Genomic DNA, 135,220 nt, shown 5'->3' with positions numbered 1-135,220 from the left:
ATATATATTAATATATTAGGGGGTTGGACGGAACCTCAAGTTTTATTCTCAGGCCCCAGAATTTGTCCATTGCCTCGCGGTGTCTGATTTTAACCCCTCCAGAAAAATAGTAGAAATAAGTAAAAAGTCAAATAATGTGCTGGAAATAAAACACAGCAAATAATCAAGGTTTTCATTTAATGAAAAAAATAAAACCAACACATTTTAATGGTCGGCACCTCCAGGTCTGTTTTGTATTTTTTGCAGAAGGTTCTTTTGTTTCACTGGAGCAACGAGATTCTATTAGAGAATTGACCTGTAATGTATCAGCCGGGAATGTTCTATAGAAGGAGAAACTCAGACACACGTTTGTTGCCCTTTGTAACTTTCAGTCTCTCTGGGACAATATAAGAATATATGATATATATATATGTATGTGTGTGTATATAAAGCATATATATATATATATATATATATATATATATATATATATATATATATGTGTGTGTGTGTGTAATTGTATTGGCACAAACAACGCACATTCCCCTTTAACTCCACAACACTCCATGATAATTCTTATTATTTTCCTTACATTGTGCTAAAACTTATGATATATATATATATATATGTGTGTGTGTAAGTACAAACGCTCCTGTGTGTTATTTGTCCCATTTACTAAACACTTCAGCAGAGTCAGGAAAGAGTTAAACAAGTTGACACATTTATCAAGGCAAATTGATGAGACAATGGCCTGTAAATGGGGTGTTAAAGTTCAGCCGCAGCAGCACTGGGTTCTAACACTCCCCTAATTCATTAATTAATGTTTGGCCTCTTTTTTTCACCGGAACGAACTGTACCAGGAATATTTGGAATTTTTCACAAGTAAAAAAGGAGATCACTCCCCGTAGCATGAAGTTGTTTGGGAATGGGGGGGTTCCGTCTTTCTTTGCTGTTCTGGTTATTTCCCATCCAGTCCATCCAGTGTCATTGCTGCTTGACCCTAATTTAGTCTCATTTAATGTTCCATTGGAAACCGCAGGGAACATTTAGGAATAATGGGATATGGGCAGGGGAAAAGCTGATGGGCGAATTTGACCTGTTTCGTTTCGCCAAAAACTCGCCACCGGCGAAATGTTGCCAACGCCCATTAAAGTCTATCGCCATCAAAAAAATTTTGACGCGCGGCAATGTTTTTATTTTTTGACGCACGTCTCCATACTCCATACAAGTCTATGGGCATCATTTCCACAGGTAACAAGGTGCAAAAATTCGCCCATCCCTAGTCACACGAGATTCTGCAAATAAAACGTCTTTATAGATGGTGGGTAGCGCTGAGCACATTTTTTCAACAGACAGGAATTCCGCATTTCACCTTTGGAAATGTTTTTTTGAAACTGCGCCAAAAATTTGGTGCAAAAAAAAAAAATTGCCACACAAAAAAAGTCACCACAAGAAAAAACACCCACTGACTTTAACGCATTTGGTAAAAAAAAGTCACCTAGACCATAAGGGGGTTATTTAGTAAAATACGAATTTATCTCATTAATTAAAAACAAGACCAAAGCCCATACCTGATTTTACCTTATTTATTATTAAAACAGCTCAATTTAATCAGTTCGGGTAAAAACCAGAGAAAATCGAGAGAAAACTAGAATCATGTGATTGTTTCTGGCTTTTTTTTCCCTAAATTGCTAAATTTTTTAGGGCTTTTTTCCAAAAAGGCAGAATTTTTCGGATTTTTGGTTGAAAAGCCAGAAATGGTCGGATTTTATGGCAAATTTCAGCAGAGACAACGGAAACTTCCAAATAGGACAGGGACGTCTGACATTGAATTATACACAACTCGGCAGGGCTCACTTGGTGGATTTTGGGATTCGGCCTTTTTGCAGCATCGGCCTTTAATAAATCTCTAAAAATTCGAGTTTTAAAAAAAAACTGAAAAATGTGAGTTTTACCCCAAAAAGCCATGACCTAAAAGTCACTGAGCCAAAAAACTCACGGCGAGATAAAATGCCCATTAACTTTAATGCATTTGGAGTGAGGGAAAAAAAAAGTAATTCGTATAAAGTGTCGCATGTTGAAAAAAACGATTTCTTGCCTATTGACTTCAATGCGTTTTGCTAATTTTTCAGCTGTTTTTCAGTGAAGCAAAATGTGACGGATTTACTCATCACTAATAGTGGGAAAGAGCTTCTATTGAAATAATATTATTTACTTCTCCTTTATTATTAGACACGAGCGAAAGGAACAAAGAAACAGAAACATTTCGAAAAATCCCATAAATTCCAATAAATTCTCCTGTTTTCTTGCTACAACATCAACTACTCGCACTTTATTTCTTGTGTCAGTTTTCCTCGAGTGACTGAGAATATATTTATATATAAATGTTGCAATATAATGACTTGTGCCGCAGCTCATAGGCTTTTACTCAATGGATTTATGAAGCTCAAGAAATAGGAAATCCAGAGCAGAGGGAAAACTGGAAAAAAATCACCAGAGAAAGAGAAATGATTTTTTTTAATTTTAAACAAGATTTTTCTATTCTCACAGTCTCATCCTTAAAGGGGTTGTTCACCTTTAAATGAATGTTCAGTGTGATGTAGAGAGGGATATTCTGAGACAATTTGCAATTGGTTTTCATTTTTTATTATTTGTAGTTTTTATTCAGCAGTTCTACAGCTTGTAATTTCAGCCATCTGGTTGCTAGGGTCCAAATTCCCCTAGCAACCATGCATTGATCTGAATAAGAGACTGGAATATGAATAGGAGAGGCCTGAATAGAAAGATGAGGAATAAAAAGTAACAATAACAATACATTTGTAGCCTTACAGAGCATTTGTTTTTTATATGGGGTCAGTGACCCCCATTTGAATGCTGGAAGAAGAAGAAGAAGAAGGCACATAATTTAAAAACGATAAAAATTAAATAATGAAGACCAATTGAATAGTTGGTTAGAATTGGCCATTCTATAAGATACTAAAAGTTAAGTTTAAATAAAAAACTCCTTAGTGTTCCTGTGGGTCACTGAGTTGAGGCACAAGATTAAACACAGACTTGCCCCAGTTCTTTGCCTCATCGTATTAATACCGTTTCCTCTTCTCCTCCCTGAATTCTATTTTAATTCTACATTTCCATTGACAAATTCATTGTGACATTTACACCCTGGACTTGCTCTTCCCCAAACCTTTCTCTCCCGGTGACTCTGCAGTCTAAGGGGCCTATTTACTAACATTCACATTTCTACCTTTTTCTCAAATCTAAAGATGTTTGTATTTTTGTTATTTCTCTAAAATGCACAAAATGTGAGATTTATAAAGCATAAAAACCACAAGTGAGGTCCTATAGAAATCAATGCAGGGTCGGACTGGACCGGCAGGACACCGGGAAAAAACCCAGTAGACCCCTGTCTCTTGTGGGCCCAGATCCTCATCCAGATCCGCAATTTCCAGGTGATTTCCTGCTGCGGGCGCCCAGAAAACGTATTGCGTGCACACGCCAGCACACAGGCGCACACACGCCACGTCACTCCCTGCCAGGGCCGCAGGAAAGTACAGGGCGCGGTTGCGCACAAGCGTACACGTCAGCAGCAGCAGCGCAGCAGGGGTGGCCGGGTAGGTCTGGAGGGGACCCTGGACAGCAGCCCCAGTGGACCCCAGTCCGACCCTGAGTCAATGGGAGCGGCGCTGACCCTATTGGTCCATTTTTTAGCCATTCAGACTTGTGGGGGCCTATTTATCAACAGTCTCATTTAAGAGGTTATTGAAACCGCAACTAAACTCACTTTCTCTAAAAACAGGAAAGTCATAAAATTTATTGATCCAAATATAAAAAGTACGAACGGAAAATAATGCTGACCTCTCTGAAAAAAATATGAATACAGGTATAAGATCCGTTATCCGGAAACCTGTTATCCAGAAAGCTCGGAATTACCAAAGGCTGTTTTCCATAGACTCCATTTCAACCAAATAATCTAAATTTATAAAACTGATTTCCTAAAACAGTCGCTTGTACTTGATCCCAACTAAGATATAATTAATCCTTATTGGAGGCAAAACCAGCCTATTGGGTTTATTTAGGGGCACATATATTAAGGGTCGAAGTGAATTTTTGAATTAAAAAACTTTGAATTTCAAAGTATTTTTTGGGTACTTTGACCATCGAATAGGCCAAATTCGACGTGCTGTCTCTGTAAAAAACTTCAACTTCGACACTTCAAACCTGCCGAATTGCTATGTTTGCCTATGAAGACCTCCTAGAACCTAGAGCCAAAATTTCACTAAGTTTGAAAAAGTCAAAGTTTTTTTTTTTTTGAAAATTGATCGATCGATTAAATAGCTCGAATCAACGGACGGTCGACGATTTTACTTCGAACGAAAATGGCCAAAATAATTCAAAAAGAAAAGTTTGACTATTGAATTTGGCCTATTTGATGGTCGAATTTCGAAGTTTTTTAACTTCGAATCTCGACCCTTGATAAATCTGCCCCCAAATGTTTATATGATTTTCTAGTAGACTTATCCAAATTAAGGAAAGATCCTTTATCAAGGAAAACCTCAGGTCCCGAGCATTCTGGATAACAGGTCCCATACCTGTACCTCTAAAACCTCAGAAAATTCTATTGATTAAAAACTGTCCAATCAGCGGAGCTCCCACTGACTTCTATAGGACCTCGACAACTTAGTTAGAGTTGCATTAGAGTTTTTTGTGATTTTTACATTTAAAAAACCTTGAATTTTTAGAGCTTTTAAGAAAAACAGGAAAACCACCATTTTTTTTTAGATTTGTGGAAAAAATGGAAATTATTTTAGTAGTAAATCAGTCCCTAAGAGGTTTTTGGATTTTTGTTTTGCTAGTAATTGCCCAAAAAACTAGAACCATAACCCTCATTTTTAAAGGTTTTCAAGGTATTTAGTGCTTTTTTCATTTGTGCTTTTTATATTTGGAAATTATACAGCATTGATTTTAGAGAAATCCCCCATATGTAATAAAGGCAGTAAGTTTACCCAGGAGCAGTAACCCGTAGCAACCAATAAGATGTTTGCTTTTAAACAGGTGACCAGTCAATGTAACCTGCTCATTGGTTGCTATGGGTTACTGCTCCTGGGCAAACTTACAGCCTTTTATTACATAACCCAATATAAGCAGTAAAATGAGAGTGTTGATAAATGGGCCTTTATATGTCCAAGGGAGAAGAAGTGGGGACAGAGGGAGACGCGCCCCAAATAAAACTAAAACAACATCAGTTTCAGCTCAGCGGCTGTGGATTAAACAGAAAACCTTACGCACTTACTCAAAAATGAATAAAATCCTCAAATAAAAATATTCCTTTTTTTTTTTTACTTAAAAAGGAAGTCGGTAGGCGGAAAATATTGTGAAGTAGAAACTGTAGAAAGAACGATCCTCCTACTGAATGAATCATGTTTTCCAGGCAGAGAAGTCGCTCGGCTGTTTATAGGAATTCAATAGGCTCCCAAAAATCTGCTGCAAAAATTCAAATCGCTCCTGTAATAAATAAATCCCGGGATGAGTCTGTAGAGCCGCCGGAGCATTGTTTCGAGCAGATGTAACGATGAAAAGTGCGTCAGCCGTTCATTCGAATTATTATTAGAATTATTATTATTAGAATTATTCACATTATTATTCAAATTATTATTATTAGAATTATTATTAGAATTATTCACATTATTATTCAAATTATTATTATGAGGTTTATTATTAGAATTATTATTATTGGAATTATTATTATTATTATTATTATTAGATTTATTATTATGATTATTATTGGAATTATTATTATTATTATTATTAGAATCGTTATTAGAATTATTATTAGAATTATTCAAATTATTATTCAAATTATTATTATCAGATTTATTATTATAATTATTATTCTTCAAATTATTATTCAAATTATTATTATTATTAGTAGATTTTTTATTATGATTATTATTCAAATTATTATTATTATTATTATTATTATTATTATTAGAATCATTATTAGGATTATTATTATTATTATTAGAATTATTATTATTATTATTAGAATCATTATTAGGATTATAAGTGCTTTTAGCAGCAGAGAAATCGGGGGGCTTCAATGTGTTTATACAAATGCTGTGAACTCCACGTCACATGTTAATGGAAACAACATCATTTTCATGTCACAACTGTCAGCCGGCCCTGAAAAAACTCTAATAAACATTATTCCGACTTCCCAAAATGGATTTGCCGTCTGGCAGGTTTGTGTGGGACGCTGCCTGGGAAACATGCGATTGGTCTAAATGGGGAAAGAGCGGAGAAGAAAAAGCTTTTATTGGGGCTCATTTATCAGCGGGGAGTGACAGGCTGATCTAATCCTCATAGAAATGAGCCCCTCGCTAACAGCATCTTTGTTTACATCCCGGCCGATTTATTAAGTGTTTCCAGTCGCTGTTCCCTGTACAGAGTAAATTGTGACTTCACTTATTCACTTATTTGCCTAAATACAACTAGTAGTGCGGCAAGAAATAATTCATGAGTAATTGTTTCTCCCCGGGGAGCTCGGCCTGAGCCAAATCTCTGCTTGTTGCTTTGGCCAAAGGGGGTCGCTCAGTATTGTTTGCTTCCCCTTTAAATACAATGAGGCAACGGAAATCATAAAGGAAATGAATCTTGTGAGACAGGAAATGATTTGTTACAAAGTATCAATAACTATTTCATCTGCTCAGGAGTTTGAGCAAAAAAATAAAAAAAATCAACTTTGCAACATTTGTTGCGACTGTTTTGTTTTATTATCATTACAACATTTCTACACTATTTCCCATTGCTATTAACATAGTATTTTTTTCCCCTTATGTTTCTGGTAATATTATTTTTTTCTCAAATGGTATTTGTTATTTATTTATTTTTTTTGTTCACATTTATCATTTATTATTTAGAAGCAGAAGCAGCTTCATTCAAGGGGGACTTTAGAGCTGGTCACAGACAAAACTCACTCATTTGATAAATACACTTTTAACAATCTGAATAGAAAGTGGGTAAGTTTGTATCTACGGGTGTGGGACCTGTAATCCAGAACATTTGGGACCTGGGGTTTTCCGGATAAAGGGTCTTCCCATAGTTTGGATCTTCACCATACCTTAATGGGGTTCACCTTTAAGTAGTGATGGGCAAATAAATTTGGCAGGTGCAAATTTGCGGCGAATTTCCACTTTTCACCACCAGCGAATAAATTTGTGAAACTGACGCGGGCGTCAATTTTCGCAAAATGTTTCGCCATTTTGCGAATTTCCATCAAAAATTTCGCCCATCACTACCTTTAAGTTAACGTTTAGTAGGTTATAGAATGGCTAAGCAACTTCTCAATTGGTCTTTGTTTTTTCTTTTTTATAGTTTTTGAATTATTTGCCTTCTTCTTCTGACTCTTTCCAGTTTTCAAATAGGGGTCACCGACCCCATCTAAAAAATGCTCTGTAAGGCTACAAATCTATTATTATTGCTACTTTTTATTCCTCATCTTTCTATTCAGGCCTCTCCTGTTTATATTCCAGTCTCTTATTCAAATCAGTGCATGGTTGCTAGGGGAATTTGGACCCTAGCAACCAGATGGCTGAAATTGCAAACTGGAGAGCTGCTGAATAAAAAGCTAAATAAGTCAAAAACCACAAATAATAAAAAATGAAAACCAATTGCAAATTGTCTCAGAATATCCCTCTCTACATCATACTAACAGTTAATTTAAAGGGGAACAACCCCTTTAAGGGTCCCCTCCAATGTCACCCAGTAGTGACACCCAGTATAAACACCCAGTAGTGAAACCCAGTAGTGACACCCAGTATAAATACCCAGTAGTGACACCCAGTATAAATACCCAGTAGTGACACCCAGTAGTGACACCCAGTATTAACACCCAGTAGTGACACCAGTATAAACACCCAGTAGTGACACACAATATAAACACCCAGTAGTGACACCCAGTATAGACACCCAGTATAGACACCCAATATAATCACCCAGTAGTGACACCCAATATAAACACCCAGTAGTGACACCCAGTATAAACACCCAGTAGTGACACCCAGTATAAACACTCAGTAGTGACACCCAATATAAACACCCAGTAGTGACACCCAGTATAAACACCCAGTAGTGACACCCAATATAAACACCCAGTAGTGACACTCAGTATAAACACCCAGTAGTGACACCCAGTATAAACACCCAGTATAAATACCCAGTAGTGACACCCAGTATGACACTCAGTATAAACACCCAGTAGTGACACCCAGTATAAACACCCAGTAGTGACACCCAGTATTAACACCCAGTAGTGACACCAGTATAAACACCTAGTAGTGACACACAATATAAACACCCAGTAGTGACACCCAGTATATACACCCAGTATAGACACCCAATATAATCACCCAGTAGTGACACCCAATATAAACACCCAGTAGTGACACCCAGTATAAACACCCAGTAGTGACACCCAGTATAAACACCCAGTAGTGACACCCAATATAAACACCCAGTAGTGACACCCAGTATAAACACCCAGTAGTGACACCCAATATAAACACCCAATAGTGACACCAGTATAAACACCCAGTAGTGACACCCAGTATAAACACCCAGTAGTGACACCCAGTAGTGACACCCAGTATAAACACCCAGTAGTGACACCCAGTAGTGACACCCAGTAGTGACACCCAGTAGTGACACCCAATAGTGACACCCAATAGTGACACCCAGTATAAACACCCAGTAGTGACACCCAGTAGTGACACCCAGTATAAACACCCAGTAGTGACACCCAGTAGTGACACCCAGTAGTGACACCCAGTAGTGACACCCAGTATAAACACCCAGTAGTGACACCCAGTATAAACACCCAGTAGTGACACCCAGTAGTGACACCCAGTATAAACACCCAGTAGTGAAACCCAGTAGTGACACCCAGTATAAAAACCCAGTAGTGACACTTAGTATAACCACCCAGTAGTGACACCCAGTATAAACAATATTCCAGTCTCTTATTCAAATCAATGCATGGTTGCTAGGGGAATTTGGACCCGAACAACAAAATTGCTGAAATTACAAACTGGAGAGCTGCTGAATAAAAAGCTAAATAAGTCAAAAACCACAAATAATAAAAAATTAAAACCAATTGCAAATTGTCTCAGAAAATCCCTCTCTACATCATACTAACAGTTAATTTAAAGGGGAACAACCCCTTTAAGGGTCCCCTCCAATGTCACCCAGTAGTGACACCCAGTATAAACACCCAGTAGTGACACCCAATATGAACACCCAGTAGTGACACCCAGTAGTGACACCCAGTAGTGACACCCAGTAGTGACACCCAGTATAAACACCCAGTAGTGACACCCAATATAAACACCCAGTAGTGACACCCAATATGAACACCCAGTAGTGACACCCAGTAGTGACACCCAGTAGTGACACCCAGTAGTGACACCCAGTATAAACACCCAGTAGTGACACCCAGTATAAACACCCAGTAGTGACACCCAATATAAACACCCAGTAGTGACACCCAATATAAACACCCAGTAGTGACACTCAGTATAAACACCCAGTAGTGACACCCAATATAAACACCCAGTAGTGACACCCAGTAGTGACTCTCAGTATAAACAATATTCCAGTCTCATTTTCAAATCAATGCATGGTTGCTAGGGGAATTAGGACCGTAGCAACCAGATGGCTGAAATTACAAACTGGAGAGCTGCTGCTGAAGTCAAAAACCACAAATAATAAAAAATGAAAACCAATTGCAAATTGTCTCAGAATATCCCTCTCTACATCATACTAACAGTTAATTTAAAGGTGAACAGCCCCTTTAAGGGTCCCCTCCAATGTCACCCAGTAGTGACACCCAGTATAAACACCCAGTTTCCCCAGGGATGAATAAGTAAAGGAAAATCACTTTCCCAGTAAAAAACCTTTATTGAAATCATTTCAAGCTTTATGTTTCGGGTCCATCTGACACTAAATTCTAAGCTTTTCATTGTCGGACACGAAACGCGTAGGTTTTTTTACTTTTTAACAAATACTTTTTGGTCTGATTTTCATGTTGGTTCCACAATGGCCTAAACCTTTATTGGTCCTAATGACTCACAGCCCAAATAAATTACGGGTTAGTGATGGGCGAATTTGTCACGTTTCGCTTCACCATGAATTTCTCAAATTTCCTGCGAAATTCACAAAACTGCTGAAAAATTAGCAAAACAGCGTTTATGATGGCCCCTGAGTTGAGGGCCTGGGGCAGGAGCACCCAGTACTTTGGTGAGTTCTCTACAGGGAAAAGATATATTTGTGCTGCTGACTTTACATTTTGGATTATTATGAGCCCCTTAAAACTATCTTATTTATTTCAGTATTTGACGGTAGTGATGGGCGAATTTCTCCCTTTTCGCTTTACGACTCCCACGTCAATTCTCTACAATTCTGACGCTGTCGTCAAAGTCAATGGGCATCTGAATAATGTTGACGCGCGATGGTTTTGACGCAATCGTCTTTTCGACGCGAGCCAAAATGTTTTGATGGCAGCGAATTTTTGCTGCAGTTTTGCCCATTTATTCAGCCGCCAGCGATACACGGAAAATTCATTGCAAATTTGCGTCTGCTGAATTTATTGTCCCATCGCTACTTGTCGGCAGTCACTTCAGTGAGACGTTTCCTCCCCTCGTCTCTGTCCCTAAAGAACATGTGAGAGACTGAACACAGAGCAGACAGTAACACTTCAACCCTCCTTTTATTTCTTTGCCTTTTATTACACCTGCTCTTCTCCTTCTTTGTCTCCTATTAGTTCATTATTATCATCATTATTATTATTATTATTATTATTATTATTAGGTTTGTGCCACTTCAATCCTTGAGATTTAGGCCCCCGTGTGGCTGAAATAACCCAGAAAGGCGACTGGTGTTCCAATTGTTTAACCCACGCACTCCTGCAAGACCACCCAACGTAATGTAGAAGATTTAATGTGAGTAAAGTGCAGCATTTCATGACAATTTCTATCATAATATTCCTGCCCCTGGTAACTTGCGGGGAGTTTCTCGCCCCAATGGCGGCATCAGCCCTACGTGGGGGGGTCACTTGTCTATAGGAATGTGATTTGTCTGTACAATATCAGAGCAGCTCAATATAAGACTCAGTGTAACGAGAGCTCGGAGTGATGTGATCATTTGTTTGTACAGAAAAGCTTCAGCCTTAATTACTCTCTGTGGCCTGAAACTTAGTGAAGACAACACTGCCCCCTAGTGGAGCTGCAGGACACGTGCACAATATTCACAACTCAATCTCATCATTAAAGGGATCCTGTCATCGGAAAACATGTTTTTTTCAAAACGCATCAGTTAATAGTGTTACTCCAGCAGAATTCTGCACTGAAATCCATTTCTCAAAAGAGCAAACAGATTTTTTTATATTCAATTTTGAAATCTGACATGGGGCTAGACATTTTGTCAATTTCCCAGCTGCCCCCGGTCATGTGACTTGTGCCTGCACTTTAGGAGAGAAATGCTTTCTGGCAGGTTGCTGTTTTTCCTTCTCAATGTAACTGAATGTGTCTCATTGGGACCTGGATTTTACTATTGAGTGTTGTTCTTAGATCTACCAGGCAGCTGTTATCTTGTGTTGGGGAGCTGCTATCTGGTTACCTTCCCATTGTTCTTTTGTTTGGCTGCTGGGTGGGGGGTGATATCAGTCCAACTTGCAGTACAGCAGTAAAGAGTGATTGAAGTTTATCAGAGCACAGGTCACATGACTGGGGGCAGCTGGGAAATTGACAATATGTCTAGCCTCATGTCAGATTTCAAAATTAAATATAAAAAAATCTGTTTGCTCTTTTGAGAAATGGATTTCAGTGCAGAATTCTGCTGGATCAGCACTATTAACTGATTCATTTTGAAAAAAATGTTTTTTCCCATGACAGTATCCCTTTAATATTTGTGTCTGTGATACAGTTGGATAATGTGATTTATTAATTACACCCCCAGGGGCCTTATTTGTTAACCCATTGGTCACATGGGCTCCTGGGCTTGGGCCCTACCAGCAACTACAATGATAGAAAATTCACAATCACCCCCTAATCCACCAGAACAACCCCCCATTATACTGCAACCCCCACCCATGATCCATCCAACCCCCCCTTCTCTTCCACAAGCCCCGTCACCTCTGACCTTTACATTTGTTGGGGCCCCTGATTTTAGTTCCCCCAATGGTCAAACAGCAAAACTGCCTATAGAGGAGACACATTAAAGAATTACTGATTGTAACTGTCACTTTCATTCCGGAACCTTCTCACTAGTGATGGGCGAATACATTTGCCGGGCGACAATTTGCGGCAAATTTCCACGTTTTGCTGCCGATGAATAAATTTGCGAAGCTCCCTCAAAATTCGTCAAAAATTGACACGGGTGTCAGTTTTCGAGTTTCATGAATTTTTCACCATTTCACGAATTTCACGGGAAATTCGCTAATTTTTCAGCGCAGTGAAACTGGAGAAATTGGCCCGTCACTAGATCTCACCCCCAATTCTAAGCTCACACACCGTGTGGGTGGAATAATCGCACCTGAGGGACACGAAATACACAAATTAATTCTCATTCCCTTTATTCGTCGTTACTGGAAGTGAAAGATCGGGGGAAGTAAATGACAGTTGAGTGAATTCTGTATCGGGACACAAATTGCTGTTGATTCAACTGATTTATTCTCACTATTAATTTATAGCGTTTGTTTTGGCCCTTCGCCCCACACCCCGCAGCCCTCGCCCCAATTCACTTCCAATTAACCTGAAACAACATGAATTCCCTAATTTTCCTTTGTTTCTTTATGGCAGTTCCACAGATACGCCCGGGGCAAGTGGGGGCAATTCCAAACTACACGAAACCTTATGTAACAACAAAAGAACGCGGAGTCGCTCATTCAGGGATCCGCTGGGATCAGGTTGGATTTAATCCCGGCTACTGTTTGTGCAACTCTGAGTCTGTCCCGGGATAATAACATTATTATAAGGAGGAGAGGGGGCCTAGGAATGACCTGTAATACACCCCAATGTATAATTAAGGGGGTGGGGGGTGAAAACTAAAATATTTTTGTAGGGGTGGGGGATTGGGCTGTGCCTCAGTATTGCGCTAAACACTCGTTAATCAAAGGAATCCTGAGCGTCCCACTGAGATTATATGGAATTGAGCTGAACTCTGATTTCAAGTGCAAATAATGGCGTCTATAGAATGATCTGCTCCCACCAGGCTCCCCTGTCTGTAGGGGCCACACACTCCCATTTCTCCTCCAAACATGGACTGAACTTACTGTACAGCCCAGAGATGCAGCACCCCTATAATTGTAATGGTCCAGCCCTTCCCCAGCCGCTCCTGATCTGGTTAGGCATCTCTTGTGAGTCAGTGACACTGCACATGCTCAGTGGGCTGCTGGGGAGGAGCTAAGCTTAGGGGTCGGGGGGGAATAATCAAGCAGAAATTGGGGTCAGATCTGTCAAGCTGATGCTAAAGGGCCGATTATGAATCAATTCCGATGCAGACCGCAATGATTTCTATGCTGCCATGTCACGTGACACTGTATTCATTACTAATGAACCTTATATTGTGCCTGTTACATTGCACACATATATATATATATATATATATATATATATATATATATATACTGTATATTGTATATTGTATAATAATGCATCTATACTGTATATTGTATAATGTATCTATACTGTATATTGTATAATATTGTATCTATACTGTATATTGTATAATGTATCTATACTGTATATTGTATAATGTTGTATCTATACTTTATATTGTATCTATACTGTATATTGTATAATATTGTATCTATACTGTATATTGTATAATATTGTATCTATACTGTATTTTGTATAATATTGTATCTATACTGTATATTGTATAATATTGTATTTATACTGTATATTGTATAATCTTGTATCTATACTGTATTTTGTATAATATTGTATCTATACTGTATATTGTATAATGTATCTATACTTTATATTGTATCTATACTGTATATTGTATAATATTGTATTTATACTGTATATTGTATAATCTTGTATCTATACTGTATAATATAGTATCTATATTGTATAATATTGTATCTATACTGTATATTGTGAGCTCAGGTAAGTGCCAGTAGCCCAGAGCATGTGTAGGTACAAGGTTGCCCATGGGGCTAAGCCCAAGTGATTAGGAACTAGAGGTGCCGATACTCCCTGACAGCCTGTAGAGGATGCTGGGAGTTGTTATTTAGTGACCAGCGGGGGGTTGCTGTTTATATGAGTTAATTGTGAGTATCAATGTGCAGAGATTTATGGGCCACACACTGAGCAATGATGGCAACTCCCAGCAGCTTATCACAAGGTGCCGGATGGAGATAACCTCATGTGTAACCTGGGAGCCTTCATTAAGGGACTAATCCCACAGCTCAACAGGGGTATCAGGAGCCTGAGTCTAATTATTATTGTTGTTAATGAAGCAGACGAGCCTGAGTCAATGGAGGCAGAGATAATACAACTTGTGTCATAAACACTCGCAGTGTCGTATGTTTCTTTCTTTCAATCTTTGTGTTTGTGTGTTTGTGTATTTGTGTGTTTGTGTGTGATACAAAATATCCCTTGTATTATCTCATTTCTACTTATTTCACTCTCTTATTCACTTGCCACTTCCACCACTAAACCCTTTCCTTCCCGATGATTGATCAGTCACTAAAAGGGTCTCAATTAACCCTACTGTACACACAGATAATGAAGTGGATCAAGGGCATTCGCTCAGGCTGATTGGTTAATCCTGTGACTGACAGCAGCGAGACGTCTCATCATTGTGCCCCTTAATGCACCTTCATTTATCAACACGCAGGGGCAGATTTATCAAGGGTCACATTTCGAAGAAATGGGAGGTTTTTTTGAACTCCCATAACTTCAAAATTGAAGAAAAAAAGACAAACCGAAATTTATTAAAAAAGAGTTTTTTTGTGCGGGTGAATAGGCTGTATTTGAATCGTTCCAATCGAAGTAAAATTGTAATCGATCTACTTTTTCAAAAAAAAAAAACAAAAAAACTTTGATTCGTCAAAGTCCACCAAATGACTCCAAATAGGTTCTAGGAGGTCCCCCGTAGGCTAAAAGAGCAATTCGGCAGGTTTTAAAAGGCGAATGGTCGAAGTTGAATTTTTAAAGAGACAGTACATGATAAATTTCAATATTCGAATAGTCAAATTTTTTCAAATTTGAATCGAAGTTTGGCCTATTCGATAGTCTAAGTACACAAAAATAGTTCTAAAATTCAAATTTTTCAACCCTTGATAAATCTACCCCACAGTGTGTGTGTGAGACGCAGCTATTTAAATGTAACCAACTGCAATCAGCTCAGCCCAGTAACCACATGGGATTTGAGATTACTGGTCCGTGGGGGCGAGCGATGAATGCAAATCATAATCTGCTCTCCTCAAATCAGCACGACCCACCAATCCCCACGACACAGAGTGATTTGAAAGAGCCGGACTGATTGCAGTGCCCCTCTACTGGGCACAATATGTCACCCCTGTGGCAATCCAATCATGGGCAGTTCCACTGGGAATTTTCTAACTCATTGGCACAGTTTGCAGAGGATTCAACTCCAAGGGCCACAGTATTCTGCTCTATCATAATAATGGCAGGAAGTACAACTCACTCTTTTTTGGAATATTCTGTTCTGAAGAATTGTAGGAAATAAATGTGGGGGTGTGGGAAGAAAGATGGTGGTCATCAGGGGCAGCGTTAAGGAAGATGGGGCCCCAGCAATGCAGAAAGTGTAATAAATAGGTGTAATATGAGAGAGATTGGGCCCTTGGAGGAGGAGTTCCTCATTTGCACAAATCTACGCCCCCTAGGGCCCAGTCTCAATGTCCAACCCGTCCCTCCAGCTGCTCTTACACATTAGACACTTGTCTGTGTATAGAAACACACAATGTCATTAGTATGTGATGTTCTGTTTCACCCCAGTGTGGCCTCCGGACTGTTGAGGGCCCGGGGCAAATGCAGCATAAGCATAACCTACCCCCAGGAGGTAGTAACAAAGTCAGGTTTAGTAGTGGGGCATTAGCGTGGGCAGAAGCTCCTCAGCAGATGCAATGTGTCTGCACAAGAGTGTTTAGGGTCATTGTGGCATCATCACATCATTGTGACATCATTGGCCCCATCCCTCTAGAACTTACCCAAAGAGCAATTGTTGCTGCAAGTTGAACTCTGCACTTTATTTAATCTGAATGAGAAACAAGAGAGGGGGTGTTCCTGTGGGCTTATATATCTGTAGCCTGACTAGCGCCCCCTGGAAGCAGCACAAGAGAGGTGCAGCCCCTTATTTAACTGGAGCAGCAAAACCTGTTCAAAGTGCAAAACTCAGTGATTTTAGCCCATCTTTGCACTTAAATAATACATATGGCTGAATGTATCAACAAAAGAGAACCTCACCCCCCAAATTTGATTTCAACTGACACCCCCACATGATCTGCCCCTTGGCTTTCCTCCATATTTACACTTTGCATGAAAAATGGAAAATCCAGGTGCAAAAGTATCCAGACCGTGAAAGCAACGTTCAGTGGAACAGGTGAGGGAGACTGAGCCCCTCGCACCCCCCGGCTAATTGCACATTGTTTAAACAAGGATTTAAAGGCAGAAAACCCCCGGATGAAACTTCTCCTACTAATTGGGATGTGGAATTTCCAAGTCATTAATCTCGGCACATGCCGGGCTCTGGGTGTCAATGCGCCGACAGGGTGAGGAGCTTGCACTCCATTATAGGGACGTTTCAGTTCCACATGAGGAGTAACAGCTGCAAGGACATTGTGTGCTATAAGATTCCTTCCTAAATACCCAAACTGTGCCACCCCCAAACCTCCACAGGCTTCACTGCAGGGCAGATATAGGGGGGAGGGGATGAATGTGCTGGACTGTAACTCTCATAAAGCCATTTAATACTGCTGTGTGGCTCCATTTCTTTAACAAAGGTCAAAAAAGCAAAGATGTATAATGAACAACTACAAGGTCAAAACTAAAAAAATATGTTTTAAAGGGGTGTCTTAGCAGGGTGACCCCCAGTCCAAGGGTTTGCCAAATTTGTGGAAAACACAAAGCATTCAGATACGGTAAGAGGTCCTCCAGCAGTAAAGCAGTAGCCCAGATATTTTTATGAAAGTAAAAAAATCTTTATTAGGACATATATAAGCCTGACACGTTTTGTGCCTGAGGTTGACACTTACTCATAGGCTAGTGGTCTCCCCTGTTTGTACAATCCTTATAAAGGGGCATTGACCAATTAGGATGCATTACATCATACTGGTCCTTAGCCAATCGTGAGAGACCTCGTTACAGAGAAATGGGCCAATAGAAGTATATTGCCTGTATTGCAACATGCTGAGCCTTATCCATCCAAAAAAAATGTAGCAAAAAAGTTCTAAATTCAAAATCATAAGCGTTTGTAGTTTTGAATTTTTTTTGCTGTTTTTGTGTTCATTTTTGTCAATTTTTTGTTATCACTCTTGGTTTAATTGAATGTGGACCCTTATTGGATACCACCTAATAAGATGTATGTCCCTATTGGATAAGGCTCATACAGGCAATATACTTCTATTGGCCCATGTCTCTGTAACGAGGTCTCTCACGATTGGCGAAGGACCAGTATGATGTAATGCATCCTAATTGGTCAATACTCCTTTATAAGGATTGTAGCCTATGAGTAAGTGCCCACCTCAGGCACAAAACGCGTCATGCTTACATTTGCCCTAATAAAGATTTTTTTACTTTTATAAAACTATCTTGGCTACTGCTTTACTGCTGGAGGACCTCTTACTGCATCTGAATGCTTTGGATGAATGTGCTGGAGTCACACTGGCAAATCTCCATTGGTTCTTCCTTTAGGGTGAGGTTCCCAGAGGGCACACATGGGTGGGCAAGGGCACTGTATATATAAACAAGATAAAGGGTGCGGTTGGCACAGGGGACACACAGGGATGGGACAGACCCGGGCTAAAGGGGCAGGTAGCAGATTAAGCACAACCAGGGATACAGGAATTATGGATCAGGAACAGAGACGTGTTGTGGGCAAATAATCAGGCTATGGAGTTTAAAGGCAAAGTACAGGACAAATGACAGAAGAATGTTTCTTTGGCTCAGAAACTCTGGTTTCAGTTTGGTGCAACATTATCGCTGTACATCTGAAGTCTGTGCATCTGCTGCATGTCAGACACAATGTTAAACAACGGTACAAGAGACGGGGTCATACGGGAACAGCAGATTCTTATTGTTAAATAAAGAGCTTTTATCAGCCCCGTATGGAGCACGAGACCCCCGCTGGGTCGCCCACTAATTGTGTTTGACATCAGGCGTGAGCTGCTGCAGCTAATTCTAACTAAGTACATAAAGTATACGGAACGATGTGTCAGATGTTGGGCCAAGGACATTGGCAGGATTTACATAGAGACTTTAATGATTGTACAATCCAGACTGTCCCAAACCTGGGGCACAACCCTCATGTACATTGGGGGGCGCTCTCAGCTTCCCAGACCCGCAGTAATAATAATAATAATAATAATAATAGCAATTAGGATTGAGGCAAAGGATAAAAGGGACATGGGCTGGATTGCAAGATTATTAATACAAGGAGTTTCCCTACTGATTGGTTTATACACATAATTAACTGATCTACTGATAAAATGGCCTACTGAGTGTAGCATGACCACCTTCATCCCCCAAACCCAGACAATGATAGAGAGGAATAAAGCAGAACTGGAATACTCTGCATATTAAATGCTGCTCAGAACGCTCATCGTGTAGGCCGCATAGGTGCCAGGCAGGTACTACACTCTATAGGCCAGTTTTTTATTGAATAAGACTGGGTAACATTTTCATAGAGGGATCACAGAATATTAAGCCTGGGTTTTTTCAGCCGCTAGTACAGAACAAAAATCACTGGACCAACTACACACACATTAGAATAGGGGATGTTGGGAATGCTGGGATTTGTAGTTCAATGACAGCCGGAGACATCACTGAATAGAGACAATGCGAGGGATGCGGGTGTTGTGGGACAGGTCAAAGGCTGTATTTATTATATGAAGGGCAAAGGCTCAGGAGCTGGAGCGGTAATAGTTTGCAATTCCAGTAAGCTCTTGAGCCTAGTCCTGCAAGGTGGCAGTTGGTAGCACTTTGTCCCTTTTGTCATTATAGTGTATATATTAAAATGCTGATACTTTGGGGCTCATTCACAGTCACACCCATTATTATGCCACACACTGGGTATTTGCACCCGCCTGTGTTCACCTATAGCAGCGACGGGTGCCCATTTACCAGCTGGTGCAGGGAACCCTTAACACTTGCACAGGAGGGCTCCTTATTATCATTAATAGATATCATTATTAGATATTATTATTAGATATTACCATTAGATATTATCATTAATAGATATCATTATTAGATATCATTATTACATATCATGATTAGATATCATTATTACATATTATCATTATTAGATATCATTGTTAGATATTATTATCATTATTAGATATTATCATTATTATATATCATGATTAGATATTATCATTATTACATATTATCATTATTAGATATCATTGTTAGATATTATTATCATTATTAGATATCATTATTATATATCATGATTAGATATTATCATTATTACATATTATCATTATTAGATATCATTGTTAGATATTATTATCATTATTAGATATCATTATTATATATCATGATTAGATATTATCATTATTACATATTATCATTATTAGATATCATTGTTAGATATTATTATCATTATTAGATATTATCATTATTATATATCATTATTAGATATTATCATTGTTAGATATTATTATCATTATTAAATATTATTCCTCACACTGCATAATGCAGTGGGCACAGACCTGGCTCCAGGGGCAGTGTATACAGGAGCCACAAATGAGATTTTACAAGCCAAACCTTGAAGTAATTGCGCCACCTGGTGGTCATTTGACATGTACAGAAAATATTCCCCACCAATAACATACTATTATAGGTTCCTTTGAGCATCTGCACTACATGATGGGTGCAAGAGATCGAAGGGTTGAGGCACACAAACATAAGATCAGATCGGAGGATGCTAATGGGTTGATACAATTAGTGTTTATTACTGTGCATATGTTGGAGGCAGGGTGTTGCTGAACTATACTTCTCCGGTGAACTCCAGTGGTCCTTAAACTCAACAATAAGGGGTGGTTCACCTTTAAGTTCACTTTTAGTTTGTTATAGAATGGCCAATTCTAAGCAACTTTTCGATTGATCTTCATGTTTTATTTTGTAAAGTTTTTGATTTGTTTGTCTTCTTCTTCTGACTCTTTCCAGCTTTCAAATTGGGGTCACTGACCCCAGCAGCCAAAAAAACTATGCCTCTGTGAGCCTACAATTTAATGGTTACTGTTACTTATTATCAGTTATCTTTCTACTTAGGTCTTCCCCTATTTATATTCCAGTCTCTCTTTCAAACCACTGCCTGGTTGCTAGATTAAATTTGACCCTAGTAACCAGATGGCTGCCGAAAGATAAATAATTTAAAAAAAATGAAAACCAATTACAAATTGTCTCAGAATATCCCTCTCTACATCATTTTAACAGTTAATTTAAAGGTGAACAGTTCCTTTAACTGGATTCGCAAGGGAGTCTTTCAGAGAACAAGGCACAAGAAATAGCATGTAATTACTCAGTATAAACTCAGTGAGTAAAGAATAAGTAACCACTGCTTTGCCCATCAGGGTTCAGTCTAGGGATGCACCAAATCCTGGATTTGGCCTTTTTTGCGTGACTTTTTGTCACATAACAAAGATGGAAAAAATGTTTTCTCCCTACCCACCCCTAATTTGAATATGCAAATTAGGATTTGGTTCGGTATTCAGCCAAATTTTTCGCGAAGGATTCGGGGGTTCATCTGAATCCAAAATAGTGGATTCTGTGCATCCCTAGTTCAGTCATTGGACAGAGGATTATTTCACTTGGTATAAAACAGTATGAGATTAAAAAAATAAGATTTGGTAAAATATCCAAAATCATAATGGTTTAAGAAGTATTTTGTAGCCAGATTAATGCAACTATGTGTACTTTAACCTTTGTGATAAACGTTGACCTGGATACTGAAATACTAGGTATTTGTATAACATTCGCTATTAATGCAATGGATCCAGCTGTATCAGCAATTATTGACCAATGATTTTGATATGATAATGATCTCTTCAGGCTACTGAATGCTCCTGTATTCTGTACTTGACTGAATAAATCTCCCTTCTCTGATAAAGGATGTTTGGAGGGTGACATACCTGACCAGACTCAACATAATCCTTATTAAATCTCCTTGGTGGAGCTTCTGGCTGCTCGACTAGCTAGTCCTACTCCTATCTGTCACACCTAGGTTGATCTATGAGTACATCCTTATAATTTACTAGGTCCAACGTGGTGAAATATATATATGTATATATGGACTCCCTATGATACATAACCAATTGTCAGCAGCATCAACTCTGTGTGACCTACAACGTGGCTAAATACCTAGCCAATATCCTAGCCCCCTCCCAGGATGGTACAAGCAAAGTGCAAGGGTTAGTACTGGGCACAGAAGAAACTATAGTGTCCTATGATGTTATTTCCCTTTTTACCTGCATTCCCATCACAGAGCCAATTGAGATTGTGAAAAAACGGTTGCTACAAGACAACTGAACAGAACTTAACGCAGATCTAGTGTGTTCCTTACTGGACCTATGACTGAGTACCACCTATTTCAAGTACAAGGATAAACTCTACAGGCAGAAGTGTGGCTGTGCCATGGGATCCCCAGTTTCACCCATTGTGACAAACCTGTACATGGAGTAAGTGGAGAGTCATTGGTTCAGATATGTGGATGACACTTGGGGTAACACACACACAAAAGGGGTACACACTTTCACTGAACACATCAACACAACATCAGGTTTACACAGAAAGATAACACACTGGCTTTTTGGGCTGTATAGTAAGAGTCAGAGAGGGGGGAAAGCTGGAGATAAGAGTCTACTGGAAACCAACCCACAGAGACCAGTACCTGCTGTTTGACTCCCACCATCCACTAGATCACAAACTGGGGGTTATCAGAACAACACAGAGCAGACACAATCCCCAGCAGCTCAGGTGAAAGAAATGAAACACTTCAGAGGGGAACCTTAAAACGTGTCGGTATCCAGACTGGGCCTTTGTTAAAACAACACCAAAACTACCGGTGAAGGTGAAAAACAGGACAGGAGAAAGACCTTGGTCCTCCCATATATTTATATATAAAGAAGGATCTTTAATAAATACCGCATCCCTGTCTGATTTAAACCCAGCCACACACAGAGGCAACAACTGGTTCACCCAAAAGAGCCAATAGCAAAGCATAAGAAGAGTAAGATGGTGTATGGAGTGCAGAGAGGAATGCTCAGACTTGTACATGGGAGAAACCAAACAAGCGTTACACACAGGACCGCCATCAGAAATCGTAGGGCCCCATACGACAAAATTTCCTAGGCCCCCTGGGCTGCACCCACCGCAAGCTCTACCTACAGGTCCACCCTCCCCATCCCCACAGGCCCGCCCCCACCACACAGTAAAAAAACAAAAAAAATATTGGAGGCTAGGGTTCCCACATGTTAATAATAAATAAAAAGATATTGGTGGTCAGGGCCCCCCATAAAAAAACATTTGTGGCCAGGGCCCCCCCATTAAAAAATATTGGTGGCTAGGACCCCACATGAGAAAACAAAAATTGGTGGCCAAGGCCCCCCCCCCCACATTATGAGAAAATTGGTGGCCCGGGCCCCTTAAACATCCATGCCTTCCCGAAGTCAGCAGCTCTCAGAAAGATGGGAGGCCCAGCTAATCAAGTAAGTGTTGCGTGGCAGGGCCCCCCTTACCCTCGGGGGCTCCCTACAACTCTCCCCCCTGATGGCTGCCCTGGTTACACACACACGTATGGTGCAGCAAAGAAGAGTCAGCTACTCTGGTCAGGAATTAGTCGGGTACCTACATCTAAAGGAAAAAAGAAAACACGTTTGAAGATTGACAAGTTCATATTCTGCACAGGGAGGAGGTTCAAAACATGGGTCAAAGAAACAATAAATGTGAGAAGGGAAAAACACAATTTGAACAGAGGTGACATCTATTGTCTGCTGTTTAATAACACCTCAAAGCTCCAATCAAGCGAATACCATCAACACCTTGTCTTCATGAAGTCTCTGACCCCGTGCTGGTTTTACTAAACCAGTCCCCTACACCTGATGCAGTTACTGGGGGTACTTACCTGGGAATGTGAAGTAATGCAGGTCGGGTTCAGCCTCATACTTCTTCTGCTTAATCCAGAGGGAGGTAAAAAGGAACCCAACAGGAGGTCTTCTCCAGCTTCCCCCAAGGATGGAAGATTCCTATCTGAGTCTAAATGGCCAGTTGGACCAGTCCCTGGATCAGCTATGTACTAAGAGCATGAATGAACTCCCTTGCTATAAGGGCAACTGACCCTTCCTTGTACCTATCTAATGTATCTGCCAGTAGAGTCACTTCAGAGGGAGAATCCCACAACTTCCCAGCTCTCCCTCTAACACCCCTTTCTGCACCTTTTGAGCCTGAGGCAAGTCCCACATATGTTTCATCCACAGCTGAAGTGAAACATTGGGAAGGTGAAACAACATTTATTTCCTTTTTGCACTTTTTAAAAACATGAACTTTAAGATAAATCAACTTCCCATTGTTAATAATAAAATGAACTTACCCTTTGCTGTTTTCCCTTAGTACAGAAGAGCAGGGTGCCTGCAACAAAAGGCTGCTGAATTCTGGCTACAAATTGCATCATTTAATAGTGCTGATCCAGCAGAATTCATTTTCAAAAGAGAACATTTTTTTTAATATTTCATTTTAATATCATGGGGCTCGACGTGTCCCACTGCGACTCCTTCAGTTCCATTGAGGAGAAACAATAGCTTATCAGAGAGCAGTTCCATTGTGCAGTGCTGACTCTTTCTGAAAACTCAGGATCAGGCACAATGACCCGAGATGCCTCAAAATTACCAATATTACAACTAAAAGAAATACATTTGTTGGTTTAGGAATAACATGTTAAATTGTAGAATGAATTCCATGGCAATGTACACTGTATAATTTAGTAATAAAAACTGTACCATAAAAATCATGACAGAATCAGTTTAAAGGGGTGGTTCACCTTTAAGTTAACTTTTAGTATGTTATAGAATTCTAAACAACTTTTCAACTGCCCTTCATTTCTTCTTTTTTTTTTTTTTTTTTTTTTACAGTTTTTGAATTATCTTCCTTCTTCTTCTGACTCTTTCCAGATCTCAAATGGGGGTCACTGACCCTATGTAGAAAAAAATGCTCTGTAAGGCTACAAATGTATTGTTATTGCTAACCAGATGGCTGAAATTGCAAACTGAAGAGCTGCTGAATAAAAAGCTAAATAACTCAAAAACCACAAATAATAAAAAAATGAAAACCTACATCATACTAACAGTTAATTTAAAGGCAAACAACCCCTTTAAAAACTCAGCAGTTGTTGCTGGCCGCACTGCTCTTCCATGCTAAGCTAAAACAGCAAAGGGCAAGTTCATTGAAAAAAAAAAAGCTTGTAAGATCCTGGAAAAAAAGTAAATTGTTTTAATTTTAATCTTAAAATTCTGACGTTAAAATGTAGATATTACAATTAAAAATTCATCAACTTTTTTTTTCTGGGCCCAGGCTTTACCATTTTCGAATGCAGATTTGGAAATCTAAAGAAAGAAGAGAGACACGGCGTACAAAACCTGAAATATTTTACTTCTTTTAAACTTTTTGATCTAAGCGTACTTAGATTTCAATGACTTGATACAAGAGCATTTGATTTCATTTTTGTAAATAAAAACACTGTCATAGCCACAATAAACGTCATTAGAAATGTACATGATGCAATAAAAATAGCCATTAAAAACAATAATAATAATTAAAAATAAAACCAACCAGCATGACGGGGTTATACGTATATATCATAAATGCGCAACAATATGGATACACTGAATGGAAAGAAGCGTCCTGCTGGGGGGAGGGGCGGGGGACTCTGGGGGCCGCACGAAAGTAACTGTTTTCGAGGAGTGATCATTTTACGAGGATACTGAGCGCGTCAGTCAACAACAACCACTTCGTTAATAAGGCCTCCATTGTTTCCTGTAGCTAGACGGTAACATCCGGATAACGTGTATATAAACCAAGCGTATAAGAAATGTACAAATATAAAATGCTACAAACATTAATAAATTACATTGTCACAAAACACACAAATACTTCACAAGGTGCTATTAAAATAACCGCATCCTCTTGGAGTAACGAGAAACACAACGAGCGCTGGTATTCGATTGAAGAACTCGGGAGTTCGAGCGTATTCAAACATTTCCTTTCCAAATGATCTTCCATGTTTTTTTTCTTTTGTGTTCATTTCCGTATCGGACGTCTCCCAAGGCTGCACCGACGGCTCTTGTTTATCAGGCAAATCTTTGCTTTTTTTTTTTTATTTATTTTTTTTTGAATTTTTGAAGTTTTCTCTCAAAACAGGGAAAATAAAAAGTATACACAACTGAAATCTAACGGTCTCTGGTACTCGGCAGAAATTTCTGTATAAATGTAAATGGTGTCGTCTCTAGAAAAGAAATCTCTACAGGTATTTTTTAAAAAAAAAAAAAGTATTTAAAAAGCTATTTACAGGCTACATTCTATGAAAAATATGCCTCGCTACGCACATCGGAAAGGAAAATGAGAGAACGCGAATTGCCTGAGAAACAATTGAAGCTCCTTAAGTGCTTTTTTTTTTGTGCAGACAAACTTTCGTATCCGACAGTTGCGCCTGGACTCCTGATCCAGTGACATTGTCAGTCCACCAATCGTTCAGCTTGAAGTATCGATCTATCGATGTAAAATCAGCCGGACATTGTGTCATATTCCATACACCGCTGGCTGGATCGGAATAATTATCGGCATTGGGAGATCTTGGGGGTTTTGAGGGCAGAGAGAATGGTGGAGGAGGCGTAACAGGAGTGTGTTTCATTAAGTGCTAATAGAATGCAGACAACGTTTCTGCCACCTTCTCTCTCTTTCGGAATATCTATGAAATAGGCTGGAGTGAAGTGGGTGCCAGATGAGAGTCATGATTAAATAAAATCTCACATGTAAAACACAAGGGGCTCTAAATCCTGTAGTGTGTGTGTGAAGATTGTGCGTAGTGTGTATGAAGAAAGGCTGCCATTCTCTTTTTAGAGTGGCCCAAGCAGTTATTTTAATCACTATCACATGAAATGAGGTTACAGCACAATGCAAAGTCCATGAACCAAGATTTACTCTTCACTCTGGTTCTGGCATGGGACACACAACCGGTTGAGCTGACTCAACATGTGCCAATAACTTTCTGGCAGTGAGACACAATACTGTGCCATAACCTCACTTCATGCATGGTCATGGGCTCTTTTACAAAAAAGAAAATGCAATAAACTGGTACAATGTGCACTGGTTTCTACTTCTGGAACTAAAAAAAGATGCCACGTTGCTCTGTAGTTTCTACTGGCCTTACAAATACCTACAAAAAGTCCTTCCACTAGTGTACTGACCAACAAGATTAAATCACAAGTCCTACCCATCAAAAGTCCAATCTCTTCAGGCTAAGTCACAAATCTACACGGGTCCATTGAACAATAAGGACATTGTGCAACAAAGACAGAAGAATCCATTGAGCTAACAACCAACAGATGTCATAGTAACAACAAGAATATCCAAGACCTTCATACACAGCCTAACTAATCTTAAAGTGTACAGTGAAGTATTGCTTTACGTCATCCTTCTTTGGAAAGATTCACTACATGAACGTCACTAGGGTGTAGATGTAAGAGCTCAGTGGAAAGGGTTCTTCTGTTCCGGCCAATCAGAGCTCCTGACCGGGTGCATAGGTTGCCGAGCCACCTGTTTTTTTTAGATTGAGGCGCTCTATCTAGGAACATTAAAGAGATACTGACACCAGAAAATAACCTTTTTTTGTATTTGTCATAACATTGTTTTTGGGTGCTATTTATAATTTTGCCATAAATGTATTTGTGTGATGCTTTTACATTACCTTGCTTACCCCCGCGTTCCTCTATGAGGAGGCGGCCATATTTGTGCAGCAATAATCCGTTAGCATTAGAAACTCCAACCGACAGGCTAAGAAGAGACAGTCAGGTTGACAAAACAGTCAGGTTTAGGAACGTCAATTACTTACAAAATTAGAACTATCAGTGAAAAATGATCAATATAGATTAATATTTTGAAAAGAAAAATGTTACGTGTCAGTATCACTTTAACCAACACATCTAGACTCACTTTAGTGATGGTTTGGTAGAGAAAAGAAGTTTGGCTTTCAAATTGGCAGTGTAAAACCCCACAATTCATCTGTACGGCAAAGGTGCTGCCTTTAAATTAAAGGCGAAAGCACTGCCATTTCTATCCATATAACGTGTAACAGTTTTAGGGCTCATTGCACGCAATGCACCCATTCCACCTGCTTAATTTCTTAAGACAGCTGCCATACATAATTTGTGTATGTAGGAAAATACTGCTTTTGCCTAAATCCTATGAGCGGCAAACTAGGCCACACAGTCTTTGTGCATGTTATGCCTTTGGGCCCCAAAGTTTTTTAGAGGAGAAGCTGCCATTTTGGTGACAAGGGGGCCTTTACACAGGAGTAGTAGAACAGGGATGGATGGAATGGTCACTACTGCTACAATAAAGTTAATTTGCATAAAATGTAGTCCTGTGCCACAATTAATTAATGTCCCTGTTCTATCATTTGTATTTCTGCCCTCAGATGACTAAAATCACTGCGTTTCTGAGCCTAAACAAGTAGATATGACGGACACTGAAATAGTGACATCAATGCATGGACAGGCACACACACGTCCTAATTGTGACTGGAGGAATGGCTTGAGATGCACATGTAACAAGTATATCATAAAGGATTGTGCCTAACCATGGCCGAGAGAGACATGCCAAGCCCTACATGGAACCACAGACTTGGGGTGTTAGTGCTGCTAAATATTATCTTGCTGCTGTTAGAAGTTCATGTTAGCAATGCATGGAGCTCACTAGATCAGTATTCTGATTGGGAGCAATGTTGTTTTTGGCTGTACAAATGCCTCAATGTTTTTCTTTTTGCAGTCTCCTCTGGAGTGATGGTCATTTCAGCCTCAGCTATGTACAAGAATATCCAAGGCTGCCAACCATGGATAAATAGATATATACCGTGCCTCACCATTGTGGTGTTTCCTCAACTCCCCTCTAACAGGAATCTCCAATCTATGGCTCTGTTGGAGTCGCCAACTTTCTTGGCAACGACACTCTCCCAATATTGCAGTAAGGGACACAGCAAACAGAATTTGTCATGGCTGGGAGGGCTCTATAGATGTGTATAAGACCTGACTGGACTCTGGACCATGAACCAAGAAAGTCAACATACAACAATAAGCTTCAGGATAATGCAGTAGCTGATCCAAAGCACGGCTACTTCACAAGTTACTGATGATACGTAGCACAATAATATGATAATTTTTGGACGCCCGGCCTACGAGTGACATGCGTCCTGATCAGATACATGTGACAAGTTGATGCTCTGTACAGAATATATTTTGAATAAAAAAACAAAATTGATGTATTTCAATGTCAACCAAGTTGAAGGGATCCTTTTCCAAAGCCGGACATGATCCCTTTCCTGGAAACCAGTCGCTCTCTTGGAGATCTGACATTAATATTAAAAATATCTCAAGCAGTTTTCTGTACACGTTCAGCTGCTGGAATCTTATAAAGAATTTTCAAAGTGGTGGCAGAAATGTGACTGTACACAGATATGTGTCGCCAACAGAATGCAGAGTTCCGCCGCAGTCCAAGAGCTCAGCAATTAGTCTCCCAGCTCGTTAATCCGTGAGTTTGGGGGGGGGGGGGATTAGAAGTCCCACGTTTAGCAACACTAAAGGAGAAGTTTCCCGTTCCGATGGATTTTCAGAATCTTCCCAAGCCTCTGTTTTGCCGTGGCCATGCCTTTTTTTGTACGTTTTCCTGAAATGATATGGATAAAAAAAAAAAAATACATTAAACCAATATGGCAGCTTCTGCCCATAAATACAGACAAATAATATAGACTGTTTAAGGAAACGATACTTCTGATTACCAGGGTATATTTACCATGTAACACATATAATGTGTATATCACTCTCATATCATTGTCTCTATTTATTCTAACCCACAACAGCTGCTATAGAAGGGTGCGATTCTGAGAGAATTACAATTTGCTCTGGAGCAAAATTGGGCTGTATATAGAAATATGGGCATCACTAGGCAGAAACAATGGTCTGGTTTCATACACCATAATAATAAGTAACAGGGGAGAGCTATTGTGATCCCAGCCATTCCTCCTCAGCTTATCCCAGTCACATCCAACTGGACCCAAGAGTGTGTTAGGCTGTAAGACTATCTGTAACTCTTGCAGTAGAGAAGAACAGGGTTAAAGTAGGGAAAACAGAATAATCACCGAGGGGAGGAAGCTTCCACCACCATCCTCTTCAGTGATCCCTGTACAGACCTCCCCACGTCTATAAGAAAATCCCAGACACCTTTCCTAAAACATTTTATCTCTTCTTTATGACTTATCCCAATTGCTCACCAATTCCTCAAGCCAAGTACTACCCAGACAAGCATACCAGCAACCCTTTGCCTCAGTGAGATCTGCATGTATAATGTCTTTCTCCCAGGGCTTTATTATAATTATTGTTATTTTATTTCTATGGCCTCTCTTGCTCATCTCTCTGTCAGGGTGCGCCATACAACTCTGACATCACTCTGTGTTCCTTGTATCCATATTGAATAATTGACCCATATTATATGGCAGCATAGAAACCAGACCATAGCATCTGCTTCTATGACAGATGTGACCCCACTTTCTGCTTGATGATTTCCCCGACCCCTAAGCTTAGCTCCTCCCCAGCAGCCCAGAGCCCACTGAGCATGTGCAGTGCCACTGACACACAAGAGATGCCTAACAAGATCAGGAGATGGGGAGCTGCTGGGGGCAACTGTGAAGGGCTGAATCATTACTGTTATAGGGCTGATAAACCTCTGAGTTGGTACAGTAAGTACAGTATATAAAAACAACATTTCTAGTCATTTTCTTATACAGGAATAAGTGCTCCTTTAAGGGAACAATGCTAACAAGAAAATGCACATTACATTTTAGCTACACAGTATAATATTATGTTATTATAGGCCAGAATGGCTTAACACAAAAAAACCTGTTTTATTCAAGAGATACTGACACCAGAAATTAAACCGTTTGTTTACATCTATTATAAAACATTATTTGCATGCTCTTCACAATTTTGCCATAAAAATATTTGCCTGATGCTTTTACATTACCTATCTGATCCCCATGTTCCTTTGCGAGAGGGCTGCCATATTTGTGCTGCGGTAGTCCGTTAGCATTAGAAACTGAAAGGATGAGAAGGGACAGTCAGTTTGGCAAAACAGTCAGGTTTAGGAACTTCAAGACATAATTACTTACAAAAGCAGCCCTATGGGCAAAAAACAATCGACATGACCTATAAGTAAGTTTTAATGTAACTTCATATTTTGAAAAGACGTTTTTTCATGTCAGTATCACTTTAAGCAGAGATTTGGCCAGAGGACCAGAAAATTGCTGTCCCTCAAACAATCCCAACCAGTGAATAATCTGCACCCTGACCAGTCCAGAGACCCTGACCAGAGAACCCCCAAATCAGGCCCGGGACATTGGTTTTAGTTCTGCACAGGACTCTCTGGGATCCAGTCACTGGCCAGATGAATAACTTTATGATCAAGCCACTTTGTAGCCACACGTGCAGAAATCTGTGGGCCTCTGTGTATTGCCAATTTCTAGAGAGGGTTTCCTTTTTTGGAAGGCCGGCTCCTACTAATATGTACAAATGCTTCATAAGCCCAAGTCTTTACATTTATAAGACTGGGAGGAAGGTACAGCCTACTGAGAAGCAGGATATAAGCTCTTGGTGTTCCCCTTTATATATCTCTATAGCCAGTTCCAGGCAAGGTTAGGGCCGGCTCTCCCTGGAGCACACACTCTAACCTCAGCTGGGAGTGACACATTCACACAGGTATCACCAACACACAAGTCCGTGCTCAGGAGGAGTAGGGTTACCTTTGGCAGTTGAGTTATTCGGGGAGGATGCTGACGGTCTCCTTTGTGTGAGGAAGACCCCGGGGGCCATTGGCTGAGGGCCTCTGTTTACTTGGGCCACACCAAATGTGCTTGCACCGGCCGTGTACTCGTGGTCTGTGGGGCCACTCAGTGAGACCTCCGGTGAGCTGCCTTCCTGAGAAAGCTCATTTGTGTTGTTGGGCGACAGCTTCTTTTTGGAAGTCTTTTTCTTCTTGGGCTTTTGATCCTCCTTTAAGGAAGCAAATTGTTATTACTATGCTGCATGAGAAACTTCCTCCTACCTAACGGGGAGATAATTCAATTGCTTTCACTTCAAGGATAAAGCTTCTCCTTGCTACAAACAAATATCTATAGAAATAAGTCAAATCAACTGGACTTGCTGTGGTTTTTCTTGAAGACATCTTCAAGAAAAACACAGCAAGTCCAGTTGATTTGACTTATTTTTATAGATATACCATGACCTGGATGAATGAGAACTTTCATAAACATACAAACAAATAGCTAAGAAACCCTGCAGTTGGTCTCTGTAACACAGTATCATGTTCATAAGGGAAATGACCCCAGCTCTGCTTCTGGCTGAAACCAAAACACTCTATATATATAAATGATTAAATATGTCTATGATAGGTGCCCTTTAAGGGTATATCACCCATTTAATGTCTGTAAGATTGCTATGATGAAGAATGCTATTTAGGAATGGACAAGGGGTATTTAGTTGAATACCGAGTGGGTCCCCAGATCCAACTCTATGTGAAGAGGCTGCTACCGGGTAATTATTATCCCTCAGTTATGTAAATATACTACTGTGCCTCATTTCATAGTGGGGGAAATTAAATTCATGGCTTTGGATTGAGCTCCCCTTTAACATTCTAGTCCCAGGAAAAAATGTCAGTTCCACCAGGGCACTTGCTTAGCAACGCCTGCAGGCCACGCCTACTTGTCACCCACAACAGCAAATAGAAAGCAGTTTTTAATAAATAGTCTCCCATTCCAAGCTGCCTGACTGTACAATATACTGCTAACGTTAATCACCCAATCAGAATGAGTTTACCATATAAAAGATACTAAAGTATATTAACAACAAAAGTGGCTGTAGCTTCCTATACCTCTGATTCAAACTGATCTATGTCCCACAATTCCATCCTGCATCAGCATTCGTATTAAAACTGCCCAGCCCCTTTAGCATCCAGTAATTAAAAATTATGGGAATGATAAAATTAAAGTTAAAGGGGTAGCAGCTCCCTAACACAAGATAACAACTGCCTGGTAGATCTAAGAACAGCACTCAATAGTAAAATCCAGGTCCCACCGAGACACATTCAGTTACATTGAGTAGGAGAAACAACAGCCTGCCAGAAAGCAGTTCCATCCTAAAGTGCTGGCTCTTTCTGAAATCACATGACCAGGCAAAATGACCTGAGATGCACCTACACACCAATATTAAAACTAAAAAAAATACCTGCTAGTTTAGGAATTACATTTTATATCATAGAGTGAATTATTTGCAGTATAAAAGGTGTCATTTAGAGAAAAAAACGATAAAAATCATGACAGAATCCCTTTAGAGATGTAACTGAACTACAAATTATAACATTTCAGCTGCAAGCATTGGACTGATAAAGGTTCTGTCTGGGAGCAGTATAATTTGTAAGTCGGAAGTCACATTTTATATCTGTTTTTAATTTTATTTTCTTATTATTTTCTTTTTTTATTCTGCCTCTTTTCTGGTTGCTGGGGGTCAGTCACTATAGGAAAGATTAGTCTTAATTTTTTTTTATTTTTTCTATTCAGGCTCTGAATCCAACCTTTCCAACCTTCATTTCCAGTACTAGGATGCTAGGTTTATTTTCCCCTGTACTAGGATGCTAGGTTTATTTTCCCCTGTACTAGGATGCTAGGTTTATTTTCCCCTGCAACCAGACAGCAAAGCTGCACTGTTGCAAGAATTTATTTAAAAAATTTAAGGGAGAGTTTTATAAAAGTTCGAGTGACAAAGGAAAATTCTTCTTGACCTTTGATTAAGCTGCCCCTCAGTTGTAAAACACGGGCTATGTCACTTTAAACACAACCACAGTGTCTGTTAGGGGTTTTTGAGTCCAATAATGCAATGAAAGCCAGAGTCTATTTCTGCACTGCAGGTCAATAGTAATTATCCTTAGAGTGTGGCAGGTACCCCATATACAGATTGCATCCCTTGGGCAAGAAGTGATGCCAGGCAGGGGAGGATGCCAGTTATTGTGGTACACACAGTGTGTCTTTCTCGCTGATTGGATTTTAAATCTCTAAGATCCTATGTGCTGTCATGCCCACAAACTTACTTGGTTTCAGTAGAGTGTTGGCACAGTCTTCTCGCCAGAACATTTTTATTGCTGTTTTCATGCCCAGAGCACAGAGAGAGTTGTACTGTGACAGGATTAACCCCCAGGCAGCAGGAGTTGGCAGAATAACGTATTCATTTTTGAATTATCCCATAAACAAAGAGGTGCCATTGCCATTGTCCTGGGGCAAAACTGGAGGCAGCGAGACCCTGGTGGGATTTATCTGAGCAAAAGGCAACACCAGAGTGTCTTTTTTTTTCTACCCCAGGGAGTACACAACAAGAGCTGACACTGAGTGCATGTAAGAGCTGACATTGGGTGCATGTAAGAGCTGACACTGGGTGCATGTAAAAGCTGACACTGAGTGCATGTAAGAGCTGACACTGAGTGCATGTAAGAGCTGACACTGGGTGCATGTAAAAGCTGACACTGGGTGCATGTAAGAGCTGACACTGGGTGCATGTAAGAGATGACACTGGGTGCATGTAAGAGCTGACACTGGGTGCATGTAAGAGCTGACACTGAGTGCATGTAAGAGATGAAAGTGGGTGCATGTAAAAGCTGACACCAGGTGCATGTAAGAACTGACACCGGGTGCATGTAAGAGCTGACACTGGGTGCATGTAAGAGCTGACACTGGGTGCATGTAAGAGCTGACACTGGGTGCATGTAAGAGCTGACACTGGGTGCATGTAAGAGCTGACACTGGGTGCATGTAAGAGCTGACACTGGGTGCATGTAAGAGCTGACACTGAGTTCATGTAAGAGATGACAGTGGGTGCCGGTAAGAGCTGACACTGGGTGCATGTAAGAGCTGACACTGGGGGCATGTAAAAGCTGACACTGGGTGCATGTAAGAACTGACACTGGGTGCATGTAAGAGCTGACACTGGGTGCATGTAAGAGCTGACACTGGGTACATGTAAGAGCTGACACTGGATGCATGTAAGAGATGACACTGGGTGCATGTAAGAACTGACACTGGGTGCATGTAAGAGCTGACACTGGGTGCATGTAAGAGCTGACACTGGGTGCATGTAAGAGATGACACTGGGTGCATGTAAGAACTGACACTGGGTGCATGTAAGAGCTGACACTGGGGGCATGTAAAAGCTGACTCTGGGTGCATGTAAGAACTGACACTGGGTGCATGTAAGAGCTGACACTGGGTACATGTAAGAGCTGACACTGGGTACATGTAAGAGCTGACACTGGATGCATGTAAGAGATGACACTGGGTGCATGTAAGAGCTGACACTGGATGCATGTAAGAGCTGACACTGGGTGCATGTAAGAGCTGACACTGGGTGCATGTAAGAACTGACACTGGGTGCATGTAAGAGCTGACACTGGGTGCATGTAAGAGCTGACACTGGGTGCATGTAAGAGCTGACACTGGGTGCATGTAAGAGCTGACACTGAGTGCATGTAAGAGCTGACACTGGGTGCATGTAAGAACTGACACTGGGTGCATGTAAGAGCTGACACTGGGTGCATGTAAGAGCTGACACTGGGTACATGTAAGAGCTGACACTGGGTGCATGTAAGAGCTGACACTGGGTACATGTAAGAGCTGACACTGGGTGCATGTAAGAGATGACACTGGGTGCATGTAAGAACTGACAGTGGGTGCATATAAGGGAGTGTTTGAGGGCTCACCTGCTGAGACAGTTTTGCCGCCGCGGCTGCCAGGCCTGTTTCAATAGATGCCACTCTCGTACCTTCTCGGACAGGTCTGTCTTGTCGGGGTATCGAAGGAGCGACTCTGGCTAAAGGTGAACAGTTGGAAAAGAGCTAAGTATAAATATCACAGGCTGTACCAACTGCACCAAATGGGAAGGAACGGGAGATAAATCAGCATTTCACACTGCAAAGGAAACGATTAGGCTCCACTAGCCTAACCCTCTCTCCACTAGCTTAACCCTGAATCCACTAGCCCTAACTCAGATTGTGTATGCCTAACCTTCAGTCTACTAACCTCACTCAAGCTCCACTTGCCTAAGCTTCACTCTACTAAACTCATTCAGGCTGCACTGGCCTAATCCTAACTCCACTAACCCAACCATCTCTCTACTAACCTAACTCAGGTTCCACTTGCATAACAAAGATTGCACTTGCCTAACCAGATAAACTGATGAACTCCACTCTGCTCGAGGTTTTGAAAGTGGCTTTCTATAGCTTCGGCCTTAGTATAAGTCACATGGGTAATACATGAGCAGGGAGCGACAAAACTGTTTGTCCTACAAAAGAAGATAAAGGCAAAGTATTCCCTGGTCACGCACTTTTCTTTGTACATGTTTCGAAAAAGAAGTTCTGCAAACTGAACCTTATTTATTTATAGAATTACAAATGACCAAATAACTGTGGCAGTAATTCAGAAACCTCCTCAGCTAGGAACCCGAAGCAGCAACCTCTACTGGGCAACAGTTCATGAACCGTGGCATAATGCTTGCTTGTCTTTCCAATAAATGCTGAACAAAACATCCAACAGACATGGTAGTACAGCAAGAAAAGTACCATATAGCAGGTATTGGACAGTATTTGGTCCTGTTAATTCTTTTTCTGAACAAGTTTAAATAATGCTGAATTGTTCTGCTTTACATGTATTTCTGAATTTCAAAAGGTTGGTATTTTTGTTTCATCTGACACAGCCCATCCTGTATAACCCTACATTGGGACACCATCACTCTGCACCTTATCTGAAACACCTATAAATACATTTTAAGCATCACTGTAGGATAAAAATGCCTCAAAGCCTAGGAACCCTGCCTGTACATTCTTTTATCAGAACCACCAGTGATTCCTTTTCATCTCCCTGAGGCTTCTGGCTGAGATCAGGTGTCCAGAGAAATAGAATTTTAATTTCCCCTTCCTACTCCTAATAACCACATTCTGCCTCTGGAGGGTGGAGTACAAGATCAAAAAATATTCAGAAAACAAAGCAGTGATTTTTATTGGCCAATCAGAAAACAGTGCATCATATCAAAATGCCTATGAATTAGTAATGTAATGTCACACAGTGTGTGTGTGGTGTGAGGGCTCGGCAGTAATATTATTGTACAATTTGCAAAGGTTGACAGAAATTACAGGTAAGATAAAAGCAAGATGTATAAACTCTAACCGCTCTCATTTCTTTTCATTCCACTTTTCACTTCCCTTCTTTTGCTACAATGTTCCTCCCTCCCGTTTACCCTTTTTGCTTTGTTCTCCTTCTCCACTTTTTCTATTCCCCTAACTATATGGCCTTACCCTCACTCATGCTCGCTCTTCTCCCCTGACCCACTTTCTCTCCTTTTGTCTCCCATCCCCTCTCCTTATTTAGGCTCCCCTTACCTCCATTTTCAGTTCTATTTCTTACAATATTTTTTCATCTGTCTTCCTCAGTGCCTTCTTCCCCTACTAGGATGTGCCTCCCAGGAGAAGATCAACCATAAGTGGGTCAGTGTGGGGCTACTGTAAAATGTCCCCTTCATACCTGGGGCCAGTAGATAACTGGGAGAAGCTATTTTCTAAATGAAAAGTGCACAAGCGTTCATATGAGGGCCTACTGAAAAGCTCAGCATGTTGAAGTTATGATAGGACTGAAGGTCCAGCAGTGAGACAACTGCAGAAGCCTTGAGAAAGAGAGGATAGGCATGGTACTGGCAGGAAATTTAGGCCAACTAACAAGGTAGATTAAGAGCCTACCAAGAGATCTAATGCTGAGGTGCAATCAAACCTTGCCTGCTGACTTGAAGAGATGCTGTGGAATACAGCCTTGGGCAACCCACTAGATCTATGTCCCTACCTACATCTGTAGCCCTCCTGCTAGATGGGAAGACCTGGGGGGACGTAGCAGAGGATACAAAGGTAAAATTTACACGTCTATGCCCAGCTTTATAAGGCAGAAGGTGACAGTCAGGAGGAAGGCCAGGAGGAACAGAAAGGTAAAGAGAAAGGAGTTTGCAGGTTCATGCAGCTGAATCTTGTGTTTTTCTGCAAGAGCAGCGTGTGGGGAAGGAGCCCATAATAGAGGATCGAGGGAAGGAGCCCATCATAGAGGATCAGGGGAAGGAGCCCATCATAGAGGATCAGGGGAAGGAGCCCATCATAGAGGATCAAGGGAAGGAGCCCATCAAGAGGATCAGGGGAAGGATACCATAATAGAGGATCAGGGGAAGGAGCCCATCATAGAGGATCAAGGGAAGAAAAGGAAAGACACCTGAAATGGGAGAGCAGGGAGTTTCAGAGGGAGGGGGGCTGGCGTTTTTGGAGGAGGAAGGTGATGCCCAAGGAATGAATGGAATTCAGGTAAATGATTTGGGGAAGGATTGGAGGAAGAATTTGTCAAATACCCAAAGGCCCCTAAAACCCCAAAGAAATCAAAAGGGGTAACTAATTAAATACAGTTTAATGTAATATAGGGAGTCCCTGGGAAAGGAGAGGAAGCTTTCAGTTAATGATACAGGTGTAAGGGAAAGTTTTGGGGAGAAATAATTTGCATATTAACAGTTTGGGTTGTCTATTTAATGCATTAAGTTTTTTAAAGAACATTGTACATTGTTTTGTTTTAAAGTTTTGTGTTATGTAACAGGAATGTAATCAATAAACAAAATTCCTACCTACATGTGTAGCAGCAGTCTCACTAATATCATATTTATGTGAAATACTCATCTAGCAACTCTCCAGAGCAGCCATGGATGTCTCTCCTCTAGTGGACCCTGGAGTCTCAGATAACACATGCCCCAGCAAAGTGGCTTTAGAGACTATCTCACATCAGTCTCCCATCTATACCCGGCCTTAAAGGAGAACTAAAGCTCTTTTGTGTCTCAATATGCTCCAGAAGCTCCCCATGTTTTTTCACAAGCACATTCTCTCGGCTGATGCCAGTTACTTGAGTTTAAGAACCCACTCACAATATACACCGACACAGCCTAATAACATCAGAGGATGGGGAGCTGCTGGTGTAGATTTTAAAGGCCTGAGTCATTACTGATCCTCTGGGCTGGTATAGTATGTTCAGAATATAAAATACAAAAGTTCTAGCCATATTTTTGTTTAGGCTTTATTTCTCCTTTAATCTAACCAACTGGACTTTTTCCCACATAATGGATTAACAGTCAGCAGCTGCAACTGACAATCATGAAAGGTCTTATTGAGGAATCACAGAAACAGATGGCTCACCTGTGGGGCTATAAGGGGCATCGTCAGAACACTTTCGCTTCTTTGCTCGAGATTTGAACACTGGATTATCTTCATCTGATTCTAGAGAAGGGTAAACTACACAAAGAGAGAGCAGCATTATTGGAGAGTCTTTAGCCACATTACAATTACTATAGCAATGACTAGGGCCACCAGATCTCTCTCTTAGAGCTGCATCTAAAGCTGCTTTCTAAAGAGCTTACACTTATAGGAACTCTATAGTAAAAAGGACTTTTTTATAGAATAGAAATACCGATATCCCGAGACAATTTGCTTTTAAATTTCATTCATTCGTTTGTTGTGTTAATTATTTGCTTTTCTTGTCAGTCTAATTTAAAGTGCCACACCAAACCTGCAAAACGGAATACAAACAAAGACCAATGGCTCAGTAGTCTCAATGCAGCAGTGTTTTTTATCAGTCACATGGCAGCTGCTCAGTGTCCCCACTCCGGATTGTGAGTACTGGGCTAATCCGTCCATACACCAGGGGCTCATGTCTGTGCCAAGATGGCAGATGGTGAGATCGATTGCCAACTGGTGAGTCTGGAGCAAGGCTATTCTGCACAACTGAAAGATGCAAAAGGAAAGTCCTATAACCTGAACACAGGTTCAGTCCATAAATCCCACAGACAATGCCACTGTTAAAGGGGAAGTATCACTTTGTAGTAAAAGTAGAAGTAGATATTGAAATGCAGCATCACTTTAAAGGAAAACTATACCCCCCCCAAACAATGTAGGTTTCTATAAAAAGATATTGCATAAAACGGCTCATATGTAAAACCTGCTTCATGTAAATAAACCATTTTCATAATAATATACTTTTCTAGTAGTATGTGCCATTGGGTAATCATAAATAGAAAATTGCCATTTTAAAAAATAAGGGCCGCCCCCTGGGATCGTAGGATTCACTGTACTGTACAAACATAACAACAAACCATACATGTTAGGTCACATTAGCCAATTAACAGACAGGGTTGTGTCTTTTGCTTCCTCACTTCTTCCTGTTACAGTTAGAGTTGCAGTATTTCTGGTCAGGTGATCTCTTCCTGTTACAGTGAGAGCTGCAGTATTTCTGGTCAGGTGATCTCTTCCTGTTACAGTTAGAGCTGCAGTATTTCTGGTCAGGTGATCTCTTCCTGTTACAGTTAGAGCTGCAGTATTTCTGGTCAGATGATCTCTTCCTGTTACAGTTAGAGCTGCAGTATTTCTGGTCAGATGATCTCTTCCTGTTACAGTTAGAGCTGCAGTATTTCTGGTCAGGTGATCTCTTCCTGTTACAGTTAGAGCTGCAGTATTTCTGGTCAGGTGATCTCTTCCTGTTACAGTTAGAGCTGCAGTATTTCTGGTCAGATGATCTCTTCCTGTTACAGTTAGAGCTGCAGTATTTCTGGTCAGGTGATCTCTTCCTGTTACAGTTAGAGCTGCAGTATTTCTGGTCAGGTGATCTCTTCCTGTTACAGTTAGAGCTGCAGTATTTCTGGTCAGGTGATCTCTTCCTGTTACAGTTAGAGTTGAAGTATTTTTGGTCAGGTGATCTCTGAGGCAGCACACAGACCATCACGAAATGGTGGCTCAAGGCAAGAGATGTAAAAGGGCAAGATTTACTTAAATATATATTCCAGTTTGGTAAGATTCTTTAATATGTCACTTAATATGATATGAACTATCTGTTGCTTAAGTGTTCATTTTGGGGGTATAGTTTTCCTTTAACCCTGTTGGTGACAGATTATAATGCTTTAGAGAAACCCCTAGTGTCCCTGCAAGTCTCTGCACCCAAATCTAATCTACCTTCGCTATTCCTTAAGGTGACCATAGACGCACAGATAATATCGTACAAAAACAAATTTTCGTCTGATATTCGGTTCGTGTATGGTGGAAAAAGAGCTGACTGATATCGGCAGAAGACTTGGATATTGGTCGGCTCGTCGATCGGCTTGGACGGAAAATTTTGATTGTGTGCCTTTGAAGGGACCCAAACATCGGCCATTGTTAGTGCTGAATTGTCAGATACAGGTAGAATTCTATTGTTTCTTGCCGTATATCTACCTGTATATCAGCTCTACACATGTGTATTGAAACGAACAATCTTTTTTGGAAAGATCTTTTCCGAGAAAGATCATAATTGTTACGTCTATGGCCACCCTTATCCAACATGGCTGCACTTGCGCCAGCCCTTGCACCCCCTCATGCACCCCAGATCTTTCAATCTCGTTTTCCTGCACTGCCACTAAAAATGTAAAGCCTCCTCCTCCTGGTACCTTGTAAGTGAAACCCCATGATTAGTTTCTGTAGTTTTCTGCGAAAATACTTCTCTTCATTTCAAGAAATAACCAGGAAATTGAAAACAGCAATTAATCTCAAGCGCTGAACGAAGAAGTATTGTTTCCAAGGAGCAGATTAATTCAGGGGGATGTAACTGCACTCTGCATTAAAGGCAATGATAACTATATAGCTATTAAATAGTATTGCAAATATGCCATCAGACTGCACTGTTTGTAATACAGTATTTTACTCTGTTTCACTGAGCATTATGGGATTCCGTAAATGTATAACAGACTCCAGAAACAAAACAATCAATCTATTTGAATAGTGTCTATGGATTTAAATGACAATTCTTCATCAATTTTACTTTGTATTTGACTAAAGGAATTATTAATACAGGTATGGGATCTCTTATCTGGAAGCCTTTTCGTGTACATTATAAGCAAATAATTCTAATCTTCAGACTGGGCCCCCTTAGCTCATAACGAGATTACAGATATATAGAAACATTGGGGTGTCACCCTGCTATAGTTCCAGGGGTACCCAGGGTACAAATAAGCACTCACCTCAAATCTCCCCCTAACTGACCATCAGACTGGGCCCCCTTAGCTCATAACAAGGTTAGATATATAGAAACATTGGGGTGTCACCGTGCTATAGTTCCAGGGGTACCCAGGGTACAAATAAGCACTCACCCCAAATCTCCCCCTAACTGACCTTCAGACTGGGCCCCCTTAGCTCATAACAAGGTTACAGATATATAGAAACATTGGGGTGTCACCCTGTTATAGTTCCAGGGGTACCCAGGGCACAAATAAACACTCACCCCAAATCTCCTCCTAACTGACCTTCAGACTGGGCCCCCTAAGCTCATAACAAGGTTACAGATATATAGAAACATTGGGGTGTCACCCTGCTATAGTTCCAGGGGTACCCAGGGCACAAATAATCACTCACCCCAAATCTCCCTCTAACTGACCTTCAGACTGGGCCCCCTTAGCTCATAACAAGGTAACTCATATATAGAAACATTGGGGTAACAGTCACCCTGCTATAGTTCCAGGGGTACCCAGGGTACAAATAAACACTCACCCCAAATCTCCCCCTAACTGACCTTCAGACTGGGCCCCTTAGCTCATAACAAGGTTACAGATATATAGAAACATTGGGGTGTCACCCTGCTATAGTTCCAGGGGTACCCAGAGCACAAATAAGCAGTCACCCCAAATCTCCCCCTAACTGACCTTCAGACTGGGCCCCCTTAGCTCATAACAAGGTTACAGATATATAGAAACATTGGGGTGTCACCCTGCTATAGTTCCAGGGGTACCCAGGGCACAAATAAACACTCACCCCAAATCTCCCCCTAACTGGCCTTCAGACTGGGCCCCCTTAGCTCATAACAAAAACAGGCTGGTATGTTAGTACTTATAATAATTTCCGTGCTGCAAGCAATTAATGTAACATATATAAAGTCAATTGGTCAGGGAAGGGAAAACATCAAATGGCAATAAGATGGTACTTCAGTCTAAAATAAGTAATGGCATTTAATGGCAGTCTTGCCACTCCCCATACTCTCTCATTAGCTGTAAGTATTTCCTGGTTACCTCACAGGACACTCCCCCTCACTCTCTCATTAGCTGTAAGTACTTCCTGGTTACCTCACAGGACACTCCCCTCACGCTCTCATTAGCTGTAAGTACTTCCTGGTTACCTCACAGGACACTCCCCCTCACTCTCTCATTAGCTGTAAGTACTTCCTGGTTACCTCACAGGACACTCCCCCTCACTCTCTCATTAGCTGTCAGTACTTCCTGGTTACCTAACAGGACACTCCCCCTCACTCTCTCATTAGCTGTCAGTACTTCCTGGTTACCTCACAGGACACTCCCCCTCACTCTCTCATTAGCTGTCAGTACTTCCTGGTTACCTCACAGGACACTCCCCCTCACTCTCTCATTAGCTGTAAGTACTTCCTGGTTACCTCACAGGACACTCCCCTCACGCTCTCATTAGCTGTAAGTACTTCCTGGTTACCTCACAGGACACTCCCCCTCACTCTCTCATTAGCTGTAAGTACTTCCTGGTTACCTCACAGGACACTCCCCCTCACTCTCTCATTAGCTGTCAGTACTTCCTGGTTACCTAACAGGACACTCCCCCTCACTCTCTCATTAGCTGTCAGTACTTCCTGGTTACCTCACAGGACACTCCCCCTCACTCTCTCATTAGCTGTAAGTACTTTCTGGTTACCTCACAGGACACTCCCCCTCACTCTCTCATTAGCTGTAAGTACTTCCTGGTTACCTCACAGGACACTCCCCCTCACTCTCTCATTAGCTGTAAGTACTTTCTGGTTACCTCACAGGACACTCCCCCTCACTCTCTCATTAGCTGTAAGCACTTCCTGGTTACCTCACAGGACACTCCCCCTCACTCTCTCATTAGCTGTAAGTACTTCCTGGTTACCTCACAGGACACTCCCCCTCACTCTCTCATTAGCTGTAAGTACTTCCTGGTTACCTCACAGGACACTCCCCTCACTCTCATTAGCTGTAAGTACTTTCTGGTTACCTCACAGGACACTCTTTCAATTGCTGGAAGTTCTATTGTAACTGCCCCAAGTGTTGCTAACTTCCCCCATGGACTCTCATGGACCACTTGCTGATACGACAGATGATGTTGCGACTGGGATTTCATTAATACTTCCATTGAAATGATGGCTACAAATCCAATGCAGTTTGTTGAAATTCCAGGAAGACGGCACAGCAAATAGGAGAAAATGCCAGACTGTCTCCCAAATCAGGTAACAATAAATCGTTTAATTTCACATGGAGACGCCAGTGTGTGCAACTGATTGTACTTAAGCCCTAGTGGATGTGAGGAATGTCAGGCTCATGTGTATAGTAATAATAATCAGGTGGAACAGGCTTGGGAGTGGAGTCAATAAGAGACTGACTGAGCAGATCAATAGCCATTGCTGGACAGGAGTCCCTGTAACATTGGGGAGCAGGAATAAGCAGAATATAAGGGGAAACACTGGATCCAGGTATTCCTTGTTCATTCCGTGTCCAGAATGTCAGTATATGTCTTATTTATATATTACACAATCAGTCACAAAAGTAAATCAATTACCCCAGGGAGCTAAAAACCAGTTTCCACCTCACATACAAGCAAAACACAGGGCTAAAATGTACAGTTACAGGAGCTCCAAAGAGCAGATTCATCATATTCACTGGCCATTTTCACTTCATCTTCATGTTTGTGTTGTAAAATATACTAATGGCCAGAGACACTTAGTCCCATTAGTTGTAGCCCAGGAGCACCTATACTTTACTAATGTGTTGCTCTACTATATTCTCCCATTCTGATCTACATCCATAATATCATTGTCAGCATTCTGTTCCATGGGAAATAGTTCTTAAATATTATATTGATTTAGGAGAATGTATATTGCTGTTTGCAACTATTTCTTATGTAACTGTAACAATAAAGATCTGAATGAAAAGCTGAACAAGCTGTTTGTTGACAGTGTCTTGAGATCTACTCATCCCGTTCTACCTTCTGGGCACCCCTGTGAATCTAACCAAATACACTAGGCCACGCCCTCATGTTAAGCCACACCCATCAGCCAATACATTGATAGGATCACCCAGAAGGGACACGTCTATAAATTGGATCTTGTCACCAAAACCAAGAAAATAGGAGTGTCAAGTCAACCTGTGTTGGGGTTGGAACCACAGACTCTAATACTATATTTAATTTAAATCCACACCAATGTGCATGCAATCTAGAGTGACACCATGTTTTTAAAGGGATACTATCATCATTTATTGGGATACAACTAATACCATCTTTTTACTGTAGTATTGTACATTTTTTAAATTATTTTTAAAAATTCTCAGTTTTGCCACCTTTTTTTCACCAGGCATAACATGTTTGTTTACTATTATTACAGTAATAACCAAGAACATTTTTCTCACCAACCCCAAATTTACCATAGGCTTCCATTATGAGACTTGAATATCCTGTAAATAAAGTCCTTATCAATCGGGGGGGGGGGGGGGAGACATTATTTTAGGGATGCACCAAATCCAGGATTCAAATCCAAATTTGCATATGCAAATTAGGGGCGGGGAGGGGAATTGCAAGACTTTTTGTCACAAAACATGAAGTAAAAAATGTTTTCCCCTTCCCACCCATAATTTGCATATGCAAATTAGGGTTCAGATTCTGTTCGGCCGAATCTATTGCAAAGTGGATTCGGTGCATCCCTACTTTATGCGCCGAAAGGGTTTGCTTCTCCTTTAAACACCTCAAACCTACGCAGAACCGCTACTGCATAAAACGAAAAATCTAACGGTTATATACTTGCACATACGACCTGGGGAGCCAAGGGGGTTCCGGAAGATAGTGGCAGCAGCCAGGTGGGGAGCTAGAGAGGTTCATTCGGAAACCCAGGAGTGCGCTGCCTCTACACTACAAATGGGGAGCTAGAGACTTTCACGCAGCCACAACCCCCCTGTATCCCAGCCCCCCATCTTCTACAGAACCTGGTTATACAAAGCAACTAACTGCAGAGCTGTGCAACAGGTCAGCGAGTATCATGTATGGTCCCAGACTTTAGTGCAGAGAAGGGAAACGTTTCTCAATGGTCAAGTATTTCTTATTTGTCTGACATTTTTCTCAGCAGAAGTGTACTTTATTTTGGATTGCTAGCTGTTAAAACTATTAGTTCCCCTTTAACAGGATGTAATCCTCTAATAGAATTTACATCTGAACGTCATCTTATTTTATTTCAATGAACTTTTAGGCTTTGCTTGCCTCAATATACAGTGCAATTGTTTGCTAGGGTCAGGACAAGGCCTAAATGGACAGTTAATAATAGTAATAATAATAAAAACAACAATGGAATTAATAAAAAAAAAAACATCTTGCCATGAAAATACCCGTGACCTGTCAAAGTGAAGTTCAATTTCAGGCATATCTTTTAAAAACTACAAAAAGTTAGTTTTTATGAAGGATTTTGGCACTCTAAAAAATACATGGTAATAAGGAGCCCATTTATGAAAGGTCAAAACAGAAAAAAATACTTGTTATTTCTATTTATCTGACAATACATTTTATTATATATATATATATATATATTTTTTTAATATATATATAATTTGTTTTACAACAATTTTGGGTAATTTCAGTATGAACATTAAGGCATTCAGTGACTACTGCCAATGAGCTGTTGTGGAATCATGGAGTTTCCAAAAAATGGGTCGGGCTTTCATGAAAGCATGGGGGCGTGTCTAGATATAACTTGGATTGGGAGTCGTTCTTAGAAATCCTGCCGTAAAGGGGTGGTTCACCTTTTAGTTAACTATTGGTATGTTATAAAATGGTACGGTCTGAGAAACTTTTGAATTGGTCTTCGTTATTTATGTTTTATAGTTGTTTTTTTTTAATTATTTGCCTTCTTCTTCTGACTCTTTCCAACTTATAAGAGTATTATTACTACTACTTTTTATTTCTCATCTTTCTATTCAGGCCTCTCCTATTCATGTTCCAGTCTCTTATTCAAATCAGTGCATGGTTGCTAGGGGAATTTGGACCCTAGCAACCAGATGGCTGAAACTATAAATGGGAGAGCTGCTGAATAAAAAGCTAAACAAGTCAAAAACCACAAATATTAAAAAATGAAAACCAATTGCAAATTGTCTCAGAATATCCCTCTCTATGTCATACTAACAGTTAATTTAAAGGTGAACAACCCCTTTAAGCCATTCAAGCAAACCTTACAGTGCTGAACCCCAGTAAGCAGGGAGGGTCATTGTGACATTTACTCTAGGCTGGAGGTGGGGCCACCCTTCTATAGGCTGAAGTACAAATATAACTAGTACTCCCGCCAAATGAAAGCTTGCACTGTCCCAAGAATAGTTTGAGTGAGAGAGCTAACTCTCTGTTATTAACGTTTAATGCTACTGGACGGGTGGCTTTAGGGGTATTTTAAGAAAAAAACACATTATGTGGTTCTCCATTACTGGTTATCCTGGCACATTTTTTATAAATTATGGGAATGGTCTGCATCAATTGAACAGAAAAAGAGAGTTCTATATTGGCCTTTTAGAAATAGGCTCCCAAACTTTAATCTCTTGGTGGACTTGACCTTTATCTTCATAACCTATAAGTACCATAACTGTACAGACATCAGGGGGCACATTTACTATTGGTCGAATATCGAGGGTTAATTAATCCTCGATAGTCGACCCTCGAAGTAAAATACTTTTACTGCAAATACTTCGATCCAACGATCGAAGGAAAAACGATTCGAAGGATTTTATTCCATCGATCTAAGGATTTTCCTTCGATCAAAAAAAGCTTAGAAAGCATATGGGGAAGGTCCCATAGGCTAACATTGGTGCTCGGTAGGTTTAAAGTGGCGAAGTAGGTAGTCAAAGTTTTTTTAAAGAGACAGTACTTCGACTATTGAATGGTCGAATAGTCGAACGATTTTTAGTTCGAATTGTTCGATTCAAAGTCGAAGGTCGTAGTAGCCTATTCGATGGTCGAAGTACCCAAAAAAAACTTTGAAATTCTAAGTTCACTCGAGCTTAGTAAATGTGCCCCCAGGTATTTCTAAATGTTTAACTGTAAATGTTGGCAGGAATTTCATCTGTAAAGCTGAGCCCTGACCAAGCACAAAACACACAATCGATAAGGCTGGCACTTACCAAAATCAGAATCTTTAAAACACGCCTCCAAGTTATCCTGCTCCTCGTCATAGTCTTCCATTGTAATGCTCTTCTTGTTGGCTTTCTTGCTGGCTCGTTTGTTTGCAAGCTTGTTGTTGCCCGACTTCTTGGAATTCTGTGCTGATATGGAATTATTCTTGGCTTGGTTTGCACTCCAGGAGGTCTGTAGGCAGGAATCTGAGGGCAGATTGGCCATTGATAGCATTCCCTGGATCGCTTCCTGCGTGCTCGGAGATGCTGGGGGTTGGCTTTATGGGAAGTAAACCAGAAAGTTCCATTCAGACATGTGGATGTATTCATAGTCTTTAGCAGCTGAGAACATTGTGCATTCAAATACACAAGTGATACTTAGCTCCATTACCTGTGTAACAGAACAACCCCTCAGTGACTTCTAATATCCTTATCATTTACAGTAGGGGGTACATTATCCCTTATAATACATGAGTGATACTCAGAGTTCCCTGTATAACTCAGTCTGCAGCCTTGTGCCTTTATATGGTCACAGAACAACCCCTCAGTGACTCTAATATCCTTATCATTTACAGTAGGGGGTACATTATCCCTTATAATACATGAGTGATACTCAGAGTTCCCTGTATAACTCAGTCTGCAGCCTTGTGCCTTTATATGGTCACAGAACAACCCCTCAGTGACTCTAATATCCTTATCATTTACAGTAGGGGGTACATTATCCCTTATAATACATAAGTGATACTCAGAGTTCCCTGTATAACTCAGCCTGCAGCCTTGTGCCTTTATATGGTCACAGAACAACCCCTCAGTGACTTCTAATATCCTTATCATTTACAGTAGGGGGTACATTATCCCTTATAATACATGAGTGATACTCAGAGTTCCCTGTATAACTCAGCCTGCAGCCTTGTGCCTTTATATGGTCACAGAACAACCCCTCAGTGACTTCTAATATCCTTATCATTTACAGTAGGGGGTACATTATCCCTTATAATACATGAGTGATACTCAGAGTTCCCTGTATAACTCAGCCTGCAGCCTTGTGCCTTTATATGGTCACAGAACAACCCCTCAGTGACTTCTAATATCCTTATCATTTACAGTAGGGGGTACATTATCCCTTATAATACATGAGTGATACTCAGAGTTCCCTGTATAACTCAGCCTGCAGCCTTGTGCCTTTATATGGTCACAGAACAACCCCTCAGTGACTTCTAATATCCTTATCATTTACAGTAGGGGATACATTATCCCTTATAATACATGAGTGATACTCAGAGTTCCCTGTATAACTCAGCCTGCAGCCTTGTGCCTTTATGTAGTCAAAGAACTCGACTCTGGGGATTGATATATATATATACACATATACCGGTATATATATTCCACATTTGGTCTCTGACAATGGTGACTATTTTCCACATCTGACAATTTATTTAGCAAACAGAAGGAAATGAATGTATAAGGTGGAATATAAAGAGAAATGCTCTTCTTACATAATTAAGGCTGAATGTTCTGGGATCAGAGTCTAACTAATAAGTTTATTTAGGAAAGGACTTTCTGGTAAGAAGTGTTTTTTAAACATGGAAATGAATAGCCTTTAATGGAATAAATGGTTTTCCAGAGCAATGTCCTTAATTGACCTTATTTTTCATAGGAAGAGTAAACGCTTTTACAGGAACAAATGAAGGAGTCATTAGGAGAAGTTGCCAAGTCAGAATTCCATGGCTGTTGCTGTTTGCTGCACACACAAGACTCACTCCTCTCAGTAATTACCAGGGAAATGGACCATCAAGTGACCTGACTGTAACGGCACGAGGAAATGCCTTTGGGGTGTAAAATCTGCTTTGATATAACTGAGTAATCACAATCCCATCCCAATGAACAGCTAGCACAATTTGCTTGAGTCCATCAACACTGCATGAACTTGCCTCCAGTGTGACTCACATGCCAGATCCACAGCGGCCATTGGTGCACAAGCGACACAAGCGACACAACGACACACTTATGGTGACAAATTGGAGAGCAATGTCAAACCACTTTGGCAGCAGAAAGTGTGCTTGTGCCCTCACAACTAAAATATACTTATAAATGTTTGGTAAATAAATAAATGTTAAACTATTGTGTAACTAATGCCCAGGACAGCAAAAAGGCATAAAGCAACAAAGGAATATTGGTTTTGCCACAAAGGAAGGAGAGGCAGTCACATGACAGTAGAGACGAGTAGCAGGAAACACACTCCCCCATGCAAAGGAAGTAGAGACAGTCACATGATTACCAGGAAATACACTCCCCCATGCAGAGGAAGTAAAGACAGTCACATGAGTACCAGAAATATACTCCCCGTGCAAAGGAAGTAGAGACAGTCACATGAGTACCAGGAAATACACTGCAAATACACCAATTAGACCGCTCCCAGCTAACCCCCCTGCACTGCTCCGTGTGCTCCTTGTTGGGTGCTCTGTCTGCAGCGTCTCCACCGCTTGTCTCACACCAACCAAAGGAAAGACGGCACTCCATTCAAGGATAAAGGCAGGTTTATTACAGACCCCACAGGGATCTAAAGCCCTATGAATTTCGGGACTCAATCCCTTAATCAGCTACGTCTTTCCTTAGGTTGGTGTGAGACAAGCTACCAGGAAATATACTCCCCATGCAAAGGCAGTAGAGAAAGCAACATGAGTACCAGGAAATATATTTCACATTCAAAGGAAGTAGAGACAGTAACATGAGTACCAGGAAATACACTCCCCATGCAAAGGAAGTAGAGACAGTTACATGAGTACTGGAAATATACTCCCCATGCAAAGGAAGTAGAGTCATTCAAATGAGTACCAGGATATACACTCCCCATGCAAAGGCAGTAGAGAAAGCAACATCAGTACCAGGAAATATATTTCACATTCAAAGGAAGTAGAGACAGTAACATGAGTACCAGGAAATACACTCCCCATGCAAAGGAAGTAGAGACAGTCACATGAGTACTGGAAATATACTCCTCATGCAAAGGAAGTAGAGTCATTCAGATGAGTACCAGGAAATACACTCCCCATGCAAAGGCAGTAGAGAAAGCAACATGAGTACCAGGAAATATATTTCACATTCAAAGGAAGTAGAGACAGTAACATGAGTACCAGGAAATACACTCCCATGCAAAGGAAGTAGAGACAGTCACATGAGTACTGGAAATATACTCCCCATGCAAAGGAAGTAGAGTCATTCAAATGAGTACCAGGATATACACTCCCCATGCAAAGGCAGTAGAGAAAGCAACATCAGTACCAGGAAATATATTTCACATTCAAAGGAAGTAGAGACAGTAACATGAGTACCAGGAAATACACTCCCATGCAAAGGAAGTAGAGACAGTCACATGAGTACCAGGAAATATACTCCCCATGCAAAGGAAGTAGAGACAGTCACACAAGTACCAGGAAATACACTCCCCCATGTAAAGGAAGTAGAGACAGCACACGAGTACCAGGAAATACATTCCCCCGTACAAAGGAAGTAGAGACAGTCACACGAGTACCAGGAAATAACGCCCACATGTAAAGGAAGTAGAGACAGTCACATGAGTACCAGGAAATATACTCCCCATGCAAAGGAAGTAGAGACAGCCACATGAGTACCAGTAAATACACTCCCCATGCAAAGGAAGTAGAGACAGTCACACGAGTACCAGGAAATATATTCCACATGCAAAGGAAGTAGAGACAGCCACATGAGTACCAGGAAATACACTCCCCATGCAAAGGAAGTAGAGACAGTCACATAACTACCAGGAAATATATTCCACATGCAAAGGAAGTAGAGACAGTCACATTAGTATCAGGAAATACACTCCCCCATGCAAAATAAGTAGAGACAGTCACATGAGTACCAGAAATTGCACAAACCCCCCCATGCTGGCAATAAAAGTGATTATAACAGATTTATAACTTATAATAGTATATTATTCCAGGTTTACATGTGGCACAGTAGTTTTTGTTTCCAGTTTAGGGAGAGCCAACACCAACCTGTTTGCGTTATAATCCAAACCACCAACTTCCTTGCTTGCCTGTAGCAGATCTAATATCCCAGCTGAGCTCCCGCTGTCCTTTTTGACTCTGGAATTCCGCGCTGGTTTGTCCTCTGTGTCTATGTGAAGGGAGTCTTCATCGGATGTATCATCACTCTAGGAAATGATAAGAATTACCGAGAAATAAATGCATTTAGATGTTGGAGTATAGATTAGTTGGTGCCTGATGAGAAAGACGTGATCTCATGTTGCAAATGGTATAATAGTGAAACATAATGTATTGACTAGACCCGGGGAGGAAATATTTACCTTATATTTTGATTCCAGGCCCTTGGGTTTCTTTGCTGGAGGTGGAGGAGGAGTCTCCTTGTTATCTGACAAAACTAGACAACACAAAAATGAAAGTGTCAATGCAGCATATGAGGCACAAATAAGGACTCTGAATATTTACTGAGAAATATTTAAGCATTTGAGTGGTTGAAACCGCCCAGACGTTGCCTAGAAAGGGGCACATGAGAAGGGCTACTGAAGGGCCAACTATCACTTGAAGAACAGAGTTGAGGTGCACAGTCAACCACCCCAAGGTCTCTGCATGACTCTGCCTGTATTGGGCAGCACAAAAGCCGCCATTATATCTGCAATAATGGACCCAAGAAGTTGCATGATCATGTGAATCCAAGTTAACTTCTAATATTGTTACAAAAGGGGGTGCATGATAATGGGAATAAAGTACCCCCTCTTGTAAAACAAAAGCACTTTCTAAGTTACTGAGGAGTTACATGACCAGAAAAAGCATGCGGCTGTAACTATAGTGTGCTGGGGCTCCCCCTGCAAAAACATCTTCAGAGAGGCCTGGCGCACTCTGATCCCCATTCTCCAGACCACTTCCTGTTCCGCCTCTGCCCCGCCCACATCCTGCCTCTGACCCGCCCGACTTGCGTCCCACTTCCCCGCCGCAGGGAAGAGGGGTTTACGCCACTGCCAAGTGTTTTTATACAGGTCATAGAACTCCGAGGTGACTTCCTATTTTGCTACAGGGGGTACTTTATTATAATACACAAGTTTCATGGAGTCATGTGACAGAAATGACACCACTAAGCACCGAGTATAACTGATGACATCACTAAGCACCATTTATAAGGATATCATTTACAGGATATTTATTCAATATTAATTGAAAAGAATGTCTGCAGTATTTCAAAAAGCATCACAGTAACCCATATGGAATGTGGGAAAAGTTTTTGACAACCAAAAGACCAAGACCAAGAGCATTTGGCCAAAACAATATGTGTGGTGCAACTCTAACACTGGCCCACCTCAAATACACCATCCCTACAGTGAGTCCTGGGGGCTATCATCATGGTGTGGGGTTACTCTTTATCAACAGGGATTGTGCGTCTTCTTAAAATAAGAACAATAGAGGCAAAGGGTGATGTTCCTGACAGGCTTCCAGCTGGAGACCCCTAAATCTCTCCGTCTAAACTGTCAGAATGATTTAGCAGCTTATATGTGTTACTGTGTGTGTATCTGAGATTGTGTCACAATCGGATCTTACAGGACAAGTCTCTCTTTGTGGTCGTTTTCTTTCGTCTGATGGGAAACTCATCAATCTTCAACTCTCCGTCATCCGATACATATTCATATTCGTCCCTGACTGGTTTGGTTTTGTCTTCTTTAAAGTTCTGCAGAGATCCAAAAATACTGGGACTATTCTGGGTCTTGATCCCTTTGGACCTGTTGGAATGAGTGGGATATAAGAAGTCAATCTGGGCTACAAGTTGGGTGGAAACATAACAGGTGGCTAAATACGGACTATGAAGGAAACGGGTGCAAGGAACAGAGAGGCATAATCAGTGGTCTTTTTAACCGAATCACTAATTATTGCTTTACAACCCCGCAGCAAAGACACAAGCATTCGTTTCCATGTAATTATCTTGTCTAATGGAAAGTGTGTTGCTGTGCAGATTTCTGTAATGATTCAGTTATCATGAAATTGTTTATTTGGAAACTTCTGTGGACCTGTATTTTGTGCATGACATCACAAGGCTGTTATATACAACAACACACTCAGAACACTGACTCTTTTTCATGTTGAAACACAAGTCACATGACTATGGCAAAGCAAACAGGCCCATGTATAGTAAGAAGTTTGCAAAAGTTGCAATAAGGTTTGTTTATGAACACAAGCAGAAAACTGGTGATTATTTTGTGGACGCTGAAACTGTAAATTGTCTTTTTGCATAGATACACACTACGGGGCTGATTTATCAAAGGTCGAATGTAAAGAGTTTTGTTTTTACCTCGAACTCAAAACTCGAATGGTATCTTATTTAAAGGAGAAGGAAACCTAGTCAGCGCAAAAACCCTCCCCTCCTCCCGTGTGTTGCCCACCCTCCCAACTCCGCCCTGGCCTACCTGTCCCGCTGGGCAAATGCCCCTAACTTGTTACTTACCCTTCTGCACAGTTCCAGTCTACGGAGTTGACCGACGCCATCTTCTTACAAGCGATCTTCTTCCTGCTTTGACCGGCGCATGCGCAGTAGGAGCATTTCGCCCGTACGATCTACTGCGCATGCGCCAAAAGTCACAAAGTCGGAAAACTTTGTGACTTTTGGCGCATGTGCAGTAGATCCGTACCGACGAAATGCTCCTACTGCGCATGCGCCAAAACGCCGGTCAAAGCAGGAAGAAGATCGCGTGGAAGAAGATGGTGCCTGTGAACTCCGTGGACTGGACCTGCGCAGAAGGGTAAGTAACAAGTTAGGGGCATTTGCCCAGCGGGACAGGTAGGCCAGGGGGGAGGAGGGAGGGTGGGCAACACACGGGAGGGGGGAGGGTTTTTGCGCCGACTGGGTTTCCTTCTCCTTTAAGAAAAAACTCAAACGTTTACTATTCAAACAAATGTTACCGACCCAAAAACTCTAATCGAATTCAAATCGATTTCAAAGTGTAATTTGAATCGAGTTTTTCTCCGAAAGAAAACTCGAATGTCAGGAAGGCTATTAACTTCTTCAAATAGGTCAACGGAAACCGACATATTTTGCCTGGGGTTGCCCGCAAAAATTAGATGCAGTCTGGGGTACACGGGTATCATTCCACGACGGTAAAACAAACTCCTCGGAATGTGCACAAGAATAAGTTGACAAGTGAAATATTTGAATCATTTCTCCTCCTCTATCTGCTCCAAATCCTTCTCTACTCACTTTTATTTTTTCTTCCTTATGACAACTGTTGTTTAAAATGCAAAAATAAAAACTTAAAAAAAAAAAGAAAATAGGTCAGCGGACTTCTGCCATTGACTTCTACATGAGCTCGGCAAGTTTCAGGTGGCAACCTATTGAATTCGAGCTACTTCCAGGGTAGAGGGATGATAAATCTCAGATTCAAGTTCAAATTCCAGTTGACCAAAAAAAAAAAAAACAACTTGAAAATTCAAATTTACCATTTGAACTTAGAAAATTTGCCCCTTAATGCATACATTTCAATCCCAGTAAGAAATGTTGGCCCCTTAATAGAGCATTACCAAAGTATATTTAATTGGACCCAAACTTTCAAAACTCCTGGTATCAATAAATCACCTATGTTCCATTAATATATATTTTGCACATTTACAACCATATATCTCAGCTTTAATTCATGCAGCATTAAAAAGTACCTTCCATACCTATAAAACCAGGTACAAATAGGAGGAAAAACAAGGGGCCCCCAAAATAATTTGCAGTCCAATACACTGGCCAACGCTCTAAAATGAAGTAGCAACGAAGTGTTTCTCCACTTTGAGCTCATATTGAGCACTGAAAAAATATCATTTGTAAATACATATTGTTATCAGATAAATGTCAGCAATCCACAGAGGACACTCAGCAATAGTTTACGGGTAAGGAAGCCAATCCTATATCTCTACAGCATGCATATAGTTTGCAGAGAACATGGCTATAGCCATTGGCAAATTTGTGAAGCCGTTATGAAAAAGAAAGGGCAATTTCAAAGGTAAAGTCCTAGAATATCATATAAATCATTGCATATGTTCTCCTTTAGGTCTGGCTTGCTCCAAAATACGCTGTAATACAAGAAGTACATAAAGTTATATTATCAGACTTGTTCCTGCCAGCACCCCAGTATAGTCATTCCTGTGTCGCTGGTTTAGTACATTCTAACAAGTGTCTGCTTATTTATGCCTCCATGTTTAAATTACACACAGACATCTACATTGTAGATAGAAAACATAGTGGGGCTCATTTATCAATACTGGGCAAATTTGCCCATGGGCAGCTACATTCAGTGATTGGCTTTTAAAAGCCAGCTGCAGGTAGAACAATGAATCCAACAATTTGATTGGTTGCCATAGGTTACTGCCCAGGTGCAAATTTTTATAATAATAAATGACCTCCAGTGATTTGCATCTGTTGCACTTTCCAGAAGAGATTGGTTGGTCTAGAAACCCTCAGGAGGGTTCAGGATAAAAGACTCCACTCCAGGTGTAGGTCACCATTGCCCACATGCATCACATACAACTCCTAATCGTTAGCCCATTGGTTGGTGGTGAAGCGACTGTCCCGTTTTTCGCGGGTCAGTCTTGATTTTGACAGCTCAGCCCGCACTCACAGATTTTTATGAAAATGTTACTCTTTGATCTCCTGCACTGACTCTAGAAAAAATACAAAGTTTCTGAAACTGAATTAAATAAGAGGCTTTTGGCAGAGACACCAGAATACTGAGCACCTGATATAATTGTAACCAATAAGATAAAAAGGTCTCTTGGGAGAACTGAGACTTAAAGCTTAAAGGGCGATATCACTTTCATTAGCAAAACTGTTGTAACACGTAAAACATGGCCCTAAAACTCCCAGAAATGTCTTCATAACCTGCCAAATGTTGTAAAATGGATTTGGTTATTTAGGGGGTGTGGGCAAAAATGGGCATGTTTCCCAGCAGTTATCCAATATATATATATACTGTATCTCTTGTACATACCCAAACAATTTCTTATTGGTGAACGAGAACTTGAATTTATTGTCTTTATTTGCTGAAAATAGTGTTTTCTGCAATCGATGCTCTTCCTCCATTTTCAGTAATGAATCCGGCTTGCTGTTCTGAAAGAGAGAAATATGAATGGACTGTAGAACTCGTGATTCTATAGTGACATTTTACTTAGAATAGATTTCTGAACTACAACAACAAGACATGACTCCTGTGCTTTGCTAGAAAGGAAGTAAAGCCACATGATTACCAGGAAATACTCTTCCCATGCAAAGGAAGTAGAGACAGTCACATGAGTACCAGGAAATACACTCCCCCATGGTAAGGAAGTAGAGACAGTCACATGAGTACCAGGAAATACACTCCCCCGTGCAAAGGAAGTAGAGACAGTCACATGAGTACCAGGAAATACACTCCCCCGTGCAAAGGAAGTAGAGACAGTCACACGAGTACCAGGAAATACACTCCCCATGCAAAGGAAGTAGAGACAGTCACATGAGTACCAGGAAATACACTCCCCCGTGCAAAGGAAGTAGAGACAGTCACATGAGTACCAGGAAATACACTCCCCCGTGCAAAGGAAGTAGAGACAGTCACATGAGTACCAGGAAATACACTCCCCCGTGCAAAGGAAGTAGAGACAGTCACATGAGTACCAGGAAATACACTCCCCCGTGCAAAGGAAGTAGAGACAGTCACATGAGTACCAGGAAATACACTCCCCCATGCAAAGGAAGTAGAGAAAGTAACACGAGTACCAGGAAATACTCTCCCCATGCAAAGGAAGTAGAGACAGTCATGAGTACCAGGAAATACACTCCCCCATGCAAAGGAAGTAGAGACAGTCACACAAGTACCAGGAAATACACTCCTCCATGCAAAGGAAGTAGAGACAGTCACATGAGTACCAGGAAATACACTCCCCCATGCAAAGGAAGTAGAGACAGTCACATGAGTACCAGGAAATACACTCCCCATGCAAAGGAAGTAGAGACAGTCACATGAGTACCAGGAAATACTCTCCCCATGCAAAGGAAGTAGAGACAGTCATGAGTACCAGGAAATACACTCCCCCATGCAAAGGAAGTAGAGACAGTCACACAAGTACCAGGAAATACACTCCTCCATGCAAAGGAAGTAGAGACAGTCACATGAGTACCAGGAAATACACTCCCCCATGCAAAGGAAGTAGAGACAGTCACATGAGTACCAGGAAATACACTCCCCCCGTGCAAAGGAAGTAGAGACAGTCACACGAGTACCAGGAAGTACACTCCCCCGTTCAAAGGAAGTAGAGACAGTCACATGAGTACCAGGAAATACACTCCCCCATGCAAAGGAAGTAGAGACAGTCACATGAGTACCAGGAAATACACTCCCCCATGCAAAGGAAGTAGAGACAGTCACAAAAGTACCAGGAAATACACTCCCCCATGCAAAGGAAGTAGAGAATCACACGAGTATAAGAAATACACTCCCCCATGCAAAGAAACAGAGACAGTCACGAGTACCAGGACAACTTATAAAAAGCACAAAAAGCAACAGTAAATCAGAAGTAAATCTTTTTATTCTAAAACACTTTTAATAGGGGCCTAAAGGATAAATCAACTTTTCAATTACAGCTTGTTTGGGGGATGGTGGGGCTCCATTCTGCCAAGTTACTGAGAAATAAAGGGCTCTTTGTTGTGCAAATAGTTCAGCTGTAGCCTTCCTTCCTACACATTATCCATATTGTATGGACAATGCAAGACTGTGAAATTGTTTCCCAGCCATTTCTGGAAGTTGCTTCCTTTGAAGGTTATTGAAGCAGCACAATAGTATTGACACCTTTGTCACAAGCAGTAGCATGTGTCACCATTTTACACCAGGGAAGCAGCTTTCCATACGGTTTCTATAGAGTGATTTGTTTCATGTGCAGTTACATTTGAACAGTGCATCTCTCTGTCCCAGCAGAATTGAAACATGTATTAATTAAACAGATGAAGTTTATATGGACAGATAATGACAGACAAGTGAATATTATTGTTACCTTTGCTACATTGTATCCAGTGCCACTGCCTACCTTGTATTTCCACTTGGCTTCAGTCTTGATCTTGTTCTGCTCCCGGATTTCACATTTCTCCACATGGTTGTGCTTGGGGGCTTCCTCCTTTGTGGGGGTGCTGATCTCTTCTTTAGGTATCTGAAAGAAAGTCATATGGAGAGCTTATGTCTGCACTTCCAACTGTCCACTTCTGGACCTTAAAGGAGGAGGAAAGTCATATCCCACTTGGGGGTGCCAAATGAAAGACACCCCAAGTGAATGTATTGACTTACCTTAAACCCCGGGCTGGTGCTCCTATCAGCAGAAAACTGCACCGGCCCGGGGTTATACCATTGAGCACCACGGAGAGATCCTCTTCCAACTTTTTCTTTCTTCAAATTTACCGGGGCAGACGCATGCGCAGTAGAACGAAACTTTTTGTTAAAGTTCGGCTTTTCTCTCTAATGCGCATGCACAGCCATGAGAAGAAAAGAGAAGCTGGAAGAGGATTCGCTCCGTGGTGCTCACTGGTATAACCCCGGGCCGGTGCAGTTTTCTGCTGATTGGAGCACCAGCCCGGGGTTTAAGGTAAGTCAATACATTCACTTGGGAGTGCCTAACATTTCCTCCTCCTTTAATTATTAGCAGGATTATGCCTTTCAGTTCAGGTGTCTAGACTCATTGCATATTAATTTGTATTCTATTAACGAGGAACTATTGCCAAAATGAAAATGTAATATAAGCTTCGTCAAACTGAAATAAGAAACTTTCTAAATACAAACAATTAAAAATTCTGTAAAGTTTCTGAAATAATCAAGTTTATATTCACTATTCCTCTCTCAGCATCTGTTTCTCTTAATTCTCTCTTCATGCAGCAGTTGGGTGTCAGATATTCACTGACAGTTACATCCAATATATCTTATAGGGGGGGCTCCTTTTGCCTAGAAGATGTATTAGAGGTCACTCTATTAAACTCACCAGACATCATGTCTCTCTACATGCAGGATTTGTGCAAAAGGCAGTTATTTTGTTACATTTTGTTTGTACTGGAATCAGTTATTTGAGTGAGCTCTAATACATCTGCTAGGGAAGGAGCCCCCCTATAAGATATATTGGAGCTAACTGTCAGTGAATATCTGACAACCAAAAAATTTTTCCATTTTCGCAATAGTTTCCCTTTAATTATTTTATCAACGTATTATTTTTAATTAATGTTTGTACTGCTTTTGGATGCTCCAATTCACATAACTTTGATTTCCCAAAACTCAACTCACTGCATTTTCCCTTTATGTCATAACCCAGTGCAAACATACCATCATGGGTTAAGCACGTTAAAATGCATCTACTGTTTCATTAAGGAAGGAACGCAAAAGGATTTCTATAGTGCATACTAAGTTTGCCTCAACCCTCGGGGCGATTTAGGACCATGACAGATTCTTTGTCACCTGCAGGAAATCTCTCTCCCAAAAACACCCGATGCTCCACACCCACTGGGGACGATAAAGCAGATAAATGTGACTACCCCTCTGTGTCCTGTGACAATTGCAATACATGAGTGTAGCCTATCCTGAGCTCCACTTACTATCCCTTTCTTTGGTGCTTCTGCTGTAATCATAGTATCTTTTGTGTGGGTATCTAGAGGCTCTAGATCTGGGGTCGTAGGGAGCGAGATGGGGCTTTCCTTCATCTTCTTTCCTTTCTTCTTCCCCCCGTCCTTTTCCTTCTGAGGCTTTGGTGCCTTGGGGGTCTTGTTGGGTTTGGCAACTTTTGGGGGTTTCGCCACTTTGGGTGGTTTCGGCGGTTTCGGAGGCTTTGGCGGCTTGAGCGGTTTCTCGTTTTTAGCAGTATTTTTTTGGGGAGCTTTTTCCATTTTTTCCAAGGGTGGAGGGGATTCCGGAACCGGAGAGGCAGGTTCCTCCTTTTCAATTTTCTCCGCTATATTGTTCTTTTCTGCAATAATGTTGGCACTCACTTCTGTTTTGGTAACCTTAGAAGCGTTCTGCAGGGTAAGAGATAAATCAGAGAGAAATGGTTTATTTACAAATACGCCCCTACAGAACCAATGAGGAAGAGTAAAAGGCAAACTGAACAAATGAACACAGGCAGGATTTGTAAGAGACAAAAATGCTCTAGAACATGGTCTGTGCACTAGAACTTTGGCCTGGACATGAGCTGTACGTGATCCTTTATTTACTGATGCAGCAAAACGTAGATTAAAATAAATGGAAAAGAAGAATCGACTGAAGTGGCACATTGTTCTTTGTGTCTGTGCCATAGATTGTACTTTGCATGACACTTAATATTATGTTATTACAAACAAAATTAGGTAATTTAGCTTGAACCAAGGCAAGATGGTGACAGGGAGGCAAGATGGAGAAAGTAGGACAAGATGGAGATAGTAGGACAAGATGGAGATAGTAGGACAAGATGGAGATAGTTGGACAAGATAGAGACAGTAGGACAAGATGGAGATAGTAGGACAAGATGGAGACAGTAGGACAAGATGGAGATAGTAGGACAAGATGGAGATAGTTGGACAAGATGGAGACAGTAGGACAAGATGGAGACATTAGGACATGATGAAGACAGTAGGGAATATGGAGACAGTAGGGCACAATAAAAACTGATGGGTAAGATGACGACAGCAGGGCAAAATGGAGACAGGAGGGCAAGATGGAGACAGGAGGACAAGATGAAGACAGTAGGCCAAGATGGAGACAGTAAGACAAGATGGAGACAGTAGGCCAAGATGGAGACAGTAGGCCAAGACGGAGACAGTAGGCCAAGACAGAGACAGTAGAACAAGATGGAGACAGTAGGACAAGATGGAGACAGTAGGGCAAGATAGAGACAAGAGGACACTATAGAAACATTAGGGCAAGATGAAGACAGTAGGACAAGATGGAGACAGTAGGACAAGATGGAGACAGTAGGACAAGATGGAGACAGTAGGACAAGATGGAGACAGTAGGACAAGGTGGAGACAGTAGGACAAGATGGAGACAGTAAGACAAGATGGAGACAGTAGGACAAGATGAAAACAGAAGGCAAAGAGGAGACAGTAGAGCAAGATGGAGACAGTAGGACAAGATGGATTTAGTAGGGCAAGATGGATTTAGTAGGGCAAAATGAATATAGTAGGGCAAGATGGATATAGTAGGGCAAGATGAAAACAGAAGGCAAAGAGGAGACAGTAGGACAAGATGGAGACAGTAGGGAAAGATGGAGACAGTAGGGAAAGATGGAGACAGTAGGGCAAGATGGATATAGTAGGGAATATGGAGACGGTAGGACAAGATGGAGACAGTAGGGAATATGGATACAGGAGGGCACATTGAAGACTGATGGGTTAGATGGAGACAGGAGGGCATGGTTTAAATCAGTGATCCCGAACCAGTGGCTTGTGAGTAACATGTTTCTCACCAACCCCTTGGTTGTTACTCCCAGTGCCCTCAAAGCAGGTGATTATTTTTTAATTGCAGGCTTGGAGACAATTTTTGCTTGCATGAAACCAGTTGTACTGCCAAACTGAGCCTTTTTTAGACTGCCTGGCCACATAAAGGCTACCAAATAAGCAATTACGGTATTTGGCACCCCCAGGAAATTTGTTCATATGCGTGTGTTGCTCCCCAACTGATGTTCAAATTGAATGTGGTTTAAAAAGGTTGGGGACCTCTGGTTTAGATACTATGGTATAATTTAGCCAGTAGGACTCGATGACAAGATAGTGACAGTAAGAGAAGAAAATGGCAATAGGGCAAGATGGAGACAATATTAAATATAAAACTGTCAACATTACTGGGTCGAGAGCTACATCATCAAAGACAATTCAGAGAACTGCAGCAACATAACGATGACACGATTTGTCAGAAAAAGCCCAAATATCTGGTACTGAGATTCATGTCTGCAGATACAGAACCCAAATAGGTGGTGTACCTCAGTTAGACGGATTTCTTTGGCGAGATCCTTGATGAGCTGTGACGGCTTAAAGTGTTCTGGCAGCTCATCTTCATGTTCTAGCAGAGCCTGAGAAATAATCAAATGGAACCCAGGTGTCAGCAGACAGACAGTAATGCAGGGGTTAAAGACCAGTGCTGCCCAGCGCTTCTGTAAACCAGTTATACAGTATCTGGATTATCATATTATTATGTTGGAATGCAAGAAAAGTTTATAGCTCCTTGGGGAAAGCTGCTAGCCACATTTGCTTTCTAATTGCTGGGGTCGCTGACCCGAACAACAAGAGATAGCTTTAAAGAGATACTGTCATGGGAAAAAAAATTTTTTTCAAAATGAATCAGTTAATAGTGCTGCTCCAGCAGAATTCTGCACTGAAATCCATTTCTCAAAAGAGCAAACAGATTTATTCAATTTTGAAATCTGACATGGGGCTAGACATTTTGTCAATTTCCCAGCTGCCCCTGGTCATGTGACTTGTGCCTGCACTTTAGGAGAGAAATGCTTTCTGGCAGGCTGCTGTTTTTCCTTCTCAATGTAACTGAATGTGTCTCAGTGGGACCTGGATTTTACTATTGAGTGTTGTTCTTAGATCTACCAGGCAGTTGTTATCTTGTGTTAGGGAGCTGTTATCTGGTTACCTTCCCATTGTTCTGTTGTTTGGCTGCTGGAGGGAAAGGGAGGGGGTGATATCACTCCAACTTGCAGTAAAGCAGTACAGAGTGATTGAAGTTTATCAGAGCACAAGTCACATGACTTGGGGCAGCTGGGAAATTGACAATATGTCTAGCCCCATGTCAGATTTCAAAATTGAATATAAAAAAATCTGTTTGCTCTTTTGAGAAATGGATTTCAGTGCAGAATTCTGCTGGAGCAGCACTATTAACTGATTCATTTTGAAAAAAATGTTTTTTCCCATGACAGTATCCCTTTAAATTTCACTTCCCAGAGAGAGGCTAACAGAAATTAAAACACAAGAGAAAATATACAGGAAGCAAATTAAAAATAAAATAGCAGTTGCAGCGCAGCTTGGGTGAACTCCCCACTACAGCATACCTAGGGGTTATTTATTAAAGGTCAAATATTAAATGTTTTTATACCTCTTATTTAAGAAAAAACTTGAATTGAAAAAACTTGATTCAGCGAGTTTGAGTTGCAAAACTTGAATCGATCGAGTTTTCGCAAATAAAACTCGATCGATCCAATTGATGGAGTTTTCGGGCAAATCAGTCCAAAAAAAAAAAAAACTCGATCATAAAGGCTATTAACATTTTCAAATGGTTCAAGGCACCTCTGCCATTGACTCCGACGTGACCTCAACAGGCTTTATATGGTGTATTTTCGGATTCCAGCTATTTCCAGGGTCAGGGTATAATAAATCTTCAAGTTTTTTGTTTTAACCTGAAAATGTGAGTTTTGACAAAATAACACCTCAAAAACTCAAATTTGTGGAACACACAGCTTCAACCTTAATAAATAACCCACGTAATGTTAAATTACAGATATAGGTTCCCTTTAGTGTAGAAATACCTGGTGGCTGTGTTTTAGGGTGACATTTATGAAAAAAATGGTTATCAAAGCAACGGTCATGGATTGTCTCGGTTTTGGTGGCAATAAATGTGCCCCATAGTCTTAAAGTAGTTTGAGTGGCGAGACCATGCTGGGAGACTTCTCTGCGGGTGGGCAGACTCCCTTTCCAAACACCCAAGTTTATTAAAGGGATATTGTTACGGGAAAACATCGTTTTTTAAAACACATCAGTTAATAGTGCTGTTCCAGCAGAATTCTGCACTGAAATCTATTTTTTTAAATGAGCAAATACATCATCAAAGAAGAAAAACAGCTGAAATCCTTACGTTTTTTTTAGTCCAGGATCTAAAGGCTCCGTTGAGAATTTTGGCCCCTTGGACAAGATGCGTTGCTGGCTGCTTCCCGGCTTTGTGCAGAGCTGTAGGCAAAGAAACACGACGGATGAATAATGCAATATTCTATTTTACTTTGCCTTTAGAAAGTAGCCACTCAAATGTAGAGGAAACTCTTCCCCAGGTCCCAGAGACAAAAGCGCATTTAAATAAATCATATCTGGAGTTTCCCAATGAGTCTCTACCCTAGAGAGCCTCCTGGGCCCAAACTGGGAACATCCAAGTAGGGTTAATCCTTTATGACAATGATCCCCAACCAGTGGCTCCAGAACAACATATCGCTCCCCAAGCCCTTGGATGTTGCTCCCAGTGGCCTCAAAGTAGGTGCTTAATTTTAAATTTCAGGCTTGGAGGTAAGTTTTGGTTGTATAAAACCAGGTGTTCTGGCAAACAGAGTCTCCTGTAGGCTACCAGTCCACATAGGGGCTACCAATAGCCAATCACAGTACATATCTGGCATCCCTGGGGAACTATTTTCATACTTGTGTTGCTCCCCAACTCTTTTTACATTTGAATGCAGCTCACAGATATAAAAGGTTGGGGACCTCTGCTCTATGACAATCTGGTGGATTCCCTGGATCATCTTGCTGCTAATTTATTCTAATAGTTTCATCCATTATATTCTATTCATAGATTATCATTATATTTACCTCCCCAGTTCCTAGTAAGGAATTCTATAACCTGATGGAGCTTCCAGTGTCAGTGGGTGTTCACTTCTCACCTGCACCTAAATAACAAAGTCTTTGCACTTCTAATTAAGGTCATTTGTTGCCTTATTAATTAATTTAAGTCACCCAGCTTTGACCCTTTCATTTTCTCCCTTGTCCATGTAAGCAGACGGATGCCCAAATATGTTATGGGATTCTCAGCTTCTTTTCCTACTTCTTCTTTTCAAAATGTTTTTATTGATTATCCGTACACTTTGGGGGTAATTTACTAAAATCTGAATTTATCTTATTGTCCCAATAAAAAAAAAAAAGCTCACCAAAATCCCTATGCCCGATTTTCCCTTATTTATTAAAGGAAAACTATACCCCCAAAATGAATTTTCAAGCAACAGATAGTTTATATCATATTAAAGAATCTTACCAAACTGGAATATATATTTAAGAAAATATTGTCCTTTTACATCTCTTGCCTTGAGCCATCATTTTGTGATGGTCTCTGTGCTGCCTCAGAGATCACCTGACCAGAAATACCACAGCTCTCACTGTAACAGGAAGAGATCACCTGACCAGAAATACTGCAGCTCTCACTGTAACAGGAAGAGATCATCTGACCAGAAATACTGCAGCTCTAACTGTAACAGGAAGAGATCACCTGACCAGAAATACTGCAGCTCTAACTGTAACAGGAAGAGATCACCTGACCAGAAATACTGCAGCTCTAACTGTAACAGGAAGAGATCACCTGACCAGAAATACTGCAGCTCTAACTGTAACAGGAAGAGATCACCTGACCAGAAATACTGCAGCTCTAACTGTAACAGGAAGAGATCACCTGACCAGAAATACAGCAGCTCTAACTGTAACAGGAAGAGATCACCTGACCAGAAATACTGCAACTCTAACTGTAACAGGAAGAGATCAGCTGACCAGCAATACTGCAGCTCTAATTGTAACAGGAAGAGATCACCTGACCAGAAATACTGCAGCTCTAACTGTAACAGGAAGAGATCACCTGACCAGAAATGGTTGAACGTACAAGCCGACTACAAGCACAATAAAATAAACATCGCTATGAGACAACAATGGACTTCTGGGATAACCGAACACCCGAGTGACCTTACAGGCAATACAGGATGAGTGGAACCACCACTATTACGACCCAGACGGTCTGCACAACTACCGTTCAGTCAGGGAGGTTCGGATCTATGTCAGCCCATGAGCCCCATATGTTGTCAAATTTTGTAGGCGTGCCCCATGCAATATCTTTTTATAGAGACCTACATTGTTTGGGGGGTATAGTTTTCCTTTAATTAATCAACTCGATTTAATCAGATCGGTAAAAAAAAAGATCGAAAAACCCAAATCATGCAATTTTTCAGGCGTTTCTCCTGAAAGCTTGATTTTCAAAAGCTTGAAGTTTTTGCCCAAAAACTCTGAAAAAGTCAGATTTTCAGCTAAACCCAGTGCAGATCATAACTTCAAATTGTGATAGGCGCCTCTCCCATTGATTTATACAGGACCCGGACAGGTCTGACATGGCAGATTTTCAGGATTTGCAGCAGCATCAAGGCAGAATAAGTCTCGAAAAATTCTCGAATTATGTTACGGACAGTTATGGTATACTGAAATATTATATAATACATTAATAGTAAGAATATAACCAAGGTAAATTCAAAGAAAATTAAACCTTATTTTTCTTCTTCTCCATGTCTTGATTTATCCTAATTTCGTGCAATCTCCTTGATGGAATATGGGTATGCTCGGATTCCATCTGAAGTTTAGTTTAGGGAAACAACCCTCCGCGTCTAATTTTCCTGTATAGAAGTTCCACATCTAACCTTTTTATGGGAATCCCGATTACTTTTTCCCCTTTTTATACACCTGGCATTTAAATAGCCTTTGTAGCTGCAGCCTGGCATTGAGCATACCTCCCAACATTTTGGAAGTAAAAAGAGGGACAACATTTTTTTCCCGCACGTAGTGCAGCAAATTTTTGACCACACCCCTTTCTGTGGCCACACCCCCTAATTACCATGTTCAGTTTACAAAATTTGGCAGGTTATGAAAGTTTGAAAATATTTCTCCTTATCTAAACTGTGTTTTTGTGTCTCAAAATTGTTACAAAGTATCTTATTTGCACCTGTTAGCTGTTCTGGGCTCTCTGCTAAAAGCCAATTAAGTGAGAAACTTTGTTTCTTTTTCTGGCTGTTCAGTGCAGAGAAAAGAGGGACTTTCCAGTACAAATGAGGGACTGCGGGTTGAGCTGTCAAAAGAGGGACTGTCCCTCCGAAAAAGGGACAGTTGGGAGGTATGCATTGAGTATTGCTTCTGGCACATCATATCAATTAACCTTTCCTTGTCCTTTAATACATCATTGACTTCCCTTGTGCTCCTGATCTTGCCCAGCCCTGTGCAGGGAATCTCAGCATATGAGACATGTTGAGACTTGAACCCCAATAGAATCACTACTTCTTGTATGTTATAGAATGGACAATTCTAAGCAACTTTTTATTTGCTCTTCATTAGTTATTTTTTTATCGTTTTTTTAAATTATTCGCCTTCTTCTGACACTTTCCAGCTTTCAAATGGGGGTCCCTGACCCCAACTAAAAAAAAACCAAATGCTCTGTAAGGCTACACATTTATTGTTCTTGCTACTTTTTACTACTTGTCTTTCTATTCAGGCCTCTCCTATTCATATTCCAGTCTCGTATTCAAATCAATGCATGGTTGCTAGGGGAATTTGGGCCCTAGCAACCAGATGGCTGAAATTACAAACTGGAGAGCTGCTGAATAAGGATCTAAATAATTCAAAAGCTACAAGTGATAAAAAATGAGTCTCAGGATTTCACTTTCTACATGATATTATAAAGTAACTCCGGGGTGAACAACCCCTTTAAGCCCCCTGGGGGTCCGGCTGCCTTTAATCGCACATTGCCATAAGAAAAAGTTTGAACAAAAAGAAATGTACCTTTGAACTTCTCTAGGAAGTGCCTTCCAACATACCAACAGGCTGTCTCGAAATTTGGGAACTGGGTCAAGCTGACAATTTTCAGACGTTTTTCCACTTCATACGCCCTGCAAGATAAAACGGCAAAGAAGAGTTTGGTTTGGACTGGCACTGACAGAATATGATGGCATCTCTCTACAACATCTCTGCTACGTCTTTAGCCCAGATCTATCTGATTTATACTCACAATCCATTGCAAATACTGCAGGGTGAGATCCTCTCTGGGCAATGATATTAGAAGAGCGTGTTTGATTTGTGTAGATCATGGATGAGCAAACCTCAGCAATCAGATCCCAGGCTATCAGGGAATGCTGGGAGTTGTAGTGTAAACAATCTGAGGGCTGCAGTTTCCCTATCACCAATGGAGGGACAGATTCTGTCTCACAGGGAAACGGATGCATTATAGGATTGCACAGATGTGAGGGGCACCAGGCTCCCTTTATTGCTGGAGAGCAGCCATTGCTGTTACTGAACTGATATCGGCACAGAATGAAGATCTAAAGCCGCAGTATTAACGGCCGCATGTCCCTTTATAGATACGGGACAGAAAATAATTGCACGTCAAATGAAAGCCGCAGCAGAACAAGGTGGGAGTTCTCTCTGTTATTTGGAAGGCTCAGAGCCGAGGCAGATAAAAGGCAATAAATATTATCTGGTTATTTGTTTCGTCGCATGCTGAAACCTTAAGAACTTACCTCATCTGCATCTCAACACTCAGGCTGTGCAAGAAATGCCCCGAAAATGCCAAACAGTCTACTGGGGTGAGCGTTGCATAAATCCAACCTGTGGGGGAACAAAGGAAAGATTTGTTAGTAAAGCCGCGGTGGAGAGAAGGACAACATGAGCTGTGAGATTAAAGTAGTAAAAGACTTGTCAATCAGTCTGTAATTATTCTTCATTTGTACAGCACCAACATATTGATCAGCACTGCACATCCATCTTTTCCATTCGATCCAGTGGAGCTACACAAACACCTTCCCTTGGGCCTTTCACTTGCTCAAACATTAAACCACCACCACACCACCATCAACAACACCATCACCAACACTATCACCACAACATACACCACCACCACCACAAACAACACCACCATCAACAACACCGCCACCATCGACATCACCATCAACACCACCACCATCAACAATAACAACACCATCAATAACAACACCACCACCAATAACAGCATCATCAACACCACCACCACCAACAATAACGCCATTAACAACACCACAATCAACACCACTACCAACACCACCAGCCCCTCTTTCCCTTGGCCCTTTCACTTGCTCAAACATACTTGTATTCTACCTTATCTCTGGGCATGGAAATATCAAGTTTTTGTTGGGGGGGGGTCTCTTGAATTATGGGGCACTGGAAGTGTTCTACCTAATGGAATGTCTGAGAGGTTGCTTGTCTGGCTTCGTACCTAATGTACAGTTTTATGGATTTCATACACAGAGAGGTAATAGGGGATCTTGCCCCTATGGTGTTACTGGGGAAGGGGGATCTCTTACCTGTCGGAATAAAGAGTGTCTGACCCTGTTTCACTGCACATTTGTAGCATTTATCCACCTGATCTGCGAAGAACATTTCACAGTGGTTGGAAGCCGATTGCCAGCGCTCGTACAGTGAGATATTGGCCGACGCAGGTCTAATGAGATAAAAGATCTTCTCCCCCTGTGGGAAAGGGAACGTTCAGCATCAAACACAAGCTTCAGTCAGTCTATAAACTGCCCACATGTCCTGACCCTACCTGTATGGTTTGCCCTGAAGCCCTACCAAATCCTGCCACACCCGTATATCTTCTTCACTGTACCCCTGCCAAAATCTCCTGCACCTACCCATACCTTCTGCCCGCCCCTGATAAAATCTCCTGCCACACCCATTTGTCTTCTGCCCTGTGCCCCTACCAAAATCTCCTGCCACACCTGCATATCTTCTGCACCGTATCCCTCCCCACATATCTTGCCCCTACACTTATTGTCTGCCCTTTACCCCTGCCAAACTCTTCATCCACATCCGTATATCTCCTGCCTCTACCCATGCCAATATATCTTGCCCCCTGCCATACTCGATGCCATGAACCATTGCCCACATCCTCACTACCCTGTACCCAGACTTGTGCACAGTCTATATCTATGAGTACCCCCGGCCCATATCTACTGACAAAACAACCTGCCATGTTCTCTTAAAGGGCATGTCAAGCCCAAAATAAAAATGTGCCTAATATAATTCTAAGCAACTTTCCCATATACATTTATTAAACTGTTTCTGTGCTTTTAAAGTTATTTCTAAACAATTGCTATTGAAAGCAGCATTTACTTAACTCCTGATGGTTACTTTTTAAACAATGTTGGTTCCCCAGCAGCAAAGCCAGGCATGTTAATCAGCTGCCTTGTCTTACATTCAATCAACAGTCTGAACCAGCAATGCAGAGAATAGAAAGGGACGGACACTCCTTTCAATAGCAATACATATACAAATAACGTAAAAACCATAGAATATTTGTAATCAACGTATAGTGCAAAGTTACTCAGAATTAGGTTTTCTTCTATTAAGCAAAACCTTATTTTTTGGGTGGTGTAGTCTCCTGTATGAGTCTGGGGATTGATGGGATTTGTAGTTGGAAGCTATAGAATGTCTTATTATGGAATATACAAATGATAATTCTACTATGTATAACCTTCTGGTAACCTCGTGTACCCACAACATGAAATACGTAGATATGGACGAGTTTTGGGGGTGTATTTGGAAGGCTTACTTTGAGCACATGGTACCAGGCGGAGGCCCCCCCAGAGTCTATGTGAAAGTCGGTGTAACTGTCCTTGACGCAAATCAAACAGTATTTAGTCACTTTTGGCTTAGCCAGGAGGGCATCGTCCGGCCAATGGTTCTCCACCCACGAAAGCTTCTTGACAATCTCCGGCGCTTCCACTAAGCTGGACATTCTGTCTCAGAGAGAGAAGAAACATCGGCTGAAACTCTGGGAAATTATTCATAATGCAGCCGCCTCTAAATCACACGAGTTTGACTAAAATGGAATGAATCAGAGGTTACGCACGGCAAATGCGGCTGCACCGCGGGCACTAAGTGCTCTGTCTCCCGGCACAAGCGAGAGCTGCGGCACATTCACTCCCATTTGTTCCCACAGAAGCAAACGGGGTACAAAATTGCTGCATTTGTTCAGAACAATTTCACGTGGACGTTCAGCAGCTAAATTACATAGCAACATGGCAGCTCAGGCTGAAAAACAAGACACGTGTCCAGCACTTTCCACCTTTAAATATGTTCTGCCTTAGAAATAAACAAGCGAACAATAAAAATGACGATGGAATGGAATAAGCAAAATTATCCCCCTTGATTTATGCTTCGGTTATGTGGGGGCATTAATATTGCGCCATTTACTGCTCTTGAAGACATTGTGGCGGCACTTGGCACATTAATAATACTTCTATATAGAGTGTGTGCGAGGGGGTCACAGGAAGTTGGCACAATTGAACTTTGTCCAGTCAGATAAAAACAGAATGGCACATTGTGGGCTTCATTTCATATGCCACCGACACAAGTGCTCGGCCACTAATTACTTGTACTTACATTTGCCAATAACTGCACTCTGCTCCTCACGTCTGATTAAAGGGGAACTATCGCAAAAATGAAAATTTTAAATAAGCTTCCTTATACTGAAGTAAGAAACTTTCTAAATACAATCAATTAAATATTCTGCATCATCTCTGAAATAATCAAGTTTATCTTCACTATTCCTCTCTCAGCATCTGTTTCTCTTCATTCTCTCTTCATGCAGCAGTTGGGTGTCAGATATTCACTGACAGTTACATCCAATATATCTTATAGGGGGGCTCCTTTCCTAACAGATGAATTAGAGCTCACTCAAGTAACTCAGGGGGTGGTACCTGTGATGTCAAAAGCTGGGCCAGTGATGTGAAGGGACGGGTCTGGTCGTAAAGAGACAGGTCTGTGACGTAAAGGGGCGGACCTGTGATGTAAAGGGGCGGACCTTTGATGTAACGGAGTGGACCTGCGACGTAAAGGGGCGGACCTGTGACATAAAGGGGCAGACCTGTGATTTAAAGGGGTGGAACTGTGATGTAACGGGGCGGACCTGTGATGCAACGGGGTGGACCTGTGACATGGCAGCCCGTGAAGCAGGTAACAGGCTTGCCCGGTTTTCCGACTTCAGAAAACCGGGCAGGTATTTTCGAATCAAACAGCAGGTGTAAAAACCTAACTGTCCGGTTCAAAACCAGAAAGGTGGCAACCCTACAAGTATCCGATTCCAGTACAAAAAAAATCTAACAAAATAACAACTGCCTTTTGCACAAATTCTGCATGTAGATGTAAGGCGTCCTGGCTGCCCTCCGCGCGTCCAAGATGGTGGCGCCCAGAAGAGGCCATGCGGCCGTCAGACGCCAGCGTGATGCCAGCGTTTTCGCGCAAGTTAACGCTGGCGCATCCTTTGGACGCTGGCGTCCAAAACGTGCTGGCGCACATTCTGGCACACGTCCTGTGACGTCACCTAGCACGTTTTGGCGCGAAAACCCACCTATTTAAGGACGCCGCAAGGTTCTCTCAGCGCCCGAGTATAGGTTCTTCTATCTAGAGTTCCTGGGTGTCTTCTAAATATTAATTCTTGATTCTCGACCTTGCCTGAAACCTCAACCTTGATACTTCGCTGCTTGGACCGACCTTTGCCTTAAACCTCGACCACAATATCTTGCTGCCTGGACCGACCTTTGCCTGAACTGACGATTCTTCTGCCTAATCCATTGTACCGCGAACTGTGTTTGCCTATTGGCTTCCTCCTTGGTCCGCACTCCAAATTGTGCCTTCGGGCCCTGACAGTGTAATAACTCAGTAGTCTTCTTGATTCCAGGATGGCCAGCCTGCTTGGAACTGTGTGATTGATGACAGACCTTTATCTACAGCCTTCATTTCACATACCACACCAGAAATTTCCTTTATGATTGGGGAACTGCATATGGAGGAGGGGGTACTGTAAGGCGTCCTGGCCGCCCTCCGGCGTCACGCTGGCGTCTGACGGCCGCATGGCCTCTTCTGGGCGCCGCCATCTTGGATGCGCGGAGGGCGGCCAGGACGTCTTACAATATTTAGAAGACACCCAGGAACTCTAGATAGAAGAACCTATACTCAGGCGCTGAGAGAACCTTCTGGCGTCCTTAAATAGGTGGGTTTTAGCGCCAAAACGTGCTAGGTGACATCACAGGATGTGTGCCAGAATGTGCGCCAGCGTCAGCACGTTTTGGACACCAGCGTCCAAAGGATGCGCCAGCGTTAATGCACTGCGCGAAAATGCCGGCGTCACGTTGGCGTCTGACGGCTGCATGGCCTCTTCTGGGCGCCGCCATCTTGGACGCGCAGAGGGTGGCCACAACGCCTTACAGTAGAGAGAAATGATGTCTGGTGAGTTTAATAGAGTGAGATCTAATACATCTTCTAGGCAAAAGGAGCCCCCCTATAAGATATATTGGATGTAACTGTCAGTGAATATGTGACACCCAACTGCTGCATGAAGACAGAATGAAGAGAAACAGATGCTGAGAGGGATAGTGAAGATAAACTTGATTATTTCAGAGACAGAATATTTAATTGATTGTATTTAGAAAGTTTCTTATTTCAGTGTGACAAAGCTTATATTACATTTTCGTGTAATAATCCAGTTTTTGGTGCTGGTTTATAAAACTACCGTCCAGCATCGCCTCACCATATGCAATTTATTGTCGCATATTGAGTGCAGCGACGCTTATAATCCAACTCATTCCAATTTCCCAACCAATAATCAGAAGCAAATAGTGATCCCTAATCAATCGCCTGCACTCGGCGGGGGGAGATGTGAAAATAACACACGGGGAGATCGACAATCAACTCAAAGGAGCCGCCCCACGACATTAAACTGCCTGTTAACTGTAATGTCGATATTTATGGCTGCAGTTTATGGTTCTACAATACAGTAATGTGAGAAAAGCAATAACATGGGAAGCACTCGCATTTCTGGGGGAAACATTAAATAGAAGTAACATTTTGGTTCATAACGTTCATTTATGGAGTTGTAACTGTATAATCCTTAAAGGGAATCTATCCAGATAATAATCCCAGTCACTGCACCTGCCTTAATTCTCAGGACATTGCAGCCCAGTGTGGGCTCATCAGCAAGAATAGCAAATAGGAACCATTTAGCTCTCTCTCTCCTCCTTCTCTTCCATTCTACTCCTATAACTGTATCCTCTCATCTTCTATCTTGTTCTGTCTTTCCACTCTCCTTCACTTTTATCTTTTTGTATTCCTCTTCTTCTCTCCTTTTCTATTCTACTCTTATTCTCCACCATCTGTCCTCTTCTCTCCCCCATTTGTCTCTCTACTCCCTAACCCCCTTTCCCTTCTCTCCTTCTGTCTCTCATCCCCTCTCCTTTCCTTTTCTCCCCCAACTGTTTGGCCTTACTCTCCCCCATCCTCCCTCTTCTCTCCCTTCTATATTTCTCCTCTCCCCCATTTGTCTCTCTACTCCCTAACCCCCTTTCCCTTCTCTCCTTCTGTCTCTCATCCCCTCTCCTTTCCTTTTCTCCCCCAACTGTTTGGCCTTACTCTCCCCCATCCTCCCTCTTCTCTCCCTTCTATAATTCTCCTCTCCCCCATTTGTCTCTCTACTCCCTAACCCCCTTTCCCTTCTCTCCTTCTGTCTCTCATCCCCTCTCCTTTCCTTTTCTCCCCCAACTGTGTGGCCTTACTCTCCCCCATCCTCCCTCTTCTCTCTCCTTCTATATTTCTCCTCTCCCCCATTTGTCTCTCTACTCCTTAATCCCCTTTCCTTTCTCTCCTTCTGTCTCTCATCCCCTCTCCTTTCCTTTTCTCCCCCAACTGTTTGGCCTTACTCTCCCCCATCCTCCCTCTTCTCTCTCCTTCTATATTTCTCCTCTCCCCCATTTGTCTCTCTACTCCCTAACCCCTTTCCCTTCTCTCCTTCTGTCTCTCATCCCCTCTCCTTTCCTTTTCTCCCCCAACTGTTTGGCCTTACTCTCCCCCATCCTCCCTCTTCTCTCCCTTCTATAATTCTCCTCTCCCCCATTTGTCTCTCTACTCCCTAACCCCCTTTCCCTTCTCTCCTTCTGTCTCTCATCCCCTCTCCTTTCCTTTTCTCCCCCAACTGTTTGGCCTTACTCTCCCCCATCCTCCCTCTTCTCTCTCCTTCTATATTTCTCCTCTCCCCCATTTGTCTCTCTACTCCTTAATCCCCTTTCCTTTCTCTCCTTCTGTCTCTCATCCCCTCTCCTTTCCTTTTCTCCCCCAACTGTTTGGCCTTACTCTCCCCCATTCTCCCTCTTCTCTCCCCTTCTATATTTCTCCTCTCCCCCATTTGTCTCTCTACTCCATAACCCCCTTTCTCTCTTACACTCCTTTGCTTTTGTAATACTTTTCTTTAAAACATTTATTTCTCTTCTATAGCCTGTTACTATTCCTATCTTTAATTGCCCTAGACAGTATTTCTCTCTTCAGCACATTTAATAGACACGTCTGTAAAAAGGAAATTAACTGCTCTCCCTGCTTCTTTATGTTGATAAATGGGGTCCAAGATAGAGTGGGCCCAGTTAAAGCACTAAGCTCCTTGCAGAGTATGAGGAATCCAAAAAGCCTTCACTCTCACCTGGTGTCGGAGAACTCTAAGTTGATGACATTTAAGACTCTTTTCCTGTTTGTGCTGTAATAGTAATCCACAAACTCTTTGAGCTTCATCTTGCAGTCTTTCTGTTTAGTAACGTCTGTGACATCGACTGATCTCTCTGGGCCTGGAAAAACACTCACAATAAATAAATGTGTCTCTACTTCCTTTGCACAGGGGAGTGTATTTCCTGGTACTCATGTGACTGTCTCTACTTCCTTTGCACGGGGGGAGTGTATTTCCTGGTACTCGTGTGACTGTCTCTACTTCCTTTGCACGGGGGGAGTTTATTTCCTGGTACTCGTGTGACTGATTTCATATCTGGACTGACGTAACCAGCAAGTGGCCCATAAAATTATTTTTCTGCTTCCTGGAGTTACCCATTAATTTCAATTAATTAGAGCAGTTTCCTCTGTGAATCAGTTTCCATATTATGTGCTGCAATATCACAGCTGTAACCTAAACAAGCACAGGACCTGATTAACTCACATGTTACATGGTCATTTATGGAAAATGGAATATATACTAAATGTTCCTGCTGAATTGTGCTTAGTACAGGGAATACCTATGCTGCCATAGTTTTATGGGATCTCTCTGTACAGACTATGAGCAAACTTAGGGACTGTTCCTGCTGAATTGTGCTTAGTACAGGGGAATACCTATGTACCATAGTTTTATGGGATCTCTCTGTACAGACTATGAGCAAACTTAGGGACTGTTCCTGCTGAATTGTGCTTAGTACAGGGAATACCTATGCTGCCATAGTTTTATGGGATCTCTCTGTACAGACTATGAGCAAACTTAGGGACTGTTCCTGCTGAATTGTGCTTAGTACAGAGGAATACCTATGCTGCCATAGTTTTATGGGATCTCTCTGTACAGACTATGAGCAAACTTAGGGGACTGTTCCTGCTGAATTGTGCTTAGTACAGAGGAATACCTATGCTGCCATAGTTTTATGGGATCTCTCTGTACAGACTATGAGCAAACTTAGGGGCTGTTCCTGCTGAATTGTGCTTAGTACAGAGGAATACCTATGCTGCCATAGTTTTATGGGATCTCTCTGTACAGACTATGAGCAAACTTAGGGGACTGTTCCTGCTGAATTGTGCTTAGTACAGGGGAATACCTATGCTGCCATAGTTTTATGGGATCTCTCTGTACAGACTATGAGCAAACTTAGGGACTGTTCCTGCTGAATTGTGCTTAGTACAGAGGAATACCTATGCTGCCATAGTTTTATGGGATCTCTCTGTACAGACTATGAGCAAACTTAGGGGACTGTTCCTGCTGAATTGTGCTTAGTACAGGGGAATACCTATGCTGCCATAGTTTTATGGGATCTCTCTGTACAGACTATGAGCAAACTTAGGGACTGTTCCTGCTGAATTGTGCTTAGTACAGGGAATACCTATGCTGCCATAGTTTTATGGGATCTCTCTGTACAGACTATGAGCAAACTTAAGGTGCAGTTCTCTGATATAACTGATATTCTGATACATAAGTGTATGAAATGTGAAGCACTGACATAACCAATGCTGGAAGTGAGCAGAATTTCTTCTAAGTTAGATCTCATCAGGCAGCAATTTAGTCAATTTTAAACCCAAACTTCCCCTTTAGGTATTTTACAAACGAAACTCACCAACATAATTCTCCACATCACTGACATAAAACGTCGCAGCAGGTACAGTCATGCCCAGCGCGTCCTTCTTTGGCACCAGGATCGGTTCTGTAAAACCCGTTTCTTCAAATAATTCCACTGTTAATTGGTTCCCATTCAGTTTCTTGACAATATCCTCAGCGCTGGAATCATAAATTAACCACCATCGTTATCCGTCTCAACACCAGGGACCAAATCAGTGTCCTATCCCATTACAGGGACTTGCTGAACACTGCCCATGTATCTGCCATCCAATCACACGCTGAACACTGCCCATGTATCTGCCATCCAATCAAACGCTGAACACTGCCCATGTATCTGCCATCCAATCACATGCTGAACACTGCCCATGAATCTGCCATCCAATCAAACGCTGAACACTGCCCATGTATCTGCCATCCAATCACACGCTGAACACTGCCCATGTATCTGCGATATTTTAAAGAGGTAGAACCCAGTGGATTCACATTGACTCTTTGATCTGGAAACACCTCTAGTTCTCGAGGAACTAAATATGAATTCATTATCCTTCCTCGCTCAGGCCCTGGAGGGGACAGATACCAGGCAGAGGGGGGTCACACAGAGGAAAGTGTTGGAAAGTTGGGGAGACAAACAGGGCACCGAGGGCTGGGGACCCAAATGCAGGAGTTTTGGTTTCCTGGGAAGCACAAGGGATGTGGATTGAGAGAGATAAATAAAATGAGATGTGACTAATTAGTTACCTGGGGAAGGTCCGATTGCGCAGCTCCTTAATAAACACTTGGCTGCCGTTCTGCACCGGTTTTACCTCCGTGGTCTGTCCTGGGTCCTGTTTGGTCCAATTTCTTTTCTTTTTCACTGAAAAGAAACAAAGTGTTAAGCTGGTCACAGACGCAAAGATACGATCTAACAAATCAACGTATGATCGGACTTTCCCATCTCCCGACCCTCCACTAACCAGTCAGATGAAATAAAGAAGTAAAAGAAGAGATGAGCCGATGTTCTGCCCCTGACAGTAATCGTACGATAGTTATGTCTGACAGAGCTGGTGAGTCTCCCACTGATAATCTTACGATGGGTAATACACGCAGAGATATTACACACAGGCGACAGGAATCTTTTAACCTGTCCCATCGACCAAACAACCGATCTCCGTCTGACGAAAAATGTCGGGACTCTCCACACACGGTCCGAAAATCATACGAATCCTTGATTCGTGCGATCGGATCTTTGCGTCTATGGCCAACTTTATAGAGATGTTGTGTGTCAGGCTGCAGGTCTTACTAGAGATAAGTCAGTCTGTAATGTTTCCTCTTCAGGCAAATTCATAAGAGAAGCTTTTATAATAAGGGAAAATCTGATCTATTAATGAGTCTGCAGCTCATCTATGTAAATATATATTATATTGCAGGGCTAATGTGCACAGCCTCCTCGTGTCTTTAATAGCAGTCATACATGAAACACACGTAGTAATGGGCTCATATGCCTGCTGCTGACTGCACTGATTTCTAAGTCGCCATGCAGCCTGCACCTGAACTGATTAGTGGTCACCCATACAGCATGGGGATTTCATATCTGGACTGTCGTAACCAGCAAGTGGCCCATAAAATTATTTTTCTGCTTCCTGGAGTTACTCATTAATTTCAATTAATTAGAGCAGTTTCCTGTGAATCAATTTCCATATTATGTGCTGCAATATCACAGCTGTAACCTAAACAAGCACAGCACCTGAGTAACTCACATGTTACATGGTCATTTATGGAAAATGGAATATATACTAAATGTTCCTGCTGAATTGTGCTTAGTACAGGGAATACCTATGCTGCCATAGTTTTATGGGATCTCTCTGTACAGACTATGAGCAAACTTAGGGGACTGTTCCTGCTGAATTGTGCTTAGTACAGGGAATACCTATGTGCCATAGTTTTATGGGATCTCTCTGTACAGACTATGAACAAACTTAGGGACTGTTCCTGCTGAATTGTGCTTAGTACAGGGAATACCTATGTACCATAGTTTTATGGCATCTCTCTGTACAGACTATGAGCAAACTTAGGGACTGTTCCTGCTGAATTGTGCTTAGTACAGGGAATACCTATGCTGCCATAGTTTTATGGGATCTCTCTGTACAGACTATGAGCAAACTTAGGGACTGTTCCTGCTGAATTGTGCTTAGTACAGGGAATACCTATGCTGCTATAGTTTTATGGGATCTCTCTGTACAGACTATGAGCAAACTTAGGGGTTGTTCCTGCTGAATTGTGCTTAGTACAGGGAATACCTATGCTGCCATAGTTTTATGGGATCTCTCTGTACAGACTATGAGGACACTGGGGAGGAATAGAGAGGGTTGGTAGCAGGAGGATAATTACTGTATGATGTAGTGATTGTAGGAACGGAGGGTCCTGGACAACCCCCAAATGTCGGCAAGTTCTATAATTTTTTGGTTGCAGAAAAACCTTGTAACCACTGCACCTCACATAAATCACCCCAGATTCCCCTAGTTGCTTGTTAGGGATCGGTGTTTGTTTAACTTAACCCAAATAAGTTTATTGTGGATACAGCCGCTGATTCCTTGAGAAGGAGAGGGGCCCCAGGGACCCATTTGGGTTTATTGCCTCCTATTGGAATCGTGCTATTGCCGCTGCCTATTTAATTACCATGATGAAGATAAATGGAGCTCATGGTATTTAAAGCAACACTTACGTTTTAAGTTAACTTTTAGTATGTTATAGAACGGCCAATTCTAAGCAACTTTTCAATTGGTCTTCATTATTTATTTATTTTTTATCCTGTTCTCCTTTTAAGTCTTTACAGCTTTTAAGTGGGGGTCACTGACCGCATCTAAAAAACAAATGCTCTGTAAGGCTACAAATGTATTGTTATTGTTACTTTTTATTACTCCTCTTTCTATTCAGTCCTCTCCTATTTATATTCCAGTCTCTTATTCAAATCAGTGCATGGTTGCTAGAGGAATTTGGACCCTAGCAACCAGATTTCAGAAACTGAAAACTGGAGAGCTGCTGAATAAAAAGCTAAATAACTCAAAAGCTACAAATAATAAAAAATGAAAACCAATTGCAAATTGTCTCAGAATATCCCTCTCTACATCATACTAACAGTTAATTTAAAGGAGAAGAATCTAGTTTAGTTCCCTAAGGGGCTCCACCTGCAGCGCTGGTCCAACAAGAGGCAGAGAAATACTGTATATCAGACTATTTTGAGGCCAGATCTGTATCCCATAATCCAGACAAGGGGGTCCCCAGCACAAGAGAATCATTTATTTAGCAGTATATTATTGGATATTCTCAGCAGATATAACCGTAAGGTACAACTGAGAGCGAATAGGAAACCACAGACACAAATGTGTTTAGACTGGTGAGTAACCCGTGTATTGTGGCCACAGAGTAGGATAACATTCCTGGTGGATAAACCTCCCTTCATCAGTAAAGTGTATCCAATGGCAACAAGAATATAAAGGAGAACTAAGCTTCTCACTGTCAGGGCTTTTGTAGGGTTGGAGTAAGGACCAGCAGTACTACAGACTGGCAAAAAACTGTGACTCTCTGCTTCCAGCCTAATTTAGCCCCGCCCCATGTCTCTCTGCTGCCGGGGGGGGGCAGTGAATATGTATGTCCTGGGCCCCGCACCCTTATATACATCAGTGATATCCAGCTTGTTGTACTGCAATTCCCAGAATCCCACAAACACATCAGCCAGATATCGGCCAACTCAAGGTGCTTTAGCGAGGTCACTAATGTATGTACGACCAGCTTTAATCAAACTACTGATATTTGGGAAACGCAATTAAGAAATAAAAATGGAAAGTGAATGAATGAATGAAAATAAACTCCAACTGGTAATATAGTGAATAAAGTTTCCCCTATTGTAAAATATAAGGATATTAGAAGTCACTGAGGGGTTGTTCTGTGACCATATAAAGACACAAGGCTGCAGGCTGAGTTATACAGGGAACTCTGAGTATCACTCATGTATTATAAGGGATAATGTACCCCTACTGTAAATGATAAGGATATTAGAAGTCACTGAGGGGTTCTGTGACCATATAAAGGCACAAGACTGCAGGCTGAGTTATACAGGGAACTCTGAGTATCACTCATGTATTATAAGGGATAATGTACCCCTACTGTAAATGATAAGGATATTAGAAGTCACTGAGGGGTTGTTCTGTGACCATATAAAGGCACAAGGCTGCAGGCTGAGTTATACAGGGAACGCTGAGTATCACTCATGTATTATAAGGGATAATGTACCCCCTACTGTAAATGATAAGGATATTAGAAGTCACTGAGGGGTTCTGTGACCATATAAAGGCACAAGGCTGCAGGCTGAGTTATACAGGGAACTCTGAGTATCACTCATTTATTATAAGGGATAATGTACCCCCTACTGTAAATGATAAGGATATTAGAAGTCACTGAGAGGTTGTTCTGTGACCATATAAAGACACAAGGCTGCAGGCTGAGTTATACAGGGAACTCTGAGTATCACTCATGTATTATAAGGGATAATGTACCCCCTACTGTAAATGATAAGGATATTAGAAGTCACTGAGGGGGTCTGTGACCATATAAAGACACAAGGCTGCAGGCTGAGTTATACAGGGAACTCTGAGTATCACTCATGTATTATAAGGGATAATGTACCCCCTACTGTAAATGATAAGGATATTAGAAGTCACTGAGGGGTTGTTCTGTGACCATATAAAGGCACAAGGCTGCAGGCTGAGTTATACAGGGAACTCTGAGTATCACTCATGTATTATAAGGGATAATGTACCCCCTACTGTAAATGATAAGGATATTAGAAGTCACTGAGGGGTTGTTCTGTGACCATATAAAGGCACAAGGCTGCAGGCTGAGTTATACAGGCAATGTTATTCCGAGATGACTTCTAATATCCTCATATTTACCAACAAAGGGTCCTTTATTTATTATAAGACACAAGTTTTAGTGAGTCATGTGACAGAAATGACATCACTACTCACCGTTTCTATATAATTATCACTATGGACATTTTACTTCAGGACGATCATGAACTTTAATTAATCAGAGAAATACTTGTCACATAGACTATCCCTGTTGCCACTTGATACAGGTTATGTGATGAATTTTCTCCTGCTCTGAAACTCTGTGGCCCCAATAAACCAGTGAAAGACATTTGTTTGTGTGTGACGCCGGGTACAATCCAGCACAATCTCTGCACTCCCACAGTTCACTAGAAATACACACTCCCCTGACACAAACCTTAATGCTCAGATTTTGGAAAAACAATACAAAATGGAAAGCAATTGAAAAAAAGTCTTTATTTCTGGGAACAATCTGAAAACAACTGAACTGAAAGGGTTTGAAAGGTGAACAACCCCTTTAATTTCTCTGAATCAATTATCTCTGATTTGCTGCTCAGATCAGGCGGTGGCGCTGTTTCATTGCAGCTCTATGGGGAAAACTGATAGTGGTGAGAGGCGGAACAGCAACTAATCGTCTCTAAAGCTGTTTCTACAATAACTTTGAAGCACTTTACAGAAATGCCAGAGATTTTACATCAATGACTGGGGAAAGGGGGCGCAGGTACTTACAGGTGGATTTGCCGTGGGTTTTCTCACAGTTCGGACAGTGATAAATGTCAATATCGGGGGCTTCATCTTCCTCAACTCCCACACAGCTGGAATACAGAGAATAAAGTATTAGGCATTTGTCTAACAAGCAATGGGATCTCACAACTACACACAGAGATACTAGTGACAGCTACACAATACCCTGCCCTGAGAATTACACACAGTGTAGCAGTTATCACTAGTGTCGTAGCTGCTGCTCGTAGCAATATCATACATTCAGCAGAGACTTTACGCAATATCATACATACAGCAGAGACTTTAGACAATATCATACATTCAGCAGAGACTTTACGCAATATCATACATTCAGCAGAGACTTTAGACAATATCATACATTCAGCAGAGACTTTAGACAATATCATACATTCAGCAGAGACTTTACGCAATATCATACATACAGCAGAGACTTTAGGCAATATCATACATTCAGCAGAGACTTTAGGCAATATCATACATTCAGCAGAGGCTTTAGGCAATATCATACATTCAGCAGAGACTTTAGACAATATCATACATTCAGCAGAGACTTTAGACAATATCATACATTCAGCAGAGACTTTAGGCAATATCATACATTCAGCAGAGACTTTAGGCAATATCATACATTCAGCAGAGACTTTAGACAATATCATACATTCAGCAGAGACTTTAGACAATATCATACATTCAGCAGAGACTTTAGGCAATATCATACATTCAGCAGAGACTTTAGGCAATATCATACATTCAGCATAGGCTTTAGGCAATATCATACATTCAGCAGAGACTTTAGGCAATATCATACATTCAGCAGAGACTTTAGGCAATATCATACATTCAGCAGAGACTTTAGGCAATATCATACATTCTACCCTGCTGCGAGAGTCAATTAGTTCAAAGTAAGGTTTATCTGCAGGTTAGAGTTCATTGAAGAACGTATAATATCAATCCCAATTAAGGTATAGTCAGCTGGGCCAGACACAAAGCCTTAAAAGCCCTGTCGACTAAAAGCTAACCAGTTCAGATAATGTTAACGATAGTCACTGGCTAAAACATAGCTTTTAATAAATATATTAAAACCATAATACACACCACCAAAAAACTAAGTCAAAACAACAAAACTCCCTTGTAACAGTAAGGAAGTCCGGGAAAAGTGTCCCTAAAACCATATTAAAAACCAGGCTACAGGTAGAACGGTGTATAGCACTATTGCAACTGTCTTAGTTGACAGCGTGCTACTTGCAAGCAGTTAAAGTAATGGATGCCAGTCGCAATCCCAGAACCCTCCCTTCCAAAGGTCCCCCAGGCCAATTTTTCCTACCTAGCTACGTGGGGAGCAAGTGGGAGCTAATCGCCCACCGTCCACCTATGCCACAAGCCCGACGCGTTTCGCCGTTTGCGCGGCTTCCTCAGGGGCATAAGTGCCGGGTGTGTGCCAAAAATGCAGTTTAAATAGGCGATTCTAGCCGTCCGTCTGACAGGGCGCTCCCGAATGACGTCACTTCCGGTCGCGCCTGCCGAGAGTACTCTCAGGCGCTTCAAAGTGTCCAATGCGCATGCGCTGCCCATACTTGGCTCCTCAATATGTCCATTGCGCATGCGCTGCCCATACTTGGCTCTTCATATGTATTTTCAATTCCGGATGCGCCACTAATATGGTCCATCAGGCGCTTCACTCTGTTTTATGAGCATGCGCTGTTATGAAAAATAATGAATAATTAATCAGTGGATGGTGCGCATGCCATAAATTCAAGTTTGTCAAATTGTCTGAACTATTCCCATTGTCTTTAATGATCAGTATGATTTGCGCCTAGTATTCAAGCTCACATATCCGGCGCATATATACCCTATATCATCCTCATTGCTATAAAAAACACAATTCATTCGTGGTGGAATTGTTAGAATTCTTACTCAAACACAATTTTTTCACATTTAACGGTCGCTATTACCATCAAATACGCGGTACAGCGATGGGCAGTACCTGCGCCCCCACGTATGCCAATATCTATCTGGGGTGGTGGGAGCATAATTTTGTATTTAATGAAACTCTCGCAGAATTCACTGAAAACATCATACTATGGTTACGCTATATAGACGATATAGTGGTAATATGGTCGGGCTCCCCAGAGAAATTTCATAGGTTTGTTGAGGTATTAAACAGTAATAACATAAATTTAAGAATTACGGCTGAAATCAATAAAGACGTAATTAATTTTCTAGACATCAGAATCTATAGAGACACCAACAATAATGTCCAAACCTCGGTGTTCAGAAAGGAAACCGCAACTAATAATCTCCTACACGCTCAAAGCCAGCATCCCGCACGCCTCATTCGAGGCATCCCGACAGGACAGTATTTAAGGGTTAGAAGGCTATGTAGTACTTTGTCTGACTTTAAGGTTGAAGCTGACAAATTGTACCAAAGATTCAAACTAAGGGGTACAGTCATAACTCCCTCAAAAAAGCTTACAAAAGAGCGCTCACTTCAGATAGAAGTCATCTCCTGATTCCTAGAAAATTGACAGCGAATAATCAACCTTCCACCATCAGTGAGGTTCATTGGGAACTACAGTTCAGAACATAAGGAAATTCGTCAGATTTTATGCAAACATTGGCACATTCTAGAGCAGGACAAAGACATATCAGAAGTCATTGGGAGTAATCCTACAATTACTTTTAGGCGCAGTAAAAATCTACGTGACCAATTGGTACACAGCCATCTCAGCAGTGAGGCTAAACCAACATGGTTAGAAAATAAAACAAAAGGTTGCCACAAATGTGGTAGTTGTCAGGCCTGTCCCTTTATAGAAAAAGCGTTGACATGCCATGGAAGATCGGATATCCCTATCTACACTCTAAAATATTTCATGAATTGTAAAACATCAGGAGTGATATACTTGATGAATTGCAGATGTGGGAAACGCTATGTGGGCAAAACAAAACGGGAATTTAGGAGAAGGATCCTTGAGCATGTGGGAGATGTTAAGCACAGGAGAAATACATCGGTAGCGAGACACATTAATGAAATACACAATGGCAATACTGAGATGTTAAGATTCACAGCAGTTGATCACATTAAACCTACAATGCGGGTCGGCGACATTGACAGGAAACTACTACAGCGCGAAGCTCAATGGATTTATTGGTTGAACACCAGAGTACCGCATGGCCTCAATGAGGGCTTCACCTTCTCTCCATTTTTATAATTGTAAAAAATTTTTTTCTTTTCATACAAATTACACACTAAGAATTAAATGAGGAAACTATTTATATGTAATGTGTTTATAAAACAGTGTAGTTGTATAGCGATCTCTAGCTCGCCATTACCCAGAGTATCAGTGTCTCAAAATATGGGGCGTTCGCTCTTCCCTGCAGAGAATCAGACTATACCTTGAACTGGTTGCTAACGCTATACACCATAGCAACTGGTTACCAACGCTATACACCATAGCAATGAGGATGATATAGGGTATATATGCGCAGGATATGTGAGCTTGAATACTAGGCGCAAATCATACTGATCATTAAAGACAATGGGAATAGTTCAGACAATTTGACAAACTTGAATTTATGGCATGCGCACCATCCACTGATTAATTATTCATTATTTTTCATAACAGCGCATGCTCATAAAACAGAGTGAAGCGCCTGATGGACCATATTAGTGGCGCATCCGGAATTGAAAATACATATGAAGAGCCAAGTATGGGCAGCGCATGCGCAATGGACATATTGAGGAGCCAAGTATGGGCAGCGCATGCGCATTGGACACTTTGAAGCGCCTGAGAGTACTCTCGGCAGGCGCGACCGGAAGTGACGTCATTCGGGAGCGCCCTGTCAGACGGACGGCTAGAATCGCCTATTTAAACTGCATTTTTGGCACACACCCGGCACTTATGCCCCTGAGGAAGCCGCGCAAACGGCGAAACGCGTCGGGCTTGTGGCATAGGTGGACGGTGGGCGATTAGCTCCCACTTGCTCCCCACGTAGCTAGGTAGGAAAAATTGGCCTGGGGGACCTTTGGAAGGGAGGGTTCTGGGATTGCGACTGGCATCCATTACTTTAACTGCTTGCAAGTAGCACGCTGTCAACTAAGACAGTTGCAATAGTGCTATACACCGTTCTACCTGTAGCCTGGTTTTTAATATGGTTTTAGGGACACTTTTCCCGGACTTCCTTACTGTTACAAGGGAGTTTTGTTGTTTTGACTTAGTTTTTTGGTGGTGTGTATTATGGTTTTAATATATTTATTAAAAGCTATGTTTTAGCCAGTGACTATCGTTAACATTATCTGAACTGGTTAGCTTTTAGTCGACAGGGCTTTTAAGGCTTTGTGTCTGGCCCAGCTGACTATACCTTAATTGGGATTAATATCATACATTCAGCAGAGACCTGCACTTCCTCCTCCCCTTAATGAGAGGCGACATATGGTGCCAGGGGGTGCCCAACCTACGGATGAGAGACAGGGGAAGAGTCAAGGGGTCGGATGCCAATGTTCTATCACACAATAATTGTCTCCTTATAATTGGCTCTGGGACCTCACTGTGCCTTGACCCCAATAACCAGGGGCATTCCAATGCCAATCCCACGGCTCAGTCAATACCTCACATTCCCATCAGTCCCTGTCCCAGTGAGCTTACAATCTAAGGTCCCTATCACATTCCCATCAGTCCCTGACCCAGTGAGCTTACAATCTAAGGTCCCTATCACATTCCCATCAGTCCCTGACCTAGTGAGCTTACAATCTATGGTCCCTATCACATTCCCATCAGTCCCTGTCCCAGTGAGCTTACAATCTAAGGTCCCTATCACATTCCCATCAGTCCCTGACCCAGTGAGCTTACAATCTAAGGTCCCTATCACATTCCCATCAGTCCCTGACCTAGTGAGCTTACAATCTATGGTCCCTATCACATTCCCATCAGTCCCTGCCCCAGTGAGCTTACAATCTAAGGTCCCTATCACATTCCCATCAGTCCCTGTCCCAGTGAGCTTACAATCTAAGGTCCCTATCACATTCCCATCAGTCCCTGACCTAGTGAGCTTACAATCTATGGTCCCTATCACATTCCCATCAGTCCCTGACCTAGTGAGCTTACAATCTAAGGTCCCTATCACATTCCCATCAGTCCCTGACCCAGTGAGCTTACAATCTAAGGTCCCTATCACATTCCCATCAGTCCCTGCCCCAGTGAGCTTACAATCTATGGTCCCTATCACATTCCCATCAGTCCCTGCCCCAGTGAGCTTACAATCTAAGGTCCCTATCACATTCTCATCAGTCCCTGACCCATTGAGCTCACAATCTAAGGCCCCTATCACATTTAGGGTTGCCATCTGGCCGGTATTTTACCGGCCTGGCTGGTAAAAATGAGGGCTGATCCCAATGTTATTAATAGGGAAAAAAGTTAAATATATAGGAAGGTCGGTATTTTTTTCCAGAAAAGGTGGCAACCCTAATCACATTATTATCAGTCCGACCCAATGAGTTTACAATCTAAGGCCCCTATCACATTCCCATCAGTCCCTGACCCAGTGAGCTTCCAATCTAAGGGCCCTATCACATTCCCATCAGTCCCTGCCCCGGTGATCTTACAGTCTAAGATCCCTATCACATTCCCATCAGTCCCTGATACAGTGAGTTTACAATCTAAGATCCCTATCACATTCCCATCAGTCCCTGCCCCAGTGAGCTTACAATCTAATGTCCCTATCACATTCCCATCAGTCCCTGCCCCAGTGAGCTTACAATCTAAGGTCCCTATCACATTCCCATCCGTCCCTGCCCCAGTGAGCTTACAATCTAAAGGCCCTGTGAAACACACATACTAGGGACAATTTTATTAGGAGCCAGTGAACTTGTCCGTATTTATTTGGGGCGTGGGATGAAACTGAAGTACCCAGAGGAACCCCACACAGACACAGGGAGAACATACATATTCCCTGTAGATAGTGCCCAGGTGGGGATCAAGCTTGGGACCCCAATAGTGCGAGGGAAGTTGTAACCCCTGCAGCACCAGGCTTGGTTCTAGTTCTGCAGTTGTAGAGAACGTGGCTCAGGTTGATGATTGAAATAAAGAGCAATAATAGCGATTCAACAGGAAAGTGTCGGAGAACGGAGGATAAAGAGTGAGGGGGATCATGCCGAGCTGTCGGCACATGATGGGAGTGTTTGCTGGGAGTGTTTGGTCGGGAATCACAGTGTTTGGCTCTGACAGACTGTACCTGCAGCAAGAACATTCTCTGCACCCCAAACCCAGCTCGGGGGTTACACAAGTACAGGGAAATCAACATTCAGCTGCTCATTATAGAGACAATGGGACTTCCCTGCTGCTCCTGCCTCTGAACCCAGAATTCCAGGGGAAATATGCGCATGTTCTGCATTAACCCTTTATTCCCTGGGCCACATGAAACCTTCTAGGCCAGGGCATAGGGCCCACACACTTCCCTTGTCTCTCCAGTATCATTTCCCTATAAAACTCTCACCCACTGATCTGAGGGGTGTTGGTCAGAGTCAGATCTCAGATCTGCTACACACAATCAAATTGTACCACTGACCATCCAATGGAGCCTCACAACAATTTCCACTATAGAAATAACAATATATAATATACACACACACAGCAACTACATAGAAAAACATCACAATATCCTACAAAAGGTTAATTCGAAGAACTTCTGTTTTGGTGCCAAATAGTTTTTTTCGGTGCCAGACTGCGCAGGACCCAGTAAGGGAACAGCTGCCATAAAGTGTTAGCCTTTAGGGAAAATGCCAAGTGCAGCCGGATAGAGCAGGTCTGGGAGTCACATGACAGGAGGGAACCTGGAGGAATTGCTCCGTTACTGTTCCAAAGTCACAGGGGGGGTCACAGGGAAGCAGGAAATTTCCTCCTCTCTCAGGCCGTGTTCCTGCGGGGGCTCCGTCTGTTCATAATGATCCAAAGTGAACCTGTCATTGATGTTTATCCTCACGGACACAATATGTTCCTCCAACTGAGATTCAGAATAGGCCCTGGCATTTCAGCTACACACAGACCCAAACAGCCCCACCAGCCCAATAATTGTGGTGTGTCTATGGCATCTTACAGCAGCCCCCCAATAATTAGTCTCTATGACAATTTACATCCCCCCAATAATTAGTGTCTATGGAATCTTACAGATTTACTGATTTCCTGTCCTTGTAGAGGATGATGGGTAATTCCTACTGGTCATGTGACTCCAGGGCCCACCAGACATTGAGGGCCCAGTCTCACAACAATTAGATACAGACAGAGATAAATGTAATAGTTATTATAGGAATAAATAAGAAATAAATAAGAATTGTCCTTGGCTGGGAGTCCACTAAGTCTCAGTCCCACCAGGACATTGTCTGGTATAAATCTACAGTATATATAGATGTATAGTATATATCTGAACCCCGACCATAAAGCAAGTCAGGAAGTAGAAATAGCTGACCCTCCCCACCAATGAATCACTCATTCCCCTCTCTTGGTAGGGAATCCCATAACCTGACTGTCCTTACAGTAAAGAACCCCTTCCTATGCTGATGGTGAGATCTCCTTTCCTCCCCACCAATGAATCACTCATTCCCCTCTCTTGGTAGGGAATCCCATAACCTGACTGTCCTTACAGTAAAGAACCCCTTCCTATGCTGTTGTTGAGATCTCCTTTCCTCCCCACCAATGAATCACTCATTCCTCCTCTCTTGGTAGGGAATCCCATAACCTGACTGTCCTTACAGAAAAAGAACCCCTTCCTATGTTGATGGTGAGATCTCCTTTCCTCCCCACCAATGAATCACTCATTCCCCTCTCTTGGTAGGGAATCCCATAACCTGACTGTCCTTACAGTAAAGAACCCCTTCCTATGCTGATGGTGAGATCTCCTTTCCTCCCCACCAATGAATCACTCATTCCCCTCTCTTGGTAGGGAATCCCATAACCTGACTGTCCTTACAGTAAAGAACCCCTTCCTATGCTGTTGTTGAGATCTCCTTTCCTCCCCACCAATGAATCACTCATTCCTCCTCTCTTGGTAGGGAACCCCATAACCTGACTGTCCTTACAGAAAAAGAACCCCTTCCTATGTTGATGGTGAGATCTCCTTTCCTCCCCACCAATGAATCACTCATTCCCCTCTCTTGGTAGGGAATCCCATAACCTGACTGTCCTTACAGTAAAGAACCCCTTCCTATGCTGATGGTGAGATCTCCTTTCCTCCCCACCAATGAATCACTCATTCCCCCTCTCTTGGTAGGGAATCCCATAACCTGACTGTCCTTATAGAAAAAGAACCCCTTCGTATGCTGATGGTGAGATCTCCTTTCCTCCCCACCAATGAATCACTCATTCCCCTCTCTTGGTAGGGAATCCTATAACCTGACTGTCCTTACAGTAAAGAACCCCTTCCTATGCTGATGGTGAGATCTCCTTTCCTCCCCACCAATGAATCACTCATTCCCCTCTCTTGGTAGGGAATCCCATAACCTGACTGTCCTTACAGTAAAGAACCCCTTCCTATGCTGATGGTGAGATCTCCTTTCCTCCCCACCAATGAATCACTCATTCCCCCTCTCTTGGTAGGGAATCCCATAACCTGACTGTCCTTACAGTAAAGAACCCCTTCCTATGCTGATGGTGAGATCTCCTTTCCTCCCCACCAATGAATCACTCATTCCCCCTCTCTTGGTAGGGAATCCCATAACCTGACTGTCCCTTACAGTAAAGAACCCCTTCCTATGCTGATGGTGAGATCTCCTTTCCTCCCCACCAATGAATCACTCATTCCCCCTCTCTTGGTAGGGAATCCCATAACCTGACTGTCCTTACAGTAAAGAACCCCTTCCTATGCTGATGGTGAGATCTCCTTTCCTCCCCACCAATGAATCACTCATTCCCCTCTCTTGGTAGGGAATCCCATAACCTGACTGTCCTTACAGTAAAGAACCCCTTCCTATGCTGATGGTGAGATCTCCTTTCCTCCCCATCAATGAATCACTCATTCCCCCTCTCTTGGTAGGGAATCCCATAACCTGACTGTCCTTACAGTAAAGAACCCCTTCCTATGCTGATGGTGAGATCTCCTTTCCTCCCCACCAATGAATCACTCATTCCCCCTCTCTTGGTAGGGAATCCCATAACCTGACTGTCCTTACAGTAAAGAACCCCTTCCTATGCTGATGGTGAGATCTCCTTTCCTCCCCACCAATGAATCACTCATTCCCCTCTCTTGGTAGGGAATCCCATAACCTGACTGTCCTTACAGTAAAGAACCCCTTCCTATGCTGATGGTGAGATCTCCTTGCAAGACCCATAAACCCTCAACTCCCAACAACTCCCACATAACTGGCCCAGCGGAAAACTGTGTGAGACCAAGACCTGCTCCTCTTCTAAAATCATGTGCGCTGCCCCCTGACCTCACACTCGGCCCCAGAAATGTAACGTACACGCCAGTTTGAGGTCAAAGGGGGAGACAGAGACCCAATGACAGTTACACATAAGTATTAACTAACAAGGATTAAATGGATATTGGAAAGTTGCTTAGAATTAAGCAGTTTTTGGAGGAGTTACCCTTTTAGAATCACATTAAATAAAGGGGCAGAGCCACGTTTGTGTTTTCACTGATTATTTCTCTTTATGGGATGTAGAGTTACTCTCGTTAGTTATTCCTTTTAACCAAACACCTTATAAAATAGAATATTAAAAAATGTAATCAGCATTAGGCCACTAGGTGGCACACACACAAAAACCTAGCGGCAGAGAAAACTTTCTCAAAAATGGCATTGCTGCAAATAACATGGAAAGCAGTCAATCTGCATTCTGTCCTGTAATAAAGCAATGACTCTGGAGAAAATTGTCTTCATAGACTTCCAAAAGGGGCAATATACACCTGTCTTCCACATTTCTGTATATTCTTGTTCTATAAACACATAACGCATGGGTTTGCTTTGTCCCCTACAATTATTATTAAATCCATGTCTTACTTGCCCTACTGTCTCCATCTTGTCCTACTGTCTCCATCTTGCCCTACTGTCTCTATCTTGTCCTACTGTCTCTATCTTGTCCTACTGTCTCCATCTTGCTCTACGGTCTCCATCTTGTCCTACTGTCTCATCTTGTCCTGTTTCCACCTTGCCCTACTGTCTCCATCTTGTCCCACTGTCTCCTTCTTGTCCTACTGTCTCATCTTGTCCTGTTTCCATCTTGCCCTACTGTCTCCACCTTGTCCTACTGTCTCCATCTTGCTCTACTGTCTCCATCTCGTCCTACTGTTGCCATCTTGCCCTACTGTCTCCATCTTGCCCTACTGTCTCCATCTTGTCCTACTGTCTCCATCTTGTCCTACTGTCTCCATCTTGTCCTACTGTCTCCATCTTGCCCTACTGTCTCCATCTTGCCCTACTGTCTCCATCTTGTCCTACTGTCTCCATCTTGTCCTACTGTCTCCATCTTGTCCTACTGTCTCCATCTTGCCCTACTGTCTCCATCTTGCCCTACTGTCTCCATCCTGTCCTACTGTCTCCATCTTGTCCTACTGTCTCCATCTTGTCCTACTGTCTCTATCTTGTCCTACTGTCTCCATCTTGCTCTACTGTCTGCATCTTGCCCTACTGTCTCCATCTTGTCCTGTTTCCACCTTGCCCTGTTTCCACCTTGCCCTACTGTCTCCACCTTGTCCTACTGTCTCCATCTTGCTCTACTGTCTCCATCTCGTCCTACTGTCTCCATCTCGTCCTACTGTCTCCATCTTGTCTTACTGTCTCCATCTCGTCCTACTGTTGCCATCTTGCCCTACTGTCTCCATCTTGTTCTGTTTCCACCTTGCCCTACTGTCTCCACCTTGTCCTACTGTCTCCATCTTGCCCTACTGTCTCCATCTCGTCCTACTGTCTCCACCTTGCAGGGCAGACTGCTGAGCTGCAGGGAGACTGCTGGCCTGGGGGAGACTGTGAGCCTAGTGGCGACCAAGATGGCGGTGCGACAGTAGATTGCAGCGGCCTCTCCGTATCACAAGGTGCTTCAGTTTTTTGTGGTTTTTGTGCTTTTTTACTCTGTTTTTTGTGAAGCTATGGATGTTGGAACAACTAAGGTCCAGTTCTATAATCACCAGACATTCCTTCGGTACAGCAATCATGCATATCTTACGATAAAGGATGGCTTATTGCACACACTACAGGATCTCGGCATAATTCGGGAGCCGGATCTTCTGACCACGGTCTCGCCTGGGCCCAATGGCGGGAGGAGAAGCACTCGGAAACAGTGTACGAGGACGCGGAAGCACGGAAATCGAGCAGGAGTCCATGCTGGGCTAAGAACACCAGCCGACCCGCGCTCCCGTCCATACTACCATCTAATGTCTGCTCCATAGAAAATAAAATGGACTACATTTGACTCCAGCGAACTACCCAGCGTGAGTTCAGAAACTGCTGCATTTTAGTATTCACGGAGACATGGCTCAGTGAAAGATTCCCGGATGCCGCCATTCAGTTGGACGGGCTAGTCGTGGTTTGAGCTGACAGAGTCGCTGCTCTGAGCGGTAAGAATCGCAGGGGTGGTCTGTGTGTTTACATCAACACGAAATAGTGCAGGAACTCTGTGCTTGTGCCCAGTCACTGCTCACGCTGGTGGAGATTGTTGTTGTGAAGTGCAGACCCTTTTATTTACCCCGTGAGATTGCCTCCATTCATATTATTGGACTTTACATTCCTCCCAGAGTGAACACCAAAGATGTACTCTGGGAGCTGTAGAGTTCTATCACGGACATACAAAACACTCACCCAGATGGACTGAATATCATCTCTGGAGATTTTAACCATGTGATTCTCAGGTCAGTGCTCCCTAAATTCCATCAGCATGTGGGATTTGCTACGAGAGGGCCAAACACGCTGGATCAGGTTTACACAAACATTTCCAGTGCGTACCGAGCAGAGCCCCGCCCACACTTCGGATACTCCGACCACATCTCTGTTATGTTAATTCCAGTATACAGACCACTCGTCAGGCACTCTAAACCGGTTCTGAAGCAGGTAAAAACACGGCCAGCAGGAGCCATGACTGCTCTTCAGGTTCTGTTTTGAGTGCACTGACTGGAACATGTTTAGGGAGGCTGCAACCTACAGCCACTACATCAACTTGGATGAGTATATGTCATCTGTAATCAGCTACATCACAAAGTGCATTGATGATGTCACTGTCTCCAAGTGCATCACTACACGCCTCAACCAGAAGCCGTGGTTCACTGGAGAGGTACGTGTGTTACTGAGGGCCCGAGACTCTGCTTTCCGGGAAGGTGACAAAGTCGCCCTGAGAACAGCGAGAGCCAAACTTTCCCGTACCATCAGAGTAGCTAAGTGCGCATACTCTCAGAAGATACACCGCTTCTTCCAGGAGAATGGCGACACACGGGCATGTGGCAGGGCATCCAGACTATCACAAACTACAGGTCAACACCATCTGCCTGTGACAGTGACGGCGCCGTTGCAGATGCGCTGAATGACTTCAATGCACAGTTTGAAGCCCAGAACAACACAGGAATGAGGAAGACCATCACTCTGCCTAGTGACCAGGCACTGCGTCTGACGGTGGCTGACGTGAGGATGACTCTGGAAAGAGTAAACCTACGGAAAGCTGCAGGACCAGACAATATCCCTGGTAGAGTGCTAAGAGAATGTCATGTCAGCTGGAAGATGTTTTTACGGACATCTTTAACATCTCCCTGATCACCTTCCACTGTCCCAAAGTGCTTCAACACCACCACCATTGTCCCCGTGCCAAAGAAGTCATCAGTGTCCTGCTTCAATGACTACCGTCCTGTGGCACTCACCCCCATCATCATGAAGTGTTTTGAGAAGCTTGTCAAGAAACACATCAAAACCTGCTGCCACCAGCACTGGACCCCCTACAGTTTCATTACCGTTAAAATCGCTCAACAGACGATGCAATAGCCACCACCCTCCATTGGGCCCTCTCTCATCTGGACAAAAAAGACACCTACGTGCAAATGCTGTTCATAGACTTCAGTTCAGCATTCAACACTATCATTCCTCAGCATCTGATAGAATAGCTGAGCCTGCTTGGACTGAACACCTCCCTCTGCAGTTGGGTTCTGGCCTTCCTGACCAACCTCAGTCAGTCAGGATTGGAAACATCATCTCCAGAACCACCACACTGAGCACTGGTGCCCCTCAAGGCTGTGTGCTTAGTCCTCTACTGTTCACTCTAGTGACACATGACTGTGCAGCCACGCACCGCACAAATCACATCATAAAGTTCGCTGATGACACGATTGTGGTGGGTCTCATCAGCAATGTAGACAAAACAAAGGAGATGGTTGTTGACTTTAGGAAGACTAGGAGTGACCACCTGCCACTGTACATCGACGGCTCTAATGTGGAGATCGTCAGAAGCACCAAATTCCTTGGTCTCCACCTGGTCGGAGAACCTCACCTGGTCCCACAACACCAGCTACTTAGCCAAGAAAGCCCAACAGCGCCTCTACTCCCATCTCCCACCATCCATACTCAAAACCTTCTACAGAGGGACTATCGAGAGCATCCTGAGCAGCTGTATCACTGTCTGGGAACTGCAATGTCATGGAGCACAAGACCCTACAGAGGATAGTGAAGACAGCAGAGAAGATCATAGGTGTCTCTCTTCCTTCCATCACAGACATTTACACCACTCGCTGCATCCGTAAAGCCACCAGCATTGTGTCTGATCCAACACACCCCTCACACTCACTGTTCACACTCCTGCCATCTGGAAAAAGGTACCGGAGCATTAGGGCCCTCACTACCAGACTGTGTAACAGTTTCTTTCCCCAAGACATAAGGCTCCTGAATACTCAGGGACCGGACAGATCTCTCTCACACTCACACTCCATCTGACCTTACTATATACCACAACGTTACACACCACTGTACTCCATTGTATAAATAAATAGCCATTGGATACAATTGTTCTCTATGAGCACATCTGCACTTTATCCTGTTCTTTATCATGTTCTTTCTACTGTCATATCACAATGATACACCATCATGTCTGACGTTTAGCATTATTTACTGTACATATTACATCTGCTGAGTGTGTCCTGTCCTGTCCTGTCCTGTCCTGTCTTGCACCAGTTGCACATTTTTGCACTTGCACTTTTTGTCTGTTGTCCGGTACATCTATGTTGTGTGTAGCACCAGGGTCCTAGAGGAACGTTGTTTCCTTTCACTGTGTATTGTACAAACGTATATGGATGAAATGACTGTAAACTCACTCTTGACTCGACTCTTGTCCTACTGTCTCCAAGGTGCCCTACTTTATCCACCTTACCCTACTGTCTCTATCTTGTCCTACTGTCTCTATCTTGTCCTACTGTCTCTATCTTGTCCTACTGTCTCCATCTTGTCCTACTGTCTCTATCTTGTCCTACTGTCTCCATCTTGTCCTACTGTCTCCATCTTGTCCTACTGTCTCCATCTTGTCCTACTGTCTCCATCTTGTCCTACTGTCTCCATCTTGTCCTACTGTCTCTATCTTGTCCTACTGTCTCCATCTTGTCCTACTGTCTCCATCTTGTCCTACTGTCTCCATCTTGTCCTACTGTCTCCATCTTGCCCTACTGTCTCTATCTTGTCCTACTGTCTCCATCTTGTCCTACTGTCTCCATCTTGCCCCACTGCTTCAATCTTACTCAGTAGTGCTCCACTTGTACTAATAGGGAAGCTGAAAAATGTAATTGTTCTCCAATTAATAATCATTTTTGTTTGGTTTGTTGGATTTCATGGCAGGGTGATTTTGGGAGGGCCGAGGGGAACATTTAGGCTGTAAGATTCTCATCAGCTTCCAAATAAACAACATCTGTTTGTGATGAGAGTCTGCAGCTCAGTCCAACTGCAGCGGATCTGGCTCTGCCCAACTACTCAGTGTGGCTTGTTACTGAGTCTGGCCAACATAAACAAACAGGGAAAAATTATATTTTCCAGTTGCTACACAACAAACAGCCTCAGCCACCAACTCTGCCCCCAATATCCCAGTGCCACCCACCCTGCCCCCAATATCCCAGTGCCACCCCACCCTGTCCCCAATATCCCAGTGCCACCCACCCTGCCCCCAATATCCCCAGTGCCACCAACTCTGCCCCCAATATCCCAGTGCCACCCACCCTGCCCCCAATATCCCAGTGCACCCACCCTGTCCCCAATATCCCAGTGCCACCCACCCTGCCCCCAATATCCCAGTGCCACCAACTCTGCCCCCAATATCCCAGTGCCACCCACCCTGCCGCCCAATATCCCAGTGCCACCCACCCTGCCCCCAATATCCCAGTGCCTCTCACTCTGCCCCCAATATCCCAGTGCCTCTCACTCTGCCCCCAATATCCCAGTGCCTCTCACTCTGCCCCCAATATCCCAGTGCCACCCACCCTGCCCCCAATATCCCAGTGCCACGCACTTTACATATAGTTAAATTGACCAATTGCATGAGTATAAATGGAGAGCTGTGAGTGAGGTGCGAGTCGTTAGTCGTCTGTGGGTGAAACACGGAGTGCGGTGCCAGCGCTGAGCTGTAATTTCATATAAATGTTTTGCTGAAAAGCTGATTTTCCTCCTGATCTTTATTTAAACAGATGGAAAATACATTGTACGTAAATATCAGATTATTTGCCTCAGCCAAACTGTCACATCCCAGCGTTGCTAAACTACACAAATTGTCATCAACAGGAATTTCATACAATTGAGTTTAAAATAATATTCCTCCCTTGAGCCTCCTGAATACAAAATATCTCTAAGTTTTCTGTTTATTGTGTCTGATACAAACAGGGGGCACGACTGTACAGCACCCACCCAATTCCTTCTCATATGAGTCCCACCTATAGCCCCCCACCCATAATTGTGCCCCGTGCATGTGGCTCTTCTGCGACCCCCTAGTTGCAGGGAATGTGCATTAGTTGTGCCTGGTCTGACAGACTCCATGCAATTCAATCTGTTCCCAACCTGTCACTTAACTCAATGTTTTCTTTTCTACATCAACAACTGACTTTTACTCCTAATTGGAGATTCACTGCTGGACCCCCACAGCCCCGGATTCATTCAGTCTGAGGGGGAAGATCTTTTATACATTGAAAACATTGTCATCTCTAGGGGCCCGAGTTATTTCTACTGAAAATGTACAATGTTACCCACTGGCACAATAACTGCAACACTGAGTAATTTACATATAGTACATGCAACTAAGTAACATCATAATCATATTTGTATATGGGAAACTGGAAGAATTTGCATCTCTTCCTCTAAAAATACATCATCAATTCATCAACCCCTTTCTGTATGTCAAATGTTAATTTTAAGAGATTGCACCCCCTTCTATAAATGATAAGGATATTAGAAGTCACTGAGGGGTTGTTCTGTGACCATATAAAGGCACAAGGCTGCAGGCTGAGTTATACAGGGAACTCTGAGTATCACTCATGTATTATAAGGGATAATGTACCCCCTACTGTAAATGATAAGGATATTAGAAGTCACTGAGGGGTTGTTCTGTGACCATATAAAGGCACAAGGCTGCAGGCTGAGTTATACAGGGAACTCTGAGTATCACTCATGTATTATAAGGGATAATGTACCTCCTACTGTAAATGATAAGGATATTAGAAGTCACTGAGGGGTTGTTCTGTGACCATATAAAGGCACAAGGCTGCAGGCTGAGTTATACAGGGAACTCTGAGTATCACTCATGTATTATAAGGGATAATGTACCCCCTACTGTAAATGATAAGGATATTAGAAGTCACTGAGGGGTTGTTCTGTGACCATATAAAGGCACAAGGCTGCAGGCTGAGTTATACAGGGAACTCTGAGTATCACTCATGTATTATAAGGGATAATGTACCCCCTACTGTAAATGATAAGGATATTAGAAGTCACTGAGGGGTTGTTCTGTGACCATATAAAGGCACAAGGCTGCAGGCTGAGTTATACAGGGAACTCTGAGTATCACTCATGTATTATAAGGGATAATGTACCCCCTACTGTAAATGATAAGGATATTAGAAGTCACTGAGGGGTTGTTCTGTGACCATATAAAGGCACAAGGCTGCAGGCTGAGTTATACAGGGAACTCTGAGTATCACTCATGTATTATAAGGGATAATGTACCCCCTACTGTAAATGATAAGGATATTAGAAGTCACTGAGGGGTTGTTCTGTGACCATATAAAGGCACAAGGCTGCAGGCTGAGTTATACAGGGAACTCTGAGTATCACTCATGTATTATAAGGGATAATGTACCCCCTACTGTAAATGATAAGGATATTAGAAGTCACTGAGGGGTTGTTCTGTGACCATATAAAGGCACAAGGCTGCAGGCTGAGTTATACAGGGAACTCTGAGTATCACTCATGTATTATAAGGGATAATGTACCCCCTACTGTAAATGATAAGGATATTAGAAGTCACTGAGGGGTTGTTCTGTGACCATATAAAGACACAAGGCTGCAGGCTGAGTTATACAAGTTATAGAACATTATCAGGCAGTGGAATGTAATGGATGGTGATGCCCATAGAAAAGACAGTAAGTACCAATTGATCTGAATGTTGATGAATGAGGCTCAATTAGAATGTGATTAAATGTGTGGGTTGTTGCAGAGAATGAAGCAGTTAATAAGGAGCAGGGAGTGAATAAACAACTTCACGTGAAGGTTACGCGGCACAAAGCGAGTGATGGAGAATTTCAGACACGACAGAAACTGTGATTTTTAAATTGTGGAAAGACCAGGGTTTTGCTCAGTGTAGTGTGTGAGATACAAACAGTTGAACAGTTTGTGTATATTACTGTATATATTATCAGCAAATGAAAATCACCTCTTGTTAATACTCTAATTATTCACTACTAATTTCCACTGAAGAAACAGTAAATACAGTGAGTTTCAGAGAAGCCAACAGGCGTTATTGCTTTACCTAATACTGGTTTTTCTATAGACGGATATATTAACTCCCTGCCCTGTCCTGCGCCACGACTCCCTGCTCTGTCCTGCGCCACGACTCCCTGCTCTGTCCTGCGCCACGACTCCCCGCTCTGTCCTGCGCCACGACTCCCCGCTCTCTCCTGCGCCACGACTCCCCGCTCTCTCCTGCGCCACGACTCCCCGCTCTCTCCTGCGCCACGACTCCCCGCTCTCTCCTGCGCCACGACTCCCTGCTCTCTCCTGCGCCACGACTCCCTGCTCTCTCCTGCGCCACGACTCCCTGCTCTGTCCTGCGCCACGACTCCCTGCTCTGTCCTGCGCCACGACTCCCTGCTCTCTCCTGCGCCACGACTCCCTGCTCTCTCCTGCGCCACGACTCCCTGCCTCTCTCCTGCGCCACGACTCCCTGCTCTCTCCTGCGCCACGACTCCTGCTCTGTCCTGCGCCACGACTCCGCTGCTCTGTCCTGCGCCACGACTCCCTGCTCTCTCCTGCGCCACGACTCCCTGCTCTGTCCTGCGCCACGACTCCCTGCCCTCTGCTCTGCGCCCACGACTCCTGCTCTGTCCTGCGCCACGACTCCCTGCTCTGTCCTGCGCCACGACTCCCTGCTCTGTCCTGCGCCACGACTCCCTGCTCTCTCCTGCGCCACGACTCCCTGCTCTCTCCTGCGCCACGACTCCCTGCTCTCTCCTGCGCCACGACCCTGCTCTCCCTGCGGCCACGACTCCCCTGCTCTCTCCTGCGCCACGACTCCCTGCTCTCTCCTGCGCCACGACTCCCTGCTCTCTCCTGCGCCACGACTCCCTGCTCTCTCCTGCGCCACGACTCCCTGCTCTCTCCTGCGCCACGACTCCCTGCTCTCTCCTGCGCCACGACTCCCTGCTCTCTCCTGCGCCACGACTCCCTGCTCTCTCCTGCGCCACGACTCCCTGCTCTCTCCTGCGCCACGACTCCCTGCTCTCTCCTGCCGCCACGACTCCCTGCTCTCTCCTCTGCGCCACGACTCCCTGCTCTCTCCTGCGCCACGACTCCCTGCTCTGTCCTGCGCCACGACTCCCTGCTCTGTCCTGCGCCACGACTCCCTGCTCTGTCCTGCGCCACGACTCCCTGCTCTCTCCTGCGCCACGACTCCCTGCTCTCTCCTGCGCCACGACTCCCTGCTCTCTCCTGCGCCACGACTCCCTGCTCTCTCCTGCGCCACGACTCCCTGCTCTCCTGCGCCACGACTCCCTGCTCTGTCCTGCGCCACGACTCCCTGCTCTGTCCTGCGCCACGACTCCCTGCTCTCCTGCACCACGACTCCCTGCTCTGTCCTGCGCCACAACTCCCTGCTCTGTCCTGTGCCGCGACTCCCTGCTCTGTCCTGCGCTACAACTCCCGGGACCTTTATGGGCACACAGTCACAAGACTAATTGTATCTACAAAGAAATGAGTGGAGAACGAGCAGAATGTGAAGCAAGAGAGCGTCAGCAGCAGAACACAGGCGAGAGACAAGCGCGGGCACCAGAGGTGACAATGGGTCAGACTCAGGCAGGTCGGTATCGGTTCTGCTGAACAGGAGGAGAGAACGGGTCGCAGGATTTCTCTGCCTCCCCTCGTCTCACACATTATAAATGTCTGCAGTGAGAATGCAGCACTGTCTCCCCGTGTGGGACTGATGAATGAGCCGCTCCAGTGAGCTTTTCTCTATGTCTCACCTTCTGCTTAGTCACAGTAATAATAAAACAGTCACTTGTACTTGATCCCAACTAAGATATAATTAATCCTTATTGGAGGCAAAACCAGCCTATTGGCTTTATTTCATGTTTATATGATTTTCTAGTAGACTTAAGGTGTGAAGATCCAAATTATAGAAAGATCTGTTATCCAGAAAACCCCAGGACCCGAGTATTCTGGATAACAGGTCCCATACCTGTACTTGATCCCAACTAAGATATAATTAATCCTTATTGGAGGCAAAACCAGCCTATTGGGTTTATTTCATGTTTATATGATTTTCTAGTAGACTGAAGGTATGAAGGATCTGAAATTACTGAAAGATCCGTTATCTGGAAAACCTCAGATGCCAAGCATTCTGGATAACAGGTCCCATAGCTGTGTATATATATATATATATATATATATATATATATATATATATATATATATATATACTGTATAGGACAGGCAGTCTTGCGGCATTATTGTAACTGTCGCCCTATTGTAACTGTCATTTGCATGACACTTTGGTAAAAAACATACCGATCTTCCGCACCCTCAGGTAACATTAGAATCTTTAAGACTATTCGCCACCTAAAACCTGCCGAATTTCTGTTTTAAGTCGATGGGAGACGTTCAAGGATCGATTTTGAGTTCTTTTCAGCCTTCCTGACATTTGAGGTCTTTTTGGCAAAAAAATTCGAATTGAATTTGAATCAAATTTTCGGGTCGAGTTTAAAAACGACGATTTTTTTTAATAAATTTCGATTGGTTGAATTTCAAATTTGTGGCAGTTTAGGGGAGTTTTTAAAAACTCCCATGAATTCGAAATGCAACCTTTGATAAATGTGCCTAAAAGTGTATGGAACATAGTGGTAGCACAGCTGCTGGTGAACTACAACTCTCTGTACACGCGGAGAACCTCCAATGCAACCAAAAAGGAGTCCAGGGTTTAAATGAACACCCAGATAACACTGCAAGGACAATGGAATGGATAAAGCAAAATGGTGGGTGGGCAGGTAAGGGGTAAGCTCTGTGCACTGCTGGTTCCCACTGAGGCACATTGTAGGCCACAGACAGACAATAAATAGAGAGAACCCCAGGAGAGGCTGCATCTCACTGCTCAGGATTCCGCATGCACAGAAGGGAGCGGCTGGAATTAGACTGCAGCAATCTGCCAGTCTCTCTCGGCTGCGAGACACCTGTCCATCAATCCTGCCGGGTCTCACTCTCTCACAACCAATGCGATAACCTTCACTATAAGACCCCAGAATTCACTTCTAAAGACCATCGAGTCGCCCGTACACTGGCCAAAAACGGACATGACTCTGACCCGTAATTTACTTATTCAGATTTGAGAAAAATAAAAACCGTCATGGGCATTTCAACAAAAACTTGTGCTGCCCTCCAGCACTTTAAAGTCACGTCACGTTAAAGGGGAATTTCACCTCCTAACACTTGTTTCAGTTCAGTTGGTTTCAGACAGTTCCCCAGAAATAATGATTTTTTTCCAATTCATTTCTGTTTGTTTTTTAATATTGAAGTGAAAAGGTTTTTTTTCAACCTTCTAACGCAGCTCTGGAAGGGGGTGGGGTCGTTGACCCTGTAACTACATTGTAAATGTACGAGTTGGTATCAGTTACACCATAACTTGCCTGTGCCACTGCTTCTGTCCCATTTAGAAGCCGATACTTTGCTGCAACATTTATTCAACAACTCAAGTGTTTCTCAAGAGAAAGAGCCACACTGCTCGAAACATGTTGTGTTGAATAAATCTTGCAGCAAAGTATCTGCCATTTTTGAGCCTGATTTGTCCACAATTTGTTAAGGATTTTGCACCTGTAACTGATCCATGAGTTGATCCATTTCTTGTGTTTGTCCCTGCTGAGCAGAATCCCTGAGTGTCATTAAAGGCAACTGTTGGACTTGATACAATAGTTACACTTATATTCCCCATAGATCCTACTGAGAAATGGATCAACTAAATGTTGTAACCCAATTACTGAGCTGTCACTCAAACATCCGAGACAGGAACATTCAACTTTACACTTAGATTTTGGGAAAACATGAAAAAATAAATAATGGAAAGTAACTGAACAAAGTCTTTATTTCTGGTGCCGGCGGAGTGGCACTTGCATCGCTTCGTTTTCTGAAGTCGCCTGAAGTTTCCTCGTGAGGCAACTTCGGAAAAGGAAAAACTCCCAAGTGGCGGCAATTTAGATTCTAGCCGGTGGGGAGGCAATTCGCCCGAAGAAAAGGAGATTTGTAGCCGGGTGACTAAATCTCCCCGTCTGTCTCTGCCCTTAAGGGTGTGGATTCTGTTACAAAAACTGAAGCGGAATTTGGCAGATCCTAAAAAATGGAGAAATCCATAAAGCACATGAGGTTTGAGCTCATTCATTTGGGAAACCTTCTGTAGTATTAGGGCGTTTTTACCTGCGCTCCCCTGTTACCAGCACCTCTGTTACACTCCTGCACCCAACATCACTCTCTTACTAATCATATTCCTCACACTATTTATTTGCTCATTAATTCCTTGTTTCAGTCTAACGCACATCATCCCAACGACAATCACAGGGACTGTGTCTTTTTTCAATCTAACTTACTATGTTACTATTTATATATTATATTTACAGTATATAATTGGCTCCAGTTCCCTGATTTCTGTTAAATCATAGGTTGGACCAACCTGTAGCCAACCACAACTCTGGAATAATTAGCCAATCACAACTCTGCAATAATTAGCCAATCACAACTCTGCAATAAGTAGCCAATCACAACTCTGCAATAATTAGCCAATCACAACTCTGCAATAATTAGCCAATCACAACTCTGCAACATTTAGCCAATCACAACTCTGCAATAATTAGCCAAACACAACTCTGGAATATTTAGCCAAACACAACTCTGGAATAATTATCCAATCACAACTCTGGAATATTTAGCCAAACACAACTCTGGAATAATTATCCAATCACAACTCTGGAATATTTAGCCAATCACAACTCTGCAATAATTAGCCAAACACAACTCTGGAATATTTAGCCAAACACAACTCTGGAATAATTATCCAATCACAACTCTGGAATATTTAGCCAAACACAACTCTGGAATAATTATCCAATCACAACTCTGCAACATTTAGCCAATCAAAACTCTGCAATAATTAGCCAAACACAACTCTGGAATATTTAGCCAAACACAACTCTGGAATAATTATCCAATCACAACTCTGGAATATTTAGCCAAACACAACTCTGGAATAATTATCCAATCACAACTCTGGAATATTTAGCCAAACACAACTCTGGAATAATTAGCCAAACACAACTCTGGAATAATTAGCAAAACACAACTCTGGAATAATTAGCCAATCACAACTCTGCAATAATTAGCCAATCACAACTCTGCAATAAGTAGCCAATCACAACTCTGCAATAATTAGCCAATCACAACTCTGCAATAATTAGCCAATCACAACTCTGCAACATTTAGCCAATCACAACTCTGCAATAATTAGCCAAACACAACTCTGGAATATTTAGCCAAACACAACTCTGGAATAATTAGCCAAACACAACTCTGGAATATTTAGCCAAACACAACTCTGGAATAATTATCCAATCACAACTCTGGAATATTTAGCCAATCACAACTCTGCAATAATTAGCCAAACACAACTCTGGAATAATTAGCCAATCACAACTCTGGAATATTTAGCCAATCACAACTCTGCAATAATTAGCCAATCACAACTCTGGAATAATTAGCCAATCACAACTCTGAAATATTTAGCCAAACACAACTCTGCAATAATTAGCCAAACACAACTCTGGAATAATTAGCCAAACACAACTCTGCAATAATTAGCCAATCACAACTCTGGAATAATTAGCCAAACACAACTCTGGAATAATTAGCAAAACACAACTCTGCAATAATTAGCCAATCACAACTCTGGAATATTTAGCCAATCACAACTCTGGAATATTTAGCCAATCACAACTCTGGAATAATTAGCCAATCACAACTCTGCAATAATTAGCCAATCACAACTCTGCAATAATTAGCCAATCACAACTCTGCAATAATTAGCCAATCACAACTCTGCAATAATTAGCCAATCACAACTCTGCAATAATTAGCCAATCACAACTCTGCAATAATTAGCCAATCACAACTCTGGAATAATTAGCCAATCACAACTCTGGAATAATTAGCCAATCACAACTCTGGAATAATTAGCCAATCACAACTCTGGAATAATTAGCCAATCAGAAATCTGAAATAATTAGCCAATTGCAACTCTGGAATAATTAGCCAATTACAACATTAGAATAATTACAGATCTAGACAACTTTGTAGCCAATCACAGAATGGGAACATTTCAAGTCTAAAGATGATCATATACATTACAATAACGATCTTTCCCGCAAATTGTGTCTGATTGTTGAGACTGATGAGATCACTCTTCTCCCACCTTATACTCACTGAAAATAATTTCATACAATAAAATCAGTGTCTGTGTGTGGTCACCTTTAAATGGGTTGTTCACCTTTAAATTAATTGTTAGTAGGATGTAGAGAGGGATATTCTGATACAATTTGCAATTTGTTTTCATTTTTTTTATTATTTGTGTTTTTTGACTAATTTAACTTTTTATTCAGCACTTCTCCAGTTTGTAATTTCAGAAATATGGTTGCTAGGGTCTCAATTCCCCTAGTAACCACACACTGATTTGAATAAGAGACAGGAATATGAATAGGAGAGGCCTGAATAGAAAGATGAGGAATAAAAAGTAACAATAACAAAACATTTGTAGCCTTACAGAGCATTTGTTTTTTAGAGGGGGTCAGTGACCCCCATTTGAAAGCTGCAAAGAGTCAGAAGAAGAAGGCAAATAATTCAAAAAGAAAAAATAAAGAATTGAAAAGTTGCTTCGAATTGGCCATTCTATAACATACTAAACATTCAATTAAAGGATAACCACCCCTTTAACCAACCTGTAGTCAATCACAAAATATATAACCAACCAGATGCCTTTACAGAACTCAGCCAATGAAAGCATTACTCAAGGAAAGTGTCGCCCACATTCTGAAAGAAATAGGGGTCAGCGACTTCATCTGCAAAGGGCTGCCGTATGGGGGAAGATCTAAAGCACCCATTTCTGTTAATAAACACAAACTGGATAAAGCTTTGTTCCGAGGCTTTTCTTCCCCTTTATAAATACAGTTATCAGTTTATCCATTTCCCTGATTCAATAAATATTTTTTATTATTCATCCACATGGTAGTGAGAATGAGGAATGAATGGATATTGGGAAGTTGTATCAGGAGTCAGAGGCAGCAGTGCAGAGAAAGGGACAGACACAATGACAGTTACACAGAACTATAAACCCAGTGAGAATGAGGAATGAATGGATATTGGGAAGTTGTATCAGGAGTCAGAAGCAGCAGTGCAGAGAAAGGGACAGACACAATGACAGTTACACAGAACTATAAACCCAGTGAGAATGAGGAATGAATGGATATTGGGAAGTTGTATCAGGAGTCAGAAGCAGCAGTGCAGAGAAGAGAAAGGGACAGACACAATGACAGTTACACAGAACTATAAACCCAGTGAGAATGAGGAATGAATGGATATTGGGAAGTTGTATCAGGAGTCAGAAGCAGCAGTGCAGAGAAGAGAAAGGGACAGACACAATGACAGTTACACAGAACTATAAACCCAGTGAGAATGAGGAATGAATGGATATTGGGAAGTTGTATCAGGAGTCAGAAGCAGCAGTGCAGAGAAGAGAAAGGGACAGACACAATGACAGTTACACAGAACTATAAACCCAGTGAGAATGAGGAATGAATGGATATTGGGAAGTTGTATCAGGAGTCAGAAGCAGCAGTGCAGAGAAAGGGACAGACACAATGACAGTTACACAGAACTATAAACCCAGTGAGAATGAGGAATGAATGGATATTGGGAAGTTGTATCAGGAGTCAGGACCAGCAGTGCAGAGAAGAGAAAGGGACAGACACAATGACAGTTACACAGAACTATAAACCCAGTGAGAATGAGGAATGAATGGATATTGGGAAGTTGTATCAGGAGTCAGAAGCAGCAGTGCAGAGAAGAGAAAGGGACAGACACAATGACAGTTACACAGAACTATAAACCCAGTGAGAATGAGGAATGAATGGATATTGGGAAGTCGTGTGGATTTCGATTTCCTCTCATTAAGCAAAATTTTATATTTGGGTTTACTTACCCTTTATTATTTGGACAGAGAGAGACAGGGCAGATCATATGAGTTGGAGTGGGGGGGGCAGTTATTATGACATTTGTACTGAGGATTCATGAGTCACTATGTAAAACTGTGTGAGGTGAAGTGTCAGTTCTCACTCAGTAGACTCGGGGCCACTATCTCTCAGTGTTGCCATGTTACCGGATATTTACCCACAATCCCCTTAATCCAGGACTCATCTTTGCTCTCCCAACTGGGGTTGTTACCTGACCCTCCAACTTCTCTGTTACTTGCCTTTAACCCCCAATCTGCCAGTCTCATATATACATTGTGTAACCTGTGAGGGGCCCTTGTGCCTCGTTGTTACTGGTTCCCCTGTATTTTGGGCTCTTTATTCTCACAAGCCCATCATTTTGGGATAACAACACTCATTTCCCTCACCCCAATCGAATGAAACACTCAAAATTCCCTGTCTGTGCAATTATTACCAGCAACGCTGCCAACACTCAAAGCCCAGGGAAGCCTCCTGATTGGCCGGATGTGAGTGGCGCTTGCAGGAAACACTTGTGGGTTTCACAGTGAGACGTAACCTCCAAACTAACCTGTGTGGCACCTCATCTGCACAATCCACTTCTACCCACAGGAAACCCATTCACTCACAGGTGTTTCACCCAAATGCCACAAACTCACCCCAAACTGTCACTTTCTCCTATTCCCCTACTTCAACCTCATTCCAACTGCATCATATGTCTATATCATCTACTGACCCAGCTTATATAGTCACTGGAGTTCTGGCACCATATAAATGTATAACTCTGAGTATCACTCATGTATTATAAGGGATAATGTACCCCCTACTGTAAATGATAAGGATATTAGAAGTCACTGAGGGGTTGTTCTGTGACCGTATAAAGGCACAAGGCTGCAGGCTGAGTTATACAGGGAACTCTGAGTATCACTCATGTATTATAAGGGATAATGTACCCCCTACTGTAAATGATAAGGATATTAGAAGTCACTGAGGGGTTGTTCTGTGACCATATAAAGACACAAGGCTTGCAGGCTGAGTTATACAGGGAACTCTGAGTATCACTCATGTATTATAAGGGATAATGTACCCCCTACTGTAAATGATAAGGATATTAGAAGTCACTGAGGGGTTGTTCTGTGACCGTATAAAGGCACAAGGCTGCAGGCTGAGTTATACAGGGAACTCTGAGTATCACTCATGTATTATAAGGGATAATGTACCCCCTACTGTAACTGATAAGGATATTAGAAGTCACTGAGTGGTTGTTCTGTGACCATATAAAGGCACAAGGCTGCAGGCTGAGTTATACAGGGAACTCTGAGTATCACTCATGTATTATAAGGGATAATGTACCCCCTACTGTAAATGATAAGGATATTAGAAGTCACTGAGGGGTTGTTCTGTGACCATATAAAGGCACAGGATGCAGGCTGAGTTATACAGGGAACTCTGAGTATCACTCATTGTATTATAAGGGATAATGTACCCCCCTACTGTAAATGATAAGGATATTAGAAGTCACTGAGGGGTTGTTCTGTGACCATATAAAGGCACAAGGCTGCAGGCTGAGTTATACAGGGAACTCTGAGTAATCACTCATGTATTAAAGGGATAATGTGCCCCCTACTGTAAATGATAAGGATATTAGAAGTCACTGAGGGGTTGTTCTGTGACCATATAAAGGCACAAGGCTGCAAGGCTGAGTTATACAGGGAACTCTGAGTATCACTCATGTATTATAAGGGATAATGTACCCCCTACTGTAAATGATAAGGATATTAGAAGTCACTGAGGGGTTGTTCTGTGACCATATAAAGGCACAAGGATGCAGGCTGAGTTATACAGGGAACTCTGAGTATCACTCATGTATTATAAGGGATAATGTACCCCCTACTATAAATGATAAGGATATGATCCCTGGTGTGACAGTTCACTATTATGAATGTTGTGTGTAACAGACAGGACAGGTGCAGTTTTGCACATAAGGGACAGGTGTGAAAAAACACAGAAAATGTTGAAAAAAATTGATGGAATTGGCTTCTGGCTGAAGACATCACCCCCTAAAGTTGAGTCCATTACAACTGTACTTGTATTTACCTCCTCACCCCAATATCTCCTAGAGGTAAATGATTGAGTCCATATCTAACCCCCCGGGCTGAATCCCCAGCAAATCTCTCTCAGTGGGGACGCGACTCAGAACAATAAACAGAAGTGAAAATGAAACAATATCACAACTTGTGGGAAGTCACAAGAGATTTTTCCAGGGTCACGGGAGTTTATTTAAAATAAATTACTTGTAGAAAATCAGTTTTTTCCTGATGTAAAAACAAATAATGTTTGTGAATATGAATAAAATGAGAAAATATCAGATTTATAATTTACATTTTTTTAAAGTGACAGGTGCAGCAGAATAACACACAGCTTGTAACACAACTGATCTGTCCTGGATCAGTGTCCCAGCCACATAAATAAACACATCACTGGCATTCAGTATGATATCTGGTTGCTAGGGTCATTAGCACTAGCAACCAGGCAATAGCTTCAGTGAAGGGCTGAAAGATAAACAGAAAAGTCACTTTGCTTTGAGGTTTCTATGGTCACAGACCCCGGTAACTAGACACGGGTACAGCAGTGTGTGGGATTGTATTATAGTTACAAATAATGGGAGTGAAGCAGTTATTCTGGGGGGCACATATGACCAGTAGCACAAGGATTAAACTGAATGTGATGTATCAGCAGCGGGTGGGCACATCCACGTAATTAATGACCCCTTGTGTGACTCTCTGGGCTTATATCACAATCAGTGTTCCACAACCAACATCAGCTACACTCTGATCCCTAGTGTATATCTTGGGTCCCTGCATTTAGCACAACGAAACTGCTGCTGATTAGGCCCAAAACGAAGTAGAGCCAGTCACATGGGCATTTGCACGGGGGAGTGTATTTCCTGGTACTCATGTGACTGTCTCTACTTCCTTTGCATGGGGGAGTATATTTCCTGGTACTCGTGTGACTGTCTCTACTTCCTTTGCATGGGGGAGTGTATTTCCTGATACTCATATGACTGGCTCTACTTCCTTTGCATGGGGGAGTGTATTTCCTGGTACTCATGTGACTGTCTCTACTTCCTTTGCATGGGGAAGTGTATTTCCTGTAACTTATGTGACTGCCTCTACTTCCTTTGCACGGGGGAGTGTATTTCCTGGTACTCGTGTGACTGTCTCTACTTCCTTTACAGGGGGGAGTGTATTTCCTGGTATTCGTGTGACTGTCTCTACTTCCTTTGCATGGGGGAGTGTATTTCCTGGTACTCATGTGACTGTCTCTACTTCCTTTGCATGGGGGAGTGTATTTCCTGGTACTCGTGTGACTGTCTCTACTTCCTTTGCATGGGGGAGTGTATTTCCTGATACTCATATGACTGGCTCTACTTCCTTTGCATGGGGGAGTGTATTTCCTGGTACTCATGTGACTGTCTCTACTTCCTTTGCATGGGGAAATGTATTTCCTGTAACTTATGTGACTGCCTCTACTTCCTTTGCACGGGGGAGTGTATTTCCTGGTACTCATGTGACTGTCTCTACTTCCTTTGTATGGGGGAGTGTATTTCCTGGTATTCATGTGACTGTCTCTACTTCCTTTGTATGGGGGAGTGTATTTCCTGGTACTCATGTGACTGTCTCTACTTCCTTTACAGGGGGGAGTGTATTTCCTGGTACTCGTGTGACTGTCTCTACTTCCTTTACAGGGGGGAGTGTATTTCCTGGTATTCGTGTGACTGTCTCTACTTCCTTTGCATGGGGGAGTGTATTTCCTGGTACTCATGTGACTGTCTCTACTTCCTTTGCATGGGGGAGTGTATTTCCTGGTACTCGTGTGACTGTCTCTACTTCCTTTGCATGGGGGAGTGTATTTCCTGATACTCATATGACTGGCTCTACTTCCTTTGCATGGGGGAGTGTATTTCCTGGTACTCATGTGACTGTCTCTACTTCCTTTGCATGGGGAAGTGTATTTCCTGTAACTTATGTGACTGCCTCTACTTCCTTTGCACGGGGGAGTGTATTTCCTGGTACTCATGTGACTGTCTCTACTTCCTTTGTATGGGGGAGTGTATTTCCTGGTACTCGTGTGACTGTCTCTACTTCCTTTACAGGGGGGAGTGTATTTCCTGGTACTCACATGACTGTCTCTACTTCCTTTACAGGGGGGAGTGTATTTCCTGGTACTCGTGTGACTGTCTCTACTTCCTTTGCATGGGGGAGTGTATTTCCTGGTACTCGTGTGACTGTCTCTACATCCTTTACAGGGGGGAGTGTATTTCCTGGAACTCATGTGACTGTCTCTACTTCCTTTGTATGGGGAGAGTATTTCCTGGTTAAAATGGCATCTGTTGCCTTCAGCCACTTACTCTTCACTTTAGAAATATATAACTGAAAGCTGACAGGGGATGCTGGGTATTGTAGTTCAATAAGTGCAGTGTGTCAGGCTGGTTGATAAATAATGGGAATATAAATAAAGAAGCCATATTTCCCAGGCCAGTGTCATTAAGTGGGGTGACTGGAGGGGGGGGTAACGTAGGTGCCAATATATAATCATTTATATAACAAAACATTCAGAAAGAAGCAACAGTTTCTTCTAACTTTCCAATTCAGGGCCCTAAGAGGGATCCCAGGGGCCACAGGAATAGATATTAGTGTAACCGCATTGCAGACAATACATATAAATCTACAGCCAATAGTGGGAGGCGGGTCAGTTCCCAGAATCCTCTGGGCCTGTGGTTGTGCCCACTGTCCTGTGTGTGACACACAGATCTGCCGTATAATAACTAATAACAATAATAATAATAACAATAATAATAGTACAGAAGCCCCTCCCCCCACCAGAGGGCCAGTAAATAATCCCAATGACTCTAATCCGGCACCAAATCCCCTCGCTGACTCCGCCCCTCAGGCACCAGGGGATTGGCTGCAGGGACGGAGGAACTGGTTGATCCAGATAAACAAGTGTGAGTGAGGGAAGAGGAATGTTGTGCCGCAGACAATGGTGTGTAAATCGAATCCCACAGACTGACACCCACTGGAACACGGGCCCCACACAAACACACACTGTGACATCATCACTGTGATGAGCCCTGGCCAAGTTCCATTGCAACATATTATATTATAATAATTGAAGTATCACTTTATAGCCCACGGGCTCCTGTATTAGTGCGGCTACAAACGTCAGACCACACTGTGCCCTCTGGCCCATGTTATACTAGTCATACAGTTACACCACACTGGGCTGCAAACTCTCTAGTGATGTCACAGCAGTGACATCACATTGACTCACCTGCCAACACTACATTTGTCTCCCACTGTCCCCCCAACATCAAGCAAATAGCAGCCCACCCACTGCCGACTGTACATCAACTTCTCCCTTGTGTATTACTGTCACCCTGGAGCTAAACCACAACTCCCAGCAGCCCCCACCAACCCATTCTTATTTCCTCTGTTTCACACTCTGACCATGGGTCCCGGGAGTTTCCAAGAGGAAAGTAAATCCCTTCCCTAAAAGCCCTTCCTTATTTGTCACTGGAAAAAGGGAGTGGAGATTTGGCAAGTAAAATACTCAGGGGCGGTTGCCATAGCGATGTGAATTTTGGCTTTGTGGTGTTTTCATCTGAAACAGGAGCAATTCAGTCTGCGAGGAACAATGTCATTGTGTCTGTCCCTTTCTCTTCTCTGCACTGCTGCTTCTGACTCCTGATACAACTTCCCAATATCCATTCATTCCTCATTCTCACTGGGTTTATAGTTCTGTGTAACTGTCATTGTGTCAGTCCCTTTCTCTTCTCTGCACTGCTGCTTCTGACTCCTGATACAACTTCCCAATATCCATTCATTCCTCATTCTCACTGGGTTTATAGTTCTGTGTAACTGTCATTGTGTCTGTCCCTTTCTCTGCACTGCTGCTTCTGACTCCTGATACAACTTCCCAATATCCATTCATTCCTCATTCTCACTGGGTTTATAGTTCTGTGTAACTGTCATTGTGTCTGTCCCTTTCACTGCACTGCTGCTTCTGACTCCTGATACAACTTCCCAATATCCATTCATTCCTCATTCTCACTGGGTTTATAGTTCTGTGTAACTGTCATTGTGTCTGTCCCTTTCTCTTCTCTGCACTGCTGCCTCTGACTCCTGATACAACTTCCCAATATCCATTCATTCCTCATTCTCACTGGGTTTATAGTTCTGTGTAATTGTCATTGTGTCTGTCCCTTTCTCTTCTCTGCACTGCTGCTTCTGACTCCTGATACAACTTCCCAATATCCATTCATTCCTCATTCTCACTGGGTTTATAGTTCTGTGTAACTGTCATTGTGTCTGTCCCTTTCTCTTCTCTGCACTGCTGCTTCTGACTCCTGATACAACTTCCCAATATCCATTCATTCCTCATTCTCACTGGGTTTATAGTTCTGTGTAACTGTCATTGTGTCTGTCCCTTTCTCTGCACTGCTGCTTCTGACTCCTGATACAACTTCCCAATATCCATTCATTCCACATTCTCACTGGGTTTATAGTTCTGTGTAACTGTCATTGTGTCTGTCCCTTTCTCTTCTCTGCACTGCTGCTTCTGACTCCTGATACAACTTCCCAATATCCATTCATTCCTCATTCTCACTGGGTTTATAGTTCTGTGTAACTGTCATTGTGTCTGTCCCTTTCTCTGCACTGCTGCCTCTGACTCCTGATACAACTTCCCAATATCCATTCATTCCTCATTCTCACTGGGTTTATAGTTCTGTGTAACTGTCATTGTGTCTGTCCCTTTCTCTTCTCTGCACTGCTGCCTCTGACTCCTGATACAACTTCCCAATATCCATTCATTCCTCATTCTCACTGGGTTTATAGTTCTGTGTAACTGTCATTGTGTCTGTCCCTTTCTCTTCTCTGCACTGCTGCTTCTGACTCCTGATACAACTTCCCAATATCCATTCATTCCTCATTCTCACTGGGTTTATAGTTCTGTGTAACTGTCATTGTGTCTGTCCCTTTCTCTTCTCTGCACTGCTGCTTCTGACTCCTGATACAACTTCCCAATATCCATTCATTCCTCATTCTCACTGGGTTTATAGTTCTGTGTAACTGTCATTGTGTCTGTCCCTTTCTCTTCTCTGCACTGCTGCTTCTGACTCCTGATACAACTTCCCAATATCCATTCATTCCTCATTCTCACTGGGTTTATAGTTCTGTGTAACTGTCATTGTGTCTGTCCCTTTCTCTTCTCTGCACTGCTGCCTCTGACTCCTGATACAACTTCCCAATATCCATTCATTCCTCATTCTCACTGGGTTTATAGTTCTGTGTAACTGTCATTGTGTCTGTCCCTTTCTCTGCACTGCTGCTTCTGACTCCTGATACAACTTCCCAATATCCATTCATTCCTCATTCTCACTGGGTTTATAGTTCTGTGTAACTGTCATTGTGTCTGTCCCTTTCTCTTCTCTGCACTGCTGCTTCTGACTCCTGATACAACTTCCCAATATCCATTCATTCCTCATTCTCACTGGGTTTATAGTTCTGTGTAACTGTCATTGTGTCTGTCCCTTTCTCTGCACTGCTGCTTCTGACTCCTGATACAACTTCCCAATATCCATTCATTCCTCATTCTCACTGGGTTTATAGTTCTGTGTAACTGTCATTGTGTCTGTCCCTTTCTCTTCTCTGCACTGCTGCCTCTGACTCCTGATACAACTTCCCAATATCCATTCATTCCTCATTCTCACTGGGTTTATAGTTCTGTGTAACTGTCATTGTGTCTGTCCCTTTCTCTTCTCTGCACTGCTGCTTCTGACTCCTGATACAACTTCCCAATATCCATTCATTCCTCATTCTCACTGGGTTTATAGTTCTGTGTAACTGTCATTGTGTCTGTCCCTTTCTCTTCTCTGCACTGCTGCTTCTGACTCCTGATACAACTTCCCAATATCCATTCATTCCTCATTCTCACTGGGTTTATAGTTCTGTGTAACTGTCATTGTGTCGTCCCTTATCTCTCTTGCATGCTGCTCTGACTCCTGATACAACTTCCAATATCCATTCATTCCTCATTCTCACTGGTTTATAGTTCTGTGTAACTGTCATAGTGTCTGTCCCTTTCTCTGCACTGCTGCTCTGACTCCTGATACAACTTCCCAATATCCATTCATTCCTCATTCTCATGGTTTTCAGTCTGTGTAACTGTACAGTCTGTCCTTCTCTCACTGCTGCTCTGACTCCTGATACAACTCCAACATTTCATTCCTCATTCTCACTGGGTATTGTTACGTGTAACGTCATAGTGTCTGTCCTTCTCTCATGCTGTATCTACCCGATACAACGTGTTCCATATCCATTCATCATCATTCCACTGGTTTAAGTGTTCAATGTCAGTGGTCCTCCTCGCTGCTGTCACCGTACACTCAATGATCCATCATTCCTATCACAGTTCACAGTCGTATACTGTCATGTGTATCTCCTTATCACCCTCCGTGCTTCACAGTCCACACTGTATCAAATCACATTCCATCACAGTCACAGTGTATCTCAGTTGTATCACACTCCGTGTTCCAGTCACATGTATCACTTCACTGTGCTACATCACGTGATACAACTCCAGTACATTCACAGTCACAGTGTAATCTCAGTGTATCACTCCAGTGTTCAATCCAGTGTATCCAGTCACACTCGTATCACATCACAGTGTATCACAATCACAGTCAATCACAGTCACAGGTGTATCTCAGTGTATCACATCCAGTGTATCATCAGTGTATCACAGTCACGTGTATCATCATACAGTGTATCTCAGTGTATCAAACTCCGTGTATCAAATCCAGTTCACAGTCACATGTATACATGTATCACAGCACAGTCACAGTCACAGTGTATCTCAGTGTATCACAGTCCCAGTGTATCACAGTCACAGTGTATCATCTACAGTCACGTTATCTCAGTCCCACTATCATACCGTGTATCACAGTCACAGTGTATCACTTTCAGTGTAATCAAGCCACAAGTATCAGTCACAGTGTATCACAGTCACAGTGTATCACAGTCACAGTGTATCTCAGTGTATCACAGTCACAGTGTATCACAGTCACAGTGTATCACACTCCGTGTATATCACAGTCACAGTGTATCACAATCACAGTCAATCACAGTCACAGTGTATCTCAGTGTATCAAACTCCGTGTATCAACTCCGTGTATCACAGTCACAGTGTATCACAATCACAGTCAATCACAGTCACAGTGTATCTCAGTGTATCACACGTCACAGTGTATCACAGTCACAGTGTATCACACTCCGTGTATCACAGTCACAGTGTATCTCAGTGTATCAAACTCCGTGTATCAAACTCCGTGTATCACAGTCACAGTGTATCAGTATACACCACAGTGTATCACAGTCACAGTGTATCTCAGTGTATCACAGTCACAGTGTATCACAGTCACAGTGTATCTCAGTGTATCACAGTCACAGTGTATCACAGTCACAGTGTATCTCAGTGTATCACAGTCACAGTGTATCTCCCTCAGTGCATCACAGTCACAGTGTATCTCTCTCAGTGTATCAGTCAGAGTGTATCTCAGTGTATCAGTCACAGTGTATTTCAGTGTATTTCAATCACAGTGTATCTCAGCATATGACAGTCACAGTGTATCTCAGTGTATCACAGTCACAGTGTATCTCAGTGTATCACAGTCACAGTGTATCTCAGTGTATCACAATCACAGTCACTGTGTATCTCAGTCACAGTATATCTCAGGGTATCACAGTCACAGTGTATCACAGTCACAGTGTATCACCGGTCACAGTGTATCACCGTCACAGTGTATCTCAGTGTATCACAGTCACAGCGTATCTCAGAGTATCACAGACCAGTGTATGTATATCAGTGGAATGAGTTGGGTTGAGAGAGAGGGAATAATTCATAAAGTGCAATCGACTTGTTCTTAAGAGCGCTGGCTCTTTAACTGGCACAAATCAACAATCAGGAACTTACATCACAACTACAGCAAACTGACAGCAAGATCCCCAGCGGCAGCGCACAGTAGTGTGTCCAACCTGCAAGAGATGTGTGCTGCCCCCAGGCTGAGAATAAATACAATGTGTGTGTATTTATATATATAACAAAGAGCTGCAGCTGCTTTACACTTAACTACAACTCCCAACATTCCTGCTTAACCAGTAACTTCATAGTGAAACCTCCTCCTTCAGCCCCAGTCAACCTTGATTTAGTAAAAGCTCCCTACCCCCCCCCACACACCCCCCGTGCTACAAGAAATTATATAATAATGAGCAATTCAGCTTCACAACCTGCTGCTTCCAACCAATTACACCACCCCAAACATTCCATAAGGAAATTCATCTCCTGCTCCTCAACCTCCATCACTTACATCTACACTCGCACCTTCTCCTCCAGCATCAGAGACTTTACTGAGACAAATAGGAATTTTACCTGCCTAATATCTTACTCATTGTAATGGGGAGCTGCTGCAATACTACTGAACTACTACTGAACACTCACAAAATGAAGCACAGGTTCATATAATGTGTCCATCTGGAGCAGAACTTGTGTGTTACTATAGGCACCATCTCTCCCTACTATACCTGCTATCCCACAGTCACACTCCCTTCCCAGAGACTATTATCCACTGTTACTATAGGCACCATCTCTCCCTACTATACCTGCTATCCCACAGTCATACTCCCTTCCCAGAGACTATTATCCACTGTTACTATAGGCACCATCTCTCCCTACTATACCTGCTATCCCACAGTCACACTCCCTTCCCAGAGACTATTATCCACTGTTACTATAGACACCATCTCTCCCTACTATACCTGCTATCCCACAGTCACACTCCCTTCCCAGAAACTATTATCCCACTGTTACTATAGGCACCATCTCTCCCTACTATACCTGCTATCCCACAGTCACACTCCCTTCCCAGAGACTATTATCCCACTGTTACTATAGGCACCATCTCTCCCTACTATACCTGCTATCCCACAGTCACACTCCCTTCCCAGAAACTATTATCCCACTGTTACTATAGGCACCATCTCTCCCTACTATACCTGCTATCCCACAGTCACACTCCCTTCCCAGAGACTATTATCCCACTGTTACTATAGGCACCATCTCTCCCTACTATACTTGCTATCCCACAGTCACACTCCCTTCCCAGAGACTATTATCCACTGTTACTATAGGCACCATCTCTCCCTACTATACCTGCTATCCCACAGTCACACTCCCATCCCAGAGACTATTATCCCACTGTTACTATAGACACATCTCTCCCTACTATACCTGCTATCCCACAGTCACACTCCCTTCCCAGAGACTAGTATCCACTGTTACTATAGACACATCTCTCCCTACTATACCTGCTATCCCACAGTCACACTCCCTTCCCAGAGACTATTATCCACTGTTACTATAGACACCATCTCTCCCTACTATACCTGCTATCCCACAGTCACACTCCCTTCCCAGAGACTATTATCCACTGTTACTATAGACACCATCTCTCCCTACTATACCTGCTATCCCACAGTTACACTCCCTTCCCAGAGACTATTATCCCACTGTTACTATAGACACCATCTGTCCCCAGTACAATGAGACAACTACAAGTAGTAAATTACTCACAGTATTAATATGTATAGGGGTCTCATCATAATGTGCACATGGCAGTTGGGGGTGTGAGGGAAGAGAGGGAAAGGGCTGATGTCAGTCAGTGAGTAGGTGAGGGGGGGGGACAGTTGGTGACAGTGAGGGATCAACAGAGAAGTGACAGTTGACAGGTCTGGACTGAGAAGTAAAATAGTCGCTGGCATTTCAGATACACAGAGGCCCAATCAGCCCCCACCAGCCCATTAAATAGTGACTTTCTATGACAACTTACAGCAGCCCCTGTGGCATTTGCCAGACCCCACAGTTTGCCAGTCCAGGTCTGACAGTTGGTTTGTGTATGTGGAGGAGGCGGCAGTTGAGCAGGAGGGGGGGGGGGTAGTGAAGTGACAGTGGGACACAGAGGAATCAGTCTCCTCACAAGTAGTGGCTCTGGGGGCTCTAGTGATTATGAAGGAGCGGGGGGCAGGATCTATTTGCACTGCCGGTTCTCCCAAACCAAGTTCTTTTGTTTATATTTTGCTGCAGGGGGGGGCGGTATAAAGTCAGAGATGGGGGGGCCCTGGTCTGTCAGTTTCACTAAAACAGAATTACAGCCCCCCCTGGATGTTTCCTTTAGGGTCAGACAGTGGCTCATTAGTGGGGGTCGGACAATTCTGCTGCAGCGACTGAAACTCCCCCCCCCCAGTCATTACTCGGGGCCTTTCCTTCTGCTCCCCCCTCCCAACTGTCACTTAATCCCCCCCAGTCACTCAGTGTGACCCCCAGTTTAGCCCCAGTCACACTCGGGGGGAGAGATGAAGAGACGGAGGGGAATATAATGGGGGGGTTAATAAGAAATGAGAATAAAGAGACAGAGAGAGGAAATGTCACAGGGCTCGGGGTCGCGGGGGTCGGGGAGAAGCCTGGGGTCAGAGGAGGAGGAGAGAGACTGTGGGGGGAGTCGGAGGCCTGAGTGTTGGGGGTGAGAGGAATGAGAGGGGTCGGTAGAGTCAGTCAGTCAGTGAGGGAGTCGGAGGGAGAAGAGAACGAGATGTTCCCGCGGATTCGTGAGGTAAAAGGCCGGAGTCTCGTACCTGCCGTGGAACCAGTCCTTACACGCGTCACACTCGATCATAAAGCGGGACACGTCGTACGGGAGGCGGCACAGACAGTACACGGTCGCCATGTTCCTCTTCCCCGCGCACAACAGCAGCGACACAAACAGACTGAGCGGCGCGGGGAGGAGAGAGGGAGGGACCGGCCTGAGAGGAGGAGGAGGAGGAGGGGGAGGAGGAGGAGAGGCCTCAGTCACTTCTCACACAACTCCCGACCCTCCCCGACCCCCACAGCCTCTCTCAGTCTATCCCACAACTACAGGAGACTCTACTCCTGAGACTACTCGCTCATACTCCTGTTTGTTACTACTCCAGCTGATACTGCTGATACTGCCGCTATAAAGAAATGCTCTGGATACTGTTACTACTGTGAGTAAGTCATGGACATGTTCTTAATACTCTGTGTATCCCACTTGTACTGCCTGTAATACTCGCACTGTTTGTCTCACCCACTAATTCTCTAGCTCTGACTACTGACCCCTGATACTGCCGCTATCAATACACCGGGTATCAATACTGCCGCCATAAACACACCAGCTATCAATACTCCAGCTATCAATACTCCAGCTATCAATACTCCAGCTATCAATACTCCAGCTATCAATACTCCAGCTATCAATACTCCAGCTATCAATACTCCAGCTATCAATACTGCCACCATAAACACTCCAGCTATCAATTCTTCCGGGTATCAATACTCCAGCTATCAATACTCCAGCTATCAACACTCCAGCTATCAACACTCCAGCTATCAACACTCCAGCTATCAACACTCCAGCTATCAATACTCCAGCTATCAATACTCCAGCTATCAATACTGCCGCCATAAACACTCCAGCTATCAACACTCCAGCTATCAATACTCCAGATATCAATACTGCCGCCATAAACACTCCAGCTATCAATTCTTCCGGGTATCAACACTCCAGCTATCAACACTCCAGCTATCAATACTCCGGGTATCAATACTCCAGATATCAATACTCCAGCTATCAATACTGCCGCCATAAACACTCCAGCCATCAACACTCCAGCCATCAATTCTTCCGGGTATCAATACTCCAGCTATCAATTCTTCCGGGTATCAAGTCTTCCGGGTATCAATACTCCAGCTATCAATACTCCAGCTATCAATACTCCAGCTATCAATACTCCAGCTATCAATACTCCAGCTATCAATACTCCAGCTATCAATACTCCAGCTATCAATACTCCAGCTATCAATACTCCAGCTATCAATACTCCAGCTATCAATACTCCAGCTATCAATACTCCAGCTATCAATACTCCAGCTATCAATACTCCAGCTATCAATACTCCAGCTATCAACACTCCCGCCATAAACACTCCCGCCATAAACACTCCAGCTATCAACACTCCAGCTATCAACACTCCAGCTATCAACACTCCAGCTATCAACACTCCAGCTATCAACACTCCAGCTATCAACACTCCAGCTATCAATACTCCAGCTATCAATACTCCAGCTATCAATACTCCAGATATCAATACTCCAGATATCAATACTGCCGCCATAAACACTCCAGCTATCAATTCTTCCGGGTATCAACACTCCAGCTATCAACACTCCAGCTATCAATACTCCAGCTATCAATACTCCAGCTATCAATACTCCAGATATCAATACTGCCGCCATAAACACTCCAGCTATCAATTCTTCCGGGTATCAACACTCCAGCTATCAACACTCCAGCTATCAATACTCCGGGTATCAATACTCCAGATATCAATACTCCAGCTATCAATACTGCCGCCATAAACACTCCAGCTATCAACACTCCAGCCATCAACACTCCAGCTATCAATTCTTCCGGGTATCAATACTCCAGCTATCAATTCTTCCGGCTATCAATACTCCAGCTATCAATACTCCAGCTATCAATACTCCAGCTATCAATACTCCAGCTATCAATACTCCAGCTATCAATACTCCAGCTATCAATACTCCAGCTATCAATACTCCAGCTATCAATACTCCAGCTATCAATACTGCCGCCATAAACACTCCAGCCATCAATACTCCAGCTATCAATTCTTCCGGGTATCAATACTCCAGCTATCAATTCTTCCGGGTATCAATACTCTAGCTATCAATACTCCAGCTATCAATACTCCAGCTATCAATACTCCAGCTATCAATACTCCAGCTATCAATACTCCAGCTATCAATACTCCAGCTATCAATACTCCAGCTATCAATACTCCAGCTATCAATACTGCCGCATAACACTCCGCTATCACACTCCGCTATCAACACTCCGCTATCACACTCGCTATCAACACTCCAGCTATCAACCTCCAGCTGTCATACTCCAGCTATCAATACTCCAGATATCAATACTGCCGCCATAAACACTCCAGCTATCAATTCTTCCGGGTATCAACACTCCAGCTATCAACACTCCAGCTATCAATACTCCCGGGGATCAATACTCCAGATATCAATACTCCAGCTATAATACTGCCGCCATAAACACTCCAGCTATAACACTCCAGCCATCAACACTCCAGCTATAATTCTTCCGGGTATCAACACTCCAGCTATCAATTCTTCCGGCTATCAAAACTCCAGCTATCAATACTCCAGCTATCAATACTCCAGCTATCAATACTCCAGCTATCAATACTCCAGCTATCAATACTCCAGCTATCAATACTCCAGCTATCAATACTCCAGCTATCAATACTCCAGCTATCAATACTCCAGCTATCAATACTCCAGCTATCAATACTGCCGCCATCAATACTCCAGCTATCAACACTCCAGCCATCAATACTCCAGCTATCAATTCTTCCGGGTATCAATACTCCAGCTATCAATTCTTCCGGGTATCAATACTCCAGCTATCAATACTCCAGCTATCAATACTCCAGCTATCAATACTCCAGCTATCAATACTCCAGCTATCAATACTCCAGCTATCAATACTCCTGCTATCAATACTCCAGCTATCAATACTGCCGCCATAAACCTCAGCTATCACACTCCAGCCATCAACACTCCAGCTATCAACACTCAGCTATCAACACTCCAGCTATCACACTCCAGCTATCAACACTCCCGCTATCAACACTCCAGCTATCAACACTCCAGATATCAATACTGCGCCCTAACCTCAGCTATCATTCTTCCGGGTATCAACACTCCAGCTATCAACACTCCGGGTATCAATACTCCAGATATCAATACTCCAGCTATCAATACTGCCGCCATAAACACTCCAGCTATCAATCCTCCAGCTATCAATACTCCCGCTATCAACACTCCAGCTATCAATACTCCCGCTATCAACACTCCCGCTATCAATACTCCGCTATCATATCCGCTATCAACACTCCCGCTATCAACACTCAAGCTATCAACAATCAAGCTATCAACACTCAAGCTATCAACACTCAAGCTATCAACACTCAAGCTATCAATACTCAAGCTATCAATACTCAAGCTATCAATACTCAAGCTATCAATACTCAAGCTATCAACACTCAAGCTATCAACACTCCAGATATCAACACTCCAGATATCAACACTCCAGATATCAACACTCCAGATATCAACACTCCAGATATCAATACTCCAGCTATCAATACTGGCGCCATAAACACTCCAGCCATCAATACTCCAGCTATCAATTCTTCCGGGTATCAATACTCCAGCTATCAATTCTTCCGGGTATCAATACTCCAGCTATCAATACTCCAGCTATCAATACTCCAGCTATCAATACTCCAGCTATCAATACTCCAGCTATCAATACTCCAGCTATCAATACTCCAGCTATCAATACTGCCGCCATAAACACTCCAGCTATCAACACTCCAGCTATCAACACTCCAGCTATCAACACTCCAGCTATCAATACTCCAGCTATCAACACTCCAGCTATCAATACTCCAGATATCAATACTGCCGCCATAAACACTCCAGCTATCAATTCTTCCGGGTATCAACACTTTAGCTATCACACTCCAGCTATCAATACTCCGGGTATCAATACTCCAGATATCAATACTCCAGCTATCAATACTGCCGCCATAAACACTCCAGCTATCAATCCTCCAGCTATCAATACTCCCGCTATCAACACTCCAGCTATCAATACTCCCGCTATCAACACTCCCGCTATCAACACTCCCGCTATCAACACTCCCGCTATCAATACTCCCGCTATCAACACTCCCGCTATCAACACTCAAGCTATCAACACTCAAGCTATCAACACTCAAGCTATCAACACTCAAGCTATCAACACTCAAGCTATCAACACTCAAGCTATCAACACTCAAGCTATCAATACTCCAGATATCAACACTCCAGATATCAATACTGGCGCCATAAACACTCCAGCTATCAATACTCCAGCTATCAATTCTTCCGGGTATCAACACTCCAGCTATCAACACTCCAGCTATCAACACTCCAGCTATCAACACTCCAGCTATCAACACTCCAGCTATCAACACTCCAGCTATCAACACTCCAGCTATCAACACTCCAGCTATCAATTCTTCCGGGTATCAACACTCCGGCCATCAACACTCCGGCTATCAACACTCCGGGTATCAATACTCCGGGTGTCAATACTCCGGGTGTCAATACTCCGGGTGTCAATACTCCGGGTGTCAACACTCCCGCTATCAACACTCCCGCTATCAACACTCCCGCTATCAACACTCCCGCTATCAACACTCCCGCTATCAATACTCCCGCTATCAACACTCCAGATATCAATACTCCAGCTATCAATACTGCCGCCATAAACACTCCAGCTATCAACACTCCAGCTATCAATACTCCAGCTATCAACACTCCCGCTATCAATACTCCCGCTATCAATACTCCCGCTATCAATACTCCCGCTATCAACACTCCAGATATCAATACTCCAGCTATCAATACTGCCGCCATAAACACTCCAGCTATTAACACTCCAGCTATCAATACTCCGGGTATCAATACTCCGGGTATCAATACTCCGGGTATCAATACTCCGGGTATCAATACTCCGGGTATCAATACTCCCGCTATCAATACTCCCGCTATCAATACTCCCGCTATCAATACTCCCGCTATCAATACTCCCGCTATCAACACTCCAGCTATCAATACTGCCACCATAAACACTCCAGCTATCAACACTCCAGCTATCAACACTCCAGCTATCAACACTCCAGCTATCAACACTCCAGCTATCAACACTCCAGCTATCAACACTCCAGCTATCAATACTCCAGCTATCAATACTGCCGCTATAAACACTCCAGCTATCAACACTCCAGCTATCAACACTCCGGGTATCAACACTCCGGGTATCAACACTCCGGGTATCAACACTCCGGGTATCAACACTCCGGGTATCAACACTCCAGCTATCAATACTCCAGGTATCCAAGCAGCTGTGAGTAACGCCCATTGTTACTTTGGCTGCTATTCTGCACTAGTTGTTACTGGGGTCACTGATTAGTATTATTCCAGGGGTACTGATGTTGCTGTTACTGCAGGTACTTGTACTACCCTGAGTAATGTCCCTCTATACAGAGGGCAGATAGTAATGTGGGTACCAACAAGTACTCAGGTAGTACCTAGTCACAATGTGGTTACTCTGGGTGTATTTTTGAGTAGTACTATTGTTATGCTGAGTAATATTAGTAGTACAGTGATGAGGGGGACTGTGTTGGTAGTAGGGTGGGGGAGAGCTGCTACTACAGGGGCAGTACAAGTACAATACAAGGGGGTGCAGGGAATGAAGTGAGTGGGACATTGATATAAAACTACAGTAACATTATCACCATCCAATGATTCCTATAGAAATACTTCTGAATCTCAAGGATCCAAATATCAGTTTAGAGGCACCAAATCTGCACCTTTTTATCACTGACTCTTAATTGTAGGGAAATAATTGTTTATTGTTTGAGCAAAACCTGGAGACTCTGCACAGGGAACGCCCACATTATATTTATTGTAGGCAGGAGTGGGAGGAGCCATTGCAGGAAGCCAGGGGATTGGCTGAGTTAATCACATGACAGGGAGGGGGTTCTGGGGTAGAAAATGTGATTGGGTAAAATAAAGCAAAACATTTGTTCTGATCCATTCCTGTTGGGAAACTGCGCGGGTCTTTTATGGGGGATAATGTGGGAGAAAGTGGGCGGGTCCATTACAGGGAATGCTGGGTAATAAGAGTCACTCAGTCATCACATCAGACACTTGTGGATCAGTCCAAGTACCAGGAAATAACAAAGCACTGCTGGTCCATTATAGGAGGTGCTAATAGGGACAAACAGCAGTTCACCAATAAAAGGGCTACTGGGTTCAGTAACATCACCAACCTCTCATGAGTAGAACCCACAGTGCACCTGTCAGGGTTGTGCAGTAACAGAGGATGGGGTGTAAGTAACAAACCCCTGTGTAACTGCCCCTCTCAGACTATTGCTGCCCCCCGGGGCATTTCTGCCTATTTTACTGTCTGACATGACTCCACCCACCCACCATGTACCCTCCCCTGTGCCTTTTATTACTGTATATGTATCTGATAGGAAGTAGAGACATAAGTACCAGGAAATACACTCCCCATGCAAAGGAAGTAGAGACATAAGTACCAGGAAATACACTCCCCCGTGCAAAGGAAGTAGAGACGGTCACATGAGTACCAAGAAATACACTCCCCATGTAAAGAAAGTAGAGACAGTCACACGAGTACCAGGAAATACACTCCCCCGTGCAAAGGAAGTAGAGATGGTCACACAAGTACCAGGAAATAGGGATGTAGCGAACGTCGGAAAAAAAGTTCGCGAACATATTCGCGAACTTGCGCAAAAACGCGAGCGGTTCGCGAACGGTTCGCGAACCCCATAGACTTCAATGGGAAGGCGAACTTTAACATCTAGAAAAGACATTTCTGGCCAGAAAAATGATTTTAAAGTTGTTTAAAGGTGCAACGACCTGGACAGTGGCATGCCAGAGGGGGATCAAGGGCAAAAATGTATCTGAAAAATCTGCCTGTGTGTGCTTGGAAGAGATAGTGTAGGGGGAGAGCTGTTAGTGATTTCAGGGACAGATGATAGTAAGTTTGCTGGCTAGTAATCTGCTTGATACTGCTCTGTATTGGAGGGACAGAAGTCTGCAGGGATTTGAGGGACATTTTAGCTTAGGTAGCTTTGCTGGCTAGTAATCTACTGTTCTCTTTAAACAACTGCCATACGTTGACCTTGTAGGCATTGTTTGCCCAGTTTTTTTGGACGCAGCCACTGAAGCACAGTTGCCAGAAAAAATATGCCATATAAATGCTGAAAATAGTCATTTTTCGCCATACGTTGACCTTGTAGACATTGTTTGCCCAGTTTTTTTGGACGCAGCCACTGAAGCACAGTTGCCAGAAAAATTATGCCATATAAATGCTGAAAATATAAATTTTTTTGGTTGCAGCCACTGAAGCACAGAGGCCAGAAAAATTATGCCATATAAATGCAGAAAATATGCATTTTTTTGGTCGCAGCCACTGAAGCACAGTTGACAGAAAAATTATGCCATATAAATGCTGAAATATAAACTTTTTTGGTTGCAGCCACTGAAGCACAGAGGCCAGAAAAATTATGCCATATAAATGCAGAAAACATGCATTTTTTTTGGTCGCAGCCACTGAAGCACAGTTGACAGAAAATTATGCCATATAAATGCTGAAAATATAATTTTTTTGGTTGCAGCCACTGAAGCACAGAGGCCAGAAAAATTATGCCATATAAATGCAGAAAATATGCATTTTTTTGGTCGCAGCCACTGAAGCACAGTTGACAGAAAAAATATGCCATATAAATGCTGAAAATAGTCATTTTTTGCCATATACGTTGAGTCAACGTATGGCAAAAAATGACTATTTTCAGCATTTATATGGCATATTTTTTCTGGCCTCTGTGCTTCAGTGGCTGCGGCCAAAAAAACTGGGCAAACAATGCCTACAAGGTCAACGTCGTTGACCTTGTAGGCATTGTTTGCCCAGTTTTTTTGGCCGCAGCCACTGAAGCACAGAGGCCAGAAAAAATATGCCATATAAATGCAGAAAATATAAATTTTTTTGGTCGCAGCCACTGAAGCACAGTTGCCAGAAAAATTATGCCATATAAATGCTGAAAACATAAATTTTTTTGGTTGCAGCCACTGAAGCACAGAGGCCAGAAAAATTATGCCATATAAATGCAGAAAATATGCATTTTTTTGGTTGCAGCCACTGAAGCACAGAGGCCAGAAAAATTATGCCATATAAATGCAGAAAATATGCATTTTTTTGGATGCAGCCACTGAAGCACAGTTGCCAGAAAAAATATGCCATATAAATGCTGAAAATAGTCATTTTTTGCCATACGTTGACCTTGTAGACATTGTTTGCCCAGTTTTTTTGGTTGCAGCCACTGAAGCACAGAGGCCAGAAAAAATTAAACCAGTAGGGTTTGCACCCTAGTTTGTAACGGTGGCGGAGGGAGGAGGAGGACGCTAAAGGACAGCTGTGTGTGGAGTCATGAGGCTTGAAAGAAAGGACAGCTGCATAGAAGTCAGAACAAGTCTTCCGGCGTGCAGTAACCCTCCGAGATCCACCCCTCATTCATTTTAATAAAGGTCAGGTAATCGACACTTTTGTGACCTAGGCGAGTTCTCTTCTCAGTTACAATCCCTCCTGCTGCACTGAAGGTCCTTTCTGAGAGCACACTTGAGGCTGGGCAAGACAAGAGGTTCATGGCAAATTGTGACAGCTCTGGCCACAGATCAAGCCTGCGCACCCAGTAGTCCAGGGTTCATCGCTCCTCAGAGTGTCGATATCTGCAGTTAATGCCAGGTAGTCCGCTACCTGCCGGTCGAGGCGTTCTTTGAGGGTGGATCCAGAAGGGTTGTGGCGCTGCCTTGGACAGAAAAACATTTGCATGTCTGACGTTACAGACTGGCCAAAGGGCTTTGTCCTTGCAGGTGTGCTCGTGGCAGGATTACTGGCACCTCTGCCCCTGGAATGTTGATGAGTTCCTGAAGTGACATCACCCTTAAAAGCATTGTACAACATGTTTTGCAGGCTGGTTTGTAAATGCCGCATCTTTTCGGACTTGTGGTATGTTGGTAACATTTCTGACACTTTATGCTTGTACCGAGGGTCTAGTAGCGTTGCGACCCAGTACAGGTCCTTCTCCTTAAGCCTCTTGATACGGGGGTCCTTCAACAGGCATGACAGCATGAAAGACCCCATTCTCACAAGGTTGGATGCAGAGCTATCCATCTCCGCTTCCTCATTATCAAGGACTGCATCATCCACGGTCTCCTCCCCCCAGCCACGTACAAGACCAGGGGTCCCCAAAAGGTCACCACTAGCCCCCTGGGAAGCCTGCTCCTGTTGGTCCTCCTCCTCCTCCTCCACAAAGCCACCTTCCTCCTCTGACTCCACTTCTGGCACCTCTCCCTGCGTTGCAGCAGGTGCCTGGGTTCGTTCTGGTGATTCCGACCAGAAATCGTGCGCTTCCAGCTCCTCGTCACGCTGGTCTACAGCCTCATCTGTCACTCGTCGCACGGCACGCTCCAGGAAGAAAGCGAAGGGTATTAGGTCGCTGATGGTGCCTTCGGTGCGACTGACCATATTTGTCACCTCTTCAAAAGGTCGCATGAGCCTGCAGGCATCGCGCATAAGCACCCAGTAACGGGGGAAAAAAATCCCCAGCTGTGCAGATCCAGTCCTACCACCCAGTTCAAAAAGGTACTCGTTGACGGCCCTTTGTTGTTGCAGCAGACGTTCCAACATAAGGAGCGTTGAATTCCAGCGAGTCTGGCTGTCAGAAATCAAACGCCTGACTGGCATGTTGTAGCGCTGCTGAATGTCAGCAAGGCGTGCCATGGCTGTGTAGGAACGTCTGAAATGGGCCGACACCTTTCTGGACTGGGTGAGAACGTCCTGGAATCCTGGGTACTTGGAGACAAAACGTTGGACTATTAAATTTAACACATGTGCCATGCAGGGCACATGTGTTAAATTGCCTAGTCTCAACGCTGCCAACAGATTGCTTCCATTGTCACACACCACTTTTCCGATCTGCAGTTGGTGTGGGGTCAGCCACCGATCGGCCTGTGACTGCAGAGATGACAGGAGTACAGATCCGGTATGGTTTTTGCTTTCCAGGCACGTCATCCCCAAGACAGCGTGACAACGGCGTACCTGGCACGTCGAATAGCCTAGGGGGAGCTGGGGGTGCACAGGTGTGGAGGAGGAGAAGGAGGACCCAGCAGCAGAGTAAGAAGAAGAAGAAGACGAGGTAGAGAGCGATGGAGGAGTAGAGGTGGTGGCAGAACCGCGTGCAATCCGTGGCGGTGACACCAACTCCACTGTTGTTGTTGAGCTACCCATTCCCTGCTTCCCAGCCATTACCAAGTTCACCCAGTGGGCAGTGTAGGTGACATACCTGCCCTGACCATGCTTGGAGGACCATGCGTCAGTAGTCATATGGACCTTTGGCCCAACACTAAGTGACAGAGATGCGGTAACTTGGCTCTGCACATGTTGGTACAGGTGTGGTATTCCCTTTTTAGAAAAAAAATTGCGGCTGGGTACCTTCCACTGCGGTGTCCCAATTGCTACAAATTTGCGGAAGGCCTCAGAGTCCACCAGCTGGTATGGTAAAAGCTGGCGGGCTAAGAGTGCAGACAAGCCAGCTGTCAGACGCCGGGCAAGGGGGTGACAGTCAGACATTGGCTTCTTACGCTCAAACATGGCCTTCACAGAAACTTGGCTGGTGGCAGATGACTGGGAATGGGAACAGGTGGTCAAGGTGGAAGGCGGAGTGGAGGGTGGTTCAGACGGGTCAAGGAGAGCAGAGGTAGAGCAGTAAGATGCTGGACCAGAAGGAGTGTGGCTTTTAGTTTGCCTGTTGCCTTTGAGGTGTTGCTCCCAAAGTGCTTTGTGCTTGCCGCTCATGTGCCTTCGCATAGAAGTTGTACCTATGTGGCTGTTGGGCTTACCAAGGCTCAGTTTCTGACTGCACTCATTGCAAATTACAATGCTTTTGTCAGAGGCACACACATTAAAAAAATCCCACACTGCTGACTTTTTGGAAGTGTGCGATCTGGCGGTAACAGTAGAAGTTGGCGGAGTTGGCGGTATTGGCGGCAATGGCGGGTGCGTTGGCCGGCTGAACACAGGTGCCGATACATGTTGTTGCCCTGCTGATCCCTGCGGGCTGTCCTCCCTGCTTCTTCTAAGTCTTATTCTCCTACTGCCTCTCTGACTCTCCGTCTCTCCATCTGAACTACCCTCCTCTTGCTCTCTTCTACTAGGCACCCACAAAACATCAATCTCCTCATCATCATTCTCCTCAGATGCATCAATTTCTTCTGACACATCACAGAAGGAAGCAGCAGCGGGGACCTCCTCCTCATCACTCATTATGTCCATCTCTATCGTGTTCTCTGCCAGAATTAAATCTGGTGTAAGGTCCTCATCTCCTTCATCTTCTTCTGGCAATAATGGTTGCGCATTACTCAGTTCAAGAAACTCATTGGAAAATAACTCCTCTGACCCCAGTGAAGAAGGGGCACCGGTGGTGGAGGAAGTGTTACGTGGGGTGGCCATAGCAGTGGAGGATGAGGAGGATGTTGTGGTAAAGTTAGAAACGGTAGAGGATGGGGTGTGCTGTGTAAGCCAGTCAACTACCTCTTCAGCATTTTGGGAGTTCAGGGTCATTGGCTTTTTAAAACTGGGCAATTTGCTAGGGCCACAGGATTGCATAGCAGCACGGCCCTAGCACGGCCTCTGCGTGGCGGCCTGCCTTTGCCTGGCATTATTTTTAAAAAAACAACAACAACAACAAAAACTCAGTTGGTTTTTCTGGAAACGATAATACACACAGCTAGATGGCGGGTTGAAGAAAACACTGTGCAAATAATGCCTACAAAGTCAACGTATACACTACTACAGCGGTGGATACGGATTACGTAAAATATATGAATGCTGCTTGAAAAAAAGTAACTCAAGTGGTTTTTCTAGAGACGATAATATTATCAATATTTAGACAAAATGTGAACAAGGTCACACAGCTCGATGGCGGGTTGAAGAAAACAGTGTGCAAATAATGCCTACAAGGTCAACGTATACACTACTACAGCGGTGGATACGGATTACGTAAAATATATGAATGCTGCTTGAAAAAAAGTAACTCAAGTGGTTTTTCTAGAGACGATAATATTATCAATATTTAGACAAAATGTGAACAAGCTCACACAGCTCGATGGCGGGTTGAAGAAAACAGTGTGCAAATAATGCCTACAAGGTCAACGTATACACTACTACAGCGGTGGATACGGATTACGTAAAATATATGAATGCTGCTTGAAAAAAGTGACTCCGGTGTTTTTTCTGGAGACGGTAATATTATGGATATTTAGACAGAATGGGAACAAGGTCACACAGCTCGATGGCGGGTTGAAGAAAACAGTGTGCAAATAATGCCTACAAGGCCAACGTATACACTACTACAGCGGTGGATACGGATTACGTAAAATATATGAATGCTGCTTGAAAAAAGTGACTCCGGTGTTTTTTCTGGAGACGGTAATATTATGGATATTTAGACAGAATGGGAACAAGGTCACACAGCTCGATGGCGGGTTGAAGAAAACAGTGTGCAAATAATGCCTACAAGGCCAACGTATACACTACTACAGCGGTGGATACGGATTACGTAAAATATATGAATGCTGCTTGAAAAAAGTGACTCCGGTGTTTTTTCTGGAGACGGTAATATTATGGATATTTAGACAGAATGGGAACAAGGTCACACAGCTCGATGGCGGGTTGAAGAAAACAGTGTGCAAATAATGCCTACAAGGCCAACGTATACACTACTACAGCGGTGGATACGGATTACGTAAAATATATTATGGCTGCTTGAAAAAAGTGACTCCGGTGTTTTTTCTGGAGACGGTAATATTATGGATATTTAGACAGAATGGGAACAAGGTCACACAGCTCGATGGCGGGTTGAAGAAAACAGTGTGCAAATAATGCCTACAGGGCAAATAATGCCTAAAAGGTCAACTTATACACTACTACAGCGGTAGTAAAATAAAAAAAAGTAAAATAAAAAAAAAATGAATATTAAAAAAAAAAATTAAAGTTGGTGCTGCTGAACTACTAGGAGCAGCAGATTAGCACACCAGTCCCACTCCCCAACACTGCTAGACTAATAGCAC

The 135,220-nt window shown here is 42.8% G+C and overlaps 1 protein-coding gene and 1 long non-coding RNA gene across 3 annotated transcripts; one reads left to right on the top strand and one right to left on the bottom strand.

Moving 5' to 3' along the window:
• Nucleotides 1-28,365: 28,365 nt before the first annotated feature.
• phf2.L (PHD finger protein 2 L homeolog) lies at nucleotides 28,366-122,126 on the bottom strand. Of its 2 annotated transcripts, XM_041591004.1 has the most exons (23): nucleotides 121,969-122,126; nucleotides 83,279-83,364; nucleotides 78,423-78,537; nucleotides 77,683-77,843; nucleotides 76,026-76,167; nucleotides 71,112-71,298; nucleotides 69,865-70,027; nucleotides 69,046-69,133; nucleotides 68,312-68,418; nucleotides 64,608-64,699; nucleotides 62,734-62,823; nucleotides 60,380-60,796; nucleotides 58,837-58,956; nucleotides 56,769-56,887; nucleotides 53,350-53,528; nucleotides 52,104-52,177; nucleotides 51,793-51,950; nucleotides 47,783-48,051; nucleotides 38,781-38,876; nucleotides 35,277-35,386; nucleotides 31,279-31,528; nucleotides 30,504-30,575; nucleotides 28,366-29,150 (listed from the first exon to the last, which is right to left on the bottom strand). In XM_041591004.1, exons 1-23 carry the CDS (start codon nucleotides 122,058-122,060, stop codon nucleotides 29,062-29,064), a joined length of 3,276 nt encoding a protein of 1,091 aa, XP_041446938.1. In that variant the 5' UTR covers nucleotides 122,061-122,126; the 3' UTR covers nucleotides 28,366-29,061. The 2 variants fall into 2 exon arrangements, with proteins under 2 accessions (XP_041446938.1, XP_041446940.1); XM_041591006.1 differs by lacking the exon at nucleotides 38,781-38,876.
• Nucleotides 43,559-49,891, top strand: LOC121403138. Its single transcript, XR_005967080.1, has 2 exons — nucleotides 43,559-43,866; nucleotides 49,431-49,891. It is a non-coding gene; the product is annotated as an uncharacterized LOC121403138 (long non-coding RNA).
• Nucleotides 122,127-135,220: the final 13,094 nt, after the last annotated feature.

This window comes from Xenopus laevis, chromosome 4L (assembly GCF_017654675.1).
Source record: "Xenopus laevis strain J_2021 chromosome 4L, Xenopus_laevis_v10.1, whole genome shotgun sequence".
NCBI classification, from domain to species: Eukaryota; Metazoa; Chordata; class Amphibia; order Anura; family Pipidae; genus Xenopus; species Xenopus laevis.
This window is presented reverse-complemented; position numbering and strand designations above follow the sequence as displayed.

Excerpts from the sequence above, each read along its gene's own strand:
- phf2.L (XM_041591004.1), bottom strand. The coding sequence starts at position 122,060 with ATGGCGACCGTGTACTGTCTGTGCCGCCTCCCGTACGACGTGTCCCGC. Across the intron at positions 68,419-69,045 it reads AGTGTTGAGATGCAGATGAG|GGCGTATGAAGTGGAAAAAC; the intron begins GTAAGTTCTTAA and ends TTTATCTTGCAG. Across the intron at positions 35,387-38,780 it reads TGCCCCTTATAGCCCCACAG|CCAGAGTCGCTCCTTCGATA; the intron begins GTGAGCCATCTG and ends GTTCACCTTTAG.